Genomic DNA, 144179 nt, shown 5'->3' with positions numbered 1-144179 from the left:
AGATCTAAGGTCAGCAAACAAATAAAACCATTATAATGAGAGTTTTGCTAAAAATTTGGTACGAGGGGACACTACTACACTGAAAATTTCAAATCTAAAGAACACATGTCTTTTATCTCAAGTCCATATTACTGTGAACAATGTTTAGAGTGAGGAGACTATTTGTCAGACCACATAAAAGGTGAAAATTATGTTTTGTGTGAGTAACTTTGTGTGTGAACTGGAACAATATTTGAAATATGTTAAAACAGTTTTGTCATTTTTGAAAGTGTTGAATATATGTTGAATGATAGAGATTTGAGGGTTGATACTCTATGGTAAGAATAATTTGTAATATGGAGACATTAAGTTGTGGATCTATGGTGAAACATGAGAAGTTGTTTATGAGTATTATGAAGATATGATGTAGTAGGATTATATACACTGTATGCTGTGATTAATACAGAGGGATTTTTCTTTGTGGTTTGATGAGCTATAGACGAGATATATTAATATATGGTATTTTGATGATGATAATGATTATGATTAGGTTGCATTGTGTTACGGAACTTTATTCTGTACTGTGGTGTGTGATGATCAGTTATGTCATAAATTATATGTTTGTACCTGGAAATAAGATGAAGGTTTGTACTGAACTGTACTTACTGTGAATCTGATAGAAATGTGAAGAAGTATACAAAATATATCTGATGAATTCATAACAGAAAATGTTTTGAGATGAGTTGTAGAACCGTTATTTCTGCGAAATATTTTAAAATATTTTAGACCAACTGAATAATTCTTGTAGCAATCTAGAGTATTTAAACAGAATAAAACTTAACGAAGTACTTGGGGGGGGGGGGGGGGGGGAAGGCAGTCTATAGTGAAACCAGGGAAACTTTTACTGATGTAGAAAATATGTGGGAGATTGCATTGTCTGACAGTATACCAAACAATTTTGCTGCCATATAGTATTTTATCTGAAGAAGTAATGAACACAATGGAACACTACTGTTCACAAACACAATTTGTAACTGAAATTTAAAAAGTTGCTGTAGGATTATACTTAAAGTTTTTGTCAGATCGTTATTAATGATGTAAATAACATTTGAGGATTTTTAAACTTTGTCTGAGAAGGTAATTCAGCAAAGTATAGGTTTTACTATTTTATCATGTTATTGCGGTTACACTTTGCTATATATGAGATATATGCCTACCTACACTTGAAATCTGCACATATTCTGATGCACTTCAAAATCTTGTGACTTATTCTTGTTAGCACCAAAGTTTGGCAAGCAGCTACCCACACTGAACAGAATTTAATTTATTTTATATAACCATTTGAACAGGCCTTGGAATGCCCAACAGTACTGACCAACTGCCATGTCTTCCTCAGCTGATGGACATCACTGGATGTGGGTTTGGAGGGGCATGTGGTCTGCACGCCACTCTCCCAGGCATTCTCAGTTTTCATGACCTGAGCCGCTACTTCCCAGTCAAATAGATCCTCAGTTGGACTCACAATGGCTGTGTGCACCTTGCTTTCCAATGCCACTTGGCAGACACGGATGATCACCCAACCAATTACTAGCCAAGCCCAATTGCTTGACTTTGATCTGACAAAAAGGCCGTTGGATTATTTTATGTAAACTGATGAATTAATGAATACGTATAGGATTATTGTCATTTGTGTTGAAGTACGTTACACACATTTACTTTCCTTATGCATTGTACACATGAAAAGACATCAAGAATAGATTACATGCTTATTCAATTAACATCTTTATTACTTGTAAACACATTTTGTTACAAATGTTCAGTACTGTTCAATTTCTGATACAAGAGACCATGTACTTACATAAGATACATGGAGAGATCATACAAAGGTGTATGCTTATGTGCTGTTGTCTAATGTATGTATGAATATCCACATTGTCATTACCATTATTACATGTTATAAACGTTGTACCATGGACATACCTTGAAACTGTTGCACCACTATTGCCCTGAGAGTACCTCATTTGATTTCATCCTGTATAAGAATATACACTCCTGGAAATGGAAAAAAGAACACATTGACACCGGTGTGTCAGACCCACCATACTTGCTCCGGACACTGCGAGAGGGCTGTACAAGCAATGATCACACGCACGGCACAGCAGGCACACCAGGAACCGCGGTGTTGGCCGTCGAATGGCGCTAGCTGCGCAGCATTTGTGCACCGCCGCCGTCAGTGTCAGCCAGTTTGCCGTGGCATACGGAGCTCCATCGCAGTTTTTAACACTGGTAGCATGCCGCGACAGTGTGGACGTGAACCGTATGTGCAGTTGACGGACTTTGAGCGAGGGCGTATAGGGGGGATGGGGGAGGCCGGGTGGACGTACCGCCGAATTGCTCAACACGTGGGGCGTGAGGTCTCCACAGTACATCGATGTTGTCGCCAGTGGTCGGCGGAAGGTGCACGTGCCCGTCGACCTGGGACCGGACCGCAGCGATGCACGGATGCACGCCAAGACCGTAGGATCCTACGCAGTGCCGTAGGGGACCGCACCGCCACTTCCCAGCAAATTAGGGACACTGTTGCTCCTGGGGTATCGGCGAGGACCATTCGCAACCGTCTCCATGAAGCTGGGCTACGGTCCCGCACATCGTTAGGCCGTCTTCCGCTCACGCCCCAACATCATGCAGCCCGCCTCCAGTGGTGTTGCGACAGGCGTGAATGGAGGGTCGAATGGAGACGTGTCGTCTTCAGCGATGAGAGTCGCTTCTGCCTTGGTGCCAATGATGGTCGTATGCGTGTTTGGCGCCGTGCAGGTGAGCGCCACAATCAGGACTGCATACGACCGAGGCACACAGGGCCAATACCTGGCACCATGGTGTGGGGAGCGATCTCCTACACTGGCTGTACACCACTGGTGATCGTTGAGGGGACACTGAATAGTGCACGGTACATCCAAACCGTCATCGAACCCATCGTTCTACCATTCCTAGACCGGCAAGGGAACTTGCTGTTCCAACAGGACAATGCACGTTCGCATGTATCCCGTGCCACCCAACGTGCTCTAGAAGGTGTAAGTCAACTACCCTGGCCAGCAAGATCTCCGGATCTGTCCCCCATTGAGCATGTTTGGGACTGGATGAAGTGTCGTCTCACGCGGTCTGCACATCCAGCACGAACGCTGGTCCAACTGAGGCGCCAGGTGGAAATGGCATGACAAGCCGTTCCACAGGACTACATCCAGCATCTCTACGATCGTCTCCATGGGAGAATAGCAGCCTGCATTGCTGCAAAAGGTGGATATACACTGTACTAGTGCCGACATTGTGCATGCTCTGTTGCCTGTGTCTATGTGCCTGTGGTTCTGTCAGTGTGATCATGTGATGTATCTGACCCCAGGAATGTGTCAATAGAGTTTCCCCTTCCTGGGACAATGAATTCACGGTGTTCTTATTTCAATTTTCAGGAGTGTATTAATGGACATATGAAAGAAACATGAAACACTGTGAACTTTGATACAATAATCTAATTTTTCTTGAGAAGATAAAGACATTGTTGGAACTACTGATCTATACATACGTGAAAGCAACATTGATATAAATTTATATTCAAAGAGATATGATGTGATTTACCTATATGTACACTTCACTGACCATATTTATGAACTGCTATGTATCTTACCTGCCTATGATGAAGTTAAAAAATACTGCTAATGATCACATGGCAAAAACCACATGAAATGTGCTATAAAATTTATTCATGGGCACTGATTATATGAAGAACCAGTTTGAAGTACATTGCCTGACATTGAAAACTGGCTACACTATATAAAGAACAACTGCAACTTACAATGATCTTGACGTCAAAATAATTAGTTGACACACGAACATATTATATATCTTGTGATGACTTTAATGAGAAAGATGTTCCCACATCACACATGTGAAAGAGGTATGCTACAGAAAGTACCAAAAATGATTACCCTTGATACTATGCAGTAAGTACTAAAGACTAAGTTGACCACAGTGAAAACTAGAAGAGAACTGAATTTAGTCAGTATTACATTTTTTAGTACCTAATTTTGCAAACATTGGCTTCACAGTGATCTGCACGTATCCCCACAACTAGAACAAAATACTGTAGTTGTTAAGAACATACATATGTTACTACTCTTATCTCATGCTCGAATTAGTAAATAATATAATTTCCTGAGGAGTTTAAATTTTTATTGTATGCTGTGAAACTTGTAAAGATTTTACCATGCATTGATCATTTAAAAAACTTTTTTAACCTCCTACATTTGTGTTCTTACTGAGCTATTGGTGTCAGAGACTTTTTGTTGTTTCTGAGAAAAACAAAACAATTGAAAAGGACTCAAGGAGCCTACTGATGGCATGATAATTATGAATTTCCACTGGACACAGACAGAAGCACACATCAAAATTATTCAAATAACTTACAGGTTTGTGCCGGGTGACATTGTCGACCACCGCCGATATTTCGACAGGAGCACACCCTGCCATTCTCAAGGCACAAATGCATGGAGGAATCAATGTGCAAGGGAATTTAATACCTCAGTTCACAGATGAGAAACAAGGAAGATACCACACACAGAACAAGTAACCGCAGAGTCAACACACAACCAAAGATAACCAACATCAGAAATATCATAGTGGCTATTAATCAACAGGTGAGGTAGCACTAATTCTGTCCCGCTATTTTTTGATGAGAGACAGAACCCGATTCCAAGCAGCATTTAAACAAAATCCGCCATCTCTGTTTGTAAGATTGCTTGTTGAAACCAAACTATCAAGCAACCTTACAAACAGATTTTGTTTAAATGCTGCCCAATCTCGATACAATTGTTGTGACTGTTTGTGATGATGGTGGAATTCAGCATGCACAGCATACACTTTCTACATCTACATATATACTCTGCTAGCCACCAAGCGGTGTGTGGCGGAGGGCACAATTCACGCCAGTGTCATGTCCCACCCCCCTCCCTCCCTCCCTCATACTGAGGTGTTCACACAGTCATGGGAGGGAGGGAGGGAGGGAGGGAGGGAGGGAGGGAGGTAGGGAGGTGGGACATGACACTGGCGTGAATTGTGCCCACCGCCACACACCGCTTGGTGGCTAGCAGAGTATATATGTAGATATAGATGTAGATGTAGAAAGTGTATGCTGTGCATGTTGAATTCCACCATCATCACAGTCACAACAATTGTATCGAGATTGGGCAGCCAAGCTTCACAGCCTCAGTTGTATGTATTGGTTTATCATGGGTAAGTCTCAGGAGTCTTATGCAGACTCCATAGCCAGAGATGCAATCATTCGTTCTGTCCCAGATAAGGAGGTGAGTCAACATACTTTTCAGTCTGAAGACCATGCGTTAGCAAACGTTTTGATTATTGCAGTTATTCAAGGTCTCTCACACCACAGGCCACGGATTAGAGGCTTGGAGTGATGTCGGCATTGTTGACAGCATGCAACCCCAGTGCATGACGTCCAGCACACTGGGGGAAGAGGAGGTAGCTACAGTACAAACACTCCAACAGTGCTGACAAAGACAAACACATTGTTGGCAGCAGCATCAGTGAATGCCACTTCTTAAGTTCCCCTTCTGTTTTGTACAGAACAAGCAGGCAGCCTGCCCCAGACGGTAGGCATCTTGCCATACATATAAAGAAAAGGTCACATCAGAGCAGTACATTGATCTCAACCCCTCCCCCTCCTAGTTGCAATTGCAGGAATCAATAGACACCGATATTCATACTGTTTTGTAGTTTTGTTAACCACAGTCTGCAGGCCAAAACAAATTATTCACTGAAGTGCAAGTGATGGATAAGTCATTAATCCTACAAATCAACATGGGGGCCACTGTGCCACTGCTCAACTCTCAGACATAGGCTGGGCTGTGGTCCCCAACACTGGCATGCTTCAACCATCGGTTGGTGAGCTATAACAAACAGCAGATTTCTATCACTGGCCAATTCACAGCCAGTACAGTTTACAAGCCAATTATCCATTCCATTACATACTTGGTGGTTAACAATGCAAGTATTGAAATGTTTGGGTTAAGTGCCTTTGCTACTTTGAGTTTTCTATTACAGATGCGGTGCATCTGGTCTCAGACCAGATGCCTTAGCATGAGTTGGATACCTTGTATTCTGAGTTTTTGTATCCATTTGCCCCATCATTGGATTCAATAAACAATTTCACAATACACATCACCCTGAAATCTCTGTCCATCCGCACTTTTTTCAGGCGCAACTGGTTGTGGTTGTGGTGGTGGTGGTGGTGGTGGTGGTGGTGGTGGTGGTGGTGCTGCTGCTGCTGCTGGTAGTATGTCTTTATAGGGTGCTCTACAGTGAAGTCATCAGTTCCTGTACTCATGAAAAGAGCACAAGTGTGACTTGTACCAGTAACTTTACCTGACCAGGTTAAGACGTAGCTGAATCACTTAACATCATTGGGATGCCTCAAGTGAATAGGCTGCACCAATAGCGATCGAAAAGGTGTCCAGTCAGCTTTAGTATTGTGGAAACTTCAAGGTCACTGTTAAAGCACAGTAGGCCATAGACACTTGCCCCCTGCCTCGCCCAGAGGAGTTGCTCACAAAGTCAGCTGGGTGTGAATTCTTTTCAAAACTTGACTTGGCTGAAGCCTACCTCCAGATTCTGTTTGATGAAGCATCAAAACAGTTGCTTTAATCTACTTTTCAGCCTCTATCTCAAGCTTATAGGTGTTCAGTGGCAAGGTTAACAGCATCATCCTCTATCAGTATCAATGCCTAATGTTTGGAGTCACTAATGCACCAGGCATCTTTCAGTGTTTCTTAGAACAGGTTACCATGGTTGTCCCTCATTGCACTAAATATCTTGATGATACTGTCACAGTGTTACCATGGTGGATCACTTATGTAACCTCCTTTCTTTGCTTAATGTTCTACAGGCTGCGGGTCTCAAATGTAATCTCGCTAAGTCTCACTTTTCCCAGCCTTCCATAAGTTACCTGCATTGTGGAATTTGCAGGCAGGGTGTTTCCTATGGAATAACATGTCACCACCATTAGGGCTTTGCCCTGTCCACTTAATCTATAAAACTTCAGGCATTCCTTAGCAAAGTGCTGTACTATCACAATTTTATTCCAAGAGCAGCTACTATCATTCACCCATCACATCTGTTGCTTCAGAAAAGCACTCCCTTTGTTTGTTCTGTGGGTAGTCTTCACTCTGTACAGTGTCTTGCAACATTTCAACCCAGCAAGCATCTGGTCCTCGCCATAAATGTGTCCCAGTATGAGGTGAGGGCGCTCCTGGCCCATTGCTGTTGAGATGGCTTTGAACTACTGCATTTGTGTCAAAAACATTCAACTAAGTTCAGCAACATTATTCTTAAGTGTAAAAAGAAGCTCTTGGTACTGTCTATGTCTTAATAAAAATTTCATGTGTTCTTGTATGACACAAAATTTCATTTAATTACATTCCGCAAGCCCTTGGTTTCCCTGTTTAGCCCATTGGCATCCTTATCAGATAAAGCCACTCATCATCTTTAGCAGTGGACAACGTTCTTGTTGATACAATTATAAGATCCATTTTTTCTGACATCACAAATGTGCGAGCAAATGCAGATGCACTGTCCCAGCTCCTCATGGGTCCTGACCCCTTGTTTGACCAGGAGGAACTGCTTTGTTTTCAACTGGATAAGGAGGTCAGGCATAGGGCGGATTGCATCCCCATCACTAGTTCCCATATTACCTCAGCTGTGGTGGAAGATCCTGTGCTCCAGTGGCTTGTACACATGATAACACATGTGACATGACCTTCCTCTTGGCTAGGCATTGGACCTGCTTCAAAAGTTTTATGCATTGCACCATCGCCTCTGCCTCTCAGATGGCATTTGTCTCCTCTCAACGAAGAGGTATACTCCTCCTGTTGTGGTTCCAGTGGCTCTGTGGCATAATGTTCTCTGTTTATTATATGAGGGTCACTGTGGGATTCAACAGGTGGCACTGCACACGGTTTTTTCACCGACAACTACACAGCTTTGGGAAAGAGTCCACATTGATTTCAGAGGTCATTTTTTAGACATTGGTCATCAATTCATGTTGCAATCTTTCAATAGCTTTTGTGCACACAAGGGCATTCACCACATTTCAACACCTCCATTCCATCCCCAGTCGAACAGCACGCAAAACACCTTGTCCTAAAGTTTAAGATGTAAATATACAAGTACATAAAAGATTTCCTGGACAAGGAGGCTCTCAAATTTTTTAAGCTCTTACAGAATGATGCCGACTGGTGTCAAAGGTCCGACTGAGCTCCAGCATGGCCATCAGCCATGGACACTGCTCAACCTCTCGTTGTTGAGTAGGCATCCCCCAGCAGTGCTGGTTTTCACAAAATTCACGTGCTGCACACAGTTTGGGGAAGGGCGTTTAGACAGTGCCATCACTGGATTCCAGGCATCATCCACAACCAGTGCTGTCACCACATCTTCATAGTTTGCGTTGAAGATCAATTCATGGCATGCCAGCAGAGTCAGTTCTACATCTACATCTATACTCTGCAGACCAACATGAAATGCATGGCAGAGCGTATGTCCAGTTGTACCATCTACCAGTTATTAGCGTTTCTTCCTGTTCCATTCTTAAGTGGAGTTTGGGAAGAATGACTGACCGAATGCCTCTGTGCATGCTGTAATTATTCTAATCTTATCCTCACAACCTCTGTATGAGCGATACATAGGAAGTTGTAGTACATTACTAGAGTCATTAGTTGAAGCCAGTTCTTGAAACTTTGTTAATAGACTTTCTTGAGACACTTACATCTGTCCTCAAGAGTCTGCCAGTTCAGTTCCTATGACAGTCTCCCATGGATCAAATAAACCAGTGACCATTCATGCTGCCCTTCTCTGTATACAGTCAACATCCCCTGTTAGTCCTATTTGGTATGATTTGCAAGCAATCTACATTGTGGACTGATTGCATTTCCAAAGTATTCCACCAATAAACAAAAGTCCAACATCTGCTTTAACCACGACTGAGCCTGTGTGACCACTCCATCTCATATCCCTGCAAAGTGGTATTTGTATGAGTTGACCAGTTCCAATAGTGATTCATTGATGTTATAGTCATACAATATTATGTTTTTTGTTTTGTAAAGTGCACGATTTTACATTTTTGAACATTTAAAGCACGTTGCGAATCTTGGAACCACTTTGAAATCTTATCAAGATCTGATTTCTTTCAGACAACACTTCATAGTAGATAACTGCATCACCTGCAAAAAGTCTGAGGTTACTATTAATATTATCTTCAATGTCAGTAATACACAACATGAAAAGTAAGGATCCAAACACACTCCCTTGGGGCATATCTGAACTTACTTCTACATCTGAGAATGATTCTCCATCCAAGACAACACGTTGTGTCCTCCCTACCAAAATGTCCACAATCCAGTCACAAATTTCACTTGATACACTACATGATCAAATTTTTGACAAGAAACATAGGTGTGGTACTGAGTCAAATGTTTCTCAGAAATCAAGAAATAGTGCACCTACCTGACCACCCTGACCGAAAGCTTTCAGTATGTCGTGAGAAAAGTGAGAGTTGGGTTCCACATGATCGATGTTTCCGGAATCCAAGCTGAGTGGTATGGAGTATGTCATTCTGTTCTAGATACTTCATTATGTTTCAGCTCAGAATATATTCCAAGATCCTACAACAAATCAATGTTAAGGATATGGGACAAGAGTTTTGTGGATCACTTTCACCGCTCTTCCAACAGCAGCAGCTCATGAAGCAGCAGCAGCAGCTCCAATTAGAAATCTTACAAAAGTCAATGTGGTTGCTAATGGACAAAGTCGATGCCCAGGACGCATCACCACAACAGCTTCTGATTCCTCGGGTGTCCGATGCTTTCCCACATCTGCCGACATTCCCACCATTTAATGACGCTAAAGAAGACTGGGGAACATACTTACATTGGCTGAAACAACATTTCAAAGCTTTTCAAGTCACAGATGACCCCTTGCAGTAGTTGTTGTTTTTGTCTTGGGCCTCTCCAGAGACATTCTTTCTTCTCCGCAAGTTCGCAACCTTTTCCGATCCTGTGGCTCTCTATTTCCAGGAGATATGCCTTTTCAGAATGAGATTTTCACTCTGCAGTGGAGTGTGTGCTGATTTGAAACTTCCTGGCAGATTAAAACTGTGTGCCGGACCGAGACTCGAACTCGGGACATTTGCCTTTCGCAGGCAAGTGCTCTACCAACTGAGCTACCCAAGCATGACTCATGCCTCGTCCCCACAGCTTTACTTCTGCCAGTACCTCGTCTCCAAATTTCCAAACTTTACAGAAGCTCTCCTGCGAACCTTGGTAGAGCACTTGCCCACGAAAGGCAAAGGTCCAGAGTTCGAGTCTCGGTCCGGCACACAGTTTTAATCTGCCAGGAAGTTAGATATGCCTTTTGCTGACAAACCATTATTCACAGCGCTACCATGTGGTCGCCTCTTGGCTGAGGTTCCACAAGTGCCATAAGCCTGGTCAATCATATCATTCCTGGGTCATGGATTTGCACGGTCTCAGCCGTCGATGCTATTTTACATGCACCAATCATCAGTGTAAGGCTTCGTATGTGGACTCCCTGATCCGGGATGTGGTGGTACAGCTGGCTCCCGATCCTGAGGTCCGCACTGCGGTGCTCAAACTTGATAATCCCTCATTGGAAGAGATTCTCCCCATTACCCACTCACTTGAAATTGCTCGGGCAGCTAACGAGCGCCTCATGGTGTGGCCCCAAGTGACGGCGATTGATGTGTCTCTGTGGGTTCCACCCTCACAACACAGATGTGGCCCAGCCAACAGAGGCCAGCGCTATCGGGCCTCCTCTTTGTCCGACATCTCTGTGACATCAGAGCCTCCGGTCACCCCTCGTTGCCAGTTGCGCGGCCCACTTCCATCTTGCCCACAGTGCTATACCAAAAACTATCGAGCTGATTGCCCCCACTGCTGGAAAACGTGCATGCTGTGTGAGAAGGAGGGCCACATCCAATCTGTTTGTCATAGTCGCTCAACTCGCTCCTGTCCTGCCCCTACTGGGCCTCAGGATACAGTATATGCTTGGCAATTGGTCGTCCCGCTGGAAGACCCATCAGCACGGAAGCTCTTCCTCACATTCCACCTTTTTACTGAGGATGTCAGTTTTCAGTTCGATACTGGGGCCACTATCTCCCTGATTAATATTGTGACGTATACTCGCCTGGGCTCCCTTGCATTGTCACCTCCATCTCGGCATTTGCTCGCCTACGGCGATGGTTCCGTTCCACTTCGTGGATAGTTCGTCGTCCAGGCACCATACAAACATGTTCCTCGGCTCCTTACTCTATTTGTCATCCACCATCTGGTGGCTTCGAATATTTTTGGCCTGGATGCATTTCAACTGTTTGGTTTTTCAATTTCCGATGAAGTTAAGGTCATTTCCACGGCTGTTCCTTTTCAGGACTTGGACGTGCTGTACTCGGCTTTTGCATCATTGTTTGCAACGGATCTCAGGTGTGCTTCATGTTGAGTCATGTGCAGCCCACGTTCTTGCTGTTCTTAACTTGGCACCTTGTGATAATGGTAGTGGCATCTCGTTTCCTTCCTGTGTTAAATGGCACCAACGAGTTTGCTAGTATTGTTTTTCTGCGAGTGGCAGCAGCAGCAGCGGTTTTTGATAGCCAGTACTGTGGTACTATCTTTGGTGTGAACACTTATATTTCCGGGTCATTGTGTGTGTGTGAGCCAGTTCGGCTTTGGACGAAGCAGCAAGGAGGTCGTCCGCAGCGCGAGGGCAGGCTGGGACCGCTGGTGGCATGCAGGCACTGTGAGATCAAGGGGCTGAAGCCGATGACCGAACCCAAGACATTAGAAGTTGAATGAACCTTATCCAGTAGTGAAACCTCCACTGTTTGAGATCTGGCTGTTTTAATGTGCAATTGCCTTCCTTAATTGTAATTCAGGCCTTCAGCCGTTGAGTGTTCTGAAATTGCTTGTGGCCTTCAGCCGAAAAATAATTTTCAATCCTTTCTTTTCTTAACCAGACCTTCAGCCATTAATTGTGTGTAACGTTGCTTGTGGCCTTCAGCCGTCAAATAATTTTCAATTCTTTCTTAATAAGGCCTTCAGCTGTTACTACAGCTTGTTACAGTTTTTGATTGACATCCATGTGCAGCTGCCTGTTGAGGCTACATGCCATTTCGAAGGTGTAACTGCCTTCCTCACTTGCAATTCAGGCCTTCAGCTGTTGAGAACTCTGAAGTTGCTTGTGGTCTTCAGCCAACAAATAATTTGGAATTCTTTCTTAGAAAGGCTTTCAGTTGTCGGTGTAGTAAATTCCCTTAAAATGACTATTGAAAATTATTTCTTCAAATAAAGTGTATGTGTTTACTGTAGCCAACGGTAGCTGACTACAGCCCCATCCACAATCATTGCCTTTTCCTTCCTCTCCCTGACTACCAGGTGTCACACATTTTCAGGCGCACATCACACTTCGGCCGGATGTACAGCTTCGCTTTTTCCGGGCCAGACCCATTCCAGTGGCATTATGGCCAGCAGTCAAGCAGGAAGTTACTTGGCTACTGCTCGAACCTGTGACATACAGTGCTTGGGCAACACCATTGGTGGTCATACGGAAACCCAATGGGTCCCTTCGGCTGTGTGGAGAATTTGGCGCTACTGTCAATGCTCAGTCCTTAGTAGACACTTACCCCACTCCCCGACAGGAAGACCTTCTCGCCCAATCTCAGGGGGGGGAGTACTTTTCTAAGATTGATCTGGCTGAGGCATACCACCAGTTACACTTGGATGCCAATTCCCTGAACATCAGGGTTATCAACATACTTTTCTGATTATACAAGTCCAAGCAACTCCCCTTTAGTGTCTCTTCAGTGCCGACAATTTTCCAGTGGTTCCTTGAGCAGCTTACACATCCTATCCCAGCCTGCATGAATTATCTGGATGACATCTTTGTCATCGGCCGTTCCCGCCAGGAACATTTGCATAACCTCAGTGCCTTACTTCACGCTCTGCAATCTGCGGGTTTACGCTGTTGGCTGGACAAGCGTTGTTTTTTCAACTGGAAGTGGAATACTTAGGCCACTGGCTTAGCAAAGATGGCATCCACCCTTCAGATCGCAATGTCGCGGCCATTGAGGCCCTTCCTTGTCCCAAGGACGTATCCAGGTGTTTTTGGGCAAGGTTACTTATTACTTAAAGCTGCCTCCATTGCTCAACCCCTCAATCACTTGCATCACAAAGTCGTCACTTTTGATTGTACTCCTGCCTGTGATTAGGTTTTTCTCCATTTAAAGACGATGCTGAAGTCAACCCCTTGCCTTACTCCCTTCTCTCCGGACTGTCCCTTTGTTGCGGCAACTGATCCGTCGGCATATGGTGGGGCAGTCCTCACACATCAAAATACCGATGGCTCAGAGCAGCCCATCACTTATGCATCTGAGACATTAACCCCAGCACAACGGAACTACTCTCAGGTTGAAAAGGAGGCCCTGGCGATAGTGTTCACCATCCAAAAATTTCACATCCATCTCTTGGGGGCAAAGGTCACCTTCCTGATGGACCATAAACTCTTAGTTATGCTTTTCAGAACCCACTCTCACCTTCCAGAGAGGACGTATCAACATCTCCACTGCTGGGCATTATATTTATGGAATCACACTTACACCATCCCGTATAAGCCCACCGCCCACCATGCTAACGTGGACACTTTGTCACTTCTCCCAGCAGGCCCCGATCCTGCATTTGACCAACAGGTGGTCCTCTGCTCTCACAATGATTCCGCATGCAGGGATGCGCTGGACGGTCTGCCTCTTATGGCTGCTCACATTGCCACGGCTACACGCCAAGATCCTATCTTGCAGCACGTTCTCGGCAACGTGGTCCTCCTATATTACTCGTCAGATGTGGACCAACTTCAGCCCCTGCGCCACCTGTCGACAGGCTCTCTGTGGTCAATGATGTCCATCTGTTGGCCACAGAGTCAGATGGCCATCTGGTGGTCATCCCTCCAGATTTTCAACATCACATGCTCCGTTTGTTACACTGCAGGCACAGGAGTACGTCCCGCATGAAAGTTTTGGCTCACCAGCACGTGTATTGGCCCCAGCATCAATGGTGATATTGACCACCTGGTCTGTGGGTGTACTGTGTGTGCGCGTCACCAGGCAAAGCCCCCCCTCAGTCATTCGCACCCTGGCCTGTGCCTCGCTGACCCTGGGATCACATCCATCTCGATCTTGCGAGCCCGTTTTTGGGGTCCATGTGGTTACTTATCATTGATGCCTACTCCAAATATCCATATGTCATCCACCACCACAGAGGCCACACTCATGGCCCTGGCCCAGGTTCTCGTCATTGAGGGCCTGCCTCACACATTGGTCTCCCATAATGGCCCCCATTTCATGGCATCCTCCTTCCACAACTTCTGTCAGGCCAGCGGTATCAAACATATTCATAGCCTACCTTTCCACCCTTCCTCCAATGGCGCAGTGGAAAGACTTGACCACACATTTAAACAACAGTTGACAAAGGCAGTCGAAACATATCCGACCACGTCAGCCCTCATCCTGTTCTTGAGCACATATCGCACCACGTCAATTGATGGACATAGTCCTGTGGAGCTCCTCCATGGGCGACAGCTGCAGACCCTGCTCCGTTTGCTGATGCTGTCACCCTCCCACCCCCACTCCCGGCCCTCTCAGCAATATGCCCCCAGTGGGGCCGTGTGGGCCCGTGTAAACAAGAGCAAGGCAGGTTGGATGATCGCCATGGTTGTCGCAGCCCATGGGCAGCGTGTAACATCAGTGCAGACGTCGAAATCATTGGAGCACCACCATCATAACCAGCTCTGCCCGTATACCCCCACACCCTGGCCTCTTGGTCGGCTGTCATGGACACCTCAGACGTCCCTTCCTCCCTGACATCGGCAGTTGATGAGTCCTCGTCTTCTCTCATCTGCTGACCACCACGGCACCGTCCAGGGCGTTTTCGCCCCTATGTACAAGTTTCAGGGGGGAGGGATCTGGTACCGAGTGCCGCGGGTTTCAGATCCATGCCAGACAGCATGGAACTCGATGACCACTAGGGGTCTCTGCAGCAGTCGCACCATAAGCTGTGGCTGCACGTGCTTCTGGCCCCGAGTCTAATGTGAGGGCACTACTGTGGAGCATGTGGCCCCAGTGGCCAACAGCAACATACCCTGTCGTGTATTTAGGCAGCTGCCTCTCACTCAGTGAAGGTCTGGTATTCGCATTGAATCGGTTGATATCTAACTTACAGACATCGTGTTTACATTGCGTGTGCTTACTTCCTGTTTATGAGTGGACGTTGTTCCAATTTCATGAGGTTATCTCTTGTGATCCCGTTGCTTAATACTTTGTTGTTGATCTTGGTGTCTTGCTTGGTTGTCTGTCGTTGTGCTTGTCCTTCCATTCGGGTTGGTCCGTCTTGTTTGTTCACAGGCCACTCCCAATCGGTCGCGCTGCGTATTCATTAGCGGCACCCCATGACTGTTCCTCTCGTGGTTACATTTTTCTTGTACATGTTTGCAATGTATTGTCAGAATGAACTAGCAAGTCTTCCATCTTGTCTTGTCTTCCATATAAATAAAAAAAAATAATTTTTATGCTAATTATTGACTAAACTGGTAGCCAAACGAAAGAATGGAACAGAATTTTTGTTTGTACATCATCTGTACTTTCTGTTGGTGAAATTTCTATCCACACTGAAAAGTCACACTGTGTGTTGTCCACAAACTACTGTATAGCATGTGCAGAGAGTACTTCCTACAAATATTAATGATTTTCTGTCTTCATTGCATGTAATGAATGACGGGAAAAAGACAGTCAATTTGCCTCCTTTGTATTGTCACAGCAAGTTATTTAACACAGAGATTTCAGCTGTAATGCTTTCATAGATTACTTTCTGAATAACACTCATAATTTTCAGATTTGTAACTTTGATCAGTGGCAACTGGAGGTGAAAATTGTTTTCCTCGTAACTGTGTCATGACGGTTAGCACTGATGATGGTACTGCATGAACTATGTGATGAGTCACTTAGCAACAACAGTTTTTTTATAGCTTCCTGCATGATATTTCTCATGTGTAACAATGCCTATTTTGCTATATTTACTCTCATTTCTGTTTTTCCATGCATCTGATGTGGGGCTAAACCAAAATGTGTAAAATGCATTGAGTTGCTAATCAATCATTTTGTTGATGTAATGGATTGCAGATCTCTTAAATAAGGTCCAAAGCAACTGTACTGACATTTTCCACATTAAAATTAATTGCTGTACATGTAATACATGGAATAAAATACTAACCAAATCAAAAACACCATTCCATATTCTGGCACTGTTGTTACTTCAGAAGAAAGTGTAATGTCTAAAGGAGAGCAAACTTTGGCTTCTTGATGAGACCACAGTCAGCCATTTGAAAAATGTGTCACCTCTACTATTCAAGAAGGGCTGCTTTTGCACCACCCTGGCATTTGCCTGGAGAAATTTAGGAAAATCACAGATAACCTAAATTTGGATGGCTGAAGACAGACGAGAACTGTCGTCCTCCAGAATGCGATTCCTCCATCTCACTTGATATTAGTGGAGAATGTCTGGAGGACGATACATCATTTAAATACTTAGTGTTAATTCTAGGAACAGTAACAAAATAGAATGAACACATGGAATCAGTAGCAGTTACGGCCAATTGAAGTATTATATTTGTTGGAATGGTTCTGGGAAAGTGCAATGCAGCTTCATAGGAAATAACGTATAAGATTTTAGTGTGACAAATTCTAGAGTACCTTTCCGGTTTTTGGGGCCCTTATCAACTAGACATGATAACAGGTATCAAAAGGATTCAGACACATGCTGTTAGGGTACTAACATGATGATACAGCCCACCACATGAAACCATAATAGAAATGCCTGAAAAAAAAAAGTAAATGGGAATCCTAACATGTAGGCTTTCATGGCCAGCTTCTTCATTAATTAAAACTTCCGGACTGAGAGGCCGTGGTCAAACAACAGAAATTCTTCCTCCTGATGTTTTGTTGCCATCTGTGACCAACATCTTCTAGTGTGAAGATGATGCTCACAGTTGGCAATAAAATGTCAGGAGGAAGAATTTCTACTGTTCACCCACGGCTTCTTAGCCTGGAAGTTTTAATTAATGAGGTAAATGGGAATGTTCATAAGAAGGACAACGTTGTTCACACAAAATTCTGTTGGCTAAATTTACAGAACCTGTAAACGAGTAAGACTGTGTGATAATTTTGTTGCCGTAATTGTATATCTTGCCAACAGTTCAGAGTTACAACCACATACAAACACGGACAAATAACCATCTGCAACAAGTACATTCGGCTGAATATAGTTTGATGAAACAAATGTTATGTATCAAAATATTTAATGGTGATGTTATGCTTTCATATTTCAGATTGATCTGTTTAGTCCATAGCTGTTTTTATCACAGTATTAACTTCAAATATTTTTGGTATCAAAATTAACAATAGGGCTCCTTTCACACCAAATGATCTATGACAATGTCCCTGCATACAGTAACATCACACTCTGCATCTACGTCTACATTTACACCTACATTCACATTGACATAAATATTCTACAAAACACTGTGAAGTGCAAGGCACAGGATACATCCCATTGTATTAGGGTTTCCTCCTGTTCCATCAGGTATGGACTGCAGGAACAATGATGGTTAAAATGCCCCTGTGAATGCTGTAATTAATCTAATCTTGTCCTCATGATCCCTGTGTGAGTGATGCATAGGGAACTATAGTACATTCCTACAGTCATCAATTAAACCCAGTTGTTGAAACTTTGTGAGCAAGCTGTCTTGGGATAGTTTATGTCATCTTCATGAGTCTGCCAGTTAAGTTTCTGCAGCAGCTCTGTCACACACTCCCATGTGCCATTCATGCTGATCTTCTATGTATAGGTTCTATATGATGTGTGTCCCACATTCTATCACTTGAGCCTTGTCCCGTAGTTACACAAGGTCAGCCATCGTTAACCAGATTTGGCATGTTAATGTTTAAGGGGTGGACAGATGCCCTTCCTGCCGCCACCCCGTACCCCCGGGGTGGAATTAGTGTACCCCAACTGTCTGCGTCGAGTGTAATCCATGGAATAGTGCGAATGTGTTCAGATGTCTGCGAGCTGTGTAACTGAGGCGGAACATGGGGACCAGCCCAGTATTCACCTAGTGAGATGTGGAAAAACACCTAAAAAGCACATCCAGGCAGGCTGGCATATTGGCCCTCATCATAAATCCGCTGAGCAGATTCGATCCGGGGCAGGGGTGCCTACGCAAGTCCAGGAAGCAGCGCGTTACCGCTCTCGGCTATCCTAGCGAGTCGATGTGTGTCCCACACACTTGAGCAATATCCTAGAATGGATTGTATGAATGATTTTCAAGCAATCTCCTTTGTAGACTGATTGCATTTCCCCAGTATTCTACCAATAAATCAAAGTCTACCACCTACTTTACCCACAACTGAGTCTATGTGATCATTCCATTTCATATCCCTATAAAGTGTTACATTCAAACAATGGAAAATCCAGGATGAAATGTAACAATATTATGAGAAGGAAAATAGCCACTCACCATATAGTGGAGATGCTGATCGTCGATAGGCACAACAAAAAGATTTTCAGCTTTTGGCCAATGGCATTTTTGTCAATAACAGACACCCATATGCACACACATGCTCACGCAAACGCAACTCACACACACGACTGCAGTCCCAGGCAACTGAAACCAGTGTAGTTTCAGTTGCCTGAGACTGCAGTCGTGTGTGTGTGTGTGTTTTGTTGACAAAGGCCACTGACCAAACGCTTTAAGTGTGAAAATCTTTTTGTTGTGCCTTCGTAACATGGTGAATGGAAACTTTCCTTCTCATAATAAGTGTTACATTCAGGTATTTGTATGAGTTGGGCAATTCTATGATACTATAGTCATAAGATACTACATTTGTGAAGTGAGCAATTTTACATTTCTGAACATTTAAAGAAAGTTGCCAGTATTTGCACCACTTTGACATCTTATAAGGCTCTGACTGAATATTTATGCAGCTTCTTTCAGACAGTACTTCATTATATACACTGCATCAGCCATAAAAAGTCTGAGTTTACTATTAACATTGTGCACAACCTCTTTAATATACAACATGAACAGCAAGGGTCCAAACATACTTCCCTGGGGCACACCCAGAGTCACTTCTACATCAGATGATGACTCTCCATCCAAGATAACATGTTTGTCCTCGCTACTAGAAAATCCTCAATCCTCATCCAATCACTTGATACAAAATGTAATCATATTTTTGACAATAAGTGTGGGTGTGGCACTGAATCAAATGCTTTTCAGAAGTCAAGAAATCCTGCACCTACCTGACTGCCTTGATCTAAAGCTTCAATATGTCATGTGAGAAAAGTGCGAGTTGGGTTTCACATGATCAATGTTTCTAGAATCATGCTGGTTGGTACAAAGGAGGTCATTCTGTTCAAGATACTTCATTATGTTTGAGCTCAGAATATGTTATAAGATTCTACAACAAATCGGTGTTAAGGATATTGGACAATAGTTTTGTGGATCACTTCCACTATCCGTCTTGTGTGACCAGCACCAGCTTTCTTCCAACTACTGGGCATGGTCTTTTGTTAGAGGGATCTGTAATAGGTTATAGTTATAAAAGGGGCTAACTCTTCTACAAATTCCATATAGAATGTAACAGGGATCCCATTGGGCCCTGAAGCTTTGTCCAATTTTAACGATTTCTGGTGTTTCTCAGTACCACTTACACAAATACCTATGCCATTCATCTTTTCAGTGGAATAAGGATTAAATTGGGACCATTCACCAGGATTTTCCTTCATAAAAGAACATTTGACAATGGATTTAACAATTTCATCTTTTGGTTTGCAATCTTCAATTTCAGTTCATGTCTCATTTGTGAGTGATTGGGCAATAACTTTTGTGTCACTAACAGCTTTTACATATGTCCAGTGATGGAGTTCCTCATTCAAATATGCCACTACTGTTTTTTTCCCTACTTTACTAAACACATATACCTTTCTACTTGTTTTAGTTGTCCTTTGTACTTTGGTAACTAATGTTGCCACAGCTGTGTCATGGTCACTGATACCAGTTTCAATGTGGAAATCCTAAGAGAGGTCAGGTCTATATGTTGCCATTATATCCAATAGATTTCCATCATGAGTGAGGTTCCAAACTACTTTTTCTATGAAGTTTTCAGCGATGGCATTAATAACATTTCACAGGGTGTCTTGTCACACACGCCAATAACAAAACTGCAATTTTCCCAATTGACTGTTGGATGGTTGAAGTCTCCACTGATGATCACAGTAGGAATAGGAAACTTCCGTACAATTTAACTGATGGTTCCTCTAGTTTTCAATTAAATCACCCAGTCACCATTTCCCTAAGTGGTAACATTATACACTGTATGATTGAATCACCAATGATTAGACCCATATCCTTTTATGTCTGCTTCCTCTTGAAACAGACAAAGCAGATTTCCCCAAAACAGGTAATGTGAGTCCCACTGGCTCAGTTTTAGTGAAAGACAGTACTTTGAACTTGTTGGTTAAGAGGATCATTGTAATACATTGAGTCCTCCCTCGTTCCCTGTCTACCGTGTACAGGATGCCTAGATCCAACATTGACATGTCACTCACAGTCAAATGGATGATTAATGATAGATCCAATACTTCCTGCAGAAGAGGCAGGATCCACAGGAGAAAACAGTACCTGAGCTATTTTTGGTAGCAGTACCCCAGGTACATGAGTTTGAACTCTCCCAAAAACACACTGATTTGCAGCAGTTTCCAATGCTTTAACAGTAGTCTGGGTGATTCCCTGCTACTTACGAACATCAGGCTATCCAGCATTCACAATGAAACTGCATTGTGACTGGTGCAATGTATTACTGGACTGTGAAGAAATAACTTTAAACTAAAGTAAACCTGCTGACTGTCTTTTAATCTGTTGGGCTAAAAAATTACTAGTTCCCTACATGAACTGAAGCAAGCACGTGAAACAAGATTTATGAAAGGCAGCTTGTGGTGAAAATAACTAGCTACCTAAAACTTTTTGATGTTAATTATAGTTGTAAACAAACAGGAAAGTAGGGTTAATTTATGATAAATGTAGATAATATATACTCCTCTTGAAGGGGAAACTAAATTAGGACAATATGTTAGTTACAAAATATGTTATGAGTACTGATACAATCAATGAAAGACATGCAGAATGATGCAAACAGTAAAATATGTGCATCTAGAATTACAAATCGACACATGAATCTGGCACAGGTGGTCTCGCAAACAGGAAAGTTCCAAAGTTGGCTTTTTACATATAAGTAAATGTGCACACTGCATAGACTTTTTGCTTAGCTGGTTCTGTGACATCTTCTATACTGATTTGCCACAGAAGACCGCTGAAGCATGACTTTCCCTCAGTCAAAATCATGAAAATGGTCAATGATCACATTGCTTGTGCATTGGTTAATTTATCATACAGACGTGGCAGAAAATATGGGTTGTTTTGATTAGTCTCTAAAAGTGGAATGAAATTATTGGAAACACTAAATGTTTGTAATACATTTCATCAAATTATTGGCAACACTGAATGTTTGTAATATGTTTCATGTAGGTGCATCATTTGCTGAAATGTAGCACTGGAAAGGGCCTGAATGTGCTGTGGCTGTGAGGGCCTTTTACAAAAACAGTGTCTGTGTTAGTGGCGCTAGACAGGAATACTGTCAGGATTTCAACCTTAGATGGAATGACCCTGAAAGATCAGCACAAGCAGTCAAGTTATGGGTGAAAAACTTGGAAGCAACAGGTAGTGCACTTAAGCTAAAATAGTCAGAAAGACATAGAAGTTGTCACTCGCAGGAACAAACAGAGAAGAGGCAAAATGTGACTGTAGTGGAAATGTCCAATAGTAGTGTACGCAGATTTTTACAGAATGATTTAAAGTTGCAACAGTAGACGATAAGATACAGCTTGTGACACAATTAAAATAAAGCAATTATGAAAACCAAATTATTGTCTGTTGTACTGTTCATTCAAATTAGGGACAACGAAGGCTTCTTAAATTTGCTATGGATGAGTGACAAAGCAAACTTTCATCTCAGTGGTTATGTCTACAAATAGACTTGCCATTACTGGTGTGAGAATAATCCTCACTCCATCGGCACCCCTTACATAGCCAGAATGTCACAGTGTGGTGGACGTCTCTTCAATAAGCATAACAGGCCCTTTCTTTTTTGGTAATGAACATGTACGAGCAACCACAGTCAAATCGCAGTGGTATACTGCCAGGGTTGACACATTCCTCGCACCTGAACTTTAACAGTTTCCTGCAAACGAATATTGGTTTCAGCAAGATGAGACATATCTCATTGAGCTCATATTTCAATGGCTGTGGCATGCAGAGTGTTTGGTAACCACTATTTCAATGAATGGGGACATTTTGTGGGCTTGCAGGTCTCCCAACTTATCAGTCTGTGAGTAGATCCTTTGGGGGTTCCTGAGACACAGGGTGTATGATACACACAATTATGGAACTGAAAGACAACACTCACGCAGAAATCAGAAACAGTCCTATATAGAGATTCAAACATACAGTGAATTATTTACATCACAAACTGTCTGAGTGTCAAGGTAAAAATGGTGGCCACCCACAGGATATCATTTTTAAAATATGAACAGTGCATGAAATGGTTTTGTATGGATGCAAAACATGGACAATGGGGAAGACAAAGATACAATTAGCCTTTAAAATAATGCTTTTCAAGACTGTGAAGCAACGTATGGATTATCAGTGTTTTCTATCTTAAGCATACTGCAAGTTAAGAGTGTTTTATACCCGAGGTGATTCGCTTTACACAACTCACCCATGTTTATTCCGCAAACATAGGATAAACAGTACATTTCTACATTTTCAAACAATGGAAACTCCAGGTTGGAATACTGTAACAACAACATTATCTCTGACAGGAATGCGACTATCATGTAAGTATCAATCTGGAATGGGGTGGGGAAGGGCCAGGGATAGCAGGGTATGGAGAGGGGGGGGGGGGGGGGGGGGAGAAAGAAGACCATTCTGTGGCAGGGCTTGCAAGGACTAAATCAAGGCCTGACGACGAGATTGCCGGGTGCAGCATTGGGAGGTGGGGTGTAGCCGAAAAAACAGGGAGCAGGGAAGGGGATAGGACAGGCAGCATACAATGGAGTGGGGAATGTGAAAAGGGAAGAGGTGATAGGACAGAGGGGGTGGAAACTGGGTGTGGGAACAGTAAATTACTGTAGTTTGAGGTCAGCACAATTTTGGGAACAGAGAATGTGTTATAAGGATAACTCCTACCTGCACAGTTTAATAAAGCTGGTGGTGGAGCAGAGGCTCCAGATGGCTTAGGTAACTGAGTAATAGTCTTCTTGTTGTAGCTATCTACAACTCAACGTGTCATCTTTATGGTGAGTAGCAATCTACCCTTTTCCTAATATTGTTGACATTTCTAATTTTGCAATTTATAGTTAAAAATAGTTTTCCTTTTTGATTTTAGTCTACTTGGTATACAGTTTACTCACTAAACAACAAAATGTAGAAAAATATTATGTAAACAGTGATTACATGACAACAACTGCTGATGATTCATAAATAAAAGCGAAACACATCTGGTGAAAATACTTGCAGTATGATAAAGATGGAAAAACATGATAATTGATATACGAGGGTAAGTCACTTATTATCCGCAAAGTAGTTATAAAATTTTATTGTAATCAAATAGGAAACTTACAAGAACATCATTTTTCGACAGTCTCCTTGCGTTTCAATGCACTTGGTCCATCGTTGTACAAGCTTCCTGATGTCCTCATAAAAGAAGGTTCTCGGTTGAGCTGTGAGCCAGCAATGCACTGCTTCTTTCACTGCTTCATCTGAGGCAAATCGACAGCCCCTTAATGCCAGTCTGAGTGAACCAAACGAGTGATAGTCAAAAGGTGCAAGATCGGGACAATATGGAGAATGATCCAATACTTCAAATTTTAGTTTCTGGAGCATTTCAGCAGTATGAGAAGCAGTATGCAGACGGGCATTGTCTTGCAACACAACACTTTCTGACAGCAATCCTCGGCACTTGCTTCAAATTGCAGGCTTTAGCCTGGCAGTAAGCATCTCACTGTAACATATACTGTTTATTGTTGTGCCCCTTTCCCTATAGTGTTCCAGTACTGGACCTTGTGCATCCCACAAAACCATAAGCATCAGTTTTTCTGTGGACGGTTGGGTCTTGAACTTTTTCTTGCATGGTGAATTTGAATGTTTCCATTCCATACCCTGCCATTTACTATCCAAGTTTCGTCACCAGTAATGATACTGCCTAAGAAGTTGTCCCCTTCATTACCATAATGATCCGAATGTTTTTATAGATGTCTAATCGAGTTTGTTTATGCAACTGTGTAAGTTGTTTTGGGACTCAACTTGCACAAACTTTACGAAACCCAAGTCTGTTGATGATTTCATAGGCAGAACTGTGAATAATTTTCAGATGATGTGCCACTTCATCAATAGTTAATCATCTGTCTAAGGGAATCATTTCACGTGAACACTCAATGGTTTCTTCATTTGTGGCAGTAAACGGTCGTTCGGCTCCTTCATTGTGCATAACACTTGTGCGGCCATTTTGGAATTTTTCAATCCATTCATAGACAATCCGTTGCGGCAAAACATTTTTCCCATACTGTACTGAAAGTCTTCAATGAATTTTGGTGCCTGATACACCTTCCGACCACAAAAAAATGGATCACTGACCGTTGCTCTTCTTTGGTGCAAATAGACAGCGGAGTAGCCATGATTAACAGCACGGCAGTGATAATGAAACTAACCTAGCAGTTTGAAAATTTCAAAGATATAACAACAAATAAACAAAGCATGCATCATCAACATAAAATGACAGTACAACCAAAATAAACAAAAATATAACTAAATTGCTGATAATAATTGACTTACCCTCGTATAACAGCCACAATGCCAGATAGCCATGCAAACAAACACATTGTATGGAATGGTCAAGACAGACCTAGCAATAAAATATTTTTACATAATGTTGACTGCTGATGTGGAATGCAGCAACTGTGCTCAAATGAAGGAAGTGACAGGAATGGAATATTACTATAGCCACAGGCATATCAAAAATTAAATAAATCATGTATGTATATATTATACACTTCAGATTTAATTTATAATTAACAGAGGCTTGTATTTCAGTGCAGTGATGAAAGACTTACATAAAGTAAAGACTGTTTGAGAAATTAACCACTGGTTACTTGTTAAGGGTAGTTGAGAGTAGAAGAGAAAAAGAATGGATAAAAAGTGAAACACCCCATCAACCGAAGTAAATTCACTGAAATGAAATTAATCGAGTAAATGTGGAATAATATCAGTGAATATCATTCAAAAACGCTGAACTTTCATTCATTCTTTCATTCATCCATCCATCCATCACATATTGTGTTCTTTCAATCCCACCATGAACAAGATCATTCAAGGATGTTGAACTAGTCAAGTTATATGTTAACAGGCAGAAGCAACCACTGCTGGCTAGTTCTGTAACGTATACTAACATCAAATTATGATTAGTACTAATCTGTTCAAACTGATGATTATTGAATTACTTCCTGATAACTTTATATATTTTTGTTAGGATGAAACTAGCTTCTTTGAGAAAAGCCCCTGCTCCTTCTTCTATACTACTAAGCTACTGCAATTGTCTAATACTTCAAAGCACACATTTTAGCTTTACACAGACCACTATTACCTGTCTATAAACTGGCAAAATCAGGATCTATCTTACACAGATATTAAAATTAAGAAAGGTTTACATTCCTGGGTTCAAGTATGAGGGGGAGTCAAATGAAAGCCTGTCCATCTGGATCCTTCCTACCAACATCATGTTTTCTGAATTACACAGGTGAGAAGTCTCCCTGCAATATATCCTACATTCCCATAACTCTCTTGGCCTCAACCTTCATTAGTCACTGTCCTTCACCCACCTATCCCCTTCCCTGTTCCCATTCCAGCACTACACAGCCTTCTATACAACCAACAGTCCTTTTACTTCTCTCCTTTGTGCCACCCCTCCCCCATCCTCCACCCCCCAACTCATCTCTGTCACTCCCACAAACAGCACTTCAGTATCCTCCAACACTACCCTGCTATCTCCCCCACTCCCCAACCCCACTCCATCCCTGACCCAGCTTCTTCTTCACTCCCAACCAACCATATTGCTTCTGCCATCATGCGTTGTTGGTCATAGTCTGACATTTGCAGCCAGAGACAGTGGTGATGTGTGTGTGTGTGGTGGGGGGGGGGGGGGGTGAGGGGGGAGGCGGGGGCAGGGGGGGGGGCCACGCACGCATGTGTGTGCGTATTGATGTTGTTGTTTTTGTTTTTGTTGTTGTTGCTGCTGTCGCTGCCGTCTAATTCAGAAGAAGGCCGTTTGGCCGAGAGCATGTGTGTGCATCTTGTTGTTGTTGTTGTTGTTGCTGTTGTTTAATTCAGAAGGCCTTTTGATCAAAAGCTTACTTGTCTGACAGTCTTTTTGTTGTGCCCATCTGTGACTCACCATCTCCACTATATAATGAGTAGCAATCTCCCTTTTCATAATATTGTCTTTATTCCCTCCTGGATTTTCTGTTGTTTGATTTTACTTAATATACTTAATAATGTATATGGTAGTGTTTCAGAAAATATCTTCATTGCATTACTGAAGAACATAGAGAGAGGCTTCTGCTTGCGAACTGCTGACTAAAGTATACAGAAGAACAATAACTGTAGACACTAACTAATGGAAAAATAATGGAGAGTAATATTGAGTTCGAAGAAAGTGAGCAGAACCATTGTCAAGCTAAAGTTGTGGTTTGGTCCTTAACGCAGGTGGGGAAGACTGAGGTATTCTCTACCTGTAAAAAATTGGTACTCAGTATGGAGTCCTCAACCAACACACAGTTTCAACTTTTGTATGATTGTTCATTTGTAGCAAATTACAGAATCACTGGAAGTAACATTTAATTATTACCATATGAGCACGAGCGCAAACATTTATTCCTATCATGACACAATTGGTTAGGTTGCTATCTGCTGCTAGAAAAATATCATGTCAACAAAAATACACAGGAATTTTTATGAGTTAGTATTACACACCAGGTAGAGAGCTGGTTTCTGCTCTGACACATACTCCTGTGCCAACAAAATGATAGTTGAAACTTCCTGAGAGATTAAAACTTTGTGTCAGGTGAGGACTCAGGCCTGGGAAATTCCCTTTCATGGGCAATTGTCCTGCCAAGTAAGTAAAGCAAAGCTGTGAAGACAGGTCATGAGTCTTGCTTGGGTAGCACAGGTGGTACAGCATTTTCCAATGACAGTCAAAGGCCCCAAGTTCGAGTCCTAATCAAGTGCACAGTTTTAATCTACCAGTTACATATCAGCACACACGCTACATCAGAGTGGAAAATTAATTCTAGTATGATAGTTACGTCTTAACTGAAAAGGGGGACAGAGCAAGATTATGTACTCTCTCTGTAGAAGAGAATTTTTGTTGATTTTCATGTGACAAGAAAATCATTCAGATGAAAGTTGCTTGGTTTCAAAAGGCCCGTCTCTCATGCTACCGAGGATCACCTGAATGATATCTTCAAAAAACACATTGTTCAATAGCATTTTTTCAAATGAGAAGTACAGTATTACATCTCTGCCAGAATAGCACATGTATATATAAAAGTTATGTAATATCATGCAGATATGAGAAAAAATTACAGACTAAAAATACACTGAACATGGTAATTTTTGTGCTGCTGCTATATCCATTTAAATGGTGTGCTGCCTGGAACTAGCATAGTCCTTGGAGATTTCAGAGTTAGGTGGAACATACTGTAAAATACCTGCATGATATTACATAACTTTCATATATACATCTGCTACTCTGGCAGTAGGGTGAATAAGTTTCAGGTCTACCCAAAATAAAATAAAATTTTTTTAACTTAAGTCTGCACACACACACACACACACACACACACACACACACACACACACACACACACACACACACACATCCCTTCCCTTGTCACATACTTGCAGCACCAATCCATGCAGCTCTGGAATATTTTAGCTCAAGCTCTGAATGGATTTTAGTTCAGAATTGCCTTCACATTCTGATATACTGATTCAGCATCCTCAAAATGTACCCCTTTGAGGGCAGTATTGAAGTTGGAGAAAAATCTGAAGTGTTCTGCGGTGAATTAGAACATTTATGCCACTCTCAGGTAAAAACTGACACACAGGAACACTGCTGTGTGGTGTTGCCTAGTCCAGAAGATATAATTTATTGGACTCCTACATTTACAAAGATCTGCATGTGCCACTCCTTTTTGCTCAGTTGTCAACAACTGTAGAACAACCTTTGTACACACTTTCTGGAAATATAAATTGTCATGCACAATACTGTGAATTATGCCTACAGGAATACAGAGTTCACCTACAATTTTTATGAAGCTTGTTTGTCAGCTAGTGTGAAGTTACTGCACATGGTTCACACTTTTATCACATCAGGTGGCAACCATGTAACGATTATGGTACATTCAGTAAATGAAACAACTATTTTTATTAAATACTTTCAATGGAAAAGTGTTGCAGAATGTGGGCTAATGCAAGCCAAGTAGAAACAAGGAAATTTTTCAAAGAGACCTCTCATTAGTGGAACCAACATGGTCAACCTGAATGTTTGAAGTGAAATGCCTTAAGACATTAAAGTGGATCAATTTAAGCAAAATAAAGACTAAATGAGATACAGACAGTAAAGATATGTAAATTATCTCTGCATTTATGTGGGGCTCAGTCTGGGCTGCCTACACTCGCAGAGCAGGCAGTCACAAGGCCGCCAATGGTTTGGTCATTCCCAGTGTGCCTGAAGGCTACCTACATCTCGGCCAGCTGCATGGGGTTTGATGTCTCATACATACCCCCATCCCACACTTCAACTGGCTTGTCATTTTCTAATGAGGCAACAGTCTTGCATTCAGGGAATATTTCCTGCATAACTCAAACCCTCATGGAGTTGGTAGGGTGGCTACCTAAATAATTGTTTAGCTGTCAAAACTAATTACCACTTATAATTTTGTTTACAGTGTTGTCACCTTGTTGTCCAAGTTGCTCATTCACTGGAGAAATAGGAACACTGAAAGACAACACTCAGACTTGGAGAAGTCTCGAACCACATACATGCACACATATAGATAATAATCTCACTAGTGAACTAAAAAGAAAAATTAGAAAACACACCAGTGGCCTGGTTTTAGGGGAAAAAAGCTAGAATATTTTTTTGTATTCATTGAGACCTTCAGTGGAATAAAATGAGTCTTGGTTAGATCCAACTGAATTACAGAAATTGGAACTCCTCAGATTTTAAGTCAATTATTGTGTATTAGCTGAACAAACTTATGCATTTAGCTTTGACTCAATGGGCACTAGTCTGTTTCTTCCCTATCTGATGGATATTACTCACTTCTTTGTGATCTCAACAATGACGCACATTTGGTGACAACTACTACATACTGCATTCCCATGAACTTCTTACCTCCCAGTGTCCATTTGATCTGCACACTGAAAAACACTTTGGTTGAGTTTGAGATGGACAACCAACTGGGATATTCGTGAGCAGATTTGTAGTGTCTTTTCATAACCATTCAAAATGCACATGATGCCCAATCAATAGTTGTATCATGTAATTTGGACAGTCCACCATGGATGTAGAGAGCAATAATTATTTAATGAGGTGTTGAAGCCAATCGTGAAAAGTTTTTACGGAGTTGCTGTGTGTGTTGTAGGCTCCACACTATTGCTATGAACTAGTTCAGTGTTTGGTAGTAAGCACATAAATATTATTCTTCCTCTGAAAATTCCGTATGATGCATGAACTCTGAAGCTAAAACCAGAAGTGTCCACAACTGTAACCCCGCACTCAAACCCAAGTGATGGCACGTACGCAATCTTTCATAATAAGATTCCTTCACTCAATTAAAGTGTTAAAAAAAAGGAAAAAATGTTTCTAATACGGCACCAACACACTCACTCTTGCGACCCAATACCTCTGGCTATCCACAACCCTCTGTGCACCATTCTGTTTGCTTTACTGAAGACCTGTTATTAGCTGTTCCACTCATAAGCAGTAAAACCCAAATCAATGACAGAATTGATAGTACTCATGCCTTCCACCACATACAGCCTATAATGACTTATATGATCTAAGAGGGAAGAGTAACAATATCATGGCCAAATAATAGTCAAATTAATCATCTTTGAAGTTTGATTAGCTGTGAAAGGGCAAGCAGGAGTGGTCAGAACAACCAGTCTACTGGCACGAGGATTTTTGGGGAGTCACAAACATTTTTAAAACATGAAAACCATTCCAGCAACATCCCTGGACTTGGAAAATCAGTTTTGTACACTCGTATCATTACAGTTGTTTTGGCTGCAGTTTTGGCATTTTTAAAACAAGACTTAACTGTCATATGTTGTTCCATTTTAAATTACAGTGAAAAATAATAAACATGGACCGTTGCAGACCTCATGTACTATCTACAGATTGTTGCCAACTGTTACGAAAAAAATACTGTTAGCAACATGAAACCGCAGTCTACAAAGTTCCATAACTTGTCAACATTATTTTCCTAAAAACGTCAATCATGTAGAGTATACAGATTTTTCTAAAAAGTTTCATATGGGTTACAAATGTTTGGATCCACCTCCATCATGCTCTCACATCTCACCAGCAAGTCTCTTGTATCTTGGGGGTTGCTGAATTTTGGCGAATTCAGCTGCTTTTCGAGACCACAAGTGTAAAAGCCAATGGTGTAAACTGTATTTGTACATACATATTGCAACATGGCAGAGAAGGATAATATTAACTTCGTCGGTTGATACCAAGTCAACCAGGATATCTAATGCCACAGTCACGCTTCTGATTTACACATTGCGAACATTGGCTAATTTGTGTATCCATATGCTTTACTCTCATGTGATCTTTTATTCAACTTATATTGCTCATTTATGTAATTTTAATGACATATTCAATGTTGTACTGCAAATTAATTGTCTGAAGAAAATTCTTACTATTGTCAACATGTTTACATTTATGGAATCGAACTGTATCACTATCTCACATCAAAAGTTGTAAGTGAACTGAACACGCTTTACACACAAATACTGTAATTATGTTAATATTAAATTGTCTGTTGTAGTTTGAATGTCATTAAAAGATAAATTAAGATCATCATTTTAAAATCTAATGTGGTACAATTTCATGCAAAGATTATAATTTATTCTTAAATATTGTTTTAACTTATGAGCCCTTATAATGTACAGACATCGTTCATGTGTGAAATTTTATTCCAAAATTACAACTTTTAATTGATATCAATTAATATTGCGCATTCGATAAGGTAATGTTATACTTTTGATTATTGTAAAATTTTCAAGATGAGGTGGCAGTGACCATGTGACACAGTCTTTAGGTAGTTATGAACCAGTCTTTGTACAGGCAGTCTTTGGACAAACTTTGTGGGGTTTTGATAATACATACAAAGTTAAAAAAACGAATGCACTGACTTAGTTCCTAAGTAGTTAGCATGTTACCACAGTATTCTGATGTGCATGTACAGAGCCCAGTTAGAATGAGGTATCACAGAAGTGAAGGTGATTCACAAACTACCACCTTGCGACAACAAAAGCCACATTTAAGTTGAATATGATTTAACAGTATGGTTAAAATACCACAGCATCATTTTACACCACACATACCAACATCACATGTAAGTGCTATGCAACATCACTAGAAGCATTTGAGTTCTCTAAGCAGAGCTGATTGTAAGTGATAAAAGAACTATTGGAATCAACTGCTCTTTACCACCTTAGCAATTGTGATCTCATAAGTTTCTTGGCAGGACTGATTAATGATGAGCTTCCAGGCATTCAACCAATCTGTTGTTCCATATAATATACACTATTTTGACCCCTGATAATGTTACTGAGGATCTACATCACCACAAACTGATGTGTACCACATATTGTATGAACTTAGCATTTCCTACATGGAGCTGACTACGAGAACAGTTGGGGAGAGATGCGGCATCAGTGACACGCCTCAAATATAACCATGAAAAGAAATACAAGTATTATAGTACTATTACCAAATTTCTGGCCCGCATAATTAAGGAGTGTATCAAAATTAAGATATCAGAAATACTATATTAATATACCGCTGGCCATCACATCCACCAGAACTGGGAAATGCTGAGAGAATGTGTGTTTCATGGAATATCAGTGTGGGATTTTAAAAATATGACAGCATAAAGCACACAATGGTGTTGGGGATCGAACTCATGATCAACAATAAAGAGCAGTGTGGGAACAACAATAGTTCACTCTTGGTTGAAAGGCAGCCAACAAGTACGTGTAACATTACAACTTGCAGCACCTGAAAAAGAACACTGCATTCTTCTTCTTCTTCTTCTTCACTCCCAGGGATTAGGCTAACTGCCTTTTCTGTCTCCAAAGGTTATTATTGACCCAACCTCATTTTGAGGCTACCTGGGTTTCTTCTTCTTCTCATACTGTATCAACAGTTGTTTCACCAGTCTTTCTTTTGGTATTCTATCTACACGCTCTTTCCATTTATTTCTATATTTCTCTATTGTGTTGTTTGGCCCTTCAAATTTCAGTTATTCTCTTATCTGTCCTTTTTTATTTGGTCTTGGTATGTGCAACATGTCACTGTTCTTAGAAATCTCATTTCAGATGCTCTTATCCGTCCTTGTGAGAACCATTGATCTTGACAATTGCCTTATATGGTTTAGAGAAACCAAGTTCACGAGTAGTGGAGGAGAGGGAGAACCTATTACAGAAATAGTTTACACTGGTCCAGTTCACATGCTTGCCCAAGGATTGCCAGACAGGTACATATACAGGTGTCCAAGCAGCTGATGTAGGGGCAGTCTTGCAGCCAGACCATAGTGTACACATTTGTACTGCACCAACTGAAAGCACACTGCCAGGGATGGTCAAGCAGCTCACAGGTGCACAGAATGCATGCAAGAGGGGTATCTGGCAAGTGGCCCATAGTACCTGTGCCAGCCTGCAGGCATGATGACAAGTGCCCTTGCCCCAATGGACAGCACTGGAAGAGCCTGTGAGGGAATCATGCAAAATGTAAATAAGGTGTTTGAGACAGAGAGAGAGAGAGAGAGAGAGAGAGAGAGAGAGAGCGAGCAAGCAAGCAACAGTATTAGGAGAAACAGTATTAGGCACAAGAGAACACATACATCCACAGGAAACTGGACGGAAGGAAACAGGAGCCAGGAGAGGAAGAGATGAAAGAGAATACTGAAGCTCAGCGGTTGTCTTCTCTCCTTTGTTTACCTTTCGAACTTGCTGTGTGTGGGCTTCCTTCTTCTCCCTCTCAGTTCAAAGCTTCTTGCACATCTTCTACTTGCATCAGATGAGCTGCAGTCACCCAGGTGGGGGGCACAACAATAAGTGCACACATAAAGAATGATTAACAACTAAATTATGAAAAAGATAGACTGCTACTCACTGCCTAGAGGAGGTGTTGAGTTGCACACAGGCACAATGAAATGACCGCTAAACATTTAAGCTTTCAGACAAAAGTCCTTCTTCAGAAATAGTAAATACATATGTTTACACAATCACAACTCGCACAAATGAGTCGGGTCACAGTTACCATAGACAGTGGTCATGTGTGTTGTGTTGTGTGTGTGTGTGTGTGTGTGTGTGTGTGTGTGTGTGTGTTTTTTTTCAACTTCCAATGAAGGACTTTTCTGTCTGAAAGTTTAATGTTTAGCAATCTTTTCATTGTGTCAGTCTGCAACTGAGTGCCTCCTCTATGTAATGAGTGCCAGTCTATCCCTTTTTATATTGTCATTATTCTATCTTGTACCTTTCCTTGTTTAGTTCACAACTACTATGAGATATGGAGTGCACAAAATTTCATTTACGGTCAGTTTTTTTCTGCTTTCTAAATACTGAATCTTTTTCTGAGAGTTGTGTTTTAGTTTTTCTGGCAAAAAATTTCAGTCAAACTGTTTTGTTCAGAGTGTAATGATATGTAAGTCTCATGGGGAGATCGACATTACCTCCCAATGGTTTGGGACATGTGAGGCCAATAAGTCACAAAGCGATTTATTTCTTTTATGCACATTTTCCTTCACCTTTACGTGGACTAGAGGGCAACAAATGCAACCTGTTTATTGATTTAATGGATCCAAATATGAGCTATAGACATACTGACTATCATCAGATTAGTAAATACTTATAATGAACTTTCATACAAAAACATATCCATTACTCAGTTCCAAGAAAATACTGTTTAACAGCTAACAGGTGCTGGTAACAATGCTCTTGATATTCCTAAGCAAGTATAGCAGGAAAATTCCAACAGGAAAGACAGATACAGATCACGTAAGTGTTATCACGGATTTAACAGTGAATCACAAATATGCAATAAGCAAACCTCCACAGTTTTTGTTGAAATGTCTGGCCTGTGAGAAATTCTGAATTTCTTCTTCAAAGTGCATAATTTGTGATGGGATTAGCAAGATGATACAGTTCAAAATAATTTGATCTAAAAAACTTAATTTAATTTTTGTGGTAATTCCTGTGTAAAATCTAAAACAATGATAAAAAGAATACAGTGTTTCCTGAACAGTTAGTACATTCACAGAGTTTGTTGTGAGCTTGATAGATTGCAATGCACTACAGTCCACATTGTGCTACACTGGACCCAGAATTGAACAGTCCACACACTGTTACATGGTATACTAGTCCCATAAGGGTATGTCTGTATGATGCCATTTTGCCCATGTGCACTCACAGATACATGAAAACAAAAGTGCATGCAATGAAACCAGTGGAAAGATGCAATTCTCATGTTCTCATGCAGGCCATGTTCATGTGTTGTCTCATTGTTGAAATGTCTGCTATTGATCACCTTCTTTGCTCAGCAGTTGATGCTGTGTTTACTGTGATTGTCTGCAAATTGCACAAGAATGTCACTGTAAGATTTCAATTTTTTAATTGGGAAACAGGACAGCTGTATCTCTAAGCATGACCCTGTCATGCAAAATGCAATTTTCTGTAGAGATACAGCTAGAAATAACACTTTGTAACCTGGTAACTTGCTTCTTCATGTACCAGTCTGAGATATTTGTCTTGTGTTTTACAACAAAGCATTTCAGTTGATTGATTATTGTTGGATGTATGAATCACATATGGGACATTCTTAGTGGTTACATTAAGTTAGCTTTGATTAGGTAACTCCTACTTTATTTCATAAAAACATTATTTCAACAACATATACACATACAGATTTTTTTACAAACATAAAAAATAAAATAAATTAGGATACCTCATACAACACACAGTCTATCATTACAGTAAAGGAAGTATCGTCCACATTAACGATTGTCTTCCTCCATGTCCTCTCTCTCAATTTCTAATAATTTCCTTAGGAGCTCCACTTGTGCCACCTTTTTTAACCTTTCAGACTTGAGCCGCCTCAATTTCTGTGCAATTAATCTGCCAAAGTGTGAATATTCATCAGATTTCACTCGAGCATACTCTCTTCTAATAATTTCATATGCTGCTTCCTCTAAGCTGTACCTCTCTTCCCATTTCCTCTTTTTTGGAGTCAAATGTGAACGTGATTGGACAGGCCTAACCAAATCAACTCTTTTGGCTTCGTTTTTTGCTCCAACCTGCAGGCAAGGTATCATATTGTACATCACAATGTAGTACATGTCTCCATAATGATGCTATTGAGTGTGCAAAATGATGTAGTAATGTAGCATGAAATGAACAGATATGAAGATAGTCATAAAAAAAATTACATTGTGGCTGTACCTAAGACATTCACCAACAAATGTGCTGTAAAGATATACCTGTATTTCACACATTAAACATCATACAGCCATTTTCTTCAAAATCAGTCAAAATCACCTTTTGGATCAATGGATGCTGAGGATGTTAGTTCAGGAGAGGTAATGGTACAATCTTGGAGAAACATAACTTGCCCTGATACAGGTCTGATGTCTATGCCATGTATTCCAGGGCTTATCTGTGTCTTTGAAAAATGATAATGCAGGAAAATCAAACCAATTAAATCCATGATATTCTTCCACCCCATTTCCACCTTGCCTATTTTGGGATCTTTCACACTATAGCTAGAGTCACAAACAATAGTGATCGAATTTAGGCTTGTTCCGCACACGTACGTCATGCATTCTCCGACAACCTGTGGGTGTTCAGTAACGTTTGCAGCACTCTGCTATGAATGCCATAGCTAATGAGACCATTACAAGTGACTGTAGCGAATTGTTTAGTGAATTTCTGCCCTACTTGTCATCGCTGATGGTGGTGGTAAGTGACAATTTCTGCATAAGCAAGCGAGGCACATAATTTGCAGGATTTCAAGTTCAAAGGACATGCATGCACATACCACAACTGTTACTTGGAACTGGCAACAATGCAATTCCCATCTGTGCCTCGACATGTGAAAACCACCATAATTTGTGGATCAGATATAGCGGTAATAAGAAAGGAGTTCTTGTAGTCTTCAATAAATTATAGTGTCCATTCTTTCAAGTCAATAGGCCTCACCACTGCCAATAAGTTGCCTGGAACACCAAAACAACACAGAACACAAGGACACACACATGAGCAACAGCTGGTCACAATTACCTGTTGTCAGCTAAAATGTGCACAAGATTGCCACAAAGCTGACAATGCTCTTTCAAACATTTTTAAATGCTTTTGTTGAGAAAGAAAAGCTTCCCCATTATTATTTGTAATTTGTTATGTGAAGGGCTAGTTAAGCAAGTGAGATATACACACTGTTTTGACAGGTGTAAAGATTTTCCTGAGTTAATCGATTTATTATTACATGACTGTTAAGGAATGATAAATGAGAGTGATGGGTCTGGTAACATTACTTTGTTAGTTTTTAAGTGGCCATTTCAAGAAGTTCACAGGAAAACTGAAAAAGCCTTGGGCCTAATACCATAAGTTAAGTATGTAGTCAATGAACATTGCGGTTTAAACTGACTATTCTTAAGGAAAAGTTGAGTTTTTGCAGAACGACCATGAGCTAAGATCCGGAAACCAGATCTACCAGCGAGGGGTGGTATAGCATCGCCACTATTTTCCAGCACAGTGTTACTCAGTAAAATAGTGACACTGGCACAGCTATTGCAGAAGGTCCACCTCTGGGATCGTTTCCGCTGCAGCCAGCTTTCTGCCCTGGAGAGTTTCTGTTAGTGACAACGGCGGTGCAGCTGCTAAACTACCTATACCTGGCTGACATTCGCTCTACACCCCCATTCACAAGGTCAGATACTATTGCTAAGAGTAGTCTTCCTCTACAAAGATCACACAGGATACAACACCTTCTGGTGTGTCCTGCTTGGAGCTGCAGAGCTGTGCCCAGATGGCACATGCACTGCCACATACTCTGCACATCTGCATTTCTCCCAACCCTCTGGCATTACAGCAGGCTGTGGGCAGCCTGCCACATCAGCGCCTCCCACTCACTGCCTTCAGTACATGCCTCAGACGGCATTACCACCAAGGAGTGCCACTAAGAATGTTGTTTCTTCTTCAATAAAATGTATGATCACGTGCCTCTGAGCAATTATCAGTCATTGTCCTGACAACGATCCCTTGTCTCAACTCAATCCTGCCACAGTAGAGGTCATTCACCCCAGTCCTCTACAATATGTCTGAAATGAGTTGAATGCAGACGCTATTAATGGGGAAATAATTGAATTCAGAGAGGTGGAAACAACATGTGAATAGAATGAAAGTCAAAAGACTGCCAAGAAAGTTCTGAACTAGAACATAAAAGGCAGGTGAGATATAGGTCAGCCAAGGAAATTATGGACTTAAACATTGTAAAAGAAGAACAAGCATATACCTAATCTCTGCATGTAAGACAGTGATGAGAAATTATAACCTCCTCAGTCTCTATGTAGCATATATGTTACATCCAAATTTTATTTTTTACTGGGTCAGGGAATCAAGCAAACTTGCTATGTCTAATTATAGCTTTTACTTAACACAATGTGCTTTCACCACATCACTTTTTCATCTCTGCATGTTCTCAGTAGCTAGCAGCATATGTTGAAAAAAGCTATTTATCACAGTGTCAGTACAGTTTCGAAAAATAAAGGTACATTATGTTTGTTTCCAGTAATTTTGGACTAAAATGTGTTTAGATCATGCCGCAATATGCTAATGTATCCTAAGCTATCAAATAAGTGATTGTTTATTTCATCACAATAAAGAAAAATGGGACTACATTTGGTAATGACTTATATTTTCTCATTCCAGTGATGTTGTTTTCATTATTTTTAGGTGTTTAATACTGACTTCCCCAAGTATTGCAAACATTTCACTCATTTTATAACCTTAATGGTATTCACTTTGAACATGTTCTAAAATTCTGTGACTCACTTAAGTTTTTTAAATTTAGTATTTTATTCTTATTTTGCCCAAGAGTAATGCATTAACCACCAATATAAACTTTACAAAATCTAAGCTCAGGACTGAGGAAATTAAGTAACCCTGTTCAGAACATTTCACACCCACATGAACTTTGAGTCTTCCAAACCTGGGTCAGTTGTAATGGTATGTTGCATACTACACAATAATTCTGATCAATACAGTTACCAATATGTATGCTCCTCCAGAACATTTTGATAGTGATGACATAAAAGTTTGTATAATTGTTTCTGGCTATTATTGTGAACATGAAAACTGGTATGAGTGACAATTAAGTATGAAAATACCATTGCAGCTGCAAAAAAATGAACAGGAGGCTTTTATGAGTTATTTTGTAAACAAAGGCCATGTTCCATAATTATACTTCATTCAATGAACACCAATGTAGAATAAATTTGCAATTTCTTAATGAAAAACCAAAAAATCAAATAAATAATTTTCCGTAAGGGGAAAAATGCTAAAAATTGTCTACCTTACTGAAATTTCATTGTTGCTTTATATTAGGCTCACATTATTCTGTTCACTGGTATTGCTGTCACATGATTGCTGCTTCCTGAATTTCTGGGCATTTCCTCATTCAAACTAAAGCAAATATCAAATTTTTGGTGCATAAATTTCATCTGTAGATGCCCCAATTTTCACAGACTCCTTAACCTTCTTCATCTCCTGCTGGTAGCTGTTCCTTAAGTTATTTGTTTCCTTTACAACTGTTGCTTTCTGAAATGCAGTTAAATTTCTTCCTCTTTCTCCACAACTTGGGCTCATTCAACTTCCCCCTCACATCTCTTGGCCAGCTTTTCCTTTAAGACATGGTGATAAATCCTTCCAAACACATTTCCTGTTGCTTCAGGAAATAAACCAACTCAATAATAAATGTGTAATGTCAGTTTTCAGCTGCCTGGTTGGTCCATCTGTTGCCTCACCCCACACACACCTTTGTGGACTCTTCAGTTTGGTGCCAAATAAGATGGACTGTACAAACAAGTCAGACAATACACATGTTCTGGCCACTGGTCTTCTGATAGACTGCTCAGACTTAATCGACAATCCTGCCAGAGCTTGTTTGGGGCCTTCAGAAGGGTACTGATAAATAATGTCACTGGTCCTACAAGACCAATCCATTTTCTTGGAATATTTCTGGAGGAGAAATTTCCCATATTTGTTGTATCCATTTTCTCATATTATTTGAAACAAAAACAATGACATTTATTATTTTCTAATTTCCAAATGACTGGAAATTAATTTTGAATCAGTTTACTATTGATGTCATTGTCATATAGTGAGATATTTATGATAACAAGTAAATATTTTGATGTGCCTTGATGTAGAATGGGTGAACTACTGTAGAGCTCTGTGTTTCATGCCCATTACTCAAATTGCAGATGTCCATCTGGTGTCAAATTCCAATATTTTAACGTGATTGTAATTGTAAAGTTGAGGTGGAATGGAAAAAAATATGCCTATGACGGTGATCCTGACAACAGAGTACTAATTCTTTTTCTTGTGCCTTTGTTTGGAATCAGCACAGGCTCGGCATTGTTATGTATGGATTTGACAATGTTAGTTTAAGGGGTGCCAGGGTGACCTTCCTGTCACCATCCCATTACCCCCCAGGACAAAATATATCTATCCCAACTGTCTGTGTGTAATGTTTTTCTTGTGAAAATGAGCAAAGTCTTCCAAGATCTTTGTGAATCATGTAACTGAGGTAGTACTTTGGTACCAGCCTGGTATTCATCTAGCGGGATGTGGAAAACTGCTTGAAAACCACATCTATGCTGGCCTGCATTACGACGCCCGTCATCAATCCGTTGGATGGATTCAATCTGGGGTGGGTGCATCTCCCCGTCCTGGAAGTCGTGCCTTAACATGCACTGCTATCTGGGCAGGTACGCTGAGGACATACAATCTGTCATGTTTCCACTAATTCATGTGAATCTTCAAGATGTTGAATGGGAAACTGGTGTCCATTGATCAAAAGCACAGCTGGAGCAATCTTTGCAAGATGAAGACCTCATGAAGAGAATTAATTTTTGCAATTAGACCTAGCAAAAATTTAAGAATATTTTACTTGTTCTACGATTTTAAGTTTCCTGATGAATTGGCATTCAAAAATGGTGGAGTGGAAGAGAGGCACAACAACAATTGTCAGAGTGCTAAAAATCCATATCAAATGCATTCAGTTGACCGAAAACAATGTTTGAATGTTAATCTTTGTTGAGGTATTGTATATTCAAAGTACATAGAGCCAACTTTAAATGATATATAAGTAATAAAAAATAAAACTTGTATTACCTTTCTCTTAACATGTAATTTGAAATCACGTATGGTAAGAACTTCAGGAATTTCCATTTTCTGTAAAAGTGAATGTTGATTAGATTAACAGTGCTTCATTCACAACACATTATGTATGTACACACACACACACACACACACACACACACACACACACAGTTAATTTAACTCCTTTTGTAAAAAGAAATTTATATTCTTATTACTTATTTATGAACTGGCACAGTCACAATGAACAGATATACTACTGCTGGCACCAATATCATACTTACTAGCAATCCTAATAAATAATATGCTTGGTCTTTAATTCAGTACTAAATATTAAATCTATAGTGATTAACAATTCCAGTTCTTTAGGCAGAGCTTTGCAGAACACAGCTACTTACCAGTCACAGCTTGTCACTCATTCCATCCCTGGTCTTTCCCATCCTGCACTGCTAGTTTGCGATATTTTTATGTATTTGGTTGTTTATATTCTTTCACAAATTCAACAAACAGACCAATTTTTCAAATAATGCACTTATGGGTACCAATGCTATACAACCCTATTTTTAAGTGTGTTGATGTTTTATTTTGAAAATGCTATATTCATTAATTTATTTCAGCTACACCTTCAGTTTATTAATGCAGCTGTATTCCAATCTTAGTTTGATGTTCAATTTATGCACAGTCAGTTTCAAGACTATGTAATCTCATCATCAAATACTCAAAAAAAGATATATAATCAGCCTCATCACAATTCTGACCATTTCTGCTCATATCTTCATACTCCCTCTCTTGGTCTACCACCACATTCTCTCCTCCCTCTCTCTGTGTACCAGATTCTGAAGCAATATTCCAATCATAAGCCATAAATACACGTTTCCTGCTTTCTATAAAGCTGATGGCAAGGAAAAAACAAAAGAGCACATTGTTTTTGTCTGAAATTATACAAAAGGAAAACGAATATATATGTGAGACACAATTTATCTAATGAAACTCATGGCAAGAAAGAAAATGAAACCTCACATTTTTACAGTACAGCACATCAGTTTCTTTCTTGCCAGCACACTGTTGCTTAAACAAGTATATAGTGTCTATCTGGATATTTATTAATGTATCATATAAAAATATGAAGGAAATCTGTCAAGAACTTTTGAGATTTTTCGCAACAATGTTTCCCCTTTATATATCACATACATATATATATATTTATATACATAATATGTTAAAAAATATGTAGCCTATGTCAATCCAAAGGTTCATTAGAGTATCATGTAAAAGTCTGAAGTAAATCGGTCAAGTTCTTTAGACATTTATGAATGTGTTGTCTCCATACATTAGTATAGATAAATAATAATGAGCATGAAAAATACAAACAATACACAGAGGTGGTGGTGGTGGTGGTGGGTTTAAAGTTGGAAGGGACCAAACTGCATGGTCATTGGTCCCTTGTTCCAGTGCACCAAGTCCATGGTTTAAAATGGAAAACATACAAGAGACACCACAGGAGGTCAGGACCCCGACATACAAGAAACAGGCATAAGAGCTTAAAACAGTGGAGCAGATGACCAGGACTGGCTGATCATGAGAATAAAATAAAGGATGAGCCAGCCACTCTGTTCCACATTAAAATCTCTAACCTAAAAGGACTAGGATAGAAAGCACTGGGAGACAAAAAACAGGAAGTAAAACTTAAACTGAAGAATAAAAATTAGCATCACATATAAAATATAAAACGAAGTTAGCCATGGAGGCATCGTCTCCTAAAATAGAAGCAAGGGTGTCAGGGAGATTAAAATACCATCTCAGAGTGGCGAGATATGGACAGTTCACCAAAATGTGGGCCACTGTCAAGCGGGAGCCGCAGTGACAACATGGCGGGACCTCACGACAGAGAAGATAGCCATGCGTCAGCCAAGTGTGGCAGCAGAGGACCACAGAGTCCCTGCGAGAAGCCCGCAGAGAAGACTGCCACTCATTTGTGCTCTCCTTGATGGCATGGAGTTTATTGGGGGTAACTAAGCTGCGCCATTCAGCATCCCAAATCCCGAGAACTTTGCGGGCGTAACGCCGAACGGAGGACAGGTTCTGGTATGACAATCTCCAGAAGCAGCTTATGAGTGGCCTGTTTGGCCAGGCTGTCAACAAGCTCATTTCCCGGGATTCCGACATGCCCCGGGGTCCATACAAAGACTACTGACCGACCAGATTGTTAGAGGGCATAAACAGACTCCTGGATGGAAACTACCAGGGGATGGCGTGGGTAGCACTGATCAATGGCCTGTAAACCACTCAGCGAATCACTGCATACCATGTAGGACACACCGGGGCAGGAACGAATATGCTCAAAGGCACGTGAGATGGCCACCAGCTCGGCAGTGAAGACACTGCAGCCATCCGGCAAGGAGAGCTGTTCGATATGGGCCGAGTGAGCATAGGCAAAGCCTACACAACCATCTACCAGGGAGCCATCAGTATAGATGACTTCAGAATCTCGGGATTCATCAAGGATGGATATGAAGTGACTGCAGAGTGCCTCAGGAGGAACAGAGACCTTACCGCGTGACAGGTCCAGCCATAGTTTTGGCCGAGGCACACGCCATGGAGGCATTGGTGTATGGGCCCGACGCTGGAAAGGTAAGGACTCAAGTTCCACCAATAGGGAACGAACACATACAGCAATCATTATCCCTGACTGGGGACGCCGTTCCGGAAGAGGAACCACAGAGCTCGGGAACAAAAGAATAGTTCGGCTGCTGAGGAGAGCTATGGATGTGCACTGCATAGTGAGCGAGCAGTTGGCAGCGCCTGATGTGCAATGGAGGGACTCCAGCCTCCACTAGGAGACTGTCCACTGGACTCGTTCAAAAAGCGCCTGTCGCTAAACAGACCCCGCAGTGATGCACAGGATCAAGCAGTTTTAATGCCGAGGGTGCTGACGAACCATACACGATACTCCCATAGTCGATATGCGACTGAACTAGGGCTTTGTAGAGCTGCAGCAACATAGAGCAATCTGCCCCCCAAGTGGTGTTGCCCAGGCAGCGGAGGGCGGTGATACGCCACAAGCACTTTCGCTTAAGCTGACGAATGTGGGGGAGCCATGTTAGTCGGGCATCGAAAACCAGTCATAAAAAGCAATATGTTTCGACTATCCGTAGTAGATGGCCATCAAGGACAAGGGCTGGGTCAGGGTGGACTGTCCATTGCGAACAGAAGTGCAAAACGCAGGTCTTGTCTGCAGAGAAGTGAAACCCATGGTCGAGAGCCCATGACTGCGCTTTCTGAATGGCTCCCTGTAGTCGGCGTTCAGCAACACCAATGGTTGAGGAACTGAAATAAAGGCAGAAATCATCAGTGTATAAGGAGGGCGACACTGACGGCCCTACAGCTGCTGCTAGGCCATTTATAGCGACCAAAAATAGTGGAACGCTCAATACAGAGCCCTGTGGAACCCCATTCTCTTGGATATGGGAGGAGCTAAAGCAGCCTCCTACTTGAACACTGAAGGTACGGAAGGAGAGAAAGTTCCGTATAAAAACTGGGAGCGAGCCACGGAGGCCCCACTCACGCAGCATGGCAATGATGTGGTGACACCAGGTCGTGTCATAGGCCTTCCGTAAATCAAAAAAGACGGCGACCAGATGTTGGCGCCTAGAAAATGCCATGCGGACGGCAGACTCAAGGCACACCAAATTATCTGTCGTTGAGTGGCCTCGGCAGAATCCACCCTGGAATGGAGCCAGAAGGCCCCGAGACTCCAGGAGCCAACACAACCACCTGCTCACCATTCGTTCAAGTAGTTTGCAGAGAATGTTGGTGAGGGTAATGGGACAGTAGCTGTTCACCTCCAGTGGGTTCTTGCCAGGTTTCAAAACGGGGATTACGGTGCTTTCCCACCACTGCGACGGGAATTCACCCCCAACCCAGATATGGTTGTAAAGGTCTAGGAGGCATCACTGGCAGTCCACCGAGAGGTGTTTCACCATCTAACAGTGGATGCGATCTGGTCTGGGAGCCATATCAGGGCAAGCGGCTAGGGCACTTTGGAATTCTCACTCACTGAATGGAACATTGTAGGATTCAGGGTGGTGCATGTGAAACGAAAGGCCAGTAGGTAATTCGCAGGATCAGAACTCTGAGCAAAATGCTCTGCTAAGTGCTTGGCAATTGTGTCAGGGTCAGTACAAACTCCTCATTCAGTGAAAGCGAAAGGACACTGACAGGGGTCTGATAGCCATAGAGGCACCTAATCTTGGCCCAAAACCTGCGATGGAAAGGCACGGAGGCCAATGGTGGAGACATACCATTCCTAGCACAACTGCTTGTGTTGGCGAATGAGGCAGCGGGCCCGCGCACGGAGCCGTTTAAAGGTGATGAGGTGTTCTAATGAGGGATGCCGCTTGTGACACTGGAGCACCCGCCTGCGATCTTTAATCGCCTCAGTGATCCCAGGCGACCACCAAGGCACAGTCCTCTACCGAGGGGATCCAGAAGAACAGGGAATGGCAGATTTCGCAGCACTAACGATGCCAGTGGTGTCTGAGTGAACCACTGCATCAATGACGTCATTGGAAAGAAGCTCAATAGTGGCAACGGAGGAGAACAAGTTCCAGTCAGCCTTATTCATAGCCCACTTGCAGGGGCACCTAGAAGAATGATGCTGTGGCAGTGACAGAAAGATCGGAAATTGGTCACTACCGCACAAGTCGTCGTGCACACTCCACTGGACACATGGTAAGATGCTAGGGCTGCAGATCGAAAGGTCGATGCCCGAGTATGTGCCATGCACCACACTGAAATGTGTGAAGGTACCATCATTTAAAAGGTAAAGGTTGAGCTATACCAATACATGCTCAACGGTGGCGTCTTGGCCTGATGCCACTGATCCACTCCACAGAGGGTTGCCCAGTAACAGAAAATGGGGCGGCAATTGGGCTATCAGCGCAGTCAGGACATGCTGTGGAACATCACCATCCGGTGGAAGATACAGACTGCAGACAGTAACAGCCTGAGGTGTCCACACCCGAACAGAGACAGCCTCTAAAGGTGTTCGTAGAGGGACGGACTCGCTGTGAAGGGAGTGAAGGACGTAGATGCAGACGCCACCAGATATCCTATCATAAGCGGCCCAGTTCCTATAATAACCCCGATAGCCACGGAGGGTGGGGGTTCGCATTGCCAGAACTCAAGTTTCTTGAAGAGCAATGCAGAGGAAAGGGTGAAGGCTGAGAAGTTGTCGGAGCTCAGCAAGATGGTGGAAGAAACCGCTGCAGTTCCACTGAAGGATGACATTGTCCATGGCTGAGAAAGGCGTGAAGGGACGCGGGAGGCAGATTACGCCGTTGGGTCACCTGCTGCCACCGATTGATTACCCGTGCGAGTGACGTCCATTGCGTCCGAGAGTCCTGCGAGATCGAGGTCCTCAGTGGACACAAGAATCTCCACCTCATCCTCAGACGCAGAGCTTGTAGGGGTGGAGTAGGTGCCACCGCAGGTTCATTGGTCTTAGGGGTCTTCACTTTCTCACGCTGTTCCTTTGGTTGCCCTTGCTGGGAGGGCTTTTTTGAGTCAGTCTCTGGGACCGAAGAGGATCACGAAGCTCAACGACCAGTGACCTGTGGCTTCTTAAGCCACTGGTGGGTGACTGCTGTGACACTGGTAGGAACCTGGGAAGAGAGTGACCAAGGGATCCCTTCCGAGCGAGAGAAGCCAAAGAAGACTTACGCTTCTCTGGCTTAGAAGTGGGGACTGGTGTCCCCAGTGGTTGAGGGGGTGCTGCTCCCAAGGTAGGTGGCGCGGGAGCAACAGAGAGAGAAGTGGCCCCCACCATCAAGGGGGCATACTGGATGAAGTCGTTCAAATTTCCGCATAGACTCAGTGTAGGTCAGTCGATCCAGGGTCTTGTATTCCATTATTTTCCATTCCTTCTGTAGGATCTTACAGCCCAGAGAGCAAGGGGGATGGTGCTCTCCACAGTTGACACAGATGGGAGGCGGGGCACATGGAGTATCAGAAATTGCGACATATGAGGCTGGAAGCACAGCAGGAAGACATATGGCCGAACATTTGAAGTACCACATCGGGGGAGGGTTATATTGCTTGACATTACAACAGTAGACCATCACTGACCTTCTCAGGTAATGTGTCAGCTACAAAGGCCAAGATGTAGGCACTGGTGGCAACTTGATGATCCCTCGGACCCCGGTGGATGCGCCGGACGAAATGGACACCTAGTCACTCTACGTTGGCATGCAGCTCGTCATTGGACTGTAAAAGTAAATCTCTGTGGAAAATAATGCCCTGGACCATATTTAAGCTTTTATGGGGGGGGGGGGGGGGGGGTGATAGTAACAGGAACATCCCCCCGCTTCGTACAAGCGAGCAACGCTCGTGACTGGGCATAGGATGCTGATTTTATCAAGATTGACCCTGACCGCATTTTGACAAGCCCTTCACCTCCCTGAACGTGTCCTCTAAATGCTCTAAAAAGAACTGAGGCTTCACACACACAAAGGATTCCCCGTCAGCTATGGTACAGACGAGATACCGGGGCGAATATGTTTCACTGTCACTCATAGCCTTTCGAACCTTCCTTAGTGTGGCCAAGGAGGGAAACGATTTGGGGTCATACACCTTAGCTTTAAAGTTAGCCCTCAAACGCTTAGAGACTGCTGGTGGCTGGCCACCAGCAAGAGATGATGTGCCACACTTCATTGCGTGTCATCCACCCTGATGCCACCTACTCCAACCAAGGGTCCTCCCCATGGGCGCCACCCAGCCACAGCAAGTGCCACCTGGCAGGATGGCCATTGCCGGGAGTCCTGATGCCCCAGGGAAATGGGCATCTACTCCTTAGCATACGTGGGGAGTTAATGGCGCAGGCATCAGTAGAGTGATCCCTGTGTTGTCAGAGGGCCACAACCAACAGGGTACATGGTGGCCCCATCACAACGGACTGGCTACCGTGCTGGATATTAGGTGCAATAAAGTCCATGGTCGTCGCCTCTGCAAAAAGCAACACTGCACAGTGCATAGTGGAAATTGCACCCAGGAACGCATCCTCACCCAAGAGGTGGAGAACGAGCAGAACGGCAATGCGACGACGATAAAGCTGGCTAGAGGTCTCAATGCATGATGGACAAAATGCACCATGTAAGGCGCCCTTCCCCAATTGGCTCGCTCTGCGGAAGAATTTGGAAAGATGGAGGTCAAACCTGAGAGGGGACCACCACATATAGGCCGAAATGTTTGAGACTCCTTTTAGTCACCTCTTACGACAGGCAGGAATACCGCGGGCATATTCTAACCCCCAAACCCATGGGGGGAGCATACAGAGTAATGGAAACTAGACATATGTACTAAACATATGTAGTACATACTGCTTCCTAACAGTTGCATAAGAAGAGCTACACAAAAACATTCTCATCCTAAACATCATACGTAGATTGTGGCAGCACACATCAGTGCCACCTGTCAGCAGTGTAGGTTTCATTTTTCCTCACATACACATACACACATACATACTTGTTCCATACATCATGAATACGAAATTTTGTAATGATGTGGAAAGTGTCACTTTAACGTAAGTTTTCTTTACACAAAATAATTACAGTTACTACTTCATATCTAAAAACTCATCTATTGTGCAGAAGAAGTTGTCATTCAGAAATTCTTTTAATTTGTTTTTAAATGTTGGTTGCTATCTGTCAGACTTTTAATGCTATTTCGCAAATGACCAAAGATTTTTGTGGCAGCATAATTCACCCCTTTACGTGCCAATGTCAGATTTAACCCAGAATAGCAAAGAAAAGTGTTGTAGCTATGCACTTTGCTGTTATTTTTGAATTGGGATGGCTTATTAATAACAAATTTCATAAGTGAATATATGTATTGGGAAGGTACTGTGAATATCCCAAATTCCTTAAATAAATGTCTGCAAGGTGATCTTAGGTGGGCTCCAGCAATTATTCTGATTACACACTTTTGTGCAACGAACACTTTTTCTCTTGATGATGAATTACCTCAAAATATGCCACCATATGAAAGCAGTGAATGAAAATAGGCATAGTAGTCTTATTTACTAATATGTTTATTACCAAAATTTACAATAACCCTAATTGCACAAGTCACTGAACCTAATTGTTTCAGCAGATCATCGATGTGTTACTTCCAATTCAATTTCTCAACGATGCACACATCCAGAAAATTTGAGTTTCTGTCTCAGCAACAGACTTCTGTTGATATTCTATATTTATCAGTGGTAATGTGCCATTTACTGTACAGAATTTTATATACTGTGTTTTCTCAAAATTTAGTGAGATCCATTTTCAGAGAACCACTTAATTATTTTCTGAAAGACATTATTTACAATTCCTTCAGCTGATTCTTGTTTGTTGGGTGTGATTGCTATACTTGCACCATCAGCAAAAAGAACTAACTTTGCATCTTCATGAATATAATGTGGGAAGTCATTAATGTAAATTAAAAAAAGTAAAGGACCCAAGACTGAACCTTGGGGGACACCATTCTTCATATCTCCCCAGTTAGAGGACTGTTGATTTTTGCACACTATCTGCACTGTTAGTTTCAACATTCTGCATTCTTCCAGTTAAATATGAATTAATCCATTTGTACACTTTCCCACTCACACCACAATACTTGAGCTTATCTAGAAGAATTCCACGATTCACACAATGAAAAGCCTTTGAGGGGTCACAATATATCACAAAAAGTGATGTTTGGTTATTCAATGCTTCTAATAATTGATCAGTAAAAGCATATATAACATTTTCTGTTGAAAAACTTTCTGAAAACCAAACTGACATTTTGTTAGTACTTCATTTGTACAAATATGTGATGCTACTCTTTAATACAATATATTTTGAATAAAGCTGTCAGAAATGAGATTGGGCAGTAGTAGTTATGCAATGGTTTAACAATAGCGTATTGTAGTCTATCTGGGAAAAAAATACAACCTGTTTCAGTAAGCTACTACATATGTGGCTGACAACCCTGCTTATCTGTTGGGAACAAGCTTTTAGTACTTTGTTGGTATACCATCAATTCCATGTGAGCTTCTGCTTTTAAGTGAACTTATTATTTTCCTAATTTCAGTAGGAGATGGGTTGAATTTCAATTGCCTCTTCCATATACTGCCTTGCATTATCTAATGAATAGCTGGATCCTATTTGCTCTACAACACTTAGAAAATTATTATCAAGAATGTTTTGTACTTCTGACTTCTTGTTAACAAACATTTCATTGAGTTTGATAGGAATACAGTCTTCCTGTGCTCTCGGCTGCCATGTTTCCCTTTTATCAATATTCCAAATTGTTTAATTTTATTATCAGATGTGCTAATCTCAGACATAATGCACATACTTCTACACTTTTTAATAACTTTTCTTAATACAGTGCAGTAGTTTTTATAATGTTTCAGTGTTTCTGGATCATTACTCCTCCTACCTATAAGATACGTTTCCTTTTCCTGTTTAAAGATGCGTTTATCCCTTTAATAAGCCATGGCTTTTTAGGTGGTTTCTTACAATTATGTTTCACTGTTTTCTTAGGGAAATGATTTTCAAATGTACTCACAAAGGTATCATGAAATAGGTTCCCTGTACACCTAATCCCACTCTGTTGCAAGCTTTCCCTAAAATTTTCAAGTCTTAAATCGTATTGAACGCACTATTTTGGAGGACTGTTTTGCATTACTGTATGGAGCAATGTCAGATACTGTAACTAGCTGTGCATCATAATCAGACAGACCATTCTTAATAGGAAAAGTTTTTATATGATTAAATTTATCTTGGCCTATAAAAACATTATCTATCAGTGTGCCACTTTCCTGTACCACCCAAGTAGGAAAATCAATAACTGACATGAAACTGAAAGAACCAAGTAACATTTCAAGGTCAAGTTTTCTATCTGACTCTTTCAGAAAATCTACACTGAAATCCCCACAAACAATAATTTTCTTCACTCTCTCTGACACATAGCACAACAAAGAATCCAAATTTTTCAAAAATTGCTGAAAATTTCCCAATGGGGACCTATACACAGCTACAATTATAAAAGTACCATTATTTAATTTAAGCTCACAAGCATATGCTTCTATATGTTGCTCTACACAAAATTTGTTAGTTCCCAATTTTTTCACACTATGACAGATTTTAACAGATATCGCAACTCCTCCACGCTCCATAGTGTCTCTACTTACATATGCTGAAAGCTTGTATCCACCTACATTTACCATTTCCATACCTGTAACTATATGATGTTCAGACAGGCATAGTACATCTACTCCACCCTCAGTTTCTAAATCTTCTAAACAAACAGGAAGCTCATCTCCCTTGTTTTTTAATCTCCTGATATTCCGATGCAATATACTAACATTATTTTTCACTGTACCTTTTTGAGAATCTTGTGACATACAAACATTATTTTTCACTGTACTTTATGATAATTTTGTGATATTTTAACATCTCTAATACCTGCCTGTCTGGGCTTCTCATTAAGCTTAATTTCAATCAACTCTTGATGATTGGGCACTGATCTTAGCCTAAAAAAGAGGTACTCCCATGAGTTTCAGTGCCCCCCCACCCTTAAAGATTTTGCTATCATTGCAGCCAATTTACCCTTCCCTTTCCTACTAAGATGCAGGCCATGTCTTGTGAAGTCCCGCCTACCAGTACCATCAACAGGAACCAAACCTATGCCTGACAAAGTAGCCACCCGAAGCAGCTGATCTAGCTCCCTCGTGACAGAGCTGTTCAATTGGGGCCAATCACACTGCGTGAAAGCAGGAACCAAGCCAACATTTGTATGATTCATTGCAGATGCTATTTTTAACAGTTCACATTAAATACAGTAGCCCTGATCCCTATCAATACTGTTCCCCGCTCCACCCAATACCACAACATGATCCTCCTTTGTAAAACCCTTGGACAATGATCCTACATCCTCTGTCACTTGGCTAAGACATCCACTGGGCTTGAAAATACTTGTGACCTGGTACCTGTCACCTAATTTTTTTCTGCAGGATATGGCCCACACCTCTTCGATGGCTACTACCTAACAACAGAACTTCCCTCCTGCTTTCTATTTTTTTGAAACGATTGGTTTCCTAGTGAAAGATTGTTGAGTGCTGACTACACTTACATCCACTTGAGCCTCTTCCTTAGTTGACTGAGGTAGCAAGGCAAATCTATTGTTTGTGCCAATGATGAAATTGTCAGACACTGTTCTCTTCCGTGGCCCCCATTCCTTGATACCACTTCCCACGTCTTCACCCTTCTCCCCCCTTAACATCACCAGTTCTTCCCTAGCACTATTCAATTCGGCCTTATGGGCTCTAATCTTTCCTATCCCTTGAACATACTCTGCAATACCAAGTAATACACCCTTTTGCTTCCCCAATTCCCATGCCACTACATTCCCTGTAATGTAACGATCTGTCACAACAGTTGCACAGAACCACAGAACTAACTTTCCTACATCAGCTCAAACACTTGTCACTCACAGTTGTTTACAATATTTTTCAAAATTTATCTATGCAATAACAGTAATATTATAATAACTACAGATCACAAGAGTCACTAAAGATATGTGGAACACTAATATACGTGTATACTATTAATATAGAAACGTAACGCACTTAAACTAACATTAAAAATCAAAACTTGCATACCTGAAAAATTAGGCAAAGATCGTGTATGTGCAATACGTACATTGCACATTTTGAAAGGAAGTAAAAGATAAAACTTAAAACCTCTAATTCCCTGAGTAGATACGGTGCTACTAAATACATGTGTAATGAAAACAACCTAAATTCTTCACTTAATATTTAAACAAATGTCTTAAAGTTGTACATAAACCTATGTCTGAAGTACATGGAAACCAGCTCTCACGTTATGTTTTTGTTTTTTCAAGAACTACTTTGAAATGAGTGAAACCTTCAATAGATGATATGAAACAGACTCTAATTAACTTCCTTACAGTGTAATATTAACTTAATTGATGGTTATTATAGAATTAATTACTTATCTTCACGAGCTCAATATTCAAGTGTGGCAGCCTGTGCCTTCAAGAGATGCACTTGTATTATTTGACTTCCTGCTACTATAGACAGATGATGGGTGGGCCCTTGTGACACCCTGAGTTCGACAGTTTGGCTGGTATGCACTTGTTACCTTTTAACTACTAAAATACCTAAATTTCTCCTTACTTTTGTTGTTCATTACAATTTGTATTTTGCATTATGATACCTGCAATGGGGTGATTATGAGCCAACTCTATTTTCTGTGTGTACCCTATGATGAGACCTTATAGGCTCAAAAGCAAATGAACATGAATGGACCATCAAACAAAACTGTGTAATACAACTCTATGAAGAAACTGACAATGCTGCAGGAATAAACTGAACAACTGCTGAAAAACACCAATATGGGTGTCCTGATCACCATGGAATCCATGAAATGTCTATAATCATTTTACACATGTTGCTGTTGTGGCCAGTCAAGAGACTGGTTGGATGCAGCTCTCCATGCTACTCTATCCTGTGCAAGCATCTTCATCTCTGAATAAGTACTGCAACTTACATCATTCCAAATTTGCTTAATGTATCCATCTCTTGGTCTCCCTCTACAATTTTTACCCTCCATGCTTCCCTCCAGTACTAAATTGGTAATCCTTTGATGCCCCAAAACATGCCCTACCAACGGATCCCTTCTTCTAGTCAAGTTGTGCCACAAATTCCTCATCTCCCCAATTCTAATTAGTACCTCCTCAATAGTTACTTGATTTACCCATCTAATCTTCAGCATTATTCTGTAGCACCACATTTCAAAAGCTTCTACTCTCTTCTTGTCTACACTCTTTATTGTCCATGTTTCACTTCCAGACATGACTACACTCCATAAAAGTACTTTCCTTGCCATAGCCAGTCTACATTTTATAATCTCTCTACTTCGACCATCAACAGTTACTTTGCTCCGCGAACTGCAAAATTATTCACTACTTTAAGAAAACCCATTCACTACTTTAAGCACCTCATTTCCTGATTGGATTCCCTTAGCATAACCTAATTTAATTCGACTACAATCCATTATCCTAGTTTTGCTTTTGTTGATGTTCATCTAATATCCCCCTTTCAAGACACTATCCATTCCATTCAGCTGCTCTTCCAGGTCCTTTGCTGTCTCCGACAGAATTACAGTGTCATGGGCAAACCTCAAAGTTTTTGTTTCTTCACCATGGATTTTAATTCCTACTCCACATTTTTCTTTTGTTTCCTTTACTGCTTGCTCAAAATACAGACTGAACACCAGGGATCGGCTACAGCCCAGTCTCACTCCCTTCTCAATCACTGTTTCCCTTTTCAACCCCTCGACTCTTGCAATTGCCATGTGGTTTCTGTACAAATTGTAAATAGCCTCTCGCTCTCTGCATTTTATGCCTGCCACCTTCAAAATTTGAAGAAAGTATTCCAGTCAACATTGTCAAAAGCTTTTTCTAAGTCTACAAATGCTAGAAATGTAGGTTTGTCTTTCATTAACCTATCTTCTAAGATAAATCATAGCATCAACATCGCCTTGCGTGTTCAAACACTTCTATGGAATCCAAACTGATCTTCCCAACGGCAGCTTCTACCAGTTTTTCCATTCGTTTGTAAAGAATTCGTGTTAGTATTTTGCAACCATAACTTATTAAACTGATGGTTCAGTTATTTTCACACCTGTCAACACCTGCTTTCTTTGGGTTTGGAATTATATTCTTCTAGAAATCTACGGCTATTTTGCTTTTCTCATACATCTTGCTCATCAGATGGAAAAGTTTTGTCATGGCTGGCTCTCCCAAGGCTATCAATAGTTCTAATGGAATTTTGTCAACTCCTGGGTCTTGTTTTGACTTACGTCTTTCAGTGTTCTGTCAAATTCTTCATGCAGTATCATACCTCCCATTTTATCTTCATCTAGCTCTCTTCCATTTCCACACTACTGCCCTCAGGTACATCGCTCTTGTATAGACCCTCTAAATACCCCTTCCACCTTTCCGTTTTCCGTTCTTTACTTAGGACTGGTTTTTCATCTGAGCACTTGATATTCATTTAGATGGTTCTCTTTTCTCCAAAGGTCTCTTTAATTTTCCTGTAGTCACTCAGCCCTTGTGAGGCAAACTGAGGAGCTACTTGATTGAGAAGTAATGGCTCTGGTCTCAGAAAATGGCATATGGCCAGGAGAGTGGTGTACTGATCACATGCTCTTCAATGTCTGCATCCAGTGATGCCCGTGGGCTGAGGATGACACAACAGGCAGATGGTACTGTTGGGCCTTTATAGTCTGTTCAGGAGGAGTTTAGAGTTTTTTAGTATCTCTCTTACCCCAAGTGATATATGCTTCTACACCCTTACATTTGTCCTCCAGCCACTTTGCACTTCCTGTTGATCTCAATTTTGAGACGTTTGTATTCCTTTTTGTCTGCTTTATTTACTGCATTTTTATATTTTCTTCTTTCATCATTTAAATTCAATCACTCTTCAGTTACCCAAGGATATCAACTAACCCTCATCTTTTTACATATTTGATCCTCTGCAGCCTTCACTATTTAATCTCTCAAAGATACCAATTTTCTTCTACCGTATTTCTTTCCCGTTCTTGTCAACCGTTCCCTAATGCTCTCCCTGAAACTCTCTACAGCCCCTGGTTCCTTTGGTTTTATCCTGGTCCCATCTCCTTGGATTCCTACCTTTTTGCAGTTTCTACAGTTTTAATCTACAGTTCATAACCAATAAATTACAGAGTCCACATCTGACCCTGAAAATGTCTCACAATTTAAAACCTGGTTCCTAAATCTCTGTCTTATCATTATATAGTCTATCTGAAACCTTCCAGTGTCTCCATGCCTCTTCCACATGTACAACCTTCTTTCGCAATTCTTAAACCAAGAGTTAGTTATGATTAAGTTATGCTCTGTGCAAAATTCTACCACGCAGCTTCCTCTTTCATTCCTTACCCCCAATCCATGTTCACTTACTACTTTTCCTTCTCTTCCTTTCCCAACAATCGAGTTCCAGTCCCCCATGACTATTACATTTTCATCTCCCTTAACTATCTGAATAATTTCTTTTATCACATCATACATTTCATCAATCTCTTCTTCATCTGCGGAGCTAGTTGGCATATAAACTTGTACCACTGTTGTAGGTGTGGGCTTCGTGTCTATCTTGGCTACAATAGTGCATTTATTATGCTGTTCATAGTAGCTTATCCATGTCCCTATTCCTACTCCTTCATTCCCATTATTTGATTTTTTACTTATAACCCTGTTTTCACCTGACCAGAAGTCGTGTTCCTCCTGCCACCAAACTTCACTAATTCCCACTATATCAACTTTAACCTACCCATTTCCCTTTTTGAATTTCATAACCTACCTGCTCAATTAAGGGATCTAACATTCCCCACTCCGATCCATAGAATGTGTTTTGTTTCTGCTGATGATGATGTCCTCCTGAGTAGTCCCTGCCTGGAGATCACAAAGGGGGTACTATTTTACCTCCAGAATATTTTACTCAAGAGGACACCATCATCATTTAACCAACTGGATGATATGTGACCAGATTCATACATTCTATACACTAATGTGGATAATCATTTTGTTGCCACTTCCCTCAATAATTTAAGAAATTCTCAATAATTTAAGAAATTCTGGTGGAATGTTACTGATCCCTTCTGCCTTACTGAAACTGAAGTCTCCCAAAGCTCTTCTACACACTGAGTCTGATACTGGATCCCCTATCTCTCCCCTACTGACTCCTGTTTCTTCTTCTATCACATCATCAGACAACTCTTCTCTCTCATAGCGGCCTTTAATGTACTCTTTCCACCTATCTGCTCTCTCCTCTGCATTTAACAGCGGAATTCCCACTGTGCTTCTAGTGTTAACACCATTGCTTTTAATTTCACCAAAGGTTGTATAGACTTTTTGTTCTATATGCTATGTCAGTCTTTCAGACAGTCATTTCTTTAACAATTTCTTCACATTTTTCATGCAGCCATTTCACCTTAGCTTCCTTGCACTTCCTATTTATTTCGTGCCAGAGTGACCTGTATTTCCCCGTTCCTTAATTTCCCTCAACATTTTTGTACTTCCTTCTTTCGTTGAAGCATTTCTTCTGTTACCCATGGTATCTTTACAGTTACCTTCTTTGAACCCATGTTTTTCTTTCCAGCCTCTGTGAGAGGCCACGGAGATTGTAAAATACCCCAAGAATTCCAATAGAAAGGTGGAAGGCTCGAAATTAAATGGCATTTAGATCTGGGTGCTAAAGAAGATGTGTACCAGTCTTCCACCATGGGGTGATAGCAACAGCACATGATGTCAATCAATAATGGCCAGTCGTGCTCAGGTATTCAAACCAAGTGACGTCATAACACTGCACAGAGGCACTGGTAAACAGAATTTTGTCACAGTCAGTAGTGGGCCATGGTATGAATCAAACACTCAAAGAAGCTATGATCCTCCTTGAAAATGTCCTCTGCAGATGAAGAGGAAACATTGCAATGGAGATGAAATTTTGGGTTCAAATGTGAAATCCATTTGACCAAGGCAATATAGCCCAGAATTGTGATGGGGGTTTCTGTTCCCCAAAAATGAACAATGTGCCAATTTCCTTTACCATTAGTGTAAAACATTGCTTCGACACTAAAAATTAACTTCTTTGGCTTGTAATTGTCACTCTCCATCCTGGCCAACACCTCGACGCAACAGTCCAATCGTTCAGCATGATCTTGTAGGATTAAAGCCTGAGCCAACTGGAATCTCGGCACGTCTGTGAGTAAGCATTTACGCAGGAATCTCCTAACTGTTATTTGTGAGATGTCCAGCTCACTACTTACTCAACGTGTGCATTTCTTGAATGCTATCAACATTTTAATCAACTTTTTGCCCCAACACAGAAGGCTGACCAGAACGTTCACCTTTGCAACTGCAGCCCTTGTCTTCAAACTGTTTGCATCATGCATACATGGTGACTATGCTGGGTGGTTCCTGGAGAAAGTGAGTGTTAAATGCTTGTTGAACAGCAGTTACTGGCTGCCTTTCTGCTACCTGAAGGACACACCAGCTCTTTCGTTGTGGCGTAGCTGTCATTTTCTATACTAGCACTCTGTGGCAGCAGCAGCTTCCAAGAAAGGTATAATCCCAATACCTGTTAATAGAGTATCTCTGGAGGTTTTTCTAAACTATTAACTATATTTAACTCTCTCTATTAACAGGCTGAGATTTGAAGCAAAGTTGTACCATTTTATTTGTATGAATCTTAAAAACTGTAAAGTACTTCATCGCTCACCATGTATTTGCCCTTTCTGTGGCACACTTAGTTTCAAGGTCTATATGAAGAATAAGCCTTTAACAAATATGGCTTAGCATTTTTTATGTTACATGAAAGTGGATATATTTTGAAATGTGAAATTTATTTTGGTAGACAGGCATATGCCGATAACAGCATTCTGCATGCAGACAAAGTTCCTAAGATAAAGGCCATACTCTGTAGATGGATCATTTTTACACTACCCCAATCTACTCAATCATTTCTGGGAAGAAGAAATGAAGGCAGTAGGTATAGTAGTGAAAAATAGGAAAGGGGTAGAAAGAGCTGGTTGCCTAAAAGCTAAAAAAATGAAATTTTGTTTTGCAGGTGTTCCTGTTTGTGAAACGGAAAGACAGCAGGGCTGCATTAATGATTACAAAGTCACTGCATCCAATGTCAATGTCAGAACAAAGTTGGGAATCAAAAAAGGTGTGAGGATCACACTGATCAGTTAATGGACTATGTAGATTATTGTAAATTTGCATGTTTTATATAAAATGTTTACATAAAGTTTATGTACGAAGTTGAGGCACACTAACAAACATCTTGTTGAATTCCTTACTGAATTGCCAGAGCCTTTGGTGAACAAAGGAGGCCTGCTTGATTCAACTTCCACTGAAAACAGTTCACTTGTAACAGACTTGGCAGCAGACATTTAACTAAACTGAGTCCAGGTACAGAAAAGTAAAACAGCCTCGTTGTTGTTGTTGTGGTCTGAGACTGGTTTGATGCAGCTCTCCATGCTACTCTATCCTGTGCAAGCTGCTTCATCTCCCAGTACCTACTGCACCTTACCTTCTGAATCAGCTTAGTGTATTCATCTCTTGGTCTCCCTCAACGATTTTTACCCTCCACGCTGCCCTCCAATACTAAATTGGTGATCCCTTGATGCCTCAGAACATGTCCTACCAACCGATCCCTTCTTCTGGTCAAGTTGTGCCACAAACTTCTCTTCTCCCCAATTCTATTCAATACCTCCTCATTAGTTACGTGATCTACCCATCTAATCTTCAGCATTCTTCTGTAGCACCACATTTCAAAAGCTTCTATTCTCTTCTTGTCCAAACTATTTATCGTCCATGTTTCACTTCCATACATGGCTATACTCCATACAAATACTTTCAGAAATGACTTCCTGACACTTAAGTCTATACTCGATGTTACCAAATTTTTCTTCTTCAGAAACACTTTCCTTGCTATTGCCAGTCTACATTTTATATCCACTCTACTTCAACCATCATCAGTTATTTTGCTCCCCAAATAGTAAAACTCCTTTACTACTTTCTAAGTGTCTCATTTCCTAATCTAATTCCCTCACCCTCACCCGCCTTAATTAGACTACATTCCATTATCCTCGTTCTGCTTTTGTTGATGTTCATCTTATTCCCTCCTTTCAAGACACTGTCCATTCTGTTCAACTGCTCTTCCAAGTCCTTTGCTGTCTCTGACAGAATTACAATGTCATCAGCGAACCTCAAAATTTTTATTTCTTCACCATGGATTTTAATACCTATTCCGAACTTTTCTTTTGTTTCCTTTACTGCTTGCTCAATATAAAGATTTAATAGCATTGGGGAGAGGCTACAACCCTGTCTCACTCCCCTCCCAACTACTGCTTCTCATTCATGTCCCTCAACTTTTATAACTGCCATCTGCTTTCTGTACAAATTGTAAATAGCCTTTCACTCCCTGTATTTTACCGCTGCCACCTTCAGAATTTGAAAAAGAGTATTCCAGTGAATATTGTCAAAAGCTAAAACAGCCTCAGAGTAGATATACAGTTTGTGCAGAACAAAGCAAGGCAAAATCTGGGAAAGTGATAAGAAAAGATAAACTATTACAGGGAAGAATGTGACGTAGAACTTTATTTTCCAGAATGCTTCAAAACTTTTCATTCTAAGTCACAATACCTGACTAATTTTCAATAAACCATTTCCAAACAGTTTCTTTTTTTTTTTTTACTAATGACTCCTAATCTTATCTTCAACTATGAAACTAAAGATGAAAAATTTTTGTTGTTGTGAAAACAACTAGTTTTCATTTCAGCATAAAAACTGTCACTAACTATGTTCCTTTGCAGTAGTTCATAGAAAAAAGGCCCCTCTTTTACACTAAATAAACAAGCTTAAGTTCTGTGTAGTAGAACCTGCTACACAAAATTCAGGAAGTTAGAAAAACACAAAGTATCAACCAGTTGAACAACACACTAGCTTAGTGATTTATCCATCTTGAGCAATTGTAGTTGTATATATTGAAATAATCAGCAACCAGTTGCATAAATAAATTTAATTTCTTAACTTCAGAAAGTTGTAACTATCACACTCTGTTCGAGTGTCAACAGAAAGATGCATATATCATATTGCAATGGCCATGGGGTTCACAGTGTCTCTACAAAAATGGTATAAAGAAGCCAATTTGATGGTCACAACCTTCCAAAGAAGGTCACTTAGTTCCTAAAACAGCTTAAGAAATCAAATTTCTTTTATGCCATGATTGCTGATTATTTTGATTAACACACTAACTGCCCAGTGCTCAAATGTAAATTTTATTTCAGATTTCCAAGCTGGAGGACAGTGGCATCAAATTCATAGCAGAAACGCATTGTAGTCACCGATGTATCAGGATGACCAAATGTAGTGGGAAAAGGTAGAAGGCACCGTATTAAGACTCGTCTGAGCTTTCCAAGTGATTTATTGTTTCCAACTAGAGTGTCATGTTCCCCAGAGTCTGCGTCACCAGGTCCCACATTGCTAAGGACACCACTTCGCTGTCTGCGAAACAGCTTGGCACAGAATAGCTGCCTCAGTGACCTGTGCACACACTGCTGTGTGTCGACCTTGAGGTGTCATCAGGATGCTGGTAGTCGACTCAGCGGTCTGCGTCCCAGCCGACTCAGCGCTGCTCGGTGTAAGCCAGAGGCGGCCAGCTGCATGCTTCTCGCCATTCTCGCCAGCATGGCTGAGATCGCGGCAAAAACAAGCACCCACAATCCAGCGTCCGAATCTGTGGCTTTCACCTCGGGATGCCTCCAACGTGTGTTGGAAGCCAGGACGACTGCCCGCGGTAGTGAGCCGTGGAGTGGCACCTGCTAGCTGGCTACAGACCCCGTATTGGCCTCAGAGGGTCAAACCACTGACCCACCGTGAGCTGAAATGCTGGCGCCCCATCTGCTGCTGTGTGTAGCTGGTGGTGTGACACATCCCACAGTCCAGGAGAGCTGCCACACTTGAATGAATCTCATTAGAAACCCACACCTATTTATATGCTGCTGTGCACCTCTGTTTTGCCATACGCGACACTTCGCATCACGTACTCATAACACGCTAGTTTGGCCAGTGGGGCCCTTCTGCCTGTCATTTGCGACATGCAAAACCGCTATGTATACTATTTCAGCAATTTTATGGCCCTGTAGCCTCTATTCTACTTCGCAACTGTTGGTATGCGTAATTCACTGCAATCCGGCCCGCACCTGACTGTAAATTGTGCTCAGAATATTGCACAAAACCAACTTTTACTATCCTAAACTGTGGTGCCACTACAGCATTAAAAATACATGTGTTGTGCAGTAGTTCAGGTCTCAGTGAACCATGTTAAGAAGTTTGTCCTTATTCTGAGCCGTGTACCGCAAGCCTCTAGAGGAAGGGAGGGTTCCAAATGATTGGAAAAGAGCACAGATAGTCCCAGTCTTCAAGAAGGGTCGTCGAGCAGATGCGCAAAACTATAGACCTATATCTCTTACGTCGATCTCTTGTAGAATTTTAGAACATGTTTTTTGCTCGCGTATCATGTCATTTCTGGAAACCCAGAATCTACTTTGTAGGAATCAACATGGATTCCGGAAACAGCGATCGTGTGAGACCCAACTCGCCTTATTTGTTCATGAGACCCAGAAAATGTTAGATACAGGCTCCCAGGTAGATGCTATTTTTCTTGACTTCCGGAAGGCGTTCGATACAGTTCCGCACTGTTGCCTGATAAACAAAGTAAGAGCCTACGGAATATCAGACCAGCTGTGTGGCTGGATTGAAGAGTTTTTAGCAAACAGAACACAGCATGTTGTCATCAATGGAGAGACGTCTACAGACGTTAAAGTAACCTCTGGCGTGCCACAGGGGAGTGTTATGGGACCATTGCTTTTCACAATATATATAAATGACTTAGTAGATAGTGTCGGAAGTTCCATGCGGCTTTTCGCGGATGATGCTGTAGTATACAGAGAAGTTGCAGCATTAGAAAATTGTAGCGAGATGCAGGAAGATCTGCAGCGGATAGGCACTTGGTGCAGGGAGTGGCAACTGACCCTTAACATAGACAAATGTAATGTATTGCGAATACATAGAAAGAAGGATCCTTTATTGTATGATTATATGATAGCGGAACATACACTGGTAGCAGTTACTTCTGTAAAATATCTGGGAGTATGCGTGCGGAACGATTTGAAGTGGAATGATCATATAAAACTAATTGTTGGTAAGGCGGGTACCAGGTTGAGATTCATTGGGAGAGTGCTTAGAAAATGTAGTCCATCAACAAAGGAGGTGGCTTACAAAACACTCGTTCGACTTATACTTGAGTATTGCTCATCAGTGTGGGATCCGTACCAGAACGGTCTGACGGAGGAGATAGAGAAGATCCAAAGAAGAGCGGCGCGTTTCGTCACAGGGTTATTTGGTAACCATGATAGCGTTACGGAGATGTTTAATAAACTCAAGTGGCAGACTCTGCAAGAGAGGCGCTCTGCATCGCGGTGTAGCTTGCTCGCCAGGTTTCGAGAGGGCGCGTTTCTGGATGAGGTATCGAATATATTGCTTCCCCCTAGTTATACCTCCCGAGGAGATCACGAATGTAAAATTAGAGAGATTAGAGCACGCACGGAGGCTTTCAGACAGTCGTTCTTCCCGCGAACCATACGCGACTGGAACAGGAAAGGGAGGTAATGACAGTGGCACGTAAAGTGCCCTCCGCCACACACCGTTGGGTGGATTGCGGAGTATCGATGTAGATGTAGATGAGTAAAATGCTGCCATAGATACACAGAAACATATGCCAATACTTACAACAGTTTCTTCTTTAGTGTTGTTCTGTTCAGTTTCTTCTGATGGTCTCCCGCATGTGTCAGCTGATATCTGCATGTAAGAAACAAAGTGAGTCCACACAGGTATCTAAATGCCCAATTATAAGGTCTGTGATCAAGTTATAATGGTCTGGTACTACAGTGTAAACAGAATTTCTATTCATTTTGAAAGTAATGGTAGGTAGTCATGTGACAACTCATTCTCCTCAACACTAAATTCCATCTCCAGCTCACATATTTAAAAAAAAGTCTGTTGCATTGGGTGACAAACACAGCAATGATTGTATAGCATCTTCAATTTCAGTTACATGAATAAAATGTTGCCTACATACAGGAAATTTTCACAAAAATATATAACTGACATTACATACACTTATAAAATAGATTAGATTAGTACTTGTTCCATAGAGCATGAATACAACACTTCGAATGATGTGGAACGTGTCAAGTTAATAAAACGTGTCTATACAAGGTAATACATTACACAAAATATTACATGACACTTAATATTTTTAAATTTTTTTTTATTGGGGATATTATCCACATACTATATCCAAAAATTCAGCTAATGAGTAGAAGGAGTTGCCATTAAAATTTTTTTTAAATTTCCATTTAAATGCTATATGGTTATCTGTCAAGACTTTTGATGCTATTAGGTAAATGACCAAAGACTTTTGTGGCAGCATAATTTACCCCCTTCTGAGCCAAAGTTAGATTTAACCTTGAGTTGTGGAGGTCATCCTTTCTCCTAGCATTGTAGCCATGTACACTGCTATTACTTTTGAATTCGTTCGGATTGTTAATAACAAATTTTATAAGTTAATATATATATTGTGAGTCTACAGTGAAGATGTCTAGCTCTTTAAATAAGTGTCTGCAGGATGATTAACCCTTTTATGCAATGAATACTCTTTTACTCAATGACAAGTTACCCCAGAATACAATGCCATATGAAAGAACAGAATGAAAATAGGCGTGGTAAGCTAATTTACTGAGATGTATATTGCCGCAATGACCCTAATAGCATAAGTAGCTGAACTTAAACGTTTCAGAAGATCTTCAGTGTGTTTTTTCCAGTTCAACCTTTCATCAATGCATACAACTAGAAATTTTGAATATTATACCTTAGCTGCCGATTTCTGATCGAAGTCTATATTTATTAATGGTGTTATTCCATTTACTGTGTGGAACTGTATGTACTGTGTTTTGTCAAAAGTTTAATGAGAGCCCATTTGCAGAGGACCACTTTATGATTTTCTGAAAAACATTGTTTGCAATTTCACCGGTTAATTCTTGTCTGTTGGGTGTGATGGCTATACTTGTATCATTGGCAAAAAGTACCAGCTTTGCATCTTCGTGAATATAGAATGGTAAGTCATTAATATATATTAAGAACAGCAGAGGACACAAGACCGCACCCTGCAGCACCCCATTATTGATTGTTCCACAGTTTGAGATATCACCAGTTTTTTGCATATTATGTGAACTGCTTATTTCAACTTTCTGCCCTCTTCCAGTTAGGTATGATTTAAACCATTTGAGCGCTGTGCCATTCATACCACAGTACATGAGGTTATCTAGACATATTCCATGATTTACACAATCAAAAGCCTTAGAGAGATCACAAAAAATCCCAATGGGTGACTTCCAGTTACTCAAGGCATTTAATATTTCATCAGTGAAAGTATATACAGCATTTTCCGTTGAAAACCCTTTCTGGAAACCAAACTGACATTTTGTTAAAACTTTATTTTTACAAAGGTGTGAAGCTACCCTACCAGACATTACTTTTTCAAGAATTTTGGATAAGGCAGTCAGAAGAGAGATTGGGCAGCAGTTGTCGACAACAGACGTATCCCCTTTTTTATGCAGTAGTTTAACAATGGCATACTTCAATCTACCTGGTAAAATATCCTGCTTCAGAGAACTATTACATATGTGGCTAAGAATCCCAATTATCTCTTGGGAACAAGCTTTTATTATCCTGCTGGAAATGCCATCAATTCCATGTGAGCTTTTATTCTTGAGAGAGTTTATTATCTTCCTAATTTCAGAAGGAGAGGTGGGTGAAATTTCAATTGTATCAGATGGTGTGGGTAAGGCCTCTTCCATTAACTGCCTTGCTTCTTCTAATGAACATTTAGATCCTATTTTCTCTACAACATTTAAGAAATGATTACTCAAAATGTTTTCAACTTCCAGCTTGTTGTTTGTCAAGTTTCCATTCGGTTCGATGGTAATACCGTCATCCTGTACTCTCATTTGCCCCGTCTCCCTTGTAATAATATTCCAAATTGTTTTGATTCTGTTATTAGAGGTATTAATCTCAGACATGATGTACATGTTTCTGGACTTTATAATAACCATTCTTAATGTAACACAGTAATTTTTATAATATTTGGCTGTTTCTAGGTCATTACTCTTTCTTGTTGTTAGATACAGTTCCCATTTGTGGTTACAAGATATTTTTATTCCTTTAGTAAGCCACGGTTTTTTGCATGGTTTCTTATAATTAGATTTAACTACTTTCTTGGGGAAACAGTTTTCAAATTCTCTTACAAGTGTATCATGAAATAAAGTTATATTTTAAATTAGCATTGGGTCCCTTGTACACCTCATCCCAGTCTAACTGCTGACGATTTTCTCTGAAATTTCTAATTGTTGAGTCATTAATTGAATGCACAGTTTTGGAGGGTAGTTTTGAATTACTGAATGGAGCTATGTCATATACTGTAACTAGCTGAGCACCATGATCAGAAAGGCCATTCTCAACAGGATGAGAATTTATGTTTTTAAACTTATCTTGGTCTATAAAAGTGTTATCTATCAATGTGCTGCTGTCCTTTACTACCCGAGTAAGAAAATTAATGACAGATGTCAAATTGAAAGAACCAAGCAAGACTTCCAGGGCATTCTTCCTATTATACTCTTTCAGTGAACCAACATTGAAGTCCCCACAAATAATAATTTGCTTTCCCCTATCTGACAGATAGCACAACATGGCATCCAAGTTTTCCAGGAATAAATTAAAGTTTCCTGAAGGGGACCTATATACTGTTACAGTTATAAAAGCCCTCCTCCAGTTTAAGTTGACAGCCACATGCTTCTATATGTTGCTCTAGGCAAAACTTTTTTGTATCTAAGCTTTTTACACAGTGATAACTTTTGACACATGGGCTGATAAAATAAAGTTTTCATTCTGCAGTGGTACAGAAATTGTAATGAAACTAACTGACATATTATAACTGTTAGATGACTCAAACTCAGACCATTACTTGGTGAAAGCAATTATCTTACCAACTGTGTATACCAATGCGGAAAAACTAAGTCATTGCCATTGTCACAAACTTGCAAGAACATTTGTAGTTGAGATATATTTCTTCAGGCTGTATACGTGGGCAAGGAAAAAAATTCCCGGATTTCCTGGTTAAAAATACACTTTCTCCCGGGTGAAAACATACTTTTTTCACTGTTAACTGACAGTATATTTTCTCTCGGAACTGTATAACTTATCAGTCCTTTGAATGATTATGGTCTTATACACGGGCCTAGAAATTCCCTGTGCTTTAGAAAACTAAACACGGATAAAAAAACCCGTTTCGGAAAGATCTTTGATGTGTATCAACATGTACGCTGCGTATTTTCGAATTACGAAAGTATAAATTCGAATTCCACCAAACACCACATGTTAGTTTCCGAAGCATTGATATCGACATTGCGATGTGCTTTTGTAAGCCAGTCATAGCTGATGTCACGTGATCTCGCCAGCTGATGACAGCAGGTATTCAGAGCTTAGGACACGTGTTGTGGTCAGCCAATAGCAACATCACTGTTATGTAGCACAAACACACAAACAGAAAAAGTTAATGGTATAAATTAAAATACATAATGTTGCTACACGAAACAAAAAGCTTTCACATATAATATTGGTCTATAAGATTAATATGCTGAAAGAGAAGCTACACTTTCACATACAATGTTGGTCTTTTATGCGCATATTACAATTTACGATATATCACACAAATGTGCCACTAATATTTTTAATAACGACATAAATGTCTGATCTTCTGAGCTCAAAATTCATCTAAATGGCTCGTCAGAAAGAGTTGATTTTTAAATGAGAGTCAAACACTCTGTGATTAAAGAAATTCATCGTACATTCTTGCACATAGTTCAACTTGCGTAAAAGGAAATTTTCTTTGATGGTAACGCTTTTCAAACCACCATTTGGAATATTTTCCCGTGACCTGTTAGAAATAGGTTTGTTTCTGCAGTCGCCAGAGAGCGCCAGATGACAGGCGTCACAGCGCTTGTGCAGCTATGATGCCATAGGGAGCCCATATGTTCGTACTTGTAAAACATTAAAAGCTCTTAGATTATGTCATAAAAGAAACAAGACATCTAGGCATACTCCAAGAGCATTGGAATTTTGTGACCCATACTAAAATGTACACATTTAAAGTGCACATTCGTATATCCAGATTCCCAGTTAAGTAGGCCACGACCTGATATTAAGCTTATCAATGCGGTTTTCGGGATGTCAATTTTCTTGGAGTTCCAATACTGTGTTACCTCATGTTTGGTTGTTTATTATGGCATAATGCCATATGTGCAGAAGTTGAAAAGGCCCACTTGAAATACAGCGAACAGTGTGAGGAATTAAACACTTTATTTCAAATATATTGTCTGCCTCAGCGGAAAAGATTAATAAAAGAAAATTTCTTTAGCAAACCGACAAAAATAACTTCATTGTTCTGCAAGGCAATTAATGCTTCACTGTCAGGAAGGCGGAAATAAAATAAAATCTGCAACTAACAACACATTTTAGCCTTCCATAATTATGTGAATGTATTTTAATTCACTTGATAGCTCCCGGCTACAGAAATCTGTTTTGTTTTCATTTGACGTGACAGCAGTAAACATAGATGAAACAGCAAAATCACTAAACGTAAACACAGGTCACATGGAGACTACCCACTTCCCCACTATAACTCAGACTGCTCTGCGGATCATCAGCCCCGAGTATACGATATTTCCGAACCGGGGTAACACCCCACCATGCCCTCGAGCACTTGAGATAGGACATCAAAATTTTAAAAATTAGAAAAAAAGAATTTTCAAAAATATATTCATTTTGTAGTGCACAGTTTTCTGAATAGTCTGATGCATAAAACATATGTGTTCGAGGAAATGTAAAACATGTTATTTGGTCGTAAGCGCGCAAAAGTGCAGTGCCTTGCCTCCTCACACAGCATTCTTCTATCGTACGTCACTGTATTTCGCTATGTGGAAATGAAACGTGTATATTTTCTAATGGAAGCCATCAAAACGTATTCAGGACAATGGAAATTAAAATGTCCTGTGGTGCCTCTGCTGCTTACAGAAAGCCGGTTTGACATCTTGTCCTTATTTTTCATTAAAAAAAAAGAACTCTTCAGAAAACATGGACTCTTTATTCCCTATCAGCTAACAACTTGCTGCTTTGTGTGACATAAAATTAAATATAGGATAAACAGACCCAGTAAAGACATGAGACAAACAAGACAATACACATTTATTCAATCCTTAGCTCCTAGAATTTTTTCTCTCTAATCCTGCTACAGCTCTACATGACGTACTTTCCTTTCTGCGAAAGTTCGTCAAGTGTTTTTCTACATGAAAATTCGAAACGGCACTGCCTAATACTGAAAAAGCTGTTAATACAAATAGGGCCCAAGACTGGTGTGGTTTCCCGATCTGGTTATGTCTAATTTGTCACTGTCTGCTAGATAAAACAAACTAAGCCTTTCTAATACTGCAACAATTGTAACACACACTAAATAAACAAGATTGTTTTGGCGCAAACAGTCTCTCATGGTTCATGGTGTGGGTTCCTGTTGTCATGTCCTAGTTCATGAACCATGGGCAACGTATGAGTGGCCAAGTAAGTGGTCCTGATAGTCAGGATACCAGTTACTTTGGAATAAGGCTGGGCATCTCGGACATATTCTGAGTGGTGGTCACCTTTGTGCTCAGATGGCAAAGACTACCAAATCCACCGGTTAGTCCCTCAACTGTTAGGGGTAAAATCCAATGGGACCTGGGGTAAGTAAGGCTAGCAACCTGCTTCCCTGGTACTTCAAATATGACGCTGGCAACAATCACAGCAAAATGCCTCGGACCTTTGGAGGTGATGGAGGCCCACCTCTAATTGACAAACCAGGGACTCCTAAGATACGACTCGGCAAATGAATGGTAACGAGATGGGTAGCTATTAATATCAATGGGGGCTACTTTGGGAAGAAGGTAGAGTTAGCAGAGGCTGCAAGTAAGATGGGGTTGGACGTTTTAGCTGTTAGTGAAATTCGGGTAAGGGGTGAGAAAGAAGAGGAAGTGGGAGAATACAAAGTTTACCTGTCAGGAGTCAAAGCAGGAATAGCAGAATGGGGTGTAGGGCTTTACATCAGGGAAGTAATGGAACCCAGCGTAGTTGCAATAAGGTACGTGAATGAACGACTGATGTGGATAGATTTGACAGTGTCTAGCAAGAAAATTAGGATTGTGTCAGTATATTCGCATTGTGGAGGGACAGATCAAGATAAGATGGATAGTTTTTATGACACACTCAGTGACATAGTCTTTAGAGTAAAGGACAATGACAGTGTTCTGCTCATGGGTGATTTTAATGCCAGGATTGGAAGTCGAACAGAAGGGTATGAAAAGGTTACAGGCAAATTTCGAGAGGATATGGAGACCAACAGGAACGGGAAACAACTCTTGGATTTCTGTGCCAGTATGGGCTTAGTAATCACAAACTCCTTTTTTAAACATAAGAACATTCACTGGTATACTTGGGAAGGCAGAGGAACCAAATCAGTCATTGACTATATAATAACAGATCAGGAATTCAGGAAGGCTGTGAGGGATACACGTGTATTCAGGGGATTCTTTGATGACACTGATCACTATTTAATCTGCAGCGAAATTGGTATTGAGAGGCCGAAAGTGCAGCAGGTCAGGTCCATATGTAGGAGGATAAGAGTGGAGGAACTTCAGGATAAGGAAATCAGGCACAAGTACATAACAGTGATCTCAGAAAGGTACCAGTTAGTTGAATGTAGTCAATTACAGTCATTGGAAAAAGAATGGACAAGGTACAGGGACACAGTACTAGAAGTGGCTAAGGAATGTCTTGGAACAGTAGTGTGTAAAGGTAGGATGAAGCAAACAGCTTGGTGGACTGACACAATCAAGGCAGCCTGTAAAAGGAAAATGAAGGCTCATCAAAAATGGCTACATACTAGAACTCAGGGAGACAGTGATAGTTATGTTGAAGAAAGAAACAAAGCCAAACAGATAATTGCAGCATCCAAGAAGAAATCTTGGGAAGACATTGGAAACAGGTTGGAGACTTTGGGTCAAGCTGCTGGAAAACCATTCTGGAGTGTAATTAGCAGTCTTCGAAAGGGAGGTAAGAAGGAAATGACAAGCATTTTGGACAGTCAGGAAAACTGCTGGTGAATCCTGTTGATGCCTTGGGCAGATGGAGGGAATATTTTGAAGAGTTGCTCAATGTCGGTGAAAATACGATCAGTAATGTTTCAGATTTCGATGTACAATGGGATAGGAGGAATGATGGAAATAGGATCACATTTGAGGAAGTGAAGGAAATGGTCAATATATTGCATTGCAATAAAGCGGCTGGGGTGGATGAAATTAAGTCAGAACTCATCAAATACAGTGGAATGTCAGGTCTTAAATGGCTACACAGGATAATTGAAATGGCGTGGGAGTCGGGACAGGTTCCATCAGACTGGACAAAAGCAGTAATCACACCAATCTTTAAAGATGGAAACAGAAAAGATTGTAACAACTACAGAGGTATCTCTTTTATCAGGTATTGTTGAAAGGAAAGTGCGAGTATTAGTTGAGGACAAATTGGATGAAAATCAGTGTGGGTTTAGGCCTCTTAGAGGTTGTCAGGACCAGATATTTAGCTTACGGCAAATAATGGAGAAATGTTACAAGTGGAACAGGAAATTGTATCTATGCTTTATAGATCTAGAAAAAGCATATGACCGGATTCCTAGGAGGAAGTTATTGTCTGTTCTACGAGATTATGGAATAGTAGGCAAAGTTTTGCAAGCAATTGAAGGTCTTTACATAGATAGTCAGGCAGCAGTTAGAGTTGACGGTAAATTGAGTTCATGGTTCAGAGTAGTTTCAGGGGTAAGACAAGGCTGCAACCTGTCTCCACTGTTCTTCATATTATTTATGGATCGTATGTTGAAAACAATAAACTGGCTGGGTGAGATTAAGATATGTGAACACAAAATAAGCAGTCTCGCATATGCAAATGACTTAGTTGTGATGGCAGATTCGATTGAAAGTTTGCAAAGTAATATTTCAGAGCTAGATCAGAAATGTAAGGACTATGGTATAAAGATTAGCATCTCCAAAATGAAAGTAATGTCAGTGGGAAAGAGATATAAACGGATTGAGTGCCAAATAGGAGGAACAAAGTTAGAACAGGTAGATGGTTTCAAGTACTTAGGATACATATTCTCACAGGATGGCAACATAGTGAAAGAACTGGGAGCGAGGTGTAGCAAAGCTAATGCAATGAGTGCTCAGCTACGATCTACTCTCTTCTGCAAGAAGGAAGTCAGTACCAAGACTAAGTTATCTGTGCATCGTTCAATCTTTCGACCAACTTTGTTGTATGGGAGCGAAAGCTGGGTGGATTCAGGTTACCTTATCAATAAGGTTCAGGTTACGGTTATGAAAGTAGCTAGGATGATTGCAGGTACTAGTAGATGGGAACAGTGGCAGGAGGGTGTCAACAATGAGGAAATCAAAGAAAAACTGGGAATGAACTCTATAGATGTAGCAGTCAGGGCGAACAGGCTTAGATGGTGGGTGCATGTTACATGCATGGGAGAAGCAAGGTTACCCAAGAGACTCATGGGTTCAGCAGTAGAGGGTAGGAGGAGTCGGGGTAGACCAAGGAGAAGGTACCTGGATTCGGTTAAGAATGATTTTGAAGTAATAGGCTTAACATCAGAAGAGGCATCAATGTTAGCACTGAATAGGGGGTCATGGAGGAATTTTATAAGGGGGACTATGCTCCAGACTGAACGCTGAAATGCATAATCAGTCTTAAATGATGATGATGATGATGATGATGAGTCTCTCTTGTAACGACAGAATATAATGCACAAAGTACCAATATCAAATGCCTATTAGGCCTCCTGCAAGCAAAAAGCTTTATGTTAGGGAATAGTTTCACACTTCATTCATACGCTCCAGTTTCTCAAGCATGTGATCGAATAGTAGTAGTACAAAATTTTTATACGAACTTGGAATCGTCATATTGTTCCATAATTTGTGTAATGTCCCTGTTCCCCTCCTTCCTCATTCTAACAAACAGTCTTGTTATCACTAACTCTGTAACTATATTCCTGCCAATGTCAAAGCTTATACACTGGTTAACTTCACTAACTCTGCCAGAATCCCCGGTTTAGTTATCCCGCAATTATTCTCTGGTTAGGCATTGTTACATGTTCATACAACGCGTTTTCCACACTTCTTCCAGAATAGAACTTAACGCGGCTGCTATATGGAGACTGTATAACTGCCCCTTACTAGTATATCGATCTGGCAAAAAATTTTCCGTCAAAATTTCATTTTCTTCAATACACCGAGACGGTAATACATAATCTTTCTTACCTGTTACTCGTTTATTTCCACTCCTGCAGTCTGAATCTATGGATTTCACTAATAATTATAACAATGCTCATCATTCGCAAACCCAATCAACCAGACAATCAGAAAGCGGTTGGCATTCAGCTGTTTGGTTTTACTCGGTCAGCTCGTATAGCCGCTTTTGTCTGTAGGAAAGTTTCTTTCTAAATGCGACAAGGGTTCCCCTGACAGAGACATCATGTACAGTATGCACGCATTCCGAAATCAATTTGCGATTCATTCAGAAATCAACTTAGAATGTGTTCAAAACTGTTAAATACCAACGGGGATGCATTTCAAAGTCATTTGAATAATCGATAGACTTACGTGCACTGGGTGCTAGTCACTTTGTGAAACAAGGTTTATTCCCCTCAAGAACATGAATTTACCCCCCCCCCCCCTCCCCCCTAGGTCTGGACCTGCTGCGCATGCATGAATCTCGTAACTTGGGCGTTACAGTAAAATTTTTCCCAGTAGCACCTAGCTGTTTGCTGCAACCCCTTACACAGCCAACAGCCACATTTCTGTACTCAGAAGTGGGAGAAGGTACTACTCAGCCGCGCATGCGCTTGATCCCACTCGTAACTGCTAAAACTAATCTAATGTAAACAGTTGTGACATCATCCTCTCTGAGGCATTATGTTGTTACGAGGCATTGCGTAGTCTTTCTAAAGCCTTTGACACATTTTGCTGTTGGCAGACGCTAGTATGAGCACTGTGTTTTGTTGCTGTATATGGCGCATTTCCTTTGCAATTTAAGTTTTATTTCCGTCTTTTCTCTCGTTCATGTTTTATTGTGCTGCAGTATTATCTGCAGTCAAGGGATACAGTAATATCCTTTGTTAGAGTATCGGTTCTTACAAGTAAAAATTACAAAAATTTAATTGAGAACAAAAACAACGGAAAATTCCTGGAATTCTACAAAATTCCAAGGCTTTTCCCGGTTTTCTCCTGTATGAAAAAATTCCCAGGTTTTTCCCATTTCTCTTGGTTGTCCCAGGTCGTACACACCCTGTTGTTGCATTATGTACATTTGTTTAAGCATATGATTGCAATACTGGAGACATCAGCAATACACAATGTCACTGTCGTAAAAATACAAAACTAACAAACTAAGACTGCAACTAAGAAGACAGAGCAATATTTTAATATTACACTGAATTTTACTGTAAATGTATGGCTATATTTGCTCAATAACAAATGAGAAACTCCATCTTGCACAAATGATTAGATTATCCTTTATGAACTCTGAACACTGAATGGTAATATTGAAGGTCACACTTTATTTATTATCCATGTCAGTGAATGAATCTTTCACTCTGTAGCACAGTTTGAACTGTTTTGAAGCTTACTGGTTAAAATGTGAGCTGTACTCAGACTCAAAAGGAAGATTAGGGTTTACGTCCCGGCAACATTGAGGTCATTAGAGACAGAACACAAGCTCCGATTGTGTCGAGGATAGAGAAGGAAATCAGATGGGCCCTTGGAAAGGAACCATCCCAGATTTGCCTTCAGCAATTTTCGGAAATTTTGAACTGTCATCCTCCCAAATGCGAGTCCAGTGTGCTAATCACTGTGCTCCTCCTTCAGTCCAAGACTCAAACCGAGAACCTTGTTTCCAGGATGAAGTTCAGAATGTGGGAGAAAGGTACTGGCAGAAGTGGAACTGTGAGGGCAGTTTATCAGTCATTCTGTGAAAGTTCAGTTGGTGGAGCACTTGCCCACAAAAGGCAAAGGTCTCAGTCTCGAGCCCCAGTTTTAACGTGTCAGGAAGTTTCAAGCACCTTGTGTTTTGCAAGTAAAGCTGTTTTTTTATTGAACTACACAGGCACAACTGACAATCACACAACACAGCTCCATTTTTTTTTCCACAAGAGCTAGTTGAGCTGTGGAGTGGAGTGGCTCACCGCTAGCTGGCTACAGACCCTTTGTCGGCTTCAGAGGGTCAAACCAGTAACCCACTGTGAACTGGAATGCTGGCGACCCATCTGCTGCTGTGTGTAGCTGGTGGTGTGACACAGCCCACAGTCCAGGAGAGCTGCCACACTAGAATGAATCTCATTAGAAACCTGCACCTATTTATACGCGGCTGTGCGCCTTTGTTTTGCCATACGCGCCACTCCGCGTCACACTCATAACCGCTAGGTTGGCCAGTTGGCCCCTTCTGCCTGTGATTTGTGACATGCAAAACTGCTATGTTTACTATTTCAGCAATTTGACAGCCCTGTTACCTCTATTCTACTTTGCAGCTGTTGGTATCTAACTCACTGCAATCTGACCTGCACCTGGCTGTAACTTGTGCTCAGAATATTACACAAAACTAACTTTCCCTATCCTAAACTGCGGTGCCACTACAGCATTAAAAATACATGTGTTGTGCAGTAGTTCAGGTCTCAATGAACCACGTTCAGAAGTTCACCCTTATTCTGAGTAAAATGCTGCCATAGATACACAGAAACATATGCCAATACTTACAACAGTTTCTTCTTTAGTGTTGTTCTGTTCAGTTTCTTCTGATGGTCTCCCGCATGTGTCAGCTGATATCTGCATGTAAGAAACAAAGTGAGTCCACACAGGTATCTAAATGCCCAATTATAAGGTCTGTGATCAAGTTATAATGGTCTGGTACTACAGTGTAAACAGAATTTCTATTCATTTTGAAAGTAATGGTAGGTAGTCATGTGACAACTCATTCTCCTCAACACTAAATTCCATCTCCAGCTCACATATTTAAAAAAAGTCTGTTGCATTGGGTGACAAACACAGCAATGATTGTATAGCATCTTCAATTTCAGTTACATGAATAAAATGTTGCCTACATACAGGAAATTTTCACAAAAATATATAACTGACATTACATACACTTATAAAAGGGATTAGATTAGATTAGATTAGTACTTGTTCCATAGATCATGAATACGACACTTCGAATGATGTGGAACGTGTCAGGTTGATAAAAGGTGTCTACACAAGATATTACATTACACAAAATATTGCATGACACTTAATATTTTTAAATTTTTTTTTATTGGGGATTGGGGAAATTATCCACATGTTGTTGTTGTTGTTGTTGTTGTTGTTGTTGTGGTCCTCAGTCCTGAGACTGGTTCGATGCAGCTCTCCATGCTAGTCCATCCTGTGCAAGCATCTTCATCTCCCAGTACCTACTGCAACCTACATCCTTCTGAATCTGCTTAGTGTATTCATCTCTTGGTCTCCCTCCACGATTTTTACCCTCCATGCTGCCCTCCAATGCTAAATTTGTGATCCCTTGATGCCTCAAAACATGTCCTACCAACCGATCCCTTCTTCTAGTCAAGTTGTGCCCTAAACTTCTCTTCTCCCCAATCCTATTCAATACCTCCTCATTAGTTACATGATCTACCCACCTTATCTTCAGCATTCTTCTGTAGCACCACATTTCGAAAGCCTATATTCTCTTCTTGACCAAACTAGTTATCGTCCATGTTTCACTTCCATACATGGCTACACTCCATACAAATACTCTCAGAAACGACTTCCTGACACTTAAATCTATACTCGATGTTAACAAATTTCTCTTCTTCAGAAACGATTTCCTTGCCATTGCCAGTCTACATTTTATATCCTCTCTACTTCGACCATCATCAGTTATTTTACTCCCCAAATAGCAAAACTCCTTTACTACTTTAAGTGTCTCATTTCCTAATCTAATTCCCTCAGCATCACCCGATTTAATTTGACTACATTACATTATCCTCATTTTGCTTTTGTTGATGTTCATCTTATATCCTCCTTTCAAGACACTGTCCATTCCGTTCAACTGCTCTTCCAAGTCCTTTGCTGTCTCTGACAGAATTACACTGTCATCGGCGAACCTCAAAGTTTTTACTTCTTCTCCATGAATTTTAATACCTACTCCGAATTTTTCTTTTGTTTCCTTCAATGCTTGCTCAATATACAGATTGAATAACATCAGGGAGAGGCTACAACCCTGTCTCACTCCTTTCCCAACCACTGCTTCCCTTTCATGTCCCTCGACTCTTATAACTGCCATCTGATTTCTGTACAAATTGTAAATAGCCTTTTGCTCCCTGTATTTTATACCTGCCACCTTCAGAATTTGAAAGAGAGTATTCCAGTTAACGTTGTCAAAAGCTTTCTCTAAGTCTACAAATGCTAGAAACGTAGGTTTTCCTTTTCTTAATCTTTCTTCTAAAATAAGTCATAAGGTTAGTATTGCCTCACGTGTTCCAACATTTCTACGGAATCCAAACTGATCTTCCCCGAGGTCCACTTCTACCAGTTTTTCCATTTGTCTGTAAAGAATTCGCGTTAGTATTTTGCAGCTGTGACTTATTAAACTGATAGTTCGGTAATTTTCACATCTGTCAACACCTGCTTTCTTTGGGATTGGAATTATTATATTCTTCTTGAAGTCTGAGGGTATTTCGCCTGTCTCATACATCTTGCTCACCAGATGGTAGAGTTTTGTCAGGACTGGCTCTCCCAAGGCCGTCAGTAGTTCTAATGGAATGTTGTCTACTCCCGGGGCCTTGTTTCGACTCAGATCTTTCAGTGCTCTGTCAAACTCTTCACGCAGTATCTTATCTCCCATTTCGTCTTCATCTACATCCTCTTCCATTTCCATAATATTGTCCTCAAGTACATCGCTCTTGTATAAACCCTCTATATACTCCTTCCACCTTTCTGCCTTCCCTTCTTTGCTTAGAACTGGGTTGCCATCTGAGCTCTTGATATTCATACAAGTGGTTCTCTTCTCTCCAAAGGTCTCTTTAATTTTCCTGTAGGCAGTATCTATCTTACCCCTAGTCAGACAAGCCTCTACATCCTTACATTTGTCCTCTAGCCATCCCTGCTTAGCCATTTTGCACTTCCTGTCGATCTCATTTTTGAGACGTTTGTATTCCTTTTTGCCTGCCTCATTTACTGCATTTTTATATTTTCTCCTTTCATCAATTATATTCAATATTTCTTCTGTTACCCAAGGATTTCTATTAGCCCTCGCCTTATTACCTACTTGATCGTCTGCTGCCTTCACTACTTCATCTCTCAGAGCTACCCATTCTTCTTCTACTGTATTTCTTTCCCCCATTCGTGTCAATTGTTCCCTTATGCTCTCCCTGAAACTCTGTACAACCTCTGGTTCTTTCAGTTTATCCAGGTCCCATCTCCTTAGATTCCCACCTTTTTGCAGTTTCTTCAGTTTCAATCTGCAGTTCATAACCAATAGATTGTGGTCAGAATCCACATCTGCCCCTGGAAATGTCTTACAATTTAAAACCTGGTTCCTAAATCTCTGTCTTACCATTATATAATCTATCTGATACCTTTTAGTATCTCCAGGATTCTTCCAGGTATACAACCTTCTTTTATGATTCTTGAACCAAGTGTTAGCTATGATTAAGTTATGCTCTGTGCAAAATTCTACAAGGCGGCTTCCTCTTTCATTTCTTCCCCCCAATCCATATTCACCTACTATGTTTCCTTCTCTCCCTTTTCCTACTGACGAATTCCAGTCACCCATGACTATTAAATTTTCGTCTCCCTTCACTATCTGAATAATTTCTTTTATCTCGTTATACATTTCATCTATTTCTTCATCATCTGCAGAGCTAGTTGGCATATAAACTTGTACTACTGTAGTAGGCATGGGATTTGTGTCTATCTTGTCCACAATAATGCGTTCACTATGCTGTTTGTAGTAGCTAACCCGCACTCCTATTTTTTTATTCATTATTAAACCTACTCCTGCATTACCCCTATTTGATTTTGTATTTATAGCCCTGTAATCACCTGACCAAAAGTCTTGTTCCTCCTGCCACCGAACTTCACTAATTCCCACTATATCTAACTTTAACCTATCCATTTTCCTTTTATAAATTTTCTAACCTACCTGCCCGATTAAGGGATCTGACATTCCATGCTCCGATCTGTAGAATGCCAGTTTTCTTTCTCCTGATAACGACGTCCTCTTGAGTAGTCCCCGCCCGGAGATCCGAATGAGGGACTATTTTACCTCCAGAATATTTTACCCAAGAGGACGCCATCATCATTTAATCATACAGTAAAGCTGCATGTCCTCGGGAAAAATTACGGCTGTAGTTTCCCCTTGCTTTCAGCTGTTCGCAGTACCAGCACAGCAAGGCCGTTTTGGTTAATGTTACAAGGCCAGATCAGTCAATCATCCAGACTGTTGCCCCTGCAACTACTGAAAAGGCTGCTGCCCCTCTTCAGGAACCACATGTTTGTCTGGCCTCTCAACAGAGACCCCTCCGTTGTGGTTGCACCTACGGTACGGCCATGTGTATCGCTGAGGCATGCAAGCCTCCCCACCAACGGCAAGGTCCATGGTTCATACTATATTCAAAAATTCATCTGATGAGTGAAAGGAGTTGCCATTAATTTTTTTTTTTTTTTCCTTTTAAATGCTATATGGTTATCTGTCAGACTTTTGATGCTATTAGGTAAATGACCAAAGACTTTTGTGGCAGCATAATTTATCCCCTTCTGAGCCAAAGTTAGATTTAACCTTGAGTAGTGAAGGTCATCCTTTCTCCTAGCATTGTAGCCATGTACACTGCTATTACTTTTGAATTCGTTCGGATTGTTAATAACAAATTTCGTAAGTGAATATATATATTGTGAGTCTACGGTGAATATCTCTAGCTCTTTAAATAAGTGTCTGCAGGATGATCTTGGATGAGCTCCAGCAATTATTCTGATTACACGCTTTTGTGCAATGAACACTCTTTTACTGAAGGATGAGTTACCCCTAGAATATGAAGCCATACGAAAGCAGAGAATGAAAATAGGCATGGAAAGCTAATTTACTGAGATGTATATCGCCGCAATGACCCTAATAGCATAAGTAGCTGAACTCAAACGTTTCAGCAGATCTTCAGTGTGTTTTTTACAGTTCAACCCCTAATCAATGCATACAACTAAAAATTTTGAATTTTCTACCTTAGCTACTAATCGAAGTCTATATTTATTAATGGTGTCTACAGGTGGCAGGGTTGAAATACAGGGAGTGAAAGGCTATTTACAATTTGTAGAGAAACCAGATGGCAGTTATAAGAGTGGAGTGGCATGAAAGGGAAACAGTGGTTGGGAAGGGAGTGAGACAGGGTCGTAGCCTCTCCCCGACGTTATTCAATCTGTATAATGAGCAAGTAGTAAAGGAAACAAAAGAAAAATTCGGAGTAAGTATTAAAATCCATGGAGAAGAAATAAAAACTTTGAGGTTCGCCGATGACATTACAATTCTGTCAGAGACAGCAAAGGACTTGGAAGAGCTGTTGAATGGAATTGACAGTGTCTTGAGAGGAGGATATAAGATGAACACCAACAAAAGCAAAACGGGGATAGTGGAATGTAGTCGAATTAAGTCGGGTGACACTGAGGGAATTAGATTAGGAAATGAGACACTTAAAGTAGTAAAGGAGTTTTGCTATTTGGGGAGCAAAATAACTGGTGATGGTCAAAGTAGACGGGATATAAAATGTAGACTGGCAATGGCAAGGAAAGCAATTCTGAAGAAGAGAAATTTGTTAACATCGAGTATCGATTTAAGTGTCAGGAAGTCGTTTCTGAAAGTATTTGTATGGAGTGTAGCCATGTATGGAAGTGAAACATGGATGATAAATAGTTTCGACAAGAAGAAAATAGAAGCTTTCGCAATGGGATGCTACAGAAGAATGCTGAAGATTATATGGGTAGATCACATAACTAATGAGGAGGTATTGAATAGAATTGGGAAGAAGAGGAGTATGTGGCACAACTTGACAAGAAGAAGGGACCGGTTGGTAGGACATGTTCTGAGGCATCAAGGGATCACAAATTTAGCATTGGAGGGCAGCGTGGAGGGTAAAAATCGTTGAGGGAGACAAAGAGATGCATACACTAAGCAGATTCAGAAGGATGTAGGTTGCAGTAAGTACTGGCAGATGAAGAAGCTTGCACAGGATAGAGTATCATGGAGAGCTGCATCAAACCAGTCTCAGGACTGAAGACCACAACAACAGAACTACATTCCACTTACTGTGTGGAACTGTATGTACTGTGTTTTGTCAAAGTTTAATGACAACCCATTTGCAGAGAACCACTTAATGATTTTCTGAAAAACATTGTTTACAATTTCACCAGTTAATTCTTGTCTGTCGGGTGTGATAGTTATACTTGTACCATCAGCAAAAAGTACCAGCTTTGCATCTTCGTGAATATAGAATGGCAAGTCATTAATACACCAGGTGATCAAAAAGTCAATATAAATTTGAAAACTTAATAAACCACGGAATAATGTAGATAGAGAGGTAAAAATTGTCACAGCTGTGGCGTAATGATTTTGAAGTTCGAAGCCACGGGTGGTTTAGATGATAGACCCTGTAGTGGCCAACCGAGCACAAGGCGTAATGCTGCTGAGACAGTTCAGGAAGAAATGGAGAATGTAGCGGGTTTGTCTATGCACGGAGAAGTCTGTGCTTGTGCAGTCGCACATCGCACCGGCATTCCATACACTACTGTTTGGTTGGCACTTAGGCGTACCCTCCGATGCTATCCGTACAATATCCATCGGCATCATGAACTGTTACCTTGCGATTTAGTGAAGCAGAGGGCACTTGCGGTGTGGGCATTTTAAAAGATGGTGGAAGATGACGATTGGTTGACTAACATATTTGTGGACCGACGAAGCTCATTTCACGCTCCGAGGGTCTGTCAACGACCACAACTGCAGAATTTGGGCTACCGAAAATCCTAGAACTGTCGTGGAAACTCCACTGCACGACGAGAAAGTCACGGTATGGATTGGATTTACCACATCTACCATTATCAGGCCTTTTTTCTTCGAGGAAATGCGTGATTCTGGTTTTGTAACTGCTACCGTGACGGATGAGAGGTACGCCGATATGTTAAAGAATCGCATCATCCCCAGCCTGGCTGATAAACACCTGCTGGAACGTACGGTGTTTATGCAGGATGGCGCTCCACCCCATATTGCTAGAAGCGTGAAAAATCTCTTGCACGTGTCGTTTGGTAGTGATCGTGTGCTCAGCCACCACTTTCGTCATGCTTGGCCTCCCAGTTCCCCAGACCTCAGTCCGTGCGTTATTGGCTTTGGGGTTACCTGAAGTCGCAAGTGTATCGTTATCGACCGACATCTGTAGGGATGCTGAAAGACAACATCCGAAGCCAATGCCTCACCATAGCTCCGGACATGCTTTACAGTGCTGTTCACTATATTATTCCTCGACTACAGCTATTGTTGAGGAATGATGGTGGACATATTGAGCATTTCCTGTAAAGAGCATTATCTTTGCTTTGTCTTACTTTGTTATGCTAATTTTTGCTATTCTGATCAGATGAAGCGCCATATGTTGGACATTTTTTGAACTTGTGTAATTTTTGTTTTGTTTTGTTTTGTTTTGTTTGTTTGTTCTAATAAAAACCCGGGTCATTCAAAGAATGTGTGTCAATTTGTACCTCTCTATCTACATTATTCTGTGATTTATTCAGTTTTCAAATTTATACTGACCTTTTGATCACCCGGTATATTAAGAACAGCAGAGGACCCAAGACCAAACCTTGCCGCATCCCATTCTTGATTGTTCCACAGTTTGAGATACCACCAGTTTTTTGCATATTATGTGAACTGCTTATTTCAACTTTCTGCCCTCTTCCAGTTAGGTATGATTTAAACCATTTGAGCGCTGTCTCATTCATACCACAGTACTTGAGGTTATCTAGAAATATTCAATGATTTACACAATCAAAAGCCTTAGAGAGATCACAAATTCATTAGTGAAAGTATATACAGCATTTTCCGTTGAAAACCCTTTCTGGAAACCAAACTGACATTTTGTTAAAACTTTATTTTTACAAAGGTGTGAAGCTACTCTACCAGACATTACTTTTTCAAGAATTTTGGATAAGGCAGTCAGAAGAGAGATTGGGTAGCAGTTGTCGACAACAGACGTATCCCCTTTTTTATGCAGTAGTTTAACAATGGCATACTTCAATCTACCTGGTAAAATATCCTGCTTCAGAGAACTATTACATATGTGGCTAAGAATCCCACTTATCTCTTGGGAACAAGCTTTTATTATCCTGCTGGAAATGCCATCAATTCCATGTGAGCTTTTATTCTTGAGAGAGTTTATTATCTTCCTAATTTCAGAAGGAGAGGTGGCTAAAATTTCAATTGTATCAGATGGTGTGGGTGAGGCCTCTTCCATTAACTGCCTTGCTTCTTCTAATGAACATTTAGATCCTATTTTCTCTACAACATTTAAGAAATGATTACTCAAAATGTTTTCAACTTCCAGCTTGTTGTTTGTCAAGTTTCCATTCGGTTCGATGGTAATACCGTCATCCTGTACTCTCATTTGCCCCGTCTCCCTTGTAATAATATTCCAAATTGTTTTGATTCTGTTATTAGAGGTATTAATCTCAGACATGATGCACATGCTTCTGGACTTTATAATAATCTTTCTTAATGTAACACAGTAGTTGTTATAATATTTGGCTGTTTCTGGGTCATTACTCTTTCTTGTCGTTAGATACAGTTCCCATTTGTGGTTACAAGATATTTTTATTCCTTTAGTAAGCCACGGTTTTTTGCATGGTTTCTTATAATTAGATTTAACTACTTTCTTGGGGAAACAGTTTTCAAATTCTCTTACAAGTGTATCATGAAATAAAGTTATATTTTAAATTAGCATTGGGTCCCTTGTACACCTCATCCCAGTCTAACTGCTGACGATTTTCTCTGAAATTTCTAATTGTTGAGTCATTAATTGAATGCACAGTTTTGGAGGGTAGTTTTGAATTACTGAATGGAGCTATGTCATATACTGTAACTAGCTGAGCACCATGATCAGAAAGGCCATTCTCAACAGGATGAGAATTTATGTTTTTAAACTTATCTTGGTCTATAAAAGTGTTATCTATCAATGTGCTGCTGTCCTTTACTACCCGAGTAAGAAAATTAATGACAGATGTCAAATTGAAAGAACCAAGCAAGACTTCCAGGGCATTCTTCCTATTATACTCTTTCAGTGAACCAACATTGAAGTCCCCACAAATAATAATTTGCTTTCCCCTATCTGACAGATAGCACAACATGGCATCCAAGTTTTCCAGGAATAAATTAAAGTTTCCTGAAGGGGACCTATATACTGTTACAGTTATAAAAGCCCTCCTCCAGTTTAAGTTGACAGCCACATGCTTCTATATGTTGCTCTAGGCAAAACTTTTTTGTATCTAAGCTTTTTACACAGTGATAACTTTTGACATATGGGCTGATAAAATAAAGTTTTCATTCTGCAGTGGTACAGAAATTGTAATGAAACTAACTGACATATTATAACTGTTAGATGACTCAAACTCAGACCATTACTTGGTGAAAGCAATTATCTTACCAACTGTGTATACCAATGCGGAAAAACTAAGTCATTGCCATTGTCACAAACTTGCAAGAACATTTGTAGTTGAGATATATTTCTTCAGGCTGTATACGTGGGCAAGGAAAAAAATTCCCAGATTTCCTGGTTAAAAATACACTTTCTCCCGGGTGAAAACATACTTTTTTCACTGTTAACTGACAGTATATTTTCTCTCGGAACTGTATAACTTATCAGTCCTTTGAATGATTATTGTCTTATACACGGGCCTAGAAATTCCCTGCGCTTTAGAAAACTAAACACGGATAAAAAAACCCGTTTCGGAAAGATCTTTGATGTGTATCAACATGTACGCTGCGTATTTTCGAATTACGAAAGTATAAATTCGAATTCCACCAAACACCACATGTTAGTTTCCGAAGCATTGATATCGACATTGCGATGTGCTTTTGTAAGCCAGTCATAGCTGATGTCACGTGATCTCGCCAGCTGATGACAGCAGGTATTCAGAGCTTAGGACACGTGTTGTGGTCAGCCAATAGCAACATCACTGTTATGTAGCACAAACACACAAACAGAAAAAGTTAATGGTATAAATTAATATACATAATGTTGCTACACGAAACAAAAAGCTTTCACATATAATATTGGTCTATAAGATTAATATGCTGAAAGAGAAGCTACACTTTCACATACAATGTTGGTCTTTTATGCGCATATTACAATTTACGATATATCACACAAATGTGCCACTAATATTTTTAATAACGACATAAATGTCTGATCTTCTGAGCTCAAAATTCATCTAAATGGCTCGTCAGAAAGAGTTGATTTTTAAATGAGAGTCAAACACTCTGTGATTAAAGAAATTCATCGTACATTCTTGCACATAGTTCAACTTGCGTAAAAGGAAATTTTCTTTGATGGTAACGCTTTTCAAACCACCATTCGGAATATTTTCCCGTGACCTGTTAGAAATAGGTTTGTTTCTGCAGTCGCCAGAGAGCGCCAGATGACAGGCGTCACAGCGCTTGTGCAGCTATGATGCCATAGGGAGCCCATATGTTCGTACTTGTAAAACATTAAAAGCTCTTAGATTATGTCATAAAAGAAACAAGACATCTAGGCATACTCCAAGAGCATTGGAATTTTGTGACCCATACTAAAATGTACACATTTAAAGTGCACATTCGTATATCCAGATTCCCAGTTAAGTAGGCCACGACCTGATATTAAGCTTATCAATGCGGTTTTCGGGATGTCAATTTTCTTGGAGTTCCAATACTGTGTTACCTCATGTTTGGTTGTTTATTATGGCATAATGCCATATGTGCAGAAGTTGAAAAGGCCCACTTGAAATACAGCGAACAGTGTGAGGAATTAAACACTTTATTTCAAATATATTGTCTGCCTCAGCGGAAAAGATTAATAAAAGAAAATTTCTTTAGCAAACCGACAAAAATAACTTCATTGTTCTGCAAGGCAATTAATGTTTGACTGTCAGGAAGGTGGAAATAAAATAAAATCTGCAACTAACAACACATTTTAGCCTTCCATAATTATATGAATGTATTTTAATTCACTTGATAGCTCCCAGCTACAGAAATCTGTTTTGTTTTCATTTGATGTGAGAGCAGTAAATGAAGAGGAAACAGCAAAATCACTAAACATAAACACGGATCACATGGAGACTACCCACTTCCCCACTATAACTCAGACTGCTCTGCGCATCAGCCCCGGGTCTACGATATTTCCAAACCGGCGCAACACCCCACCATTCCCTCGAGCACTTGAGATAGGACATCAAAACGTTAAAAATAAGAAAAAAAAAGAATTTTCAAAAATATATTCATTTTGTAGTGCACAGTTTTCTGAAGAGTGTGATGCTTAAAACATATGTGTTTGAGAAAAAGTAAAACATGTTACTTGGTCGTAAGTGCGCAAAAGTACAGTGCCTCGCCTCCTCACACAGCATTCTTCTATCCCACGTCACTGTATTTCGCTATGTGGAATTGAAACGTGTATATTTTCTAATGGATGCCATCAAACCGCATTCAGGACAATGGAAATTAAAATTTCCAGAGGTGCCTCTCTTGCTTACAGTCAGCTGGTTTGACATCTTGTCCCTCTTTCTCATTAAAAAAAAATAACTCTTCAGAAAATATGCACTCTTTATGCCCTATCAGCTAACAACTTGCTGCTGTGTGTGACATAAAATTAAATATAGGATACATAGACCCAGTAAAGGCATGAGACAAGCAAGACAATACACATTTATTCAATCCTTAGCTCCTAGAGTTTTTTTCTCTCTAATCTTGCTACAGCTTTACATAATGTACTTTCCTTTCTGCGAAAGTTGGTCAAACGTTTTGCTACATGAAAAATCAAAATGGCGGTGCCTGATACTGAAAAAGCTGTTAGGCTAATACAAATAGAGCCCAAGACTGGTGTGGTTTCCTGATCTGATTACGTCTATTTTGTTACTGTCTGCTAGATAAAACAAACCAACCCTTTCTAATATTGCAACAATTGTAACACACACTAAATAAACGAGACTGTTTTGGCACAAATGGTCTTTCTTGTATCGACAGAATATAATTCACAAAGTACCAATATCACATGCCTATTATTTATTTTTTATTTATTTATTTATTTATTTATTTATTTATTGTTCTGTGGGACCAAATTAAGGAGAAGTCTCCATGGTCATGGAATGAGTCAATACATGAAATTATAACACGATAGTAGAAATAGATAAAATGAAATATAAGAAACATATTCAGGCGCCAAGTCGTAAGTTTAAATAAAGAAAATCAACAATGTAACACTGGAATTTGCTTAATTTTTCAGCTCTTCCAGGAGCTCCTCGACAGAATAGAAGGAGTGACCCATGAGGAAACTCTTCAGTTTAGACCTCAAAGTGTTTGGGCTACTGCTAAGATTTTTGAGTTCTTGTGGTAGCTTATTGAAAATGGATGCAGCTGGATACCGCACTCCTTTCTGCACAAGACTCAAGGAAGTGCATTCCACATGCAGATTTGATTTCTGCATAGTATTAACTGAGTAAAAGCTGCTAACTCTTGGGAATAAGCTAATATTGCTAACAACAAACAACATTAAAGAAAATATATACTGTGAGGGCAATGTCAGAATTCCCAGACTATTGAATAGGGGTCAACAAGAGGTTCTCGAACTTACCACATATAGCTCGAACAGCCTGTTTTTGAGCCAAAAATACCCTTTTTGAATCAGAAGAATTACCCCAAAAAATAATACCATATGACATAAGCGTATGAAAATATGCAAAGTAGACTACTTTTCATGTTGAACTGTCATTTATTTCAGATACTGTTCTTATGGTAAATAAAGCAGCATTTAGTTTCCGAACAAGATCCTGAACATGGGCTTTCCACAACAGCTTACTATCTATCCGAACGCCTAGGAACTTGAACTGTTCCGTCTCGCTTACAATATGCCCATTTCGTCTGATCAAAGTATTGGTTCTCGTTGAATTGTGAGTTACAAACTGTAAAAACTAAGTCTTACTGTGATTTAGCATCAAATTATTTTCCACAAGCCACGAACTTATTTCATGAACTACATTATTTGATACTGTTTCAATATTACACACAAGATCCTCCACTATCAAGCTGGTGTCATCAGCAAACAGAAATATTTTTGAATCACCTTTAATGCTAGAAGGCATATCATTTATAAAAATAAGAAACAGCAGTGGCTCCAGCACCGACCCTTGGGGAACGCCCCACTTAACAGTGCCCCATTGGGACTGAACATCACTACCACTCTCAATATTGCGGAGAATTACCTTCTGCTTTCTGTTCTTAAAGCAAGAGGCAAACCAATTGTAAGCTACTCCCCTTACTCCATAATGGTCCAACTTCTGCAGTAATATTTTGTGGTCAACACAGTCAAAAGCCTTTGTTAAATCAAAGAAAACACTTAGCATTCGCAACCTTTTATTTAATCCGTCCAAAACCTCACAGAGAAAAGAGAATATAGCATTTTCAGTTGGTAATTCATTTTTAAAACCAAACACTGCATTTGACAGCAAATTATGTGAATTTAAGTGCTCCAGTAACCTTGTATATACAACCTTCTCGATAACTTTAGCAAACACCGAAGGCATAGAAATAGGTCTAAAATTGTCAACATTATTCCTGTCTCCCTTTTTATAAAGTGGCTTCACAACTGAGTACTTTAATGGGTCAGGAAACCAACCCCTCCTAAAGGAAAAGTTACAGATATGGCTGAGTACTGGGCTAACATACATAGAACAATACTGCAGTATTCTGCTAGATACCCCGTCATATCCATGAGAGTTCTTGGTCTTTGGTGATTTAATCATTAACTCAATCTCCCTCTTGTCAGTATCATGGAGGAGCATTTCAGGTAACAGTATCGGAACACTTTTTTCTAAGAGCGCTATATGATTCCCTGTTGGGACTAGGTTTCTATTTAGTTCACCTGCTATATTCAGAAAGTGATTATTAAATACTGTACATATATGTGACTTATCAGTAACATGGATATTCCCACTACGCACTGATTCTATATCCTCAACCTGTCTCTGCAGGCCAGCCACTTCCTTTACGACTGACCATATGTTTTTAATTTTATACTGAGACTTAGCTATTCTATCTGCATACCACAAACTTTTTGCCTTCCTAATTACATTACAATACTGTTTGTAATGGGCTGCTGCATTTAGATTTTGACTGTTTCTAACCTTTTGATATAATTGCCACTTTGTTCTACAAGATATTCTTATCCCTCTAGTCAGCCACCCAGGCTGCCTGTTTGTGCTAGTACCGTTTTGAATGTTCTAACGGAAAGCAACTTTCAAAGAGCTCGAGAAAAGTCTTGAGGAAAGCACTAAATTTATCGTCTACTGTATCAGCACTATTAACATCTTGCTTTGTGAAACAAGGTTTTTTCCCCCCTCAAGAATATGAATTTGTCCCCCCCCCCCTTCTTCCCCCCTCCGCCAAGGTCTGAACCTGCTGCACATGCATGAATCTGGCAACTTGAGCGTTCCAGTAAAATTTTTCCCAATAGCATCTAGCTGCTTGCTGCGACTGCATACACAGCCAACAGCCACATTTCTGTAGTCAAAAGCAGGAGCAGGAACTACTCTTCTGCGCATGTGCATGATCCCGCTCATAACTGCTAAAACTAATGTAATGTAAAAAGTTGTGACGTCACGCTCATCGGAGGCAATTTGTTGTTACGAAGCATTGCGTAGTCTTCCTAGAGCATTTGACACATTTTGCTGTTGGTGCACGCTGGTACAAGCACTGTGTTTTGTTGATGTATATGGCGCATTTCCTTTGCAATTTAAGTTTTATTTTACGTTTTTTCTCTCGTTCATGTTATATTGAGCTACAGTATTATCTTCAGTAGCGGGATACAGTAACTTCCTTTGTTAGAGTATCGGTTTTCTCCCACATGAAAAAATTCCCAGGTTTTTCCCATTTCTCCCGGTTGGCCCAGGTCGTATACACCCTGTTGTTGCATTATGTACATTTGTTTAACCATATGAATGCAACACAGGAGACATCAGCAATACACAATGTCACTGTTGTAAAAATACAAAACTAATACACTAAGACTGCAACTAAGAAGAGAGATCAATATTTTAATATTACACTGAATTTTACTGTAAATGTATGGCTATATTTACTCAATGACAAATGAGAAACTCCATCTTGCTCAAATGATTAGTTTATCCATTATGAACTCTGAACACTGAATGGTAATATTGAAGGTCACACTTTATTTATTATATATGTCAGTGAATGAATCCTTCACTCTGTAGCACAGTTTTTTTTTTTTTTTTTTTTTTTTTTTTTTTTTTTTTTTTTTTTTTTTTTTTTTTTTGTGGTTTTAGGGCGCAAAACTTCTATGGTCATTAGCGCCCAGCCCGTGACGTAGAAAACAGGAAAAAAACGAAATTTAAAATCAGCAGCAATGGAAACATAGTCAGAAAATTGGAGAAACTAAAGGCAGAAGGAATGCTTAAAAGTCCACTATAGAAAGGGGTTGGTTGTCCACAAAAAAAAAGCTTCAAATGACTGACGTCATTTCACTGTCACTAATAAACTGTAGAACGCGGTCAGCTGAGCGCGTGTCATCTGCTAAAATCGACGATAGATCAGGCGATAGCTGTAGACGGGAGCGTAACGGATTAAAATAGGGGCATTCAATTAAAAGGTGTCTGACCGTCCACAGCTGAGAGCAGTGGGGACAGAGTGGGGGAGGATCACCGCTTAAAAGATGTCGATGACTAAAAAGACAGTGCCCTATCCGGAGTCGAGCTAAAATTACCTCCTCCCGACGACGCGTTCGGGAGGAAGAGGTCCAAGCGCAAGGAACGGCTTTCACTTCCCGCAATTTATTGTGGGGAAGTGTTGACCAATGCGCATGCCATAAATGAGTAACTTGGCGACATAAACCGCTCCGTAGATCGGTAAACGGAAGAGACTGAAGAGCTGGCCGAGGAAGAGAGACTGCAGCCTTGGCCGCTATATCGGCCGCCTCATTTCCACAGATACCAGCGTGTCCCGGGAGCCAGAGGAACGCCACTGAGACGCCCCCCAGGTGGAGCAAGCGCAGACAGTCCTGAATCCGGTGGACCAGAGGGTGCACAGGGTAAAGAGCTTGGAGACTTAGGAGAGAGCTGAGAGAATCTGAGCAGATTACGTACTGTATCCGCTGATGGCGGCGGATGTAGTGGACAGCCTGGAGAACAGCGTAAAGCTCTGCAGTATAAACCGAACACTGGTCGGGAAGCCGAAAGTGATTTGGGGTGTCGCCAACAATATAGGCACTCCCTACACCTAACGATGTTTTCGAGCCATCGGTGTAAATAAATGTGGCTTCCGTCATTTGTGCACATAGAGCAGCAAATGCTCGACGGTAAACAAGTGTAGGGGTACCATCTTTGGGAAATTGACATAGGTCTCTGAGCAAGTCGATCCGGGGACGGTGCCAAGGCGGTGCTGTACCCCAAGGTGTCAAGAAGGTTTTAGGAAAGCGGAAGGAAAGAGAATGGAGCAGTTGACGGAAGCGGACTCCCGGGGGTAGTAGGGAGGAGGAGCGGCCTGCATACCCGACATCAAAGGAGGCGTCGAAAGAAAGGTTATGGGCTGGATTAGCAGGCATGGAAGACAGATGGCTAGCATAACGACTCAGAAGGACTGCCCGCCGATTGGACAGCGGAGGTTCAGCAGTCTCAGCATAAAGGCTTTCCACAGGGCTGGTGTAAAAAGCTCCAGACACTAAACGTAATCCACGGTGGTGGATAGAGTCGAGACGCCGAAGAATAGACGGCCGAGCAGAGGAGTAGACTATGCTTCCATAATCCAATTTCGAGCGCACTAAGGCGCGATAGAGGCGGAGAAGGACCACCCGGTCCGCTCCCCAAGAGGTACCATTCAGGACACGGAGGGTGTTAAGGGAACGCAGACAGCGAGCCGAAAGATAGGAAACGTGGGAGGACCAGCACAGTTTTCTGTCAAACATAAGACCCAAGAATTTAGCGACGTCGGAAAACGGAAGGTTGACAGGACCTAGATGTAAGGAGGGCGGAAGAAACTCCTTACGTCGCCAAAAATTAACACAAACGGTCTTACTGGGTGAGAAACGGAAGCCGGTTTCGATGCTCCACGAGTAGAGGCGATCGAGACATCCTTGAAGACGTCTTTCAAGAAGGCTGGTCCTTTGAGAACTGTAGTAGATCGCAAAATCGTCCACAAAGAGGGAGCCCGAGACATCAGGAAGGAGACAATCCATAATTGGATTAATGGCGATGGCAAACAGTACAACACTCAGCACGGAGCCCTGGGGTACCCCGTTTTCTTGGGAGAAAGTACGGGAGAGAGTAGTGTTCACCCGCACCCTAAATGTGCGCTCTGCCATAAATTCGCGAAGAAAAAGGGGCAGCCGGCCTCGAAAGCCCCAAGAGAACAGTGTGCGGAGGATGCCTGTCCTCCAACAGGTATCGTACGCTCTCTCCAGATCAAAAAATATTGCTACCATTTGGCGTTTCCGGAGAAAATTGTTCATGATATAAGTGGAGAGAGCAACAAGATGGTCAACAGCAGAACGATGCTTTCGGAATCCGCATTGGGCTGGTGTTAAAAGACTGCGGGACTCCAGCCACCAAGCTAAACGGTAATTCACCATACGCTCCAAAACCTTACAGACACTACTCGTGAGAGAAATGGGGCGATAGCTAGAGGGGAGATGTTTGTCCTTTCCAGGTGTCGGAACGGGAACGACAATAGCTTCCCGCCATCGCCTGGGAAAGGTACTGTCGGTCCAAATTCGATTATAAAGGCGAAGGAGGTGACGCAGGCTATGGGTTGATAAATGCAGCAACATTTGGACATGGATACCATCCGGTCCTGGGGCGGAGGAGCGAGAAGTAGAGAGTGCATGTTGGAGTTCGCGCATGGAGAAAACAGTATTGTAGCTTTCGCAATTTTGAGAGGAGAAAGCAAGATGCCGCACTTCTGCTGCACGTTTCTTCGGGAGAAACGCTGGCGGGTAATTTGAAGAGCTCGAAATCTCAGCAAAGTGCTGACCCAATGAGTTAGAAATTGCGACGGGGTCCATTAAGGTATCATGCGCGACAGTGAGCCCAGAGACCGGGGAGAAACTAGGCGCGCCTGAGAACCGTCGAAGCCGACTCCAAACTTCCGAGGAGGGAGTGAAGTTGTTAAATGAGCTAGTAAAGAATTTCCAGCTTGCCTTCTTGCTATCGCGGATGACGCGACGGCATCGCGCACGGAGCTGCTTATATCGGATACAGTTGGCCAAAGTTGGATGGTGACGGAAAATGCGAAGAGCACGTCGCCGCTCACGTATTGCGTCACGGCAGGCCTCGTTCCACCAAGGAACTGGAGGGCGCCGGGGCAATTCGGAGGTGCGTGGTATTGAACGTTCCGCAGCTGTGAGAATAACGTCGGTAAAATGTGTGACCTCATCGTCGACGCTGGGAAAGCGACGGTCATCGAATGTCGCTAGAGACGAAAAAAGTGTCCAATCGGCTTGGGCAAACTTCCAGCATCGCGAGCGCATATATGGCAGTTGAGGCTGCAGTCGAAGAACACATGGAAAGTGGTCACTCGAGTGTGTATCATCAAGGGCGAACCATTCGAAGTGCCGAGCTAGCGGAACAGTACCGACCGCAAGGTCCAAATGGGATAAATTTGCCGTGGAGGCAGACAAAAATGTAGGGACCCCAGTGTTGAGGCAGACTAGATCCGCTTGGTGGAAGACGTCTAGCAATAGTGAGCCACGTGGACAAGGATGTGGAGATCCCCAAAGCGGGTGGTGGGCATTGAAGTCCCCAACCAGCAAAGAGGGGGGTGGAAGCTGATCAAGAAGATGAAGAAGATCAGCTCGTGCCATTGGTGTAGACGATGGAATGTATACCGTACAAAGAGAGAACGTGTATCCAGAAAGGGAAAGACGGACGGCGACAGCTTGGAAGGAAGTGTTTAAGGGGATTGGGTGATAATGGAGAGTATCATGGAGCAGAATCATGAGTCCTCCATGGGCTGGAGTGCCTTCAACTGAGGGGAGGTCATATCGGACGGACTGAAAATGAGGGAGAACAAAGCGGTCATGGGGACGCAGCTTTGTTTCCTGAAGACAGAAGATGACCGGCGAGTAGGATCGTAAGAGGATCGACAATTCCTCCCGATTGGCGCGAATGCCGCGGATATTCCAGTGGATAATGGACATAGGGTGAACAGAAAATGGAGGAACGGCACCAAGGGTGCTGTCAACTCAACGACTGCTCAGAGCTTGCGACCGACAGCATGGAATGGCATTCAGTCGAAGGCAGAAGATCCTGATCCATAGGTTGGTCAGGAGCAGCTCCTGCCACCAACGATCGGCCAGTTGACCGGCCACCAACAGTGCGCCTCGGCGACACAGAAGATGGCCGAGGGCGATTTCCGCCAGGTGGTGCTGTAGATGGGACACGCCTTGGCGGAGAAGGAGAGGAACTGTGTTTCTTCGTAGCCTTCTTGGAGGTATGTTTAGATGAAGGAGGAACCGATGGTTGTGAAGTTGCAGTACGTAAAAACTCTTCACGAGAATGCTCTTTTTTTGTAGACTTGGCGTCTGACTTTTGGGCTCGAGATTTAGCAGAACCCGACGAAGGGTGAGCCATAGAGTGGGCAGGCGAAAGAGGTGAGGTTGAACGGGCGATCTTTGCGCTGGCCGATCTGACGACCGTGGTACTAAATGTGAGGTCGCAAGTCTGCGTGGCCGCCTCCTTTGTTGGCCGAGAAGAAGCAAGGACAGCGCTGTATTTTCCTTTCTGAGGCACGGTGGGCTGTCGACTGGCGAGTAACTTTCGAGCAGCAAAGGTCGACACCTTTTCCTTCACTCTTATTTCCTGGATCAGCTTTTCGTCCTTAAAAACAGGGCAATCTCGAGAGGAAGCAGCGTGGTCACCCATACAGTTGATGCAGCGAGGGGATGGAGGTGGACAAGCACCCTCATGGGCATCCCTGCCACACGTAACACATTTGGCCGGATTGGAACAGGACTGGCTGGTGTGATTAAACCGCTGACATCGATAGCAACGCGTAGGGTTTGGGACATAAGGGCGAACGGAAATTATCTCATAGCCTGCTTTGATTTTTGATGGGAGTTGAACTTTGTCAAAAGTCAAGAAGACAGTGCGGGTTGGAATGATGTTCGAGTCAACCCTTTTCATAACCCGATGAACAGCGGTGACGCCCTGGTCAGACAGGTAGTGCTGAATTTCTTCGTCAGACAATCCATCGAGGGAGCGTGTATAAACGACTCCACGCGAGGAATTTAAGGTACGGTGCGGTTCCACCCGGACAGGGAAGGTGTGGAGCAGAGAAGTACGCAGCAATTTTTGAGCCTGGAGGGCACTGTGTGTTTCTAACAACAGGGTACCATTCCGTAATCTGGAACAAGACTTTACAGGACCCGCAATTGCATCGACACCTTTCTGAATAATGAAAGGGTTGACCGTGGAAAAGTCGTGACCTTCGTCAGACCGAGAAACAACAAGGAACTGTGGCAACGATGGAAGAACCGTCTGTGGCTGAGACTCAGTGAACTTACGTTTGTGAGCAGACATAGTGGAAGGTGAGGAAACCATTGCGGAAGAATCCCCCATGATTACCGGCGTCTCCGATGGCGCGCTCCTCCCTTGTGGGGGCCCTCACCGAGGGCACACCCGCCTTAGGTGATTGTTCACACCTCAGGTCACACCTCCCGACATACGGACGGAGGGACCAATCGGCACTTTCGGAAGGTATCAGCTCGGGTAATCACCCCTCCCTGGGCCTGGCCTTTACCAGGGGGTACGTACGTGTCCTACCTGTCTACCCGGGGCGGGGAATTACGCGTTACCCCGTCACCGGCTACGCATGGAAGTGCGTGGGTCGGCCTTCAGACACGCACAGGGAGGAAGAAAGAGAAAGGGAAAGGAAAGAAGAGGGGGTCTCAAACGCCGCAGCGGAGAAAAGGGTAAAGAGAAGAGGTAAGGAAAGGAGATGGACAAAGGAAGGAAGAAGACATACAAGCAAGGAAGAAGAAGAATGCGGTACATTTACAAGCGTCCGTCTCCTGACGTAGGCGCAAACCATACTCCCAGAGGGGGAGAAAGTGAAGGAAAGAGCAAGAGGTGAGGGGGGGGGGGGGGTGAAGACAGGGATTGGGAAAGGATGCGGAAAGGGAAGGTATGCAGCCCGGAAGGGAAGGAAGGCCACATTAGCTCGGGGCCCCGTGCTCGCTACGCACGTATCCACAAAAGAGTTGTGGATCCCCTGGGGGGTCTGTAGCACAGTGTGAACTGTTTTGAAGCTTACTGGTTAAAATGTGAGCTGTACTCAGACTCAAAAGGAAGATTAGGGTTTACGTCCCGGCAACATTGAGGTCATTAGAGACAGAACACAAGCTTCAATTGTGTCAAGGATAGAGAAGGAAATCAGATGGGCCCTTGGAAAGGAACCATCCCAGATTTGCCTTCAGCAATTTTGGGAAATTTTGAACTGTCATCCTCCCAAATGCGAGTCCAGTGTGCTAATCACAGTGCCACCTCATTCAGACTAAGACTCAAACCGAGAACCCTGTTTCTACAATGAAGTTTGGAATGTGGGAGAAAGGTACTGGCAGAAGTGGAACTGTGAGGGCAGTTCATCAGTCATCCTGTGATAGTTCAGTTGGTGAAGCAATTGCCCACGAAAGGCAAAGGTCTCAGTCTCGAGCCCCAGTTTTAACGTGCCAGGAAGTTTCAAGCACCTTGTGTTTTGCAAGTAAAGCTGTTATTTACTGAACTACACAGCCACAACTGACAATCAAACCACACAGCTCCATTTTTTTCCACAAGAGCTAGTCAATCCGTGGAGTGGAGTGGCTCGCCGCTAGCTGGCTACAGACCCCGTGTCGGCCTCAGAGGGTCAAACCAATGACCCACTGTGAACTGGAACGCAGGCGACCCATCTGCTGCAGTGGTTAGCTGGTGGTGTGATACACCCCACAGTCCAGGAGAGCTGCCACACTTGAATGAATCTCATTAGAAACCTGCACCTATTTATACGCGGCTGTGCGCCTCTGTTTTTCCCAAACGCGCCGCTCCGTGTCATTTACTCATAACACGCTAGGTTGGCCAGTTGGTTCCTTCTGCCTGTAATTTGCGACATGCAAAACCGCTACGTATACTATTTCAGCAATTTGACAGCCCTGTTACGTCTATTCTACTTCGCAACTGTTGGTATGCGTGACTCACTGCAATCTGGCCCGCACCTGGCTGTAACTTGTGCTCAGAATATTGCACAAAACTAACTTTCCCTATCCTAAACTGTGGTGCCACTACAGCATTAAAAATACATGTGTTGTGCAGTAGTTCAGGTCTCAATGAACCACGTTCAGAAGTTCACCCTTATTCTGAGTAAAATGCTGCCATAGATACACAGAAACATATGCCAATACTTACAACAGTTTCTTCTTTAGTGTTGTTCTGTTCAGTTTCTTCTGATGGTCTCCCGCATGTGTCAGCTGATATCTGCATGTAAGAAACAAAGTGAGTCCACACAGGTATCTCAATGCCCTACTATAAGGTCTGTGATTAAGTTATAATGGTCTGGTACTACAGTGTAAACAGAATTTCTATTCATTTTGAAAGTAATGGTAGGTAGTAATGTGACAACTCATTCTTCCTCAACACTAAATTCCATCTCCAGCTCACATATCAAAAAAAGTCTGTTACATTGGATGACAAACACAGCAATGATTGTATAGCATCTTCAATTTCAGTTACATGAATAAAATGTTGCCTACATACTGGAAATTTTTAGAAAAATTTATAACTGACATTACATACACTCATAAAAGAGATTAGATTAGTACTTGTTCCGTAGATCATGAATATGACACTTCGAATGATGTGGAAATGCTACATGGTTATCTGTCAGACTTTTGATGCTATTAGGTAAGTGAACAAAGACTTTTGTGGCAGCATAATTTACCCCCTTCTGAGCCAAAGTTAGATTTAACCTTGAGGTACCCCCTTCTGAGCCAAAGTTAGATTTAACCTTGAGTAGTGAAGATCATCCTTTCTCCTAGCGTTGTAGCCATGTACACTGCTATTACTTTTGAATTCGTTCGGATTGTTAATAACAAATTTTATAAGTGAATTTATATAATGTGAGGCTACAGTGAAGATCTCTAGCTCTTTAAATAAGTGTCTGCAGGATGATCTTGGATGAGCTCCAGCTATTACTCTGATTACACGCTTTTGTACAATGAACACACTTTTACTCAATGATGAGCTACCCCAGAATATGATGCCATACAAAAGAATAGAATGAAAATAGGCATTGTAAGCTAAATGTACTGAGATGTATATTGCCGCAATGACCCTAATAGCATAAGTAGCTGAACTTAAACGTTTCAGAAGATCTTCAGTGTGTTTTTTCCAGTTCAACCCCTCATCAATGCATACAACTAGAAATTTCTAATATTTTTCCTGCGCTACCGATTTCTGATCGAAGTCTATATTTATTAATGGTGTTATTTCATTTACTGTGTGGAACTGTATGTACTGTATTTTGTCAAATGTTTAATGAGAGCCCATTTGCAGAGAACCACAATGATTTTCTGAAAAACGTTGTTTACAATTTCACCAGTTAATTCTTGTCTGTATCATTGGCAAAAAATACCAGCTTTGCATCTTTGTAAATATAGAATGGCAAGTCATTAATATAGATTAAGAACAGCAGACGACCCAAGACCGAACCTTGCGGTACCCCATTCTTGATTGTTCCACAATTTGAGATATCACCCGTTTTTTGCATATTATGTTAACTGCTTACTTCAACTTTCTGCCCTCTTCCAGTTAGGTATGATTTAAGTCATTTGAGCCCTGTTCCATTCATACCACAGCACATGAGGTTATCTAGAATTATCCATGATTTACAAAATCAAAAGCATTAGAAAGATCACAAAAACCTATTTTTATTATCATCAACAGAAACCTTTGTAGAGTAAACATATTGGGAAGTTCTTACACTCAAATCACCCTTAAGACTGAGAGCTGGTTAAAACCCAAAGTAGGAAGTTCTGAGATATTTAGCGAGACATGGAATGAAAGGACATATTACATGCCACACTAGGGGAGTGGTGATTGCTGTTGACACAAATATTGTCTCTATTGAAGTTGAAATTAAGTGTGGCAGTGAACTTATTGGATTGTGTGTAACAGATCTAGGTGAAACCAAGTTAATTGTTGGATGTTTTAATTGGCCACCTGATTTCACTGTGACAGTTCTACAGTCATTGAAAGAAAATCTATTGTCAGCATGTAAATACCCAGATCAGTCAATACTAGTTAGAGACAACTTTAACCTAACGAATATAGACTGGGATGTCTATGGATTCACTGCAGGGTTGCAAACAGACAATCTTGTGAAGCACTTCTGAACATGTTTTTCGGAAACATGTCTTGGGCAGCTAGTTTGGCAGCCCATACACAATGGAAAGATCTTAGACTGTTGCTACAAATATGCCAGACCTTATCAATGGCATCAGTATAGAGACAGGATTAGTGATCATAATATAAAAGCAACTGTGGTTAAGAAAGTTGATAAATCAGTCAAGAAGGCTAGGAGAGTATTTCTGTTAGAAACAGCAGATAAGCAGTTGTTAGCATAGTGAACTGCAAACATTTATTTCCAGAATGACTGTAAACTGTGCTCTGAAGAAGTACGTGCCTTGTAATAGGCTTAAGGATGGAAAAGACCCACTGTGGTTTAGCAGCAAAATTTGGAAAATGCTGAGCAAGCAGAGGCTGTTGCACTGTCGGTCCAGAAGAGGATGTGCAAATGACAACAGACAAAAGTTAGGTGAGATTTGTGTGTCTGTGAAGATATTTATGAATGAAGCATAAAACTATCATTATCGTACCTTAGCAAAAGATACGGTTAAGAATGCAAGAAAATTATGGTCCTACGTAAAATCGCTAAGCACGTCTAAGGCCTTCATCCATTCACTGACCAGTCTGATGTGGCAGTTCAAGATAAAAAAACACCAAAGTTTTAATAAATCATTCATAAAGGAAAATTGTACAAACATACCGTCATTTGACCACTGCACAGAGTCCCATATGGATTGCATAGTAATAAGCATCCATGGTGTAGAGAGACAACTGAAATAGTTCAAAACAAATAAGTTGCCAGGTCTGGTTGGAATCTCAGATCGGTTTTACAAAGAGTACACAAAGGCACTGACCCCTTACTTAACTTGCATTTATCGTGAATCTCTCACCCAGTGCAAAGTCCCAAGCGACTGGAAAAAGGAGTGTGCGACTCCTGTATATAAGAAATTTAAAAGAACGGACCCACAAAACTACAGACCCATATCTGTAACATAGCTAAGGTTTTTTTCTGCAGAATTCTAGAATATTTTATGAATCTGAATATAATAAATTTCCTAAAGACCAAAAAGCTTATGTCCACAAATCAGCAAGGTCTGAGAAAGCATCCCTCATGTGAAACTCAGCTTGCACTTTTCTCATACGATATACTGTGAACTACAAATGAAGGGCAATAGGCAGATTCCATATTTCTATATTTCCAAAATGCATCTGATACAGTAACACACTGCATACTGTTAATGACGGCACAGGCATATGGAATAGGTTCCCAGATACACGAGTGGCTTGAAGATTTCGTAAGTTATAGAACCCACTATGTTGTCCTCGACAGCGAGATGTCAGGAGTGCCTGGGAAAGTGTGACAGGACCATTATTATTTTCTACATACATAAATGATTATCTGGCAGACAAATTAGGCAGCAATATGCAGTTGTATGGTGCTGATGACGATGTTCTAGGTGGTGTCATGAATGGCAGCTGGCTATTCATGTAGAAAAGTGAAATTAATGTGGATGAGTAGGAAAAATAAACACAAAATGTTTGTCTACAGCATTAGTAGACACATCATTTAAATATCTAGGCATAACATTGAAAAGTGATAGGAAATGGAATGAGCATGCAAGGACTGTGGTGGGGAGGTAAATGGTCAAGTCTGCTTTATTGGGCCTTTTTTAGGAAAGTGTGGTTCACCTACAAAAAAGACACATAGGACACTAGTGCATCCTATTCTTGAGTACTGGTCTAATATTTGGGAAGACATTGAAGCAATTCAGAGGCAGACTGCTATATTTGTTACCTGTCAGTTCGAACAATGTGCAAGTGTTGCAGAAATGCTTCAGGAATACAAATAGGAATCCCTGTATGGAAAGTGAAATTCCTATTGAGAAACACTGTTGAGAAAATTACAGAACTGGCAACTGAAGCTGACTGCAGAACTATCTTACTCCCGCCAACATCCGCTTCACGTAAGGACCATAAAGATAAGAAACGAGAAATTAGGGTTCATATTGATGCACACAGACAGTCGTTATTCCCTCATTCTATCTGCAAGTGGAACAGGAAAGGCTAGTAGTGGTAGTACAGAGTACCTTCTGCCGTGGATTGTATGGTGTCTTGCAGATTACGTATGCAGATGTAGTTGTAGAACTGGATACAAGAATCCCCAGATCCTTAACATGATCATGCAAGATGTGCAGTTACCTACTGTACGCAATATCCTTATTGCTCACTTCAGCTGAATACACACTTTACTTACTTTAGGTGCACTGCCACAGAAGGTAAATCCGTATGTCAAATGGAGTCAATACAATGAGAGACACTTCTAAGGGCATAACACACTGAACTGAGATTCTTGATTAGTTAATCTATGCATTGACTCCATTTTAGCTTGTTAGCCAGCTGGACAAGGCGTTTGAAACAATATTATTCATTCCGAAGAACTTCTTCAGTTGAAACATGTGAGTAATATTAATATCTTCATTGATCTTCATCCTTAAAATTACATTTAAAAAAATACAGTGCACATAAATTTAAGTGCAGATTGATTCAATTTATCTGCAAATGTCCAATTTAATTTCTCAATTCAATTTTCTCCAAAGATGTATCATCTGTTTAGTTTGAAGTGGCTTTTTACTTTGCATAAATCTAACAATATTGGTTGATTATCAGCACTGTACCGGTGTCAGCACAACTTTTTTTTTCACTACGAAATTGTGTGTCTCACCATCGTGCTAAAGAGCTTGCAGCTGCTCTCCTACCAGATGGCTGACCATGCACGTATCTACCACAGTCTTTCAGCAGAAAGTGTTCAACCGTGTCACATGTCCAGTTCCACACTGCCTAGGCTAATACAGAATTGGTGTACCCTGGCTCTAGTTGGAGTTGATCAGTGCCTGAGTACCGAAGCTGAAAACTCTCTATAAAGTGCCTGAAACACTGTAGGGACTGGCACTATGCAAGACCCTAGTCTCTATTGATATGCAATGTTTTTTGGGAAAATGAGATATTGTCTTTCTCATGATGGCTGTGCACCAAGAACTACTACAATGAATAGCCACGATGAGTTATTTAAGTGCTATTACTTACAGGCTCTTCTTTGATACATATTTCTCCAGACAGAGTGGCTCCTACATCTCCTCCTGTAGAATCCTGTAAGCAGAGAGCAAATCGTATACACACACACCTAGAGAGAGAGAGAGAGAGAGAGATCTGAAGGTCAGCATAAAAAAAAAGGCACTAGTACAACTAAAACAGCTTTTTTGCTGATAGGCTAATGGTGTCACAGACATATTAAATTAATCAGTACCTCTACTCCATAACAAGACAAACTAGGAAAAGGTGTATGACCCAGTAGCTCAATAGGTAAGTGTCAGACCACAAATGCAAAGGCCTCACAAGTTCATTCCTGGCCAATCCTAGGATTTTTTCGCCTTCACTTATCACATTCATCATCCCTTGAAATGATTTGTTAATGTGAAAAATGGCAATCTGGACCATGGTACAAGTAAAGTCTTTCTATAAGTGGTTGGGTCAGTTCAAAAATCAGAGGAACGCAAGGGCATACCACTTTCAGTAGGACCACACCTAGGAAAGCAAAGACTTTTCAAGTAAACCTTCTGGATGAGGACAGAGTTGCTATCTCAAAACACAACTTTTTGGAATCAGTGACTGTCATGTATTTAAGGTTTTTGTGTAGTTCTGTTGTGGTTTTCCTAATGTATCATTCAAAGATTCAGTTCCACTTCTCACTAAGGCTTTCAGATGTGTCACAGTGTGCCTGCAGGTCAAAGCATTTTGTGTTTGATATCTAATTGGTTATAGGATTCTTTTCATCAATCAGTATGTCTCTTATTTCTATTTTTGATTTGTGAACTTGAAAAACCTACCTGTACAATGACATTAAGCCCATTAGGACAACGCAAAGTACTTAAGACTTGGGCATTTGCCTTCCTTTGAGTCCACATTTCTTTCCTTCTGTTTCTACGCAATTTATTTCTCTCCTTCAGACTATGTTGTCCACACTGTCTTCTTTGGTTTTTCCTCTTGATCACATCGCCACCTGGGAATTTTGGTCCTGAAAATTTCGCAATTTTGAACATCTTCCTTAGCAGTTATTGCCAATTTCAGACCAGGTTTCATCTCATCAATCAATTTCATTGTGTCCATTTTGAATTCACTTCTACTTGGGGGGGAGGGGGGGGGGGGGAAGTGACTATATGTTTTGCAAATCTATCTGTGTTCATTCTTTTAATGTGCCCATAGACTCTTACCTTCATTTTCTAATGTCACTACAGGTATTTGTATATTGTCTGATTTCCCGACTGGTATTGTGCATATACAACTTTTGAGCCTAAAATTTTTCGTACGATATTGTATTCCTTTTTATCACTGTTTTCAATGTCTGTTTTCCTGGTTTTTGACCCATAGAGGCATTCTGGTTAAATTACTTTGTGGTAACATCAATTTTGTGTGCTTGGAGATACGTTTCTTGTTGTAATTATTTTGGGTAAGCCATCTTTTAGCATCTAATTTCATTTACCTTTGTTTCGATTCCACTTTCCTGAAAGTTTACACCAAGATATTTAAATTGTGGAACTCGTTTCATTTTGCCATACTTTGTCTCTTTGAAGTTTGGTGTTTGTTGCAGGTCATGTAGTCTGCCCAACTTTTCTGCAGTTTCTTTTAGGAGTTCAATCAGATATTGGCTGATGAAATGACATGAGTTAATATTAGTAAATCAGTTGCAAATGTTAGGCAATCTACAGATAATTTGCCTCTGCCTGAAATGATTGGCTGGCCAATTTTGAGGATTGATTTCTGTTTGCACCATTCTTGTATCATTTTCTCAAGAGCACAGTTAAAACGCAATGGAGACAGCCCATCTCCTCTTCTTACTCTCATTTTGATTGTGATAGGCTCTGAGAGTTCACCCTTGGACTTTCTCATTTTTATGACTGCAAGTGTTTTCATATCTAGACCTTGATCTTTTATTACCTGGAAGAGTGATTTGTGAGCAACTGAATCATACAGTTTTTTGAAACCAATGAATGTGCAGACTATACTCTGCTACAAATTCCTAGACACCTAAGGATAAGCTTTAAGTCCAAGATTTGCTGTAGCCTGGTCTGAATTTTGCACTACATTCTTCAATTTTTTTGTTCTTGTTTTCTGTACTCTTATCGAGAGGATGCTGAGAAAGAATTTTGTATGCAACTGATATTAGTGGGGTTCCCCTGTAGTTATATACATCTGTTCTGTCTCCCTTCTTGTGTAACAGATGAATTAATACATTTTTCCAATCTTCTGGAATTTGTTCTGTCTGCAAAAGTCTTGCATGATTTTGGTGATTCCTTTTATGGTGTCTGAGCCCACTGACCTGAGGATTTCTGCTATGATTTCATCTTCCCTCAATGCTTTATTGTTTCTAAGTCTTTTGATGTGTCTAGCTATTTCTTCTTCATCTGTCATGATGAATTTCAATTAATGTCCTCAGGTTCTTGTGGTGGGAATCTTAGTATTGATTCTGGGCAGTACACTCATGCTCATAAATTAAGGATAATGCTGATACATCGTGAAGCAATGCTCTGGTGGGCAGTTTGCACGTTTAAATCACCTAGGGGTATGACCGTGCTGTGCATTTGACCTGCAGTCGTCACACGGTGGCGCTGGCAGCAGTCCACATACGCAGAGGTGTGTTGGTGCATGTCAGAGTACGATGCAGCGAGTAAGTGTGCAGAAGTTTTCAGACATGCTAATGGTGACTCAGAGAACACATATTGATGACGTTATGGGGGGTAGAATAGTAGGGTGACTGGAGGCTGGTCAAACACAGCAGGTCATAGCCAGGCCCTCCATGTGGCACAAAGTGAGATCTCAAGATTATGGCAACAATTCCAGCAGACAGGAAACATGTCCAGGCACTACAGTATGGGACGTCCAAAGTGTACACCACCACAAGAAGACCGATATCTCACCATTACTGCCTCCAGACAGCCACAGAGTACTGCAGGTAGCCTTGCTCGGGACCTTACTGCAGCCACTGGAACAGTTGTCTCCAGACACAGTCTACAGACAACTGAACAGACATGGTTTTTTTGCCCGGAGACCTGCAAGGTGCATTCCACTGGCCCCTGGTCACAGGAGAGCCCGTAAAGCCTGGTGTCAAGAACACAGTACATGGTGATTGGAACAGTGATCCCAGGTTATGTTCATGGATCAGTCCAGGTATAGTCTGAACTGTGATTCTCACCAGGTTTTCTTCTGGCATGAAACAGGAACCAGATACCAGCCCCTCAATGTCCTTGAAAGGGACCTGTATGGAGGTCGTGGTTTGATGGTGTGGAGTGGGATTATGACTGGTACACGTACACCCCTGCATGTCTTTGACAGAAGAACTGTACCAGGTCAGGTGTATCGGGACATCATTTTGCACCAGTATGTCTGCCTTTTCAGGCGTGCATTGGGTTCCACCTTCCTCCTGATGGATGATAACACATGGCCCCACCAAGCTGCCATTGTGGAGGAGTACCTTGAAATAGAAGATATCAGGTGAATGGAGTGGCCTGCCTGTTCTCCAGATCTAAATCCCATCGAGCATGTCTGGGATGCTCTCGGTCGACATACAGCTGCACGTCTTCACACCCCTAGGACACTTCAGGAGCACCGACAGGCACTGATGCAAGAATGGGACACTACTCCCCAGCAGCTGCTCGACCACCTGATCCAGAGTATGCGAACCCTTTCTGCAGCCTGTGTACGTGTGCATGGTGATCGTATCCCACATTGATGTCAGGGTACATGCGCAGGAAACAGTGGCATTTTGTAGCACATGGTTTCGGGATTGTTTTCTCAACTTATCACCAATAACGTGGACTTACATATCTGTGTCGTGTGTGTTCCCTATGTGCCTATGCTATTAGCGCCAGTTTTGTGTGGTGCCACATTGTGCAGCACCACATTCTGCAATTATCCTTAATTTATGAGCATGAGTGTAGTTCTTTGAAATATCTTGCATGTTCCTTGCTCTTTTCTTGACTATTTAGAACCAACTGTCCATATTCTTTCTTGGAGCACAGACTTTGTGGTTGATATCCTGTGACTTCATGTCCAAAGTTCTTATAGAAATTTGTGTTGTTTCTTTCAAAGTTTCTCTCTGTTTTGCAGAGTTCAACTAACCTCTATCCAATCTAGCTGGTTCATTTCTGTGCTGGGAAGTTTTCAACTGTTTACCTGTACTTACCTTCTGTGCTTAGCTGTGCACTGATATAGTGTAGTAGGATTCTGACAGAGTTCTTTGGAATTTTTGATACTATTTCTTTTAGTGTACGTCCTGATTTCTCCACCTTTTCACAGTTGGTTTAATTTTCAACATTGACTGGCATGTTGTTTTATTTACAAACTTCAGGCTGACCACAATTAGTCTGTTGTTTACAGTCACATCTGTTATGGAGGTGAATTTGTCTCTCTCTTGACAGCAAAAGTGACCCATAAAAGTGCTGTCTATTTTACTTTTGAAAATTCTAAAAATCCACTGCATTTTTGTCAGCTGGTGTCGTTTCTTAGAGTGCCAGTATTTGTATTTTTTCTTGTTTAGGGTTTGCTCTAGGTCTTGCAACTTTCTCACTCATAATGAACTATATATATTTAGTGTGTTGCAAAAGGTTTTGGTGTTTGGATGGAGATGGTCAGAGAACTCCATTTGTGTGTCAATGCAGAGGCCCCAGAATTTGATCATCTGATTATACTGTTCTTGACAGCAGTTGATTGATTATCACCTGGGGTAGGGAGTTGTTTCCTACCATGCCTCATGGTACTTGACTATCTCAAGTGTTGGACCAAAATACAGTTTTTAGAACTGAGGTGTTAATTCCAGAACAAGAACTCCAGTCACACCTCTGGTGATCAGATACTGATCACTTTACCATTTGCTTCAAGTCAGATGCAGAGTGGATTTCACAGCACATCTCTTCTGCCAACTCTGACACACTGACGGCCTTCATCGCCCCTTCCGTGCCACCCAACATCCCACACTGCAGACTAGTTCACTTCTCATCTCCTCTTACAAGGCAGCAAGCTAAGCTTCCTTGTTTTATCATCTAGATCACTGGGCACTGACTCACCCCACCATGACAAAGCCTGGTCCCAACCTGTATCTTTATTATTATTATTGTTATTGTCATTATTATTATTATTATTATTATTATTATTTCTTTACTTTCTCAGACGTTAAGTCTGGTTAAAAATGGGACGTGACGCGGACCTTGATCAAGCGTCACTTCCTTTTAACTGTACGGTATATGTTATATTGCATTTAGGAACTTTCGGGTAATTGAACATGTATCAATAATTACGGATTTCTGTAATTGTATATATAAGTTTGGATGTAGCTGTATTGTATTGATGTAATGGTGGATATTGTGTGGTATGACTCCTGTAGTTGATAGTATGATTGGTATGATGTCAACTTTATTCTGATGCCACATGTTCTTGACTTCCTCAGCCAGTTGGATGTATTTTTCAATTTTTTCTCCCGTTTTCTTTTGTACATTTGTTGTATTGGGTATGGATATTTCGATTAGTTGTGTTAATTTCTTCTTTTTATTGGTGAGTATGATGTCAGGTTTGTTATGTGGTGTTGTTTTATCTGTTGTAATGGTTCTGTTCCAGTATAATTTGTATTCATCATTCTCCAGTACATTTTGTGGTGCATACTTGTATGTGGGAACATGTTGTTTTATAAGTTTATGTTGTAAGGCAAGCTGTTGATGTATTATTCTTGCTACATTGTCATGTCTTCTGGGGTATTCTGTATTTGCTAGTATTGTACATCCACTTGTGATGTGATCTACTGTTTCTATTTGTTGTTTGCAAAGTCTGCATTTATCTGTTGTGGTATTGGGATCTTTAATAATATGCTTGGTGTAATATCTGGTGTTTATTGTTTGATCCTGTATTGCAATCATGAATCCTTCCGTCTCACTGTATATATTGCCTTTTCTTAGCCATGTGTTGGATGCATCTTGATCGATGTGTGGCTGTGTTAGATGATACAGGTGCTTGCCATGCAGTGTTTTCTTTTTCCAATTTACTTTCTTCGTATCTGCTGATGTTACATGATCTAAAGGGTTGTAAAGGTGGTTATGAAATTGCAGTGGTGTAGCCGATGTATTTATATGAGTGATTGCTTTGTGTATTTTGCTAGTTTCTGCTCGTTCTAGAAAGAATTTTCTTAAATTGTCTACCTGTCCATAATGTAGGTTTTTTATGTCGATGAATCCCCTTCCTCCTTCCTTTCTGCTTAATGTGAATCTTTCTGTTGCTGAATGTATGTGATGTATTCTATATTTGTGGCATTGTGAACGTGTAAGTGTATTGAGTGCTTCTAGGTCTGTGTTACTCCATTTCACTACTCCAAATGAGTAGGTCAATATTGGTATAGCGCAAGTATTTATAGCTTTTGTCTTGTTTCTTGCTGTCAATTCTGTTTTCAGTATTTTTGTTAGCCTTTGTCTATATTTTTCTTTTAGTTCTTCTTTAATATTTGTATTATCTATTCCTATTTTTTGTCTGTATCCTAGATATTTATAGGCATCTGTTTTTTCCATCGCTTCTATGGAGTCACTGTGGTTATTCAATATGTAATCTTCTTGTTTAGTGTGTTTTCCCTTGACTATGCTATTTTTCTTACATTTGTCTGTTCCAAAAGCCATATTTATATCATTGCTGAATACTTCTGTTATCTTTAGTAATTGGTTGAGTTGTTGATTGGTTGCTGCCAGTAGTTTTAGATCATCCATGTATAGCAAATCTGTGATTTTGTGCGGGTATGTTCCAGTAATATTATATCCATAATTTGTATTATTTAGCATGTTGGATAGTGGGTTCAGAGCAAGACAGAACCAGAAAGGACTTAATGAGTCTCCTTGGTATATTCCACGCTTAATCTGTATTGGCTGTGATGTGATGTTATCTGAATTTGTTTGAATATTAAGTGTGATTTTCCAGTTTTTCATTACTATGTTTAGAAACTGTATCAATTTAGGATCTACTTTGTATATTTCCAATATCTGTAGTAACCATGAGTGGGGTACACTATCAAAGGCTTTTTGGTAATCAATGTATGCGTAGTGTAGCGACCTTTGTTTAGTTTTAGCTTGATATGTCACCTCTGTATCTATTATCAGTTGCTCTTTACATCCTCGTGCTCCTTTGCAGCAGCCTTTTTGTTCTTCATTTATAATTTTGTTCTGTGTTGTATGTGTCATTAATTTCTGTGTAATGACTGAAGTTAATATTTTGTAGATTGTTGGTAGGCATGTTATGGGGCGATATTTAGCTGGATTTGCTGTGTCTGCTTGATCTTTAGGTTTCAGATAGGTTATTCCATGTGCAAGTGTATCAGGGAATGTGTATGGGTCTGCAATGTAACTGTTAAATAATTTAGTTAGATGTGAATGTGTTGAGGTGAACTTCTTTAGCCAGTAATTTGCTATTTTATCATTTCCAGGGGCTTTCCAATTGTGTGTAGAATTAATTGCTCGGGTGACTTCATGTTGCAAAATTATCACTTCAGGCATTTGTGGTATCATCTTGTATGTGTCTGTTTCTGCTTGTATCCACCGTGCATGCCTGTTATGTTGTACCGGGTTTGACCATATGTTGCTCCAGAAGTGTTCCATGTCTGTTATGTTTGGTGGATTGTCTATTTTAATGTGTGTGTTATCTATTGTTTGGTAAAATCTCTTTTGGTTTGTGTTGAATGTTTGGTTTTGTTTCCTTCTATTTTCACTTTTTTTGTATCTTCTAAGTCATTTGGCCAATGCTTGTAATTTCTGCTTCTTTTCATCTAATTGCTCTATTGCTTCTTGTTGTGAGATTTTACCTAACCTTTTTCGTTTTTTTTCCGAGATTTCATTTCTTATAAATTGTGTTAGCTGTCCGATGTCTTTTCTCAGTTTTTCTATTCTGATCTGTAGCCTGTGTTGCCATGCTGGTTTTGTGGGTTTCTTCTGTGTATTGGTTTGTTCTGATCTCTGCCTAGTGTGTATATTTAGTGTAGTGAGTGCTCCTATATAAACCAGTAGTTGTAACTCTTCCATAGTTGTATTTTCATTTATTTTGTTGTGTATGATTGTGTTGATGGTTTTTATTGTTGTTTCGACTTGTTGGTTATTTGGCAGTCTATGCAAGAATGGTCTGATGTCTGTATTTGTGTCTTTGTATTCTATACATGTCAGCTGAAATTTCTCTTCTATATCTAACATGTGTGTCTCTTCGTGTTCTATTTGTGCTTGTTCTGGTGGCTGTCTTAAGATTTCGTTTTCCTCTGATTGTTTAATTGATGCGTGTTGGTCTTTGTTTGTTTGCTCTGGGATGTTTGAGTCCATTACTGCATTTTCTTCTTCTTCTGATTGCACATTATTTTGTTCCAGTATTTGTTGTACTTGTTGTTTGATGTTTTCTAATTCTGACTGGGGTATCCTGTTATTTTTTATTATTACACGGATCTGATCAGCTAGTCGTTGTTCTGTTAAAAATTTTAATTGTGATCTGTATCCAGTTGTGTTGGTTCCTAGGTTTGTTGCTTGGTAATAACAGAACATGAGGTGTCGATTAACTTCATCTGACCATCTCATCCTCTGTCTTTGTTTTCCTTCTAGGGTGGTTGCAGGAAGCATATCCTGCAAAACACCTCTATTTGGATTTAAATCATTTTCCAGTTGGCTAGCAGTGTCGTTACCATTGTGGGCGGGCATAGGGTTCAAGCGTCGTCCCCGACCATGACGGCGCTTGTCCGAGGCTTCTTTAGTTCTGTCCTGAACCAAGTAATCACACTAAAAGGGGGGTTAGCCCTATTAGTGGTTTGTTCTTTTCGTCGCCTTTTACGACTGGCAGAACATACCGGAGGCCTATTCTTTTCCCGGGCCTCCACGGGTATTATTATTATTATTATTATTATTATTATTATTATTATTATTATCACCGCCATCATCATCATCATCATATGCATCAGTTACAACATAATTGGTATAAATTTACCCTTATGGTACACATATCTACTGCAGTGGACTGCTACTACTGTCATTTGTTTGGAGTTTCCAATTGGTGCTGAGGCTGCAAATGCAAGCAGTTCACTTCATTGGACACTCCCTACTGATGCTCTGCCCTCATGCATTTGCAGCTCCAGGACTGACTGAAAATGCCAAAGAAATGACCATTAACAGCTGGGGTGGGCTGGGGTGGGTTGGGTGTGTTGGTTTAATGATTAAAAGAACCAAACTAAAAAGTCATCAGCCCTCCTACCTGGAACAGCCAAGTTGACAAAACCACACCCCAAAGAAGGGCCTAGTGCACGAAACCCAAGGAAAGAAAACCCCCAAGGATTACCAAAGTCCTACCAAAACTCAACAAAGCCTACAGAAAGGAACAAGAAAGATGAAAAAGGGGGGGGGGGGGGGGGGGGGGAAGAGGAAGAAATGTGGGTTAGGTGCCCTGTCTATGGTGCAACCGGAGGCCACCAAAGGCAGAAAGTGCAATGGGGGACATACTCCACCCTCTTACCAGGGGCACCCCACCCAACAATACCTAGAAAAGATTAGTAACATGGACAGGGTGAGAAAAGCACAGGACAACAGAGGAAGAGCACCGAGACAAACAGAACATGTGTGAAGGGGGAAGAAGAGCAAAAGAGCGGGTAGGGCGACGGTTGGGGCTGACCACCAAGCACAGACGGTCGCTGCCTGTCCAGGACACAGGGGGGCAACAAGGTGTCCTGCAACCCCTTGGAGACAGTGGTAAAAACCCTCTTCATGAATAAACTGTAAAGCCAGGTCATCTGCTGAGCACCATGGGTAGCAACTCAGAAAGATTCAGAGTCTGCCACAAGGCAGCTAGCTTAGGACAGCCCAGCAAGGACAGATCCTCGTCTGGAGGAGATGACCAGGCACCAAGCTGTTTTAAGGCCAACAGGCAGTGAAAAGATGGAAGCCATTTGCAGTGCTGGAGGGCACGGCAGTGGCCTGTAAAAGCCACAGCAGTTTCAGGGGTCCATCAAGGGGCAGTCTTCCATCATGGAGGAATTGCTGAAGCAGCTGCCAAAAGGATGGCATTGGTCAAATTCCTTGTAGACTCATCAATGCTGGCATGTGGTGAAGTTGTTGGGATGGCACCTGAGGAAAAAACATCCCAATCCATATTAGTTAAGTTCCACCTGGGAGGGCATCCAGGCAAGCGATGCTGGACAAAAGACAAGCTGACTGATGGCACACAAATCATCATGCCAAATTTAAAAGAATGCAAAACCCTCAAGATCGTCAAAGTCTTACAGAAGCTCGAAATGTAGTGTGAACGTCAACGTGATATGCTTTTAATATTTTCCACAATGAAACTCTGTCTCGAAATCTGGCAGAAAATCCTACGGGATTTTTATCATATGTAAAGCAGACCAGTAGAAAGACACAATCAATACCTTTACTGCGCAATAACAATAAGGAGAGTTATTCCTCGAAATTCCTTTGCAAAGAAGACAAAGTAAAAATACTAGAATTCGAATGAAGAACAATTGCCAACTTGAGTAACTTCGAAGTAGATATCCCCATTGTAGCAAAGCAGCTTAAATCACTTAATAAAGGCAAGACCACTGGTCCTGATTGTATACCAGTCAGGTTCCTCTCAGAGCAGGCTGATACAATAGCTCCATATTTAGCAATCATATACAACCAATCACTCGTTGAAAAATCCGTAGGTAAAGACGGCAAACTTGTACATATCACACCAATACCCAAGAAAGGAAATAAGATTCGTCTGCTGAATTACACACCCATATCGAAAATGTTAATTTGCAGTAAGATTTTGAACAAACATTGTGCCTGAATATTATGAGTTATCTCAAAGAAAATGATTTATTGACAAACCGCCAACACAGATTAAAAAAATACTGTTCTTGCGAAACAGAATTAGCTCTTCATTCTCATGAAGTAATCAGTGCTACTAACAGAGAATGTCAAATTTATATCATATTTTTAAATTTCCAGATGCTTTTGATGCTGTATCTCACAAGCAATTTCTAATCAAACTGTGTGTCTTTGATGCGAGAGGATTAGAGAATTCTTGTCAGAAAGGTAACAGTTTACAGTAACTAATGGAAAATCATTGAATAAAATAGAAGTAATATCTGGCATTGCCCAAGAAAGTAACAGGCCATCTGCTGTTTCTGATCTACACAAAATGATTTAAGAGAGAATCTGAGTAGCACTCTCGCACAGTTTTCAGACAATGCTGTCATTTACGTTTTATAAAGTCATCAGATGATCAAAACAAATTGCAAAATAATTGACAGAAGATACTGTATGGTATGAAAATCGACAACTGATTCTAAATCACGAAAAGTGTGAAGTCATCCACATGAGTACTAAAATACAAATGGCCACTGCTTCCAGTGCAATATGAACAGAAACCAAGAAGCTAACAATGTCTGTGTGTGTCAACGTAAAGACACCATCAGAGGCTTGCAAAGGGTTGACCCACTTCCCAGCATAAGGCTTGGAAACCATGAAGAGACAGCAAATGAGTATCCACAAAAATGAGATTCTTGTAATCAGGGTGTATACGTGGAAAAGAATAAAAAATTTCCGGGTTTTTACTGGTTTTACTGGCTAAAAACACATGTTCTCCCAGGTGAAAACACACTCTTTCTGTGTTAAGTGCCAGTACATTTTCCCTTGAAACTGTAAAACTTATCAATCCTTTGAATGTTTATGGTTTTATACACGGGTGTAGAATCTCCCGGCACTTAGGAAATGAAACTCAGGGGAAAAAAATACATATTGGAAAGATCTCCAATATGCAGCAACACGTACACTGCATATTTTCATATTACAAAAGTATAAATTCAAATTCCACCAAACACCGCATGTTACTTTCCGAAGTATTGAAATCGAGATTGTGATTCGCTTTTGTAAGCCAGTCATAGCTCATGCCACGTGATCTCGCCAGCCGATTACAGCGGATATTCAGAGCGTAGGACACATGATGTAGTCAGCCAATAGCAACATCACTGTTACGTAGCGCGAGTACACAAAGCAGGAAAAGTTAATGGTTTAAATTAATATACATAGTGCTGCTACAATAAAATCAAAGCTTTCACATATAATGTTGGTCTCTAAGGTTAATAAGCTGCAAGAGAAGCTAACCTTTCACATATAATGTTGAACTTCTTTGCGGGTGTTACACTTCAACATATCTCACACAAATGTGTCAGTAACAGTTTGAATAATGACATAAATGTCTGATCTTCTGGGCTTGAAATTCTTCTAAATGGCTCATCATCAAAGAGTTGATTTTTAAATGAGAGTCAAATGCTCTGTGAGTTAAGAAATTCATCATACATTCTTGCACATAGTTCAACTTCCGTAAAAGGAAATTTACTTTGAAAGTAATGCTTTTCAAACCACCATTCGCAATATTTTCCCGCAACCTGTTAGAAATAGGTTCCTTTCAGCAGCTGCCAGAGAGTGCCAGATAACAGGCATCACTGCGCATGCGCAGCTGCAATGGTGTAGGCTGCCCGTATGTTCGTACATGAAAAACATTAAAAGATCTTACACTATGTCATAAAAGAAACAAGACATCAGAGGATACTACAAGACTCCAAAAACCAACAGGGATGTGTTTCAAAATCATATGAATAATCGACAGACCAACATGCGCTGGATACTAGGTGCTTTTTTCCTCAAGAATATGAATTTGGTGACCCCTCTCCCGGGAACAGATACCCCAGTTTGCCCCACATCATCTTGCATCTTGCTGCTCGGTGCTACTGCTTATACAGCTAACAGCCACACTTCTGTATCCAGAAGTGGGAGAAGGTACTACACATGCGTGACTCAACTGCGCATGCGCATGAGCCCACTCATAACTGCTCACACAAATATAATATAAACAGTTGTGACGTTACGGTCATCGGAGGCAATTTGTTGTTATGAAGCATTGCACAGTCTTGCTAAAGCCTTTGAAACATTTTGCTGCTCGCACCCACTTGTATGATCAGTGTGTTTTTTGTTGTATATGGAGTATTTCCTTTACAACTTAAGTTTTATTTTCATTGTTCGTCTCTCGTTCATGTTTTGTTGCTGCAGTATTATTCTGTGGTAGCGGGATACAGTAACATCCTTTGTTAGAGTATTGTTTCTTACCAGTCAAAACTACAAAAATCAGCCAAAATTTAACTGAAAACCAACACAAAAAATTCCCAGAATTCTAAGAAATTCCCGGGTTTCTCCTGGTTTTCTCCACAATGAAGCACAAAGGGAAGCTGCTGACCAACTAGTAGAAGAGGTTCTAATTGGTAGGGAGCCAAAATGCATAAGTGACTCAGCTTCACCAAATTTATCTTTGATATGTTCAAGAAAAAAAGAGTGATATGGTAGAGGCAAACGTCTTTCTTTTTGTCCAGGAAAAAAACAAGTAATGGAAAAGGCTTTCACCCCAAGCCAACGAGCTGGCCCCCTCCCAGTGGCTGGCCACAGTAAGGAAGACCGAAGAAGAAAAAGTAGAAGCACAGAGAGAACAGTGTCTGTCTGAAGCAATAGTCACGGAAGCGTGGCCAGAAGTACGCAGTTTTGCATGCTTCAGGTGCAGAGCACTTGCCCTGCTACAACCCACCCTGTTCAGGGGCTCACCCTGTGGGTGCCTCCCAGCTGTGGCAAGGGCCCCTGGCATCGCGGTTGTTGCCAGGATTTCCAATGGCCAAAAATCATGACCAACCACTCCTAGGCATACATGAGGTGATGGCAGCTCAGGTACCACAACTTCGATCCCTATGTTGTCAGAGGGCTGATGCAGATGGGTACATAAAAGCCCTACCACACGGACTGGCTACAAGTGCTCGTGACCTAGAGAGTGAGGGGGGTGGGACCTACACAAGGGGTGAGGGGAGGAGAGGAACCAATGCCGGAGAGGCTGCAGAGGCAGTTATAAATGGTTCAAATGGCTCTGAGCACTATGGGACTTAAATCTCAGGTCATCAGTCCCCTAGAACTTAGAACTACTTCAACCTAACTAACCTAAGGACGTCACACACATCCATGCCTGAGGTAGGACTCAAACCTGCGACCATAGCAGTTGCGCGGTTCCGGACTGAAGTGCCTAGAACCGCTCGGCCACCACGGCTGGCAGAGGTAGTTCTTCCCTAATTGGTTCACAATACGGGAATAATTTAGAATGAGAGGTCAACCCCCAATGGCAACCAGAAAAAAAAGGGGGAAGAGTAGACCAGGGCAGGAGGAAAAGGAGCTAGGATGGGTAGGAGTGGTTATGGGGAAGGGAATGTAGCCTGGGAGAGAAGAAAGCTGCAATAGCTCAGGGCCTGTGCACATCACAAACATAATCACAAGAGAGCTGTGGGCCCCTGGGGTGGGGAAGGGGGCGGGTGGGATGCAACAGGGGCCCTGTCATCTTGGAACACAGTAACACCATTGCGCAACAAACATTGTACATGGGATGTACCTGATCAATCAGAATGGTCACATAATCATTCGCAGTAATGTGCCCTTGAAGAGTAACCATGGGGCCAATGGAATACCACAACATGACTGCCCAAATCATCTTTGAGCGTCCAACATGTTTTGTTCTTGGCATGTAAGCTCAGTCAAAGTTGGAAACAGTGCTAATCAAGACTCATCCAGCCAAATGACATTCTGCCATTGCTCCATAGCCCAGGATTAATGGCTCTAGCACCAACTTCCTGTAGCTGGTTTTGGAATTCCAGCTCACCCTGCAATTCCCAGCTTATAGAGCTCCTTTCATATTTTGATGCTGAGGAGGTTTACAAATGTGGCATTCAGTTCTGCAGTGACTTTTGTAGTTGTTGTCCTCGTATTTTCATCACAATCCTCTTCAATGAGTATCCATCATGATCATGGTCACTCAATACACACTTTTGTCCACATTGTGACTTAGTGGATTACATTTTTCTGCTTTCCCTGCATGCAGCATAATTCTTCAATATGTTGCCTCTTGAAACAACTAACACTTTGGCTACCTTGATTACAGAAGCAGACACCATTTGAGCACCAATAATTTGCCCATGTTTTGATTCACTTAGCACTGACATAATGCACTCACAACTATGCAGAACACCGTTTTGACTACGGCTGACACTTAGAATGTATTAAGGATATTTGGCCAGGTGCCATCTGTGATCAAATACATCAGTGCAAGATGCAGTCATGGCTACCATCTGCACTTATGTTCAGGCATATGTTTCTCTAGTAGTTTCCATATTTTTGGCAAACTCCTGTACCTGCATTGAAATGAACTTAACTTTCTTTAGACAAGCTGTGTGGAACCAAAATGATGTGTAACATTCTGATGCAGAGTATACCAACACACGGGATGCTCCATGGAGAACTTATGTTTTTTCTCCCCATGTTTTACCTGTCAGCTTTCCCACAAGGTGCTCTCATGTTTGTAATTTCTTGGCCGTGTTGGACAGGTAATTATAATGTCAGCATTCTGTCAAGGTGACGCCAAGGTATTCTGGCTTATTGTATTTGACTATGCCAAGAGGGCAGACCATGGACTGATGTTTGCTGATGCTAGACACGTAGTTTATTTATTTTTGTCTTTACTGAACAAATATTAAAATAGACATCGAAAATTCTACAATTCTTAAGTTTTGCATCACATTTAATAGTCTCATTTTATAGCTAGAATTCTACTTCATATTTAAGTGTTTTACATCACATTTAATCTTTTAATATTCATGGCTAACTGTTAAATTGATGTGGTGCACTTGGAACTGATGAAGTGTGTTTAACTATACACTTAAACAATTTGAGGAATACACAATAATGAAGTTTGTTTCCTTCGGAGATTAATTGGAAAGATGAAAAAGACACACTTCTGTTTTAGAAACATTGCATCTATGTCACCATGTCTTAAAACAGTTGTATAGTTTATTGATACTCTTGGGTAGCTGTTCTTCGTGTTAAGAAAGATATTGACTCTGATGTGAAATAGGAAGGTCATCTGCATATAGGAATTACCAGCTGACCAAGTTCGTCAGATCAGCTGTGTAGAGACTGAACAACACAGGAGCTGGAATGAAGCCCTGAGCCAAGCCATCATGCGTACATGCAACCCGTTGTTCTTTCCACCTTCGTGTACTTTAAACCACTGATTGCCCAGCATGTTGCTTAGGATATTTCATAAGAGTTTTACATGGTGGTATTTTCAGAAATGTCAGTATTAGATCCTTGTGCCACACAGTATCAAAAGCTGGTGACAGATCAACAAAATCTACCCTATACTTGAGTTTTTTCTGGTAGACATTTTTTGCACACACTGTCAAGGAGAGCACTTACCCACAGCAGCTTCTAAGAGGTCTAAATCCAGCTTGTTCAAATGATCAGAGAATTAATTTGGTCTTGTATTATTTCCAGGAGGTTGTAAGAATAGATAAGTAGAGATGCTGTGTGAAAGTCCTCTGCAGCTGTTCCTTCTGTTCCTCTCTTAAATTTTTCTAGTAATGTTCCTGTGCAAAGAGTTTCACGAAAAACATGAACTAGTCATTTTTGCGTTGTGGCTCCACTGTGCATAAGAAATTCAGGGTAGAGCACATCTGAACTTGCAGCTTTTCTACATTTTGATTGCTGCTGTCACTCTCTGCATGAATAAATGGATATTTCCAATTAGGGCTATTCTAGCATATGGTGTTTCAGATGCAATTCCAACATCAAACACTAAATATACACCAACATAATATGTATAATACTTCTCAGAGACAATCTGAAAACATGCTCAGAATTTGCCAACCTGTATTGTGATCACATTCTACATCATGGAACATTTCTCACTCATTTCCACAAGTAGTTTGTGCATCTAAACACTAGAAAGTGATTTAAATCACTTATTCCTTTAATGAGTAGCATCACAATCAGCAAGTCACTTAGTGCAAGAGACTAAGTAGAAACACAAATTTCCCACTACTCTCAGCATTATCATTACATCAGTAAAAAGCAACTCTCATAAAACCATTATCATGAGATAAAATTAAGTGTATTCTCATTGTGAGCTTCTATGTCATCTCACGGATTGTCAGGTGATAATAATACAACTATGAATTGGTTAATTTTTACCTTATAGAAACCACTGCAATAATCATAATACAACACCAGAATGTAACAAATTATTGCAGTCCTATTACTCTTTACCTTCAGATCCTCAATATTGTAAAAAAAATTATCTTTTTACCACTTACCATGATGAATTGCTCATGTGTTGTGGAGGCCCTTGCTTCACTTCCTTCTTTCGCATTTGCTTTATTTGATGCTTCTGTTATCAATGTGTGCACAATACTTTTCTGCTTGAATACATTTTGAGAGAGATATTAATTATTCTGCTGTATCAAAAGGAAAATTCACTTGAAAAAACTGAAATTGCAGGGAGCCTGAAAGGCCGGCCAGTATTTACCTTATGAGATGAAATTCCAAGCAAGCACCCTACTGCTAATAGGCATATTTAAAAAAAATTGTTTGCAACTGAACTTATTTAGCTGATGAGTTGGCTTTCTTCTTCTTCTCCTTCTTGTCACAAAATCTTGTCATCTTCTAACTGAAGTTTCTCTCTCCTTTTTTTATCCAGGTTCTGTGGCTTTCACTTATCTGAAAAGTGATGTTTCTTGGCTACAGCATCTCCAGTTTCAAGCACTCAACTATTATTAACTTTCATTCAAGTACGAATATTGAGAATTCATCTGGTCAACTTGTCAGAATTTAATCTGAAAATGTGACAGACTTTAATGGCCTCTTCCTAAAAGTAATAGAATTTTCAATTTTTTGAGGTTTCCTTTCATCCGAATTTCATCTACACCAAAAATTTTCCTTATAACATTTTCCTCTTTCTTTTCTCTGTGAGACTAATTTTTTTGTTATATCTGTTCCCTGTGGCAATGAGACCCTTCCATGTACTGACTTTTTACATATGAGATTCACAGTTCAGTTTCAGTTGCAATTTCATGACATTGTTCTAGTGAGAGAATTGATACTTTCTTATTGGTGGAGAGAACTGTAGTCTGGCAAGAGGAGAAAAAACATGTCTACCAGTGAGCCTCAGAATTCTGCCCTTAAAGGTAATTATTGGGTTGGTGCATAAATTCGTAGCATTTTCCCATAAGTTTAATAAACACAACAGATACACATAATAGAGATTTAATCATCTATAATATATTCTCCTTCACTATTGATAATAGTCTGCCAATACTGCAGTAACATTTCGATAGTATGACTGTAGAAATTACATGGTTCTGAGGGAAAAAGCTTGTCAAGCCATGTTTGGAGAGCATTTTCGCCTGGAAAGGAAGTTCCCTGAAGACAGTTCAATCGACAATGGAAAAGCTGAAAATCTGAGGGTGCAAGATCAGGTGAATAAGGTGTGTGCAGGCTGCTTTCCATCCCAACTCCTGTATAATGTTTTGGTTAGTCTAGCAGAATGCAGGCAGGCATTATCATGGACTTCACACAGCCTTCCTGGTCGTTGTTCTTTAACTGCATCTACAAAACATCTCAGTTGTTGACAATAAATGTCAGCAACGATGGTTACACCTGAGGACAGCAATTCCTAGTACACCACACCATCACTGTTCCACCCGATGCATAACCTTATCTTTTGTGGATGTGCGCAGGTTTTTGTACAGGAAGTTACCACTTTGTTTGGGCTCAAACACTGCTTTCTTTTCTTTACATTAGCTTAAAGACACTGGTTCTCAGCACCAGTAACAATACAGGATAGGAGTGGTCTGTGCTGTTCACGAGCCAACTGATGATGAGCAAGCAGGGATGCATATATGGTAACCCCCGATTTTTGTGATTTTGGCTTAGAGCATGCAGTACCTATACACTCAATTTCTGAACCTTCCCCAGTGCATATAAATGTTGCACAATGCTGCAATGATCACCGTTATCACAGTTCATAGCATCTGCCAGTTGTCAAGTACAGTGATGTGGATCATTGTGGATTACAGTGTTTACACAATCTTCATCGAACCCCCAAAGGTCTTCCTGAATGTCACTATGTCAAAACAATCCTCCTTAAAATGAGAAAACCCATTTCATTGCTGTGCTCCATCCAGTGGTATTATCCCCACACACGGCACAAATGTTTCTGAATGCCTCCACTGGGGTCACCACTCTATGGAAATGTCAGAAGAATATATCACAAAATTTCTGATTTCTCCACCTGGCACGCTATTTTCCAGTGTCCACAGTTCCATGCACTGTTTCCAAATGACAACATTTAAACTCAAACAGCAACAGTGAACTGCACATAAAAATGACAACTGATAAGCTTATAGCCTCCAAAATACCAGAATATCAACATGCAAAACAAAAATCCTATGAACATATGCACAAATCTAATACTTGCCAGCAATTCTGCCTCCCCTTAATTTATTAACATTGTCATCTGAGATATACTGTTGTGTGGTCTGAGGTAGAAGCTAGATTGGGGTTATAGGCTAATGAAGCCAATGGATGTGAATACGAAATCTTGTTTGTTGTCACAGACTCATCTGCAACATGGTCTGAAATCTATGTTAGGTTGGTAGGTGATAAATTTACTTGCTATGAGCAGTGTGCAGCTGCTCAAAATATGAATTTCTATAATTGTGCCTTTAAAGATTATTAATGGCATGTGCTGTGTTAACTCATTTCCTATATGTTCATGCCTATTTACCACAGCAAAGAATTTATTTTCCCTGACAGTGTGATTTGCTTACATCTTAACCTATAGTAATTCTAGGCTGTTATCACACTAGAAATTAATATTTCCTTCCCTCACAACTAAAAGAAACTCAGATCATTAGGACATCACAACCTGCTCTACTCTGCTACCTCATGTCTCACTGTCATTCACGAATGACATTACCAATGTATGCTTCAAAGAAATTGTGTAGATGGATTTTGATAAAATTTTAACATTTTTTTTTAAATAATCATGTGTACCATTAGTGTGAAAAGGTACTCAATATATTTTCCTGTTTGAAAGATAAAAATAAAGAAACCTACATCAAACCCTTTCATTTATTCATTGTGTCCTGTAGATCCTATCAAGAATAGCTTTCAGGGATGTGGAATGAAGTCAAGCTGCAAATACACTGTTTAATACTACTCATGTTTATGACAGATAAATTGAATCAAGTAAATTCAAAAGAAAGCCACTACTTTGAAAAAAGTTACTAACTCCTCACTTCCACTAAACAGCTGCTGTTTATATGCTATTATTAGATTAATGTTTATTTGATAACAATTTTATTTTTCAAGGAAAATATTCATCCACGTCACTAAATACTGAGACCTACTCACAGTACATCAGTGTTTGTGATGCAGCTTCATGATGAACATGCCTACTTACCATATAGGTAAATCACCGAGTCTAAATATTCAGATAATTTGTAGAAACAACAGCTAATCAGATGTATATTTTTATTTTCTTTTCAGTTAGTATAGATTCCCAATTTATGGTTTCGTGATACTAAAAATTTTATTGAATATCTTCCCATCACAGTACATAACTACTATCTAAACCCTAGAATAGGAGGCAAAGTGTACACGAAAATTATTTCTATGTCTTGTATTGTGAATACGTAAATCACTGATCACTGCAAACTAACTTTTTTATCAGCAATAAAAACTGTTAAGGAGTAAATGTATAGTGAAATGCGTGTGCAAATGCTAAGATCTTAATAGAGGCTCCTGTAATATGTACGGCTATCTATTGCTCACTTCTGCTGAATTAACACTATTTACTTTAGGTTTTCTGCCTCAGTAGTGTTTTGATGAAATAAGAACCTTTCATTCTTAAAAATTGTTATAATACACTGTTAATGTTTTGACACTTTTTGAAGTACACACACATTTATTTTGTTGTGATATTCTTCCAGCTGGCAATTTATTATTTACAGTCTTTTACAAAGTCAATACTGTAGATAACTACTACCGTATTTGTGGTGAAGTGAAATTTGCTTCAAGGAAGTTTTAAATTATGTCGTCTATGAAAAAGGCACATTTCTTATATTTTTGGCTGTAAGGTAAGGTCTATGACAAAAAATGCACAGCACAAACATGTTACACTATACGTCTCACCAATCATATCATGTGGATGAACAGAAAAGGATGTCATTTGCCATTTGGACTGTCAATGACGACTGTAACTGCCTCATAGTTTCTTTAGAAAGAAAGGAGTTTGCACGATGAAAAAACAAAAAGCTGTACACCTCAATATAATTTTGTAGTAAAGTTCTGATAGAATGTAAATACTTTTGCATTAAAGGTGACTTATCACTGAAAAGCAAAAGCATTGAGTCATTAACAATGCACATATAAAGAAAGAAAGATCTTGCTAGTTTCCAGTGCAATCGTTTCTTGAGCTAAAGTAAACACACGCGCGCGCGCACACACACACACACACACACACACACACACACACACACACACACAAGAAAAATGTGCATGCACCTGTACCCCAACTGGGCACACAATACTACATTTTGGTACTGTGGTGCAGTTTGTGTTAGGTATGGCGGGTAAAGGGAGAGGGAAGCGAGAGGGAAGGAGAGGGCTGGGTTGAATGGGTAGCGGCTCGGCAGGAGGCAGCCACTATGCCAGCTCAGAATGAGGGAGGGAGGGAGGGATGGCAGGAGCATCGGCTAGACATGAGATGCACTATTGCCAGAGCCAGTGGGGAGTGGGACATAAATTTGGGAGGGAGTGAGAGGAAGGGGAAACTTTCGGGTGGAGGATGTGGGTTATCAGATACAGAGGTCAGAACAATTACGGAGTAAAGGATGTGTTGCAAGGACCACTCCTGCAATCGTGCTGGCCTCAATCTCTGGCAACCCATGTCTCCATACCCTCAACCCAAAAGTTTCCCTTTCCTCTGTCCTGTCACCACCTCCCAAGTTCACTCCCCCAACATCATTACAAGTGAGCAAACCAGCTGCCCCTCGCCTCCCAAACCTCTCTCCCATCCTATCCATCCCAACACAATACCATCCAAGGCCCACCACCTGAAAAAATGCAGCATTGTGCATCTAGCTGGCATTACATAGGGGCATAGGCATATGTATGCCATGTATATGCATGTGTATAAGTGTATGTGAGTGTTTTGTCTGTATTTGAACTGTAGATCAAAAAAAGATTACACTGAAATGTAGCAATTTTTTTCTTTGTGTGTGTGCCTGTTGACAATTCAACAATTACATTTGAAACAATGAAAGTATCTAACATGACTCCAACAGAGTATCCACATTTCGCAATGAACTGCAGAATTAGATCAGTTCTTTAAAATGGAAAGTGAGTTCACTTACTGCAAAGGCACAGTCCTGATCAAGGCTTTGAAGAAAAACATTAAAACAGTACTTTTACCCAATGGTCACCAGGTTCCTTCTGTTCCTGCAGTGTATGCAACAAATACAAAACAAACAAACATAATCGAAATATGAGACATACTGATAGAAGCAGACTATGCAAAACAGTGGTAAGAAAAAAGGAAGGAAGATTATGGTTTACTGCCCCATGGCCAATGATGTCAGTAAGTTGGACCAATCATAAGTTTGTGAGGGTTTTGAAATTACTGTCATATTATTAGTCCTGCAACATGGTTACAGTAAGCACTATTTGAATGGGCTAACTGTGCTATTTGCAAACAATCGAAAGTTCCCAGAAGAGGCAATCATCAACTAGTTGAGTAAAAAAATGTTGTTACTGAACCACTTATGGAAGCACGTTTTGCTTACAATATTACTGGTACGTATAATGGAATTTAAGACCAATTTTGTAAAAACTTCAAATGTCAATGGCTCTACTTTCTCCAACTAACGTCAAAGCTCCCCCCCCCCCCCCCCCCCCCACCTTTTTCGGGAAAGTGAAACACAAGTGTGTTTATTGTTTGAATCCACACCGCGTAAGATCTTGATTTACTTGATTTAGTAGTACGTCATACAAAGAAAAACGTTGTATTAGGCCTTTTTATGGACGGATGGTGGGGAAAGGAATATTACAACGCCTGCGAAGATTGGCTGACATAGAACATGCCGAAAAACTCAACTTCAACAATGAAGTTAGTTAATACACGATTCATTCACCATTTATTATCGTAAACTCACCATCTGTTTATCTTCCGAAACAAGAGCGACAACAGCAGACGCCTTGTAACTTTATGTTTAGCCGGAATGTACGATGGCATTGCCAACCGACTACTGTAAGTGGAACTGCGCCATTCGAGTGTTAATCGGAAATTAATTATATTTAGAGAAAAACATATGCAGCTTATACGGGATTGATCTATAGTGTTTTATCGACTAACGACGATTTTAACGATAAAAATTCCGATAAGGTTTCGTAATAACAACTACTAATAATAATTATTGCATGATGGTAGCCCTGTGGGAAAAATGGATGAAAAACAAATCACGCCGATGGGCGTCTATATTTGAAGTAGTTTGTAATCACAATCGTGTCCTATAGGAAAGGAAACCAGTAGCTGTGTCTTTACAGAACCACCTGAGTGTTTAGTTTATGCAGTAATTACCGAATACGTTGTGTGATAAACTGATCGTCATTTAACCTGTTTACACAACAAATGTATGTTATTATTCTGTACAGTTTTTTATGTTGTATGTTTTACGACGTTAAATCATTTCACATATTTTATTGTAATACTGCGAAGATCATCCGATGTCAATATGTATATATAAGTAACTCAACTTTTTTTATTAAGGCAAATTCATAACGAGGCAAAACTTATTGCTTTCTTAGCGTTCTCCTCTATTGAACTGCCCATTCAGAGTTAAGGAGCCCAATAATCCAGAAGAGTTGGGTAGAATGTTGACACACCAGTCGCATTAATGTGCCAGTGAGTGCATAAGGGTGTTTCGACGCACTGTGGGGTACATGCTACAAAACCTTAGAGAGTGCCATACAATCTTCAATACAATTGTAGCGATAGTGGAAAATTATCTTGCTGCTAAGTGCCGCTTGTCAAAGAAGTTCATGAGACTGTAGCCATAAAGTTCACTTTCCGTCAGTGCAGTGAAATGTCGGGTGTGTTGTGCAAGAGCGTTGCTTTCTTTACGTCGCAGCTGTCAATTGGCTTTCCGTGCCAGTCGCCGGGGGCGCTGCAATCTGCATTGAATATTTCACAGCCGTCACGGGCCGTACATTTTGTTTTGAGATATAACAGTTCTGTTATTATTTCTAATCAATTATTAATCTTCTGTATTTACACGTAATAGAAGCAACATTCTAAGATCGTGTATTTACCCGATCTGTATTCCCTAATTCTTGTGCGCCGCCCAGTGTTTAATTTCTGAACTTTCAGGTGCCGGAACGCGCCCCCTTCTACCATCCCCCCCCCCCCCCCCCCTCCCGCCGCTCCGTACAGAGAGAGACTTGTGATAAGACTAACAATGAGAAAGCATTTTTTAGAGAATACTGTTCTGAAATTCAGGTTCTTAAACCATAATATCTTATAGTCACAACAGCTGCCGCCGTACCAGTGTCACTTTGCTCCATAGTTTTGCTTCATACGTATTGGCACAAGTCGGTAGTCTTCGTGACTATGACATCACGTTTTCAAATGCTGCCAGCCGCAACGTTCGAACAGTTGCTTTGTAGCTGCTCTATGAACGCGTGTTCATTATTAATCAACAAGGCATTTAGCAGTTAATGACGATGAAGATAAACCTGCTCCATCTGGTTCTCGTACAATTCCATTTTCCACGTCTTCAGGAAACGTTAATTCTGTGTGCATTTTGTACCATAGCAGCGGATCATTGCGTCGCGCCTGAGTTGATAACAATGCAAGATAAAGATAAAACATTCCCCCCTCCTCACCCTGAGTCTGCCGTAATCTTCTTCCTCTCCTCTCTACCCCACATCATGTTACACTGCCATGGGGAAAGACTATATGTAATGTTCTTCAGTCAGATTTTGTCATTTGAAACTTTCACGCTAGTGAGTGAAAAAGAAATCAGAAGTTTTATTTATACAGGTAATGAATAAATTCGCTTCTAAATGTAAAATGTAAGTATTGGAATAAAAAATATCTATGACTTACTTTTACATTCGCAAAATAATTAATTAGTTTCTATGTTACTAGCCAAAGAGAAAGGTCTTTACCATTTAATTAACATGAGACTCTACGTGTAAAAATTGAACTGAACAACCACTATTGTTATTTGTAATTTTTGGCGGCCTTGACACAACTATACTCCGTGGCGCCGCTGACCGGGCCAAGCAGCGGGTCGCTGCATATGAACAATCGGCACGTAACTTCAGCATAGGAATAACAATGGCGGCAGCGTCAAAGATGTGCATTAAAACCGCTCACAGGAACAGTGGTGGCATGCTGATCCGTGCCTTTTGAATGCTCAGGCGCGCAGAGCACCGCTTCTCGATGGTGTCGTGTGGAGAGGCCTTTTGCACTTACCTCATAAAGTCAGTTCCATCTCTTTCTTTCTGCATCTACTGATTATTTCTCTGTAATCAAACTAACACATGAAGCGCGCTTGAAAATGCCAGTGAAACTTGTTAAGCATTGTAAATTGGAAAGTAATTCTGAAAGTATACGGAATGTAGGCCTAACTGCTGTTGTGACGCTGCGTGACGCCAAAATATTGTATTCAACTAATGTCAGTACTGTCTACCAAATCGCTCAATAAACATTACCTTTTGTTCTGCCCGCGCTATTGAATGTACATTATTGTAAACACAGAACACAGGCTATTATGACCCCACAGAAATTAGTTTAAATAAAATTACTTCTATAACAAAACTGTAATGCAGTTAAGTTACAATATGCTTGACCATAAAATACGCACCATCGGGTATTGTTTCTAAACAAAAACAATAGTTGTGGAAAATGCCATGTAATTTAAATATTTCAGTATCTTGCATCCTGCAGTGAGCATAACCAAAGAAATGCTTTCTCTGTCTATAGCACAGATTCACACAAAAGTAATTTACTCAAATACAGGGTGTGCCAAAAAAGTGTATACACACTTTGAAGCGTCATAGAAAATTTATTTCCCGTTCTACAATGTTAAATTTCTGGAAATGGAAAGCTTAAAGTCCAATTGGAAAAATAAATGTACTTTGCAAATGTGATTAATGTTCGGACTGGTGGCCTTCAGCATCAATACATTTCTGAGTACGAGTCACCACTGATTCCGTACATTGTTCCAAAGTGTCCAATGAGATTTCTGCACACACCGCCTGGTTTACATTTGTACATCTCATCTTTTACTGTACCCCATAAGAAGAAATCCAGCGGCGTGAGGTCTGGAGAGTGTGCAGGGAATTCGATTGGTCCCCTGCATCCTATCCACTGGCCTGCACATTGTGATCCAGGTATGCTTGTACGTCCCTATGATAGTGCGGTGGGGCGCCATCTTGTTGGAAATCAAACTCATCATTACTGTATAATGCACGAATGGCAGGGAATATGGAGTCAGCAAGCATTGTTAGGTATGTTTCTTCAGTAACAGTATCTTAGTAACAGTATCTTTAAAGTGGAAAGGCCCAATGAGTCCCCTTGCAGACAAACCACACCACACATTTACACCAGGCAAATTCACAGCCTTTTCAACTGTAATGTGAGGTTTATCTTCAGCTCAGTACACACAATTGTGCCTATTGACAGTTCCATTGACTTCATCTGACCAAATTATGCTACCCATAAATCCTGGTTCACGTGTCACCATCTCCTGAACACATTCACAAAATTCTAACCTTCGATCTGGATCGTCGCCACTTAGCTGTTGCACCAGCAATGGAATGTACACACGAAACTTGCCTTTCTTCAGAATGCATAGCACACTACTAGCACTTACATTACTCTCACATGCCGCTTGACTTGAAGATTTTTGAGGCGAACGCTGAAACAGTTCCAAGACCACAGTTGTGGAATCACCACTTGTGACTGTACGAGGTCGCCCTGATCGACCTTTATGCACATCACACACTGTTCCATGAATTTCGAATTTGTCTCGTAGACGTGTAATTGTTAACCTTGAAGGTGGTTCTGTACTATACTCTCTTCTCCACTGTCTTCGAACCGCAGCTACATTCTCAAACTTCCAGTACCACTTAATTATCTGCTTCCGCACTTCGAAGCTCAAACGCACATCCGCCATGTTGCAATTACTTCCTTGCCACTGCTGCCACCTGTTGAAGAAACATAACATTACTTTCTCACAGATATTTAACCTTGTAGAACGGGAATTAAATTGTCTATGACAGCTCAAAGTGTGTATACATTTTTTGACGCACCCTGTATATACAGAAATTAATTACTGGAAAACAATTACGAAAATTCAAGGATCGTGGGATTTTGTTGTTAGCAACAGCAATTAAAAAGAGATCTGATAAAAAAATGACCAATATTATTCAGAACTAACCCTTAAACTGGGAAATTCTGTGACGCTATACATGATAAACTCGTCATAGAGACGACAGATTTGTTCTTTGCTATAATCCCATACTGTCTTTTAACTGAGAAAAACATATTTCATGAGTAGCCACTGCAAACTGAATATTTATTTATTAAACCACTAACAATCAAAAGAGACCTGTTATCATAAATGTTAACACATTTGCTGCAATCTGTCTGAAAAATGTTTTACACGTAGAATACATCTTGTAGGATATGCAATCAATTCATTTGGCATTGGGAGAGAATTATTAAAAAAATAAACATGCACTTAAATTAAAATGAGCATCACAGTGAAGTCGACCATTTCAATCAAGGTCTCACTTGTAACAATCATCCATCTTTGGCGAATATTCCACAAAAATATCAAAGCTTCTTGAGTTCCAATATAGCTCTGTTAAAATTACTTTTTCATTTCCAATAACATACTGTGTATATAAAAAATTGGTTTGTGCATTAAACCATTATTTAAACAATTTTACTTCACTGGGCTGCACGAAGATGTTACACTGTTTCAAGCACCAGTTCAGAACTTTAAGAATCCTTCATCTCAGTAGATTTTTGGCTCGATTTGCCGTTAAATAATTAAAACGCTAATGACCAATAAACTGAATCGGTCAGATTGAGTATCGACCTGTTAACTCATTTATGATAAAATTACAAATGATTCCAAATCAAGAATATAACACTAATAATAAATCGTATTCAGTGCTAATTTTGAGATTACAATTTTGTAGTCTGAAATATGAATTTAATTTCCCTTCACTCATAAAATAACAAGTCCTGTCAACATGCAGCATAAATCTTGCACCCAAGAGTATACAACTTTGTTTAAATAGTTCCCTTTAAATTTTATTAATTTAAAATGACAAACATCTGTTATTCTGACAAAAGTCAGTGGCATATGACCAGTCAATTTATACAGAATATACGTTGTATATTTATTGTTAAAAAGTGACTTTTTAGGATTATTGAATTTTAACTGAGCTCATAGTTTTAAGTAAGTTCATACTCAGTGGCTCAAACAAAGGAAGAAAAAGTAAGCATTGCGAAATTATTTCAAACACAATCACAAACAATTTGAGATGGATTAAGAAAAACGTTTCCATAATACAATATTGTCTTCATTATACACTTTATCACTTCGTGCTTTTGATTGTGTAGCAAGTGCAGAATGATATCCCTTAGCCAGCCAAGACTTAACGTGACGCCCAGGTTCATATCTAGCTACAGATGGTCCCAGAAGTCTGATGCGTAATAAACTACAAACAGTGCTGATGTAGAGTGAAGATCTCTGTGGTGCCATAATTAAGTTTATTGCAGAAAAGCCACGTTCACACTCCGCACTCGACACTGCAATGCTGTTTATTACTGATAAGAATTGTTTGAACATTGGTGGCTGTACAAGAATAGTTGGCATTTTTCCGCTTAGTACTGGTTTCAGAGCCTGTTTGTACTCCCTGAAGTCCGTTATCATCTCACGAGGGCTATTAATCTTTTATCTTTCACACATTCGGAAAATCTCATTTTCCCTGTAAGTGATTGATATGTTTTTAGGCCAGAATTTGGGGTGAATGACCTTCATGTCATTCATAACAACATCGTAGCTTTCAGATACATTCACTGTTGATAACAGCCTGGATGACAAAAGCTGCGATAAAACTGTTTATCAAAAATCTTAAAAGTATTTGTTCTTTCAGAAAGTTCGACACATTGAAAGTTCATATTTTACAGTGCAATGTTAGCTACATTTGGATGTTGTCCCATTGCATCAACCCGACTTTCAAACACTTTTATTAAAAGTGTAATGTCATTGTGAGCTTGAACAAGGTTTACACTTGATCTTTGAAGCTGTAGGGGTAGATCGGCCAACTCTTCTAAGGCACCATACATTACAACTAGGTTGGAGACAAAAGATGTAGATGACAGTGTATTACAAAGCCCTTTGTAAGTAGACCGTCGTTTTGAGTCCTGTTTCGTGTCCTCTGATGCTTCTAAAAATGATTGTACAGAGCCCTGTAATCTTTCCATACAGCTTTTACTGCCAATAAACTGGAGGCCACCAACGAGTGTCAAGCACACGACAGATTTTTAAAATTTCTTGCTCCAAACCTTTAGCAACAACTGCCATCACCCTGCTGTTTTTCGGAGAGCAGCTGAAGATATTTCTAACTTTATCCATGGATATTTTAAAGTGATTAATCCCCGCCACTTCTTCTGTCGTGTCGTACACGGCGAGTTCTAAACAATGATTCAAAGAATGCCAGATGAATAAGTTTGAAAAGATTTCCATCACCTGCTTTGCGAGCCCAGACTTTTTTCCTAACATGACAGACGCTCATGGTCTTTCAACAAGTCATAGCCTAGACCTAGTGATTCTAACTGCTTTAAAAGTTCTTTCAAGATACCAGATGCTGTTGTGTCATCTAGCTCAAAAAGCGTCAAAAAACTGTCAAAGGGTTTTCCATTCGTTTTAACAAGGTTCTAAAGTATACAATCAAAGCGTTTTTGTTTGAAAGAGAAGTGGCTTCATCCAAAAGAAGTGAAAATTTGGAGTCATTCTTTACTAAATTATTTATTAGATCTGATGTCATCTGGTCAGAAATATGAAGCACTATATTAGAGCAAGCAACATTTGAATGTAGTATTCGGCCCACATCCAAACCATTTTTAAGTTGGAGATAAATTTCTGTCTCAAACTCATAAAACGATCTATTTAAGTTTGCTTGCTTATAAGCTGTGCGAAATACACGCTCAGTAACAACCTGTTGTTCCTTTACCAAGGAAGCAACTGAGTTCTGAATGTGATGTTTTTCTGCGTTTGTCTGGATTTTGTTCGCTAAACCGTGACATTGAGATGTGCAGTGATCAAATAGTTATTTCCTAAGAGACGTTAGTTGATCTTTTTTATTTGTCCCGTTTGAGCTGAATGTTCCTACAACTCATTGCTCACTCAGTTTTAATCCTTTCGTTTTTTCAGCACCTAGTGCAGATACACCTCTACAAACTTGGCAACCTAGCTTTTTTTAAAATAATTAACCACGGGTTTTTAGTTTTATAATCTGTGCATTGTTCGATAGACCAACTATCTGTCTTTTTGTCATCATTACAATTATCATTATTGTCTATAGATGTTTTGTCTGTATCCATATCCACCAACTTAACAGAAATTTTCCTTTAACGACGACGATGTAGGAGAAGGATCGTCTGCTTTGTTGTTTGCATCTTCTTCTCCAGCCACAGTTGAAGACGTGGATTCTACATCTAAAATGCGGTTTTCATTGCTCTCACTAACTTTTTGTCTTTTAGGTTTAAAGAAGTCACTAATTTTTGTAGAGGTATACATAACTATTAAACTCTCGTGTCCACTCACATCCACAATGTGTAAATAAATACTACGAACAAACCGAAACAATGCTGTCGGTTCTGAGCAGAACAACTGAACTGCAAGCGACTGACGTACGTAGAGTGAGTAATATTGTTGAATGTGAATTCCGAAAGTGCCTGTTGGACTGTTTGTTGGCTTTTCTGTGAGGCAGCGATGGCTAACAAGGTAAATTGATACAAACTGAAAAAGCCGTAGACACGACCTGTCTGAATCGTGGACAACAAAGACTGAATTCACAAACAGACCCACAGATAGGCAATTATAACTCAACAACCATTTATGCGATTTACATGTTTCTTTCTTTTTAACTCACAGATGTGTTCATTTACTATCTATTAGTATATATTTAGCTACTTTAGGCAGCACAAGAAATAAGCTGTGGCTATAATTATAAGTCAAGTCGCAAGAAAGTGTGCTGCCGTCGCGCTCTCTTGCAGTACGCTGCTTAAACTATTAGAGCAAAATCATTTGATTTAGTAATGAATTGTGGACCACAAAAAGTCGGCGAGAGCATATGTTTGTCTTTCACAGTTGAGTCACAATCACATTTTTTCTGCTTTGTAGGTGCTGAAAGAGGCGACTTCAGAAGACAAAAATCATCATTATCGTTCAACCGTAATCTTTTATTTAGGTACATCTTTTTGTGCTCTACAATCTGGTACTACATAACGTGATGTAGTTCTTATGGACTATAAAGTATTTCAAGAGAGCACGCTGGCGGAAAACAGTTTTACTTCATATAGCTGATGAAATTTAAACGGCTGAACACTTTCAGAAATATAGCTAAGAACTGTCCCGATTAAACCAGCTTTCCACTAAAAAAACCGGCTTTAAAATTGGAACTTTCTTTGAGAACTATTTTGGGGCAGACAGACAGACAGACTTACGGGTCAAACATATACACCTCCGTTCTGCATTGGGAATTCAAATTTGCCCCCTCTACTGGATAGAGTCAACCATGTTCTAACAAGGGTGCGGGCAGATAAAGATTGAAAGGTCAAGAGTTCCGTGGACAAAGGGACGTATCGGCTCGAAAAGCTGCCAACGTTTAGTCATGCGTGCTCCATACGCACGTTTGATTAGTAGCTATGACATAAATTACGATACGGAATGAAATGATTTCGTGAAAGCACATTATACAGACTTTCACATTCAAACACGGCTTATGTTATTTATTTCTCATTGACACACATAACACGAGACGCCGAACAAATAATTCCGACAGTCACGAGATTCGCAATGCCCTTAACCCACGTTTTGGCCTCACAATCCGGCGCTTTGATTTGCGCAAGTTGAAGCCAGCTCCCTCTGCGGCGGTATTACTATGGGCTCCCCAAAATTTTCGCTGATCGCCAGTCAAGTAGACTATCGTCACACTGCGAACGAACAACATGTAACAACCGCACCGCCGGCAGTCAGTGCATATGAAGATGGAAGGCAGAACTGATACGACGAGTTTCTGCATCACAAGAGAAGCGCATATGAAAGATGTTAACTCAAGAAGATATAGGGGACCACAAACCATTATTTACGGCACCTGAACAGCAAGGTAGACATTGGTACTATGCCTGATAGCCTGCTGCATAGACTGTGGGGTCGCCGTCTGCCGCCACGCATACAAACCATCTTAGCGTTACATACTGACAGGCCCTTGGACGGAGTGATTGACTGTAGAGTGTATGCCACAGGCCAGGCTGCAATTAGTCTGTCGGTAGCAGCACGCAATAGTGTACTGGTGGTGTCAACAAAATAATACAACCATGTTATCTGCAGTTCCGACTACTACACTGGCAGTAACACATCTGAGCCTACTGCCGGCAACAGTCACGTCTGCGGACCATGATAATCTGGCAGTAAAAGTCAACCACCTCACCGAAGGAATTTGGGAGTTACTCTCTCAACAAGTCAACAGTAGCAACACGCATCGGTTCCTCAACTACCTCTTCCACTACAGGACAACCCCCCATCTATTGGTACCATAAGAAATTCGGAAACCAGGCGCGTAAGTGTACATCTCCCTGCATGTACACCAGCGCCAACGGACGTCACAGTCGAACACTCTCCAATTGCGAAACATCATTCCAGCACCTCTTTGTCAGTGACAGGAAGACAGAGTACAAAGATCTAGTGATACCAGTTTGGATTTATGTATTCTTCCCCAGAAATTACTATGTTCATGTAGACCCACAACGTTGTTCCACCTGTCTGCTGCCAGCAATTTGTCGATCAAAATCTATGGCACCCAGCACATGAAATTGGACCTGGGACTATGAGCATTCACATGGGACTTTACCGTTGCAGACATCACCAAGCCCATCATCAGCGCCGACCTGTTGGCACACTATAACTTCCCACATCATGTCAGGAAAATATGGCTGTCGATTTCTGGGTTTTGCCACATTGCAACCAAGCACTCTGCCCAAGTCATACAAGCAAATGCTGGGGAGTACACTCGCATACTCAAACGGTTTTCGCTTGTGACGCCATGCTCGGGAGCACCCAAAGAGGTATATCATGACACATTACATTATATCAAGACCACACATGGCACACCAGTCTCTTGCCACCCTCAGCATCTAGCATCTGACCAGTTAGCTATAGTGGAAGCAGAATTCAGTGTTATGCTGAGAGATGGGATCATATGACCATCTACAACTCCTTAGTCTTCTCCCTTATGCGTCGTGTCTAAGAAAAGTGGTGCCTGGCGCCTGTGTGGTGATTATCATGCTCTCAATGCCTGAACAGTACCAGATCGATATCCTGCGTCTCTACTGCATGACTACAATTAGCTCTACAAGGTGTGACGATTATTACTATATTGGACTCAGAGGAAGACATTCCAAAAACGGCAATTGTCACCCCTTTTGGCTTATTCGAAAGCAAGTACATGACATTTGACTTGATGAATGCCGCACAAACTTGGAAACATTTTTATAGATTCAGTACTGCAAGGACTATCATGCTGTTTCATATATCTAGATAACGTGTTAATTTTTTCATCGACCGCAAAGCAACACGAAAGTAATAGGGCAAAGAGAGTGCTACCCCATGTTGCACTGTTGCCAGATTTATTTAAGATGGCGGCCATATATGTGGCAACGTCACACTGACATCATGATGGGAAGTTCAAATATTGGCAGGAAAACAGGTTAGTTGGGCTACCTCCAACAACCTAACCCCGTCCTCTCTCCCTTCTCCTGCCCCTCTCCTCCCCCATGTGGAACTTGGCAGTAAAAGGACAGTCTGTTCTGGGCTGCTGGATATGATGGACTTAAGTCTTTATTTTGCATGCATTTTTTATTTAAAAAAATTGAGTTGTCATAGGCAGTAGCTCCATCCAGTGTGTTCGCCATGAGATTTGGAGTCAAACTGACATAGTTCACAGTACTGCCACCAGAGGGCGCTGTAGTCCCTCACACTCTCCCCTCCCATGATATAATCCAAGATGGCGGTCAGGGGACAAAGTGGCGCGAAAAGGACTCAGTTTACATCTAGCTGCTGGACTGGGAGGACGGACATAATTGTTTACTGTGTTCAATGGATGAGATGTCTGTTCTGGAGAAGTGGTAGTATATTAGCATTTGAGGACTGTGTTGATAGCAATGATATTTGGTGAAGACGGATATGGGCTAAGTTAGGCTTCGCTACTCACACTGATAAATGTGTGTCCTGCAAAAATGTAGATCATTCGATAAAAATCTAGTCCATCAGTCTTCGACAGTGCAAGAGGTGAGATGTTCACTATTTGCCACAATGGAAGAGAGACAATGCACAGGGCTCCCTGCCCCAAGTCTCCATGCTGGCTCATACCATAGCCAGGGAACATGCTGGCTTAGGGCTCGGTCATGCAGTAGCCACTAAGAACTTCCTGGTACATTCAAAATACCAGTGGCCTCTCTCCCTTCCCATCCCTGGAGCACAGATAGCCTATATTTTTAAGCATGAACTGTTGCAAGAGTTGTATTGTATTGTATGGAACTGGGGACCTCTAAACGATGGAGAGGGTTCATCCCCACCGTAGCCCACAGTGGTACACAGCCCCACAACAGGCTACAGGAGTCCACTCACCCCACCACCGCCCCCACTGAACCCAGGGTTATAGTGCAATCCGGCACCCAGTGGACCCCCAGGAATGTCCCACATCGGACAAGTGTAACCCCAGTGTTTGTGTGGTAGAGCAATTATGGTGTACGCATACATGGAGAAAGTGTTTGCACAGAAATCGCCGGCATAGTGTAATTGGGTGGAATAAGGGGAACCAGCCCGCATTCGGGCCTCGACACTAATCCACCACCGAGCGAGGTGGAGCAGTGGTTAGACACTGAACTCGCATTCGGGAGGACGACGGTTCATCCCGCGTCCGGCCATCCTGATTTAGGTTTTCCGTGATTTCCCTAAATCGCTCTAGGCAAATGCCGGGATGGTTCCTTTCAAAGGGCACGGCCGACTTCCTTCCCCGTCCTTCCCTAATCCGATGAGACCGATGACCTCGCTGTCTGGTCTCCTTCCCCAAAACAACCAACCAACTAATCCACCAGGCGGATTCATGCCGGAAACCGGCATATCTTCCCACCTGGACTGCAGTTCGTTAGACCGCACGGCTAACTGGGCGTGTGCTGCAGGAGTTACTAAATACAGCTGAATATATCTGTAAATACACTTCCATCAAGATTGATGCACAGTAGTTTGCCTCAATTTTGCAATGTATACCATCGCTGACTCTAAAAACAGATTGTTGCAAACTTGTGTAACCTCTCAGTCTTCCTCCACTACTCCAGAATATTTGAGTGCACTAAGAACTTAAAGTGTTTTGTAGATGTTGCTTTAAAAATATATTTCAAATACACTCGTACACAAAACAGTGTACTCTCCTCCCAGGTGCACATGGAATGTAAATACATTACAGCAAAACACACTAAAAAAATACATCGCTAAAATAAATGAATGTAAATATACTGCATCGAAACTCTGAAGACGATCCTGCAAACTATTGTTAAATAAAAAATCACTGTAGTTTGCTGTATGAGACACAGTCGTAACTGGGCGACTCGCAAAGCAGCAGTGTGTCTGCCCACAGCCATAGCTCACGACAGGGTATTGTGTAGACTAGAAGCTGGGGACGATAAGTCCCATAGTGCTCAGAGCAATTTTTGAAGCTGGGGACGTGTGAGGTGTCGCATTGTCTTGCTTGAATTGCCCGAGTCCGTCGGAATGCACAATGGACATCAGTGGATCCAGGTGATCATACAGGACTGACAGAATTTGAAACGAGACTCGTCCGACCAGGCAACGTGTTTCCAATCATCAAGTCCAATGTCGGTGTTGACGGGCTCAGGCGAGCCGTAAAGCCGGCCAGAGTGGCCGAGCGGTTCTAGGCGCTACAGTCTGGAACCGCGCGACCGCTCCGGTCGCAGGTTCGAATCCTGCCTCGGGCATGGATGTGTGTGATGTCCTTAGGTTAGTTAGGTTTAAGTAGTTCTAATTTCTAGGGGACTGATGACCTCAGATGTTAAGTCCCATAGTGCTTAGAGCCATTTTTGAGCCGTAAAGCTTTGTGTTGTGCAGTCATCAATGGTACACGATGGGCCTTCGGCTCCGAAAGCCTGTATCGATGATGTTTCGTTGAATGGTGCGCACACTGACATTTGTTGATGGCCCAGCATTGAAATCTGCAGCAATTTGCGGAAGGGTTGCACTTCTCTCAAGTTGAACGATTCTCGTCAGTCCTCGTTGGTGCCATTCTTGCAGGATCTTTCTCCGGCCGCAGAGGTGTCGGTGATTTGATATTTTACCGGACTCCTGATATTCACGGTACACACGCGAAATGGTCGTACGGTAAAATCTCCACTTCATTGCTACCTCGGAGACACTGAGTAGCATCGCTCGTGCGCCGACTATAACACCACGTTCAAACTCACTTAAATCTTGATAACTTGCCATCGTAGCAGCAGTAACCGATCTAACAACTGCACCAGACACTTGTTGTCTTATATAGGCTATGCCGACCGCAACGCCGTATACTGCCTGTTTACATATTTCGAGTTCCTTTTGCGCTTCAGTGTACATGGGAGGGGGGGGGGGGGGGGAGGGTGGTAACGTATGACGACGCAGGAAGTGCGTGACGTGTCGATGTGCCGTCAGAGTTCCCTCAATCACTAGCAGCCGTGAACAGATGTTATACCCGATGGCTCTCCACGACATGACACCAGGAGTAACGCCCTTATGATCTCCATCCCCTCATATTTTTACGGATTTATGAACAGGCCTCCAGGAGTCATGGTGTCAGTTCCTTCTAGTTCTACTTCGGACATTAGTCGAGTTCATACCCGTCGTGTTGTGGCATTCCTACGTGGTCGCGGGAGCCTTGCACGATATGAGGCAGGTGTACCAGCTTCTTTGGCTCTTCATCTACATCTACGTCTACATACATACTCCGCAATCCACCATACGGTGCGTGGCGGAGGGTACCTCGTATCACAACTAGCATCTTCTCTCCCTGTTCCACTCCCAAACAGAACGAGGGAAAAATGACTGCCTATATGCCTCTGTACGAGCCCTAATCTCTCTTAACTTATCTTTGTGGTCTTTCCGCGAAATGTAAGTTGGCGGTAGTAAAATTGTACTGCAGTCAGCCTCAAATGCTGTTTTCTTCAGTAGCGATTCACGAAAAGAACGCCTCCTTTCCTCTAGAGACTCCCACCCGAGTTCCTGAAGCATTTCCGTAACACTCGCGTGATGATCAAACCTACCAGTAACAAATCTAGCAGCCCGCCTCTGAATTGCTTCTATGTCCTCTCTCAATCCGACCTGATAGGGATCCCAAACGCTCGAGCAGTACTCAAGAATAGGTCGTATTAATGTTTTATAAGCGATCTCCTTGACAGATGAACCACATCTTCCCAAAATTCTACCAATGAACCGAAGATGACTATCCGCCTCCCCCACAACTGCCATTACATGCTTGTCCCACTTCACATCGCTCTGCAATGTTACGCCCAAATATTTAATCGACGTGACTGTGTCAAGCGCTACACTACTAATGAAGTATTCAAACATTACAGGTTTCTTTTTCCTGTTCATCTGCATTAAGTTACATTTATCTATATTTAGAGTTAGCTGCCATTCTTTACACCAATCACAAATCCTGTCCAAGTCATCTTGTATCCTCCTACAGCCACTCAACGACGACACCTTCCCGTACACCACAACATCATCAGCAAACAGCCGCACATTGCTATCCACATTATCCAAAAGATCATTTATGTAGATAGAAAACAACAGCGGACCTACCACACTTCCCTGCGGCACTCCAGATGATAACCTCACCTCCGATGAACACTCACCATCGAGGACAACGTACTGGGTTCTATAACTTAAGAAGTCTTCGAGCCACTCACATATTTGGGAACCAATCCCATATACTCGTACCTTAGTTAGGAGTCTGCAGTGGGGCACCGAGTCAAACGCATTCCGGAAGTCAAGGAATACGGCATCCGTCTGATATCCTTCATCCATGGTTCGCAAGATATCATGTGAAAAAAGGGTGAGTTGCGTTTCGCAGGAGCGATGCTTTCCAAAGCCGTGCTGATGCATGGACAGCAACTTCTCTGTCTCAAGGAAATTGATTATATTCGAACTGAGAATATGTTCAAGAATCCTGCAACAAACGGATGTTAAGGATATTGGTCTGTAATTTTGAGGATCTGTCCTTCTACCCTTCTTATACACAGGCGTCACCTGCGCTTTTTTCCAGTCGCTCGGGACTTTACGTTGGGCAAGAGATTCGCGATAAATGCAAGCTAAGTAAGGAGCCAATGCAGTAGAGTACTCTCTGTAAAACCGAATTGGAATCCCATCAGGACCTGGCGATTTATTTATTTTCAACCCATTCAGCTGCTTCACAACCCCAGGGATGTCTATCACTATGTCCTCCATACGGGAATCTGTACGCGACTCAAACGGCGGTATGTTTGTACGATCCTCCTGCGTGAAAGATTTCTCAAATGCTAAATTTAAAATTTCTGCTTTCGGTCTGCTGTTTTCCGTTGCCAGGCCAGACTGATCAGTGAGTGACTGGATGGAAGCCTTCGACCCGCTTACCGATTTTACGTAAGACCAGAATTTCCTTAGGTTTTCAGCAAGATCTTTTGCTAAGGTATGACGGTGGAAGTGGTTGAATGCTTCGCGCATCTCTCTTTTTACAGCAGCACGAATCTCTACTAACTTTTGCCTGTCCTCATTCTCCCGATCTTTCTTGTACCGCGAGTGCATGAGCATTCTCCGAATTGCGCTGCTAAACTACGGTGGGTCTTCTCCGTCCGTAACCCAGTTTTTCGGCACATACTTGCCCCATGCGTGATTTACAATGTTTTCAAAATTTGCCTATAATTCTTCCACGTCCATCGTACCGGAAGTAAATGAAGTCGATTCATTTACTAAGTGGGATGCTAACAACTGCTTATCTACTCTTTCTATTAAGAATACTCTCCTAGCCTGCTTGACCGACTTTTTAACTTTCGTAACCATAGTCGTAATGACAACATCATGATCACTAATCCCTATCTCAACACTGACACCGTCGATGAGGTCTGGTCTGTTCGTGGCTCTTCAGTGTAATAGCATCTTTGCCTCGTTTTTCAACACTGCAATGTTAGTCCACAGATGACACGCGGCTCTAGTAACTGTCTGCTTGATGATGAGGTAGTACCGTGGCCAGCAAGTCCTCCAGATCTGTCTAGGTTAGAGTATTTGTTAGACCAGCTCGCACGTCTACGCCGTCCTAGTGCCAGTGTTGACTATGTCACGGTTCAGTCACAACAGTTGTCGGTAAGCTTGCTTTAGGAAGAGATACAACTGCTTTATGACACATGCGTGCATCCGTCCAGGCCAGAGTGGGTGCAACGTGATTCATACCATATTCATTCACATTCATATTGAAAAGTTCTTAGTAAATTTTATTCAGTTTTGTAATTACTGCAAGAGTGGGACTTCTCCCCAGTCGGTTGCGATGCTCGTCGATGAAAATTATCAGGGTAGCGCAGAACCGCCATTCATCGCTGAACAGAATGCGGTGCCATTCAGCATATGTCCACGCTTCCCGGTCGCGGTACCATTCCAGACTTAGCCGTTTTGGTGTTAACTGCAACAATTCGCAAGGGACAGCAATGCTTTAATCCGGCTGCTGCTAACACCTTACCAATGGTGCTGGATGACACAGAATGTTGCAAGGAGTTCATTACTAGTCCTCAGATGGAAGTCAGAGATATGAAGGGGTTACAATGAAATTGGCGCACACTTCTGCCATCCTTCCTTGCAGTGGTTACATGTGGTCAGCTGGAGCCTTGACAAACTGTACGCCTGCCCTCACGTTCCCTTGCAGTTCGACATTGGGCGACAGTCACATCGTGTGCCTCACAGATTTGGATATTGCACGATTCGACCAGGCGGCCAAATGGACACCGACAATGAGTCCCCTTTCAAACTATGTGTGTTGGTGATAACACTGCGGCATCTCCGCGTCCTTCACAGTGATCAGTCAATATCTGAAACTCTTCAAGCCCCTCGTGTACCCTACCAGGGCTGGTAACAACTCGAAACACCTACAACTCTAACGCAGATATGAAACTTCCTGGCAGATTAAAACTGTGTGCCTGACCGAAACTCGAACTCGGGACCTTTGCCTTCCGCGGGTCTCCTAGGAGACGAGGTACTGGCAGAAGTGAAGCTGTGAGTACCGGGCGTGAGTCGTGCTTCGGTAGCTCAGGTGGTAGAGCACTTGCCCGCGAAAGGCAAAGGTCCCGAGTTCGAGTCTCGGTCGGGCACACAGTTTTAATCTACCAGGAAGTTTCATATCAGCGCACACTCCGCTGCAGAGTGAAAATCTCATTCTGGAAACTCTAACGCAGCCTGGTGGTCGTTATACCTGTCGCAGAGAATTTAGATAACCGCCGATGACGTGTACGAAGTTACATTGACATCCGATTATGTCTTTTGGCTGTTCCACTTTTTTTTTATCAGGCAGAATATGTTGCACTACACCGTCCACTGTAACATGCTTTGATCCTGCTTGGCATGCTACCCAGAAAGAGATCGAGACGTTGCGGCTGAAGTCTGTACCATTCTTCAAAGCGACCCTCCAGAGGTTGTTCAGTACGTGAAAATTTGAAGAGGCTTTCTGTGATGTCACACTGCACACTTCAACTGGTCCCAAGCACGCTCAATCGTGTTCATGTCAACGGATGCCGTAGTCCATTCCATTGACTTCAAAATGGTTCAAATGGCTCTGAGCACTATGGGACTTAATATCAGAGGTCATCAGTCCCCTAGAACTACTTAAACCTATCTAACCTAAGGACAACCATGCCCGAGACAGGATTCGAACCTGCGACCGTAGCGCTCGCGCGGTTCTGGACTGAAGTGCATAGAACCGCTCAGCCACAACGGCCGGCCATTGACTTCATTCCTGCCTCCTGGAGGAAGGTGTTCACCCGGTGGGTGCAGTGAGCTAATGCATTGTCGTCTGAAAATCGAAGGGTTACCAACTCTTGTAAAATTGGAAGCGCAAATTCAAATAAATTTTGAGCAATTTTCACCATGCATTTTACACCAATTTTCGAATATAGAACACTGGAAAAAACAAAAACGAAGTAAAACTTAAGAAATGACTTGATATCAGCTTCGAAAGCGCGCTGGGGTCGTTTCCCGCAATGCGTTTCTACAGGTGTCAGTGAACAACCCAAATGGTTACATAGGTGGACAAAGGAAAATTTCCTATTGTAGTAAACATACGTACAAAAACCTTG

General features: G+C 41.1%; 1 protein-coding gene across 9 annotated transcripts; it reads right to left on the bottom strand.

The window, feature by feature from the left end:
• Positions 1-35454: 35454 nt before the first annotated feature.
• Positions 35455-125783, bottom strand: LOC124545181. Of its 9 annotated transcripts, none has more exons than XM_047124032.1 (9): positions 125665-125737; positions 119976-120166; positions 119764-119865; positions 102591-102653; positions 97569-97643; positions 75630-75698; positions 63415-63483; positions 41008-41067; positions 35455-35912 (listed from the first exon to the last, which is right to left on the bottom strand). In XM_047124032.1, exons 3-9 carry the CDS (start codon positions 119764-119766, stop codon positions 35613-35615), a joined length of 639 nt encoding a protein of 212 aa, XP_046979988.1. In that variant the 5' UTR covers positions 119767-119865; positions 119976-120166; positions 125665-125737; the 3' UTR covers positions 35455-35612. The 9 variants fall into 9 exon arrangements, with proteins under 9 accessions (XP_046979988.1, XP_046979994.1, XP_046979989.1 ...); XM_047124038.1 differs by having other exon boundaries at positions 97569-97637; XM_047124033.1 differs by having other exon boundaries at positions 119764-120166.
• Between the last annotated feature and the right edge of the window lie 18396 nt (positions 125784-144179).

This window comes from Schistocerca americana, chromosome 8 (assembly GCF_021461395.2).
Source record: "Schistocerca americana isolate TAMUIC-IGC-003095 chromosome 8, iqSchAmer2.1, whole genome shotgun sequence".
Taxonomy (NCBI): Eukaryota; Metazoa; Arthropoda; class Insecta; order Orthoptera; family Acrididae; genus Schistocerca; species Schistocerca americana.
This window is presented reverse-complemented; position numbering and strand designations above follow the sequence as displayed.

Bases quoted from the DNA above. Each gene is read 5' to 3' on its own strand.
- LOC124545181 (XM_047124031.1), bottom strand. The intron at 97,644-102,590 runs GTAAGTAATAGC...TTTGTTTCTTAC, and splicing joins TATGTATCAAAGAAGAGCCT to ATGCAGATATCAGCTGACAC. The intron at 41,068-63,414 runs GTAAGTATTGGC...TCACTTTTACAG, and splicing joins ACACTAAAGAAGAAACTGTT to AAAATGGAAATTCCTGAAGT.